The sequence below is a fragment of the Rhinolophus sinicus genome, linkage group LG16 (assembly GCF_036562045.2).
Source record: "Rhinolophus sinicus isolate RSC01 linkage group LG16, ASM3656204v1, whole genome shotgun sequence".
Lineage (NCBI taxonomy): Eukaryota > Metazoa > Chordata > Mammalia > Chiroptera > Rhinolophidae > Rhinolophus > Rhinolophus sinicus.
In genome coordinates this window covers 2,870,485-2,974,107 of record NC_133765.1, presented here as the reverse complement: position 1 = coordinate 2,974,107, position 103,623 = coordinate 2,870,485, and the positions used below count along the sequence as shown (strand labels likewise).

The 103,623-nt window shown below is 40.1% G+C and overlaps 2 protein-coding genes and 1 pseudogene across 5 annotated transcripts; 2 read left to right on the top strand and 1 right to left on the bottom strand.

Annotated features, from left to right (window-relative positions):
• The first annotated feature begins 1,574 nt into the window (after positions 1–1,574).
• On the top strand, positions 1,575–8,279 carry BSX (brain specific homeobox). Its single transcript, XM_019718582.2, has 3 exons — positions 1,575–2,006; positions 4,099–4,295; positions 5,337–8,279. The coding sequence occupies exons 1-3, from the start codon at positions 1,745–1,747 to the stop codon at positions 5,574–5,576; spliced, it is 699 nt and encodes a 232-aa protein (XP_019574141.2). The 5' UTR covers positions 1,575–1,744; the 3' UTR covers positions 5,577–8,279.
• Positions 8,280–20,245: 11,966 nt separating this feature from the next.
• JHY (junctional cadherin complex regulator) lies at positions 20,246–101,694 on the bottom strand. 4 transcript variants are annotated; one of them, XM_019718588.2, is made up of 11 exons: positions 101,585–101,694; positions 100,988–101,412; positions 98,091–98,506; positions 83,953–84,469; positions 59,138–59,251; positions 36,567–37,222; positions 31,066–31,360; positions 23,476–23,556; positions 22,556–22,681; positions 20,958–20,979; positions 20,510–20,707 (listed from the first exon to the last, which is right to left on the bottom strand). In XM_019718588.2, exons 3-11 carry the CDS (start codon positions 98,414–98,416, stop codon positions 20,655–20,657), a joined length of 2,190 nt encoding a protein of 729 aa, XP_019574147.2. In that variant the 5' UTR covers positions 98,417–98,506; positions 100,988–101,412; positions 101,585–101,694; the 3' UTR covers positions 20,510–20,654. The 4 variants fall into 4 exon arrangements, with proteins under 4 accessions (XP_019574144.2, XP_074177398.1, XP_019574146.2 ...); XM_019718585.2 differs by lacking the exon at positions 20,958–20,979 and having other exon boundaries at positions 20,246–20,707; XM_074321297.1 differs by lacking the exon at positions 20,958–20,979 and having other exon boundaries at positions 20,246–20,707; positions 98,091–98,344.
• Positions 74,825–75,428, top strand: LOC109438609 (transcription factor BTF3; annotated as a pseudogene).
• Positions 101,695–103,623: the final 1,929 nt, after the last annotated feature.

Here is a 103,623-nt window from a genome sequence, read left to right as displayed (position 1 = left end):
TCAGGGCCGGGGCAAATAGCCTTAGATTTGGGGAAGACCAGAGAGCTTAGTCTTTGAAATGGGGGGGAGAGGTAAGGACCCAGCAGGCGGTCTATCCCTTCCCCTTTCTTCCCTTTTCTCCTGGGATCCCACGAACAATGAGATGTGCAAGGCTAAATTCTGAGAAAAGGTTTGCAATGCATTAGCCAAAGGTAACTGTCACCCAAAGACAGGTTTTACTGCTCCTGCTCCCCAAAAGATTCAATAATCTTTTCATTGTTGTTTCTGAGGCGGAAATTAGTTCCCTCCCGAGTGGAGCTGAAATCCCATTATCAAGGCTGAGTGCAAATCTGTGCTCTCGGTCTAGGTAGGGATGGAGAACAGGGCGCGCTCGGGCACAGGAAGGCTCTTTACCAAGGCCAATGTCTGGCTGTACACCCGCCACGCCCTCGATTGCCACTCAGTCTTTAGGATCTCAGGAGAAAGAATGGCTTGGTTTTCACTCGTCGGATACCGTACATTCTCACTGGGAGGACCGTGGATGTCGGCGGTGTGGACTGCCGCCCCAAGGCCTCTTCAGGAGTCTCATCCGTCTCCCTCTAGCCCTGCGGGAGATGACTGAACCAGACCAGGGCTAAGGTCTTAAGGACCGACTCCTGGAAGTCTACTGGTTTCCTTCTCCGTGGCCGTCTGCTCTCGGGCCTTCAGTTCTTACTGTTATAAACTTAAAACAAAAATCACATTTCAGACTCCAGAACATCGCGTTCTGACTTGGATTAGATGCCTACCTGCCAAGATCTTATTTTTAAAGTTATTTCCCTCCTTCTTCTTTCTCTCACCTACCTCATTTGCTTACCATTTTTACAAGGTCATCCGTATGGAATACAACCCTCCCTCTTCCTGCAGCACTGTAGTTTGGGGCCTAATTGATTCTGGTAATTAATTTGTTCTACCTGCTAGATCAGATGAAAATTCTACCCCTGCGCTCAAGGATTAGCACTTGGCTTTCTAACACCTCCTCTAATTATCTAATAGCATGGGTTGTGAGGACTCAGTCTCTATTAAAACACTTTTACTGTTAGCAGTAGTGATTGGAATTGTGATGACGACTAGATTTCAACAAATTAGAGCTTAAAAATGGGGAGATGGCAGAGAAGTGGCTTCTTTCTCCTCATTTGTTCCTTTCCCCTTTTGTTATCATTTCTTTAAAGTTTTAAAACCCAAAAAGTTTTAATGCCAAAATAAGTGCCTCATCTTTATTGCTCTGGAGCCCTTTAAATGTCTTTTGCTCTCTAACAGGAAATTTGTCGGAGCACAGAGATTTTCTTTATAGCTTTCTTTAAAAACAGCGGAGAGCAAAGCAGTTCCTGCAGTGGCGGGGCAGAAATTAAGGTCGGGAAACCTGGTAGGAGCAAGAACCCGGTCCACTTACCTCTCCCCGGTTTGGCCAGTCGTAGTCAGCACCGCGGACAGCTCCCCGCCCCGCCCCGAGCCCACCTCACCCTCCCCTCCGCCGCTGGCAGCCTTGCCATTGGCTCTTTTGGCTCCCTCTCCAAGCTGCCAATTCTCCTGCACTTAGACCCAACCTACGCAGGAGCTTGTTTTCTCGCCTCTTCAGCTCCGGGGTAGCCCTGGCCGAGGAAAGAGCCGCGGGAACCCAAGCCTCGCAGGGTGGTTGTCGACTCTCGACCAGGCTTGTTGAGACGCTGCCTGCTTCCTACACTCCGTCCCCTGCCCTCGCCCTGTGGCAGGCGCTGGGCTCAAGATGAATCTCAACTTCACCTCCCCTCTACACCCGGTGTCTTCTCAGAGGCCCACGTCCTTCTTCATCGAGGACATCCTGCTGCACAAGCCCAAGCCGTTACGTGAGGTGGCCCCCGACCATTTCACCAGCTCTCTGGCCTCCCGAGTGCCTCTGCTGGACTATGGCTACCCTCTCATGCCCACACCCACCCTCCTGGCTCCTCACCCCCATCACCCTCTGCACAAGGGAGACCACCACCACCCTTATTTCCTCACCACCTCGGGTAAGTGACAGGGGCTTCAGGGTATGGGGAGCGAGAGAACAGGTCTTCCAGTGGAGACCTTAAGCCTGTGATTGAGCCTCCGACAGACCAAAGCTGGCTGAGCCTGGCTTGGCGGCCTCCTTCCCTAAGTAACAGTGTAAGGTTGGGGATATGACTGAAAACACTGCGGAGTTTTTTTGAGGCATGTCAACCCTTGGGGATAACTCGTGCTCACTCCGCACTCTTTACAATGGAGGAAACGCACTTAGCCTAGAGGTGGCTGGAGGTTTTGACGGTATTCTTGGTGGGCAGTGCTCAGCCTCCTTCCTCATGGTCTTCCAGGCCACTTTGGTCCAGCTCTCAGCCCCAATTCTCTGCCTCTCCCGGCTCTGAAGGAGATTCCTAACCACTACCCCCCACCCCATCCATAGGACAGAACTCAACTTTGCAGCTCAGAAGCTCAAAAGGCTCCAACCGAGCCAGCTTTCTCCTCCCAGGTGCTGAGCATTGGCCAACCATACTGTGGGGGTGTAGAAATAAAGGAGGGTTTGGGATATTCTGAAGACTGAAGGTTTGGTCTGGCCCCAATAAGGGAGAAAGTATAAGAAAAAATAAAAAGGGGGTGGGAGGGATGCGGCTCCTGTTTAACCCTCTTCATTCCCAACCTCTAGCATGTAACTCACAATCGTGGACTCAGCTGCCCTCTCTGCCCCAGTTGCTGGAGTCGGTGGAAACTGGCACCGAAGTATTTTGATTTGCCAGGCATGGCAAGGAGCCAGGACCAGCAAATTCTGGTTGGGACTGGGAGATGTGGGGAAAGACACAGATTTTTTTCTGCCTCTCTCTGAAAGGCCACATTCACACTTTCTTCTCAGGCATTTCATTCCAGTTAGAAGAGAATAATTCGTTGAGTCCAGGTGCAGAGCAAAGTCGGAAAAACAACTCTGGTTCCCACAGGGCCTGTGGAATGACATGAGACAGTTTAAGAAACGTGGGCACTGGAATCCACAACAAAAGCTGAAAGTGTTTTGGAAGCGGGAAAACCCAGATGCTGGAGCACTGGGGTGGAAGGGCAATTATAAAGCCGACGTTGAAGTCCGAATCTCGGCCTTGGTTTCAGCACCCAACCAGCAACAGTCTCTTCGGGGTTGTATTCATGTTTCCCCCAAATAGCAGTGGCCAAAGCCCCGCGATGCTGAGACTGATTGCTTTTTGTTGTTTTTTTTGTTTGTTTGTTTTTTCCTGTGATTGGCTGATATTGATATCTGTGGCGGTTTGCCTGCTTGATGCCTCTCCGACACAGTAAAACCTTCCAGGGTCGGGAAAGACACACACACACACACAAAAAAAAAAAAAAGAAAGAAAGAAAGAAAAAAAAAAAGTCTCCTCCTCTTACCGCGGAAAAGCGCTTCAATCCTTCTGCTCGGGGTCGCAGGGAAAGAATGAGAAGAGTGACGAGCAGATTAGAGAGCTGGGTGCCCAGCACGCCCGGGAATCTGATAAAGAAACGTGCGAGGCGGGCATTGCCCTTCGGTTCTCGCCCTGGAGCCCCTCTGGGTCAGCGTGTTGACGTGTTCCGTTAGGCTGCAGCCGGTAACATGGGGGCGGCTCCGGAGCGAGAAAGGTATTTTTCAGTGAGGTTGGGAGGCAAGATGACCTCCTCACTTGTGCTAGCCCTAGAACCACACTGAGTGTCATCAGGGGTGTGGAAGGACGCGGGTGGGGTGGGGCAGTGGGAGAGGACTCGGACCGGACGACGTCTGCGAGGAAACTTCGGGAGGAGCAGCAGGGCGCCAGCAGACGCGACGGACGCGTCTCTAGGAAGACGTCTTTTAAGGCTCCCGGATCTCTTTTACAAAACGTTTTCCCGTTTTCCCTACTGCTTATTGCTTGTATTTCTAGATGGCCTTCCTGAGAAAGATCTCCAAATGCTATTCTTGTGATCTTCTTTTCCCTCCCCTGCCCTGCGATTCCTGGGAGAAGAGCTTTGGGGCGAGGAGGGGACTGTGGCAGCAAGAGGAGGAAGGGCGGCGCGAGGGCCAGTGGCAGGGACTGGAGCCGGGCTGCTCCAGCGTGACGCGGCTCTGCCCACGGGCTGCTCTTCCTTCCGCAGGGATGCCGGTCCCGGCGCTGTTCCCGCACCCGCCGCACGCGGAGCTGCCGGGGAAGCACTGCCGCCGCCGCAAAGCTCGCACCGTGTTCTCCGACTCGCAGCTGTCTGGCCTGGAGAAGAGATTCGAGATCCAGCGCTACCTGTCCACGCCGGAGCGGGTGGAGCTAGCCACGGCCCTCAGCCTGTCCGAGACGCAGGTGGGCCTGACCGGAGGGAGGGCCTGATCGCTGCTGGGAGCTCCTCTCCCCTCCACTCCTGACCCCTTCTGGACCCGCAGTGGAGTTCTTGAGTGGGAATGACCCGCACCCCTGCATCTAGGCGTCTCCAAAGATCCTTAGCTAAAGTACCTACACTTCCAACCTCATGTCAGACTTACTGAAGGAGAATCTTCCCAGCGGGCTCTGGAGGTGCAGGAAAAACTCCTCTGTGATTCTGACGATCGTTCCCTGTTTGAGAACTGTCATTTCCGTGCCTTTCCCACTCCTCCTGGATCAAGACAAGAACCCGTGTCAGACATAGAATAAGAGACCAGACGGGTTCTTGTCCTGTGAAAAGCCCACACGAGGAGATTGTTTCCTTCTGACTTTAGTCCCTCACAGGTGCGAGCCTTCATGGCCATGCCCCCGGCACTATAATTTAAGTTTCTCCCTATTGCCCTGTCCTGAACGGAAGACCCGTTTCTCTGCCTCCAGAAGCTGTTCTCCTGCAACCTCCAAACTCCTCCCTCCGCTCCCGCTCTCGTCTCCTATGCGCGTGGAGACCCACCTTCTGGGAAACCATTAGCCCTGGGGCCCCAAGGGTTTCCTGACTCTGAGGAGAACCAGCAGGTTTGGTTCTCGTCGTGCTGTCCAGGAGTCTCGCTGGACCAGGTATTTAGATGTCATAATCATAGAATGTGGGTTGAACGCAAAGGAGACATCCACGCATCACTTGCTATTAGTAATTCTAATTAAAAACAAGATTGGTATTTACTAACCACACCATTTTTATTCTCATCGTTATTTCCAGACAATTACTCCTGGGATCCTTGGGATGTTTGAGTCTCATTCAACCTAAAATATAACCTGTGAGCAGTCAGGTGTGACTTAACCCAATCGTGAGACTATCACAACTCTTGAATAAATAATTCGTCAATGGATTGCTGTCCATTTTCCTAAGCCACAGCAATCGCTCAGATCTTAGCTCGGTAACTATGGGTCTGAAGGAATGACGTGGGTTTTTTTTCTCCCCGAAATCAGGTGAAAACGTGGTTCCAGAACCGGCGGATGAAGCATAAAAAGCAGCTGAGGAAAAGTCAAGACGAGTCCAAAGCACCGGATGGGCCCGAGAGCCCTGAGGGCAGCCCCCGCGGCTCAGAAACCGCAACCATCGAGGCTCGGCTGGGTCTGCCCGCCGGCCCCTTCGTGCTGACCGAGCCGGAGGACGAGGTGGACATTGGGGACGAGGGAGAGCTCGGCTCAGGGCCGCAAGTGCTCTGAGCACCCAGGCTGGAGGAGGCAAGGAAGTGACCGTGGGGCGGGCGCTGTGCCCTGCCGGACCTGAAGACTCGGGCGAGTCTCAGAGATCCGCTCCTGGAAGACAAACAAAGCACACCTGTCTGCCCTCCAACTCGTGCTGAAACCGCGGGGTCGCGACTCGACTTGCGGTCCTCCTCTTCCTCGAGTCCACGAGTCCCCACCTGGGGAGCGTGAGCGCTGAGGCAGCTCTTCCCGGTGCCATCAGCGGCGCAAACTGGACCTTGGGTTCTCGGCTCTCTTAATTCGGTGGGGGGCCGTTTTCTCCTCCGGGATCGCAGAACCCTTGGGCCCTCACCTCTCAGCCACCTGTCCCCAGCTCTGTTGTCCAGATTACGCATCGTCTCCACCCGGACCCTTTGTCCTTCTTTGGGCAGACCGATTGGCTGCATGTAAGGGGCCGGGTGTCTGGGCCTTCTGCTCTGCGGGGACCCAGGCAGAGCCACGACCTGTTCCTTAATACGTCCCTGCCGGGAGAGACGCGCGCTGCTGCTCTCTAACCTCTCGCTCGGTCCCCCTACCCCCCATCTCTAACTCGAATACTAAAGCGACTCCCTTCTTCTCAGAGTGGCTCTTCCGTCCTCTCCCGTCACTATTCAAGAGATAGCGGTTCTGCTTTCTGGCACCCTTCCTGAGCTTGTGGTCCCCGGCACCAGAGCCCTTTACGCTCCGCCTCACCCTGGGCCCCACACTGAGCCGCGCCTGAGCGCCGCGAGGAACTTGGGCGGAAAACATCCACCGAGCAATTTCTGCTTCCCCACCTTGTTGCTCACCTATCCCGCAGCTCTTCCAAGTCCCACGGCCTATTTTAAAAGTGAGTGTTCCTGGGTTGTGTGTGGAAATGCTCATTCTTATTGCATTTTAAAGGAAGGTGGAGTTTTTAGCAAGACTAAAGCTAAAGGGGAAGCCGTGTCCCCTTTCGGGTGAGCACCTGTTTAGGGGCTACTGAGGCTGGGCAGGGATCTGATGGGCTCTGTGCGTGGCCTCTCTTCCTTTCCCCTGAGAGGGCTTCTATTCTCCTCCCGGGTTTGCAGTCTCTTTAGATAATGAAGGGCTCGCAGATAAAACTGGAAACGAACACGAGTTTCTGGGAACCTTTTGTAACCGCGGCCCCTTGCGCAGGCCCTTCCGCCCCGGGCAGTTTCCTGTTTTCAGTGAGGGTGAATGAGGCTAACTCTTGACCTTTCGTTAACAGATCCCGTCGACCCCACCCAGATTTTTCAGTTTTTAATCGTTTAGTAGTCTTCAGTTTCACCTATACGGAAAAGGTCCCCGCAAATACTTTTGACTACGAAATGCTGAAGAAGCAGAGCTCTCTTGATACGTTTGAAATTACACTAACGAATTACGTGATGTCACTACATAACCAGTACACTTAAAAATATAGTAGCGGGGCCAGAAGCGACCTCAGCTTCGGATCTGCCCTTCACTCTGCTCGTGTGTCTAGGTTAGTGAGCCCAGAAAGGCTGGCAAAGAGTGAGAGTGGCTAGGTGGAGTCCCGATCCGTGGGCTCTAATGATGAGTGATAATTACAGGCACACCTGGGAGACTTTGCGGTTAGGTTCCTGACCGCTGTAATCAAGCGAGCATCGCAATAAAGCCAGTGGTAATCTTTTTGCTGGTGGAGGGTCTTGTCTTTTGTTGTAGAAAACGCAACACCAGTTAAGAGCAATAAAATGAGGTTTGACTGTATATAGACAACGGAGGTGTGAGCTTTGGTTGCAATTAATCTTTTTTTTGGTTCCTCATTTCTCTAATAAGAGGATGAATCCTAAAGATCCTTCTAGATCTAAATTCTATGATTCCACGAATGTAGGAATGGGATTTTTTTTTTTTTTTTTACAGTGGCTTGTTTAGGGGAACATTAACTTAAGCAAAGATAAGTGTCAGAGTGAGACCTTTATCCAACCTACATCATTTAGGAGGTAAAGCTATTGCTTTAAAAACATAAGCGTTGTATAGCTGTTTGGATTTTCCAAAGTGCTCTTTATCAATCAACAATCTTGTGACTCACCGACAAGAATTATCTTTCCCTTTCATAATTAAGGAAATTGAGGCTTGGCAAGATTGTAGGATTTACCCATGAAATCTGGGCGACCGAAGAGCCAAAGCAAGACAAAAAATATCTATTCTGACTCCTTGTTCATTTCTCTGCTCAGTACACTTCTTTTCCCCCTAGTAACAACGCACTGATTGGCATTTTGCCTCTATCAGTTTATAAGAACACCTCTCTCATTTATTTAGATTGTACAGATGTGTTAGTAAAAGCAAATTTAAGCTCAGATTTCTCCTTTCTCTTCTTGTTCAGATAATGACAGTACCGTTTTAAGGCAGGAGACGTCGACAGATAAGGAGTTTTTGACAATAAAACAAAAGACTTTGTTATGGGGGAAAATTATTTGTGAATAAGAATGTTCTTGGTAACCTGGAACGGAAAGTAGATATTATTACACAAGGGGAAAAACAGTCTCAAATTCTTCTAATCCCTGGAAGAACAGCTACTAAAGGGACTTGGGGGGAAATTTTAAAGTGACTAGAAATACTATACTTTGGGGGAAATTAAAAAAACAACAACCCACTAAATAAATGGTTAACAAAACCCCCAAAACACCAGGCTATTTATTTCTTCTTCTATCTTCACAAGACGATGCCAGGACTTATTTTGGGTTTAAGAGGAGCAGATTAAGTACATTTCATGACCGTTTGCAAAGGCTGGTAGATAGGAAGCTTTGCTAGTTTAGTACAGGCACAGTTCTGTCTGATTGGAGGAAGAACGCATCCTGGAGCCCAGGAAATGGCTGTCTGTGTCTTTGATGCGTGAGTATTAACCGTGGGAAGATGTTCATTCTGCCTCACCCTGGTCTTCCCTTTGTGGCTGTTCCTGGTGAGATTAGGTGGGAAAGAATGAGCTCTGACCTACAGCATGGTTTTCTCATCACACAGTATCCTGTGAATGTGGTGGCAAACAATTCAATAGGAAAGTTCTTCTCATTTACATTTTCTTTCCTCTCTCTCTCTCTCTCTCTCTCTCTCTCTCTCTCTCCACCCCCCCCTTCTCTCTCACTTTACACAATGGGTTAGTGATGATAGTAGAGGATAGAAACAATTTAGTTTCAATTTAATGTAATATAATAACACTTTTTGGTTTTGGCCTTCAATACTGATCAAAGCTTCCATTGGCTGAAAAGGTATTTTGTCTGAATTACCCAGCCTTTTGCCTCAACTCAGTTTCACTTAGTGAAGATCTGACAAAACCACGTTCATTAGGATCTATTAAGGAAAGACATACATAGGTCCGATTCTGAAGGGTCAAAAACACCTTAAAATAACCAAGGTGGGAAAGTCATCCTACATGTAATCTCAAATGTGGTGAATAATTTGTTTCATATTTGTTCTTAATGTTGTTTCTGATGGATTTCATTTCATAGATTCTCAGAGAAGGACTCATATGACATAAGAATATAAGGAACAACACACCATTCAGTCCAGTATTAAGCTGATAGTGGCACTAAGAAACTATTTATTGGAATCCATGACACCAATTCAAAAGATAGAGGCCTGGCTCATGTCGATGTATTTGATAACTAGAGATAAAGAGATGTGCAGGCACAGAGCAAACAGGATGCTTGCTGGTGCTAATAAACATTTAGTTGAAGCAACGACTCCCTGGTCTTCTTGAATTGAGCTCAATATATGTGCAAAAATAATGAGTTAACTAAAATATTTTATATTTATGGTATATTCTTGGAATCACATTTTAAAGATGCTGTTGACATGGTAAAATTCATCCAAGTAGGAGGGAATCTGGATAGTAAAATTGTGGGAAGAAACAACTAAAGGAGTGTGAGCTTTTTAACTTGGAGAAGCAAAGCTTTGGAGAGGGGTGGGAGAAGAGATCAGCTATGGTAGGTTGTATTTGAATGGTTGCATAGCTAGTAAGTATCAAGGGTACATCTACTTTGCCATGCTAAAGAGGGCAAAACCAGAACCAAGGAGTGGTTCCAGGGAAGCAGATTTTGGAACAACATTTGAATACCTTCTCTAGGTAAGTCACTGTGTTGCTGATCAATAGAACAGGATAAGTCCACAGAACACTAAGCTCCTTTCACTAGGAAAGTTTGAGCAGAAGCTGGAAGGGAAAACATTAGGGATGCTCTACTATGGATTTCTCCCTTAGTGGGAGATTGAGCTGCATGTCCTGTGCGGTCCCTTCTAACCTTTTAGATCCTAGTACTCTATCTTCTTTTTATTGGAAAGGAACTATTAGTTAAAACTTTTTAAATTACTTGTCATCTCACTTAGAATAAGATTTTCAGATTATCCATAACAATTAGAATTAAGAAAAACAAGAAAAAGAAGAAAACCATATTCCTTTATTCATTAAAGAAGTCTCAGAAACCTCATTTTAGAAAGCAAGTAAAAACAAAGGGCTATCCCACTGAGTTAAGGACAAAGCTATAGTCAGGAAAGATTTGAAACTGTTAGAGGAGACATTTGACAAAATGTAAGTCTTTCGTTTTAGAAATGAAAAATTAAGATCCAGATATAATGACTGTCTTGCCAATGTCAAATAAACAGCGGCAGAATTAAGACTAAAAGCCGGTTTTAATTACCATACCTTACAACTAATTTGCATTTTGATAAAACTGACCATGGGGCTTTTGTCATTGTATTATGTGGAGGAGAGGATTTTGCATAGCAATTTTGGATGTAAAATTAAAACAAAAAATTAGCTGGAAATTATCTAGTAAAATCTTAAATCAATCTATGGAAAAACTTCTTATTAAGAACATTCTGTAACTTAAATTGGCTTTCCTAGGAGGTAATGAGTCTCTTAACTCTGTTTTCATTCAAGCCAAGATTGAATAACCACCTGCTGGGATGTTTTAGAAGAGGTTCACATATTCAATAGAATGAGCTAGATGATCTCTAAGCTAAGTCAAATCTCTACATTTCCTATTCTAAAAATGTTGGCCTAATCTCCTTTAATTACAGATGAAGCAACTGAGTCAGAGAGATTGACTTGCCCAATGTCATATAGCCTATTAATTGGGAGAGTTACAGAATTAATACAGAGGGTGACAAAAAAAATGTATACACATTTTAAGAAAGGGAAAAAACTACTAAAATTGTAATTATATATATTGATAACAAAAGATGAATACAAATCACATTTGACTTCTGCAATTGCAAGAGGTGCTCAAAGTGGTTACCATCAGCGTCCAGACACTTTTGATTACGGCAAACCACTGCTTGAACAACGTTGACCAAAGTTTCCACTAGTATACATTTTTTTGGCATCCCCCGGTATATGTAGGGGTCAGATGAGTGACCTCCAATAAATATTTAGGAGTGAGATGAAAATCTGAAATGATTCTCATGTTTTCTCTCTAGTCAGATTTTCTTCATTATGTTTTTTGGTTTTAATCACCGCCCCCAAAGACAGATTTCTTTTTGATTTTATTTATTTCTTCTCTCTTAGAATTCCCGGTGTACACACCAAATAACTTCTCCTCCATGATTTCATTTATAATAATTCTGTGAGCCTTCTTTATTACTCTCTTTTTAATATTGTGTAGCCACAATTGAATTTGGCATCATAGCCACTGGCTAGATGGCTTGGCTTAGAGACTTAAATTTTCATTTTTGCTAATGATTATATTACTTCTCTTACTTGGCATCTGAAAAATGAGGAGACTGCCTTATAAATCAATAGAGATTGGAGAGGGGGTGTGAATAAGAGATATGAAAGTACCTGCTGTGAGATCTTGGATGAAAAGTGCTAGAGGAAGATAAGGAATTGCAGTATAGATCTGAACGTGTCAATTTGTCCTTGACACCGTATTTCACAAGACTATTGTGACAACATGGTTAACTAAATGGTATTAGTCATGTGCTCCATCACCATCACAGGGTTATTATGGCTCTTTCCGAGGATTTTTTTTTTATAACTTCGTCTTATTTTCTCTTTGTCATTGCTCTACTGTGTGGACTAAGAGAGGACACGTGAGCCCTGGATGAAATAAGAGTCAGAAAGTTTCACTGAGGATGCGTCATTCAGAATGCTTCTTTTCTCCCTTTACCTGTCCCACCCCATCCTGCTGCAGGGTTTCTGTTATCCCTGACAGACATAGTACTGTGTAGGGAGGGAAGTTAGAATTCAAATCCATGAGGACGTTCTCAAGAGGTAAAGGATTGCCTGTGTTTCCAGTACAGAATCTATGAGGGAAATCAAGGATTTAAGCTTCCTTCTGAAGCTTTTAAGAATTTTTCTTTTAGTTTAAAAAGGCACACCTTATGAATATATCTCTGCAACAAAAATAAGCAAAAGAGTTGTTTAAACATATTGACTAATGTAATCATTGGGGATTATCTGAACATTTCTATCATCCATTCTCTCCCTAGTCTCCATGGCTACACATAATGCAATAATTAAGTGTACTTGCCAATATTCTAGCTAGAAGTTAAAGAACAGCCTAACAGTCTTTATTCTTCCTCAGTGCTTGACTTGGGATGGGAAATAAACCATGGTAAGCAATGGGAATAAGGGATAGAAGGGTGGCTCCCTATCCTGAGTTTCAAATGGGGATAATTTATAAGCTAAAAGCAAAAAACTAATATTTTATGCTTGCTCTGCTGTTCTTCCATCTAGTTTTTCTCTTTCAATCCTTAAGTACTCTAATTTTAATTTAAATATTTTGAGTTTTATTATTTACCCATGCACATTATTTAGAATCACATGACTTTACAGAGATTATTTTAAAAGGGAGCAATTCCCTGCCCCCTTCCCTATTCTCTTTACTACAGAGACAACTAGTTTCAAGTAGTGGCTGATTATTTTGGTACTATTTTGGTATCTACCTTATGTTTTCAAATTATTTCACTGACTTTTGATATTTCTATTTTAAGAATTATCTAGTACTTATGTTGTAAAAGCTAAAGATTTAATTCTCTTTCTCCCCTGCTCCTGCCACATATATGCACCTCTCCGTCTCTCCTCTCAATATTGTAATTTTGGTTGGGTCATTCTTATGTATGTGTCATTCTCAGGTAAACCAGGTAATCAGCTATGATTAGTTTTCTTTTTCTGCAAGACTTTTTATTTTCCTTGGAATTAATATTTGTCTTATTTTATTCTTGATTTTTAATGTACTTGTGACCGATTTAACTCTAAACTCTTCACCATTTGTCTGTATCCTCCTCCCAAGGTATTTGCATGTTCTTAACGTTTAATTTTCCAGAGTAAATCTCTCCCAGAGCCTCTGGTCTGCTCCGCTCCTGATGCTCTGCAGATGCATCTCCCTCCCTCTTCCTCCTGGGGATTCCTGTCATTTTACTCTTGCTTCCCATAGCATCCTCTTTCTTGGATTATTCTCTCATTTTGGGGGAGCACAGTCTCTTGAAGCTCCTGATTGGTGTGTGAAAGGCAAACGTTCTGAGATCATCCTTGTCTAAAACGTATCTTTATTCTAATCTCATGCTTTATTAGTATTTGGCTAAGTAGAGAATTCTAAGTTGGAAATCATTTTTGAATACTTTGGAATAAATTTGAAGGCATCATTCAATTGATTTTTAACTTCCAGTTGTTGATTCTTGATTCTTTGTGTATCCTGTTTTATTTAGTCATGTTTTTGGAGGTTTGTGGGATACTCTATTTGTAGCTAGGGTACTGAAATTTTACAATTCTGTGCCTTGCTTGGAGGTCTATTTTCACCCACAGTTTTAGGTACTCAATAGGCCCTTTCAATTTGAGAACTCATTTCTTTCAGTTATGGGAAGATTTCTTGAATTAGTTATTTGATGATTTATATTTCTCTTTTTCTTTGTCCTTTATGAAATTCCTATTTGGATTTTTCACCTCCTGGATTTATCTTTTAAACTTACTATTTTTTTTGCCTTTTTGCTCTGCTTTCTGGAAATTTCCTCGATGGTATCTTCTAATCTTTGGGTTTTTAAAATTTCTGCTAATATGTTTCTAATTCCCAAGATATCTTTTAATTTTTTTATCCTCCTTCTTCTTTTTAATGATATCTTGTCTAGTATCTTCAGATGTTTGGGAATCCATGGTTACTTGCTTCTATTTCAGTATGAAAAACAAAAAAACGAATAGGAAGTTATGAACACACCATGGGACTTGGTGATTATAGGATGACATGATTGAGTTCTTTAGTTGGAGAACCTCTGAAGTCAGAAGTTTTAGGTCTTTTCTTTTAGGCTGGTCAGATCCCCCAGAGAAAAATATTTCCAAATTCCTGTTTGTAGGATGAAGGCTAAACATTTTGGGAGCCAAGTGGCAGAAGAGGACAAGAGGTCTCTGTATTTCGAATATACATGTTCACTATAGACCCTGTTTTTAGGACTGTGCCTGCTACCCAAGCCACGTATCCCTTCCTCCAGACACAGTCTGCTGCCCCTGCAGAGGATACAGCAGTCTTTTACTGGGGTGGTGGAGGGACAATCGTCATTCATTTAGCCCCCCTCACCTGCTTTTACCTCTACTTCAAGAGGTAATTGACACCATCAATTCCAGAGCATTTAGGGTATTTTATAGTGCAAATCAAATTGATTCTTGGATGTCCCCTTTGCTAGGTTAGACTTTAGTATTTTTGGAGTCTGCTTATCTTTTCTTTTACAACTCATTCATCTGCTTTCCAGTTTTCAAAATTGTGTTACTGTTGTCCTTTCTGTTCTCCCTGTTTTTATATGTTTATGCCTCAAAAAAAGAAAAACAAAACAAAACCCTTTTCTGTGATTTCAGCAGGAGACTGCCAAGAGAGTGAAATATGTGTGTGTGTGTCTGTGTGTGTGTGTTTAGTCTACCATATTTATCCAGAAACCTCATGATTTGAATTTAATGTTATTTTGTTCTGACTTTTACAGTGAGTGAGGGAGATGTTGATCTTTTACTTTGACGTTTCTTTATGTAACTGAATTTGTTGAGGTTCAGGAGAATTGTGTCATCATTAGAACAGATTAAAAGGCTGACTTCATTGCCAAAACAAGGAACAACCTTCCTACCTCACAGTCAGTGATGCAGCTCCAGTGGTTTGGGATCTATCAGTTTGAGAGTGTTGGAAGTTGGAGTTAGTCCTTAAGAATCTTCGCCTGTGGAAGGTCCTGAATAATTTTACAGAATATTCTTAGACATTTCAAGGTGAGGGAATTTGTTATTTCATTTTCCATGGTTTCAGATTAACTTAAAATCTACCATGTTTCCCCAAAAATAAGACCTAGCTGGACAATCAGCTCTAATGCATCTTTTGGAGCAAAAATTGATATAAAACACAGTATTCTATTATTCTATTCTATTCTATTCTATTCTATTCTATTCTATTCTATTCTATTCTATTCTATATTATATCAACTCATATTATATAAGACCAGGTCTTATAGTAAAATAAGAAAGGGTCTTACATTAATGTTTGCTCCAAAATACGCATTAGAGCTGATTATCTGGCTAGGTCTTATTTTCGGGGAAACATGGTAGGTCCCTAATTCTCTGAGGAGAGAAAACAGAAAGGATAAACAGAGAGCAAGACAGAACTACAGACACACAAATACACAAACACACACATGCACACACTCACGCATGCTCCTAAAAAGAATGATGCAAACAGGACACGGAGAATTGGAAAGTGATCAATTAAGACATTAAGTGTTTTGAGGCACATGGACGCATCTGCATTTTGCCCTGATAACAAGGCCATCAGCTCATTTTCAGAGGGCTGCTATCTTCTTCAGCTCAATCCTCAGATCAAAGCAATACTGTCTGCTTGCATTTTCCAATCAGAATGGGGATGCTAATTTATACTCCTTAATGTGTGATGGTAAGAGACTCCTTCAATTAACTGAATTCTATAGCCAGCAAAATAAAAGGTATACAAAGAGGCGCAGGCTGAAAGAGCCGAAATTCTCATTAAATCAAAAGGTCCAGTATTCATTACCTTGTGCATCTGAGGCTAAACACTAAATATGGGGATCATCAAAGGAGGTTTAATGGGTTAAATTGAGAATATAATCTAATTAAAATATTAGCCATGGCTAAATAGTTCTTTGATATTCATCTAAAGGTTTCATTAAAAATAGGTGCTTGAGGTTTGTGTCATAGGAGATTATCGATTTTAAGTAGAGACAACAAATTTAGGGGCCTCATCAGCACTGCTTCAAAATGTCACCATTGTATGGAAGCAGAGGAAATGGGAAGAGACATGTCTGCCAGGTGGTGTGTTGGCGATATGGCAAGGCCAACCAGGTTTCATGATAGTGACTTTGATGGCTGTCTGGATAGCAGAAAAGAACGTGGAAGGATAAACTTGGGAGACAAATTTGGGAAAGAGTACATTGGGGTCCCAATTTATTTAGTGTAGAGATCTATGGTGGTTTTATACACTGGATATTTGTTCTGTGCTCTACTTCCTTCTTCTGTGTAGACAGCTTCCCAAAGGATAACTGATTATATTTTTGGATTTTAAATTTCTGGAGGTTATTTCCCCCACTGTCAAATTTGCCACCCTGAAGATATCTATTTAAATATCTCTTGCAAAAGCTTGGAACCCTAGTGACAGAGGGTATCCTGAGAGGCCAGTCCAGCAGCTCCCGTATCTGGCTGATCTCTATGTGCTGTCAGCTCAGTAAAGGATATTTATGAAATCTTATCAGCTATTTCCAAGGCTTCACTAAATATATTTGCCTGAAATGCTCACATCATTGTAATCCTCTCAACCTGTTAGACGATATAATAGCAGAAGACCATTTATTCAGCTTATTGAAAATTAATTACTTGCATTGCTCGGGTTTGCAAGGGGAAAATGAAAGGGCAATGGAGAGGCAGCGAGGGAGATCAACCTTGCCCACCAAATTCCTTCTCCTGCCTTCATAACACCCGAAGAGCCCCTTTACTGAGAGAGCTGAAAAATCTGTGCACTTTGCATCTTAAAAGGTGATGTTTTCATAACATTTTGGGAAAGCCCCAATTTTCCAGTTATTTCACTGAGCCAAAATTAAATAACCAAACATGAAGAATAGGAATCTTTAGGGGAGTAAAATAAATAAATGAAAAATCTGCCATCCAAAACCCTTTGCTTTCTGTTGACCAAATGTTTGCTGAGGAAAGTGAGATGTTTTGTTTTCTCAGCACCACTGTGAGAAAGCTGTGTGGTTTTGCTTAATGAAGCTGTCGGGGAAGTAGAAACAAATACTGTACTTAGTCTGGAGCAGTGGGGTGAGGGGACAATTCTGAATATCAGATTTTTAGCTATTCTGAAACTCTACTTCAGCATATTTTAAAAAGTGGAGCAAATATCTAAATAAATTTATTATTAGAATACACATTTCTCCTTTAATTTTCTTTTATAGTATAAAAGTTTTGCCTGACAATATAGACAATTCCTTATAATCAGGGGTTGGGGGAGGAGTGAAACTGGATAAACAAAATTCCCATTATTTAAAAAATTTGTGCTACTTTCTAAAATCTTTTCCTCACTGGGAAAACAACTAAAGAGGCAAATGGAATATTTGTGTATCTTCTTGTTTCTGTTTTTACCCATTAGGAATAGAAGTCATGAAAACACACTTAGCATTAGGGACAAGTCATCCTATGAATACTTGAGAGTTGGATGAAATACGTATCATTCAAGGTTCTTACTTTAATAGGAAAGGGGAATCTTTTAAAAAGGTGTATTTAAGAGAGCAACTTTGATTTTTCCTTAAAAACTTTATATTTTCAAATGCTACTTCTAATATAATGGTAATATATGTTTTAAAGCACAGCTAGGAGAGAATTAGCTAAACTTTCCCTGATATCTGCAGACTATCATCCAAATTTAATTCATTTTTCTGCTATTTTTCAATAAGTAATTAAAAAGAATCCCCCCTGAGTTTATCTAGTCTGCTATTGTAGATCACTTGCTATCAACTCAAAGTTCTCAATTAGCTCCAGTGTTGTTATAATTACTGGATGTGTTTGCAAACAACTCCCAGCTAATAACTGTTGGGATGAAGAGTCATTTTCTCAGTATAGACTAGACTGTGCATGCTCATGCTTGCTGTGATGTTTTGACAATGATTCATTAACCAATAATAAGGCCCCAGTTTGAGCCATTAGACATTGGTGCTTTTGCTAGGCTTACCTTTTATTTTGTTCCTCAATATTGTCTTTTCTTGAGTTGGTTTCTAGATAACTCCCAAGAAACTCCTTACTATACAAAACAATATCATGAAGACAGCTGTCATTAAATTCAGCTCCTTGTAAAAAAGCTCTCTTTAAGAGGACGCTCTTGTTGGAAACTCAAGATGAAAAAGCACCATAAAAAGAAGGTTATATAAGAGACAAAATGTGGTTTAAAGTCCTTTATTTACTCCAGTTCATAGCGATTAGGCAGATTAGGCACTATATTTTTCAGTGGCTTATGTAACATGTGGTCAAATACTGGCCCTCCAGCACTATATCACTCAAGTTTAAAATCCCTTGCTTTCTAATAGGTAGATTGTTTTTACTTAAATATCTGAAACAGAAATACTACAAAAATTGATCACTGATCCACTTGGGTCTATAAAAGATCAATACTATTGTTACTCATACAATTTAAAGGAGGAGCAAAAAAGTGTTTGTCATTCATTGTTTCGGCAGAATCTCTACCCTGTCTTAGTATCATGGTAGCTTAGTGACATTCTGCTGGATCTTACCATTGTTATTTGACTGGGAGCTAGATGAAGGCTTAGTTTGATCCATTTTTTAATTTCAATCCAAAACTTTATGTTTTTTAGCCAAAGTCAATTTAGATGCCACTTGTCACTCTCAGTGTTTGTGTACAAAGAATTTTGATGTTCTATAGTTTTATAGGCTGGGTGGTAAAGACTTGTGTTGGGAGTGAGATCCTGTGAAATGTTATTTGACATCAACTGAATTCTGTAACCTGTTTCAACTAAGTGTGGGTTCTTGATAGTATGTGTGGAAGCGACTGAAGGGGTTAGCAATGCTTAGGCTAACACAGAAATAGTTATGGGAAAGTTTTAAAATGTGCTGAAAAAAAAAAAGAAAAAGTGTCTCTTTTATTGGTCACCATCTAAGTTGCTATATATATCGCTTATAACTTTATGTAGTAATGAAGTATTGAAGTGCAGTAATGAAGTTGCCAGATTGTACATATTAAAAATATGACAAGGTACATAGTAACGCATATTTGTGAATATGGAACTTAATTATGGAAGTTCAGGTCCAAAACTGCAATTCATAACAACTACATGCTCCTTGCCCACACAATAAAACAAAAACTACTTCTTCCCACAAACAAATAATCAAACAGTGCTGTCCTTGGTGTTGACATATCGGAGTTTAGACCTGGCTACTCTCCTATTACTGTCAGTAGGACTGACAGACTTCAGAGTCACTTATCCTTTTTTGATCTCCATTTTCTCTTCTGAAAAATTGTCAGGTGAACAAGATAACCCCATGCCAGGTTCTAAATTCCTTTAAGATACTCTAATAAAAGTAGAATATTTAAAAATTCACCTTGTCTCTAAATGCATTGTTTTATCTTCCAGAGCAACTTTACATTTAAGATACTTAAAAACATCATGCCACACATTTCTTTTACAAGTCTTCACCATGTACTCTGAAAGTTCTTCTTCTTTTACGAATGTATTTTAGGAGCAGCTTGAGCTGTGATTTTCCTGAGCTACTTCCTCACGTACGATATGATTTTCCAAATATCACTGAAGCATGATTCATCAGTTTACTATTTTCTTCAGATACTTGTCATCTTTCCAGACTTGCAATTCTAATTGCTTCCAGTTTTAAGAGAAAGTCATGTACAGGCAGCTTTTATACCACGTTAAGGCATATGTAAAATGTATAAAACACAAGAGTAAATCTCCAAAGCTAGTCCTTATGACACCTGTGTAGATAAATAGATATGCCCTAAATTATTTGTAAAATTGTCCATTTCTGGATATGGCCACCTAAGGATACAATGCTCATCTATTACTGGCAAGTAAGGAAAAAAAAATCATCCAGTATTATTTAAAGACCTGAGAATTTTATAATGTTCATTCAATTTCAAAAGATTTAAAAAATTTTTAAAAATATTAATGTTGACATTCTGTGGTAAATTATGGAATGCTTTTGTCTTACCTAAAATTATTTTGTGTGTGACAGCATACATTCAATAATATTTTAAGATATTTGTGATGGCAAGATGCCCAGCAAATTTATATCCTTAGAATAAGTAGCTTTGAGAAAGTGTGGCTCTCAGAGCTGCTTGAGTTGGGTGTTTCTGGACTTAAAGGATTTCTAATTAATGTCTTGATGATCTGTTAGAACAGTACTGGGATTTGTTCTGCTTGAGTAAGCACATCTAAATGTACCTTCATTTCTTTCAGTTTTACATATAAACGCTTTGGCTAAATTTTTAAATTTTATAAATATTTTGGAATTGGTATCTCTAAATGATTAGTGAATAGTCCAATTTGAGTTAATTTTAGTAGAACCTGAAGTGTTTATACTTTTTTTTTCTTAATTAAAAGGTGAGGTAGAAAAACACAAGTTGATAAACTTATTTCTGGGTAACTTCAAGGTTTTCATTATGTAAGTTAAAAAAGGGCAGAGATCGTTTAAGAAATCAAAAGATGCAATATAAAACCAAAATACTTTATTCCGTAGTTCTTATTTAGCCCAAATTCTAACTGATTTTAAAATAAATAACCCAAAAGAATTCTTCCTAGAAAGTACAATATGACACCATAATGTAATAGAGCCCCATGTCTTAAATCCTGTAGAAAGCGCAGATGGACTCCAGTTCAACGATGACATTAGTTCATCACCCTCAATGCAGAGAGGTTGCTTGAAGTTTCTTTTCTCCATGTACACTCCCCGGGTGTTACCAGTCTCCTACATGTGTCTATACAATGTGAAGGACTCTGAAAGCAGCCACAGCTTGTTTTTCCCTTTCGTGTCTGCTCTGCAATATTTCCAGCAGTGAGATTTCAGGTAAAGTGGCTTCTTTTCCAGCATCGGTTGAATTTTTCTTTTCCTTTGACACCTGATCAGTTAAACTTGAAGGTTTGGGTTTTGGGATGGTCTTTGCATATTCCAAAGCCTGAAAGCATAAGGATAAAATCTTATTTGTAATAGGAAGTGAGCCCTGCGTTCCTTAATTCAATCTAGTTTTAGGAAATGTTTATTGTTAATATAAGTGAAGAATATTGCTACAATAATGTATTAAGACATGGATGGAAATAGAGATCAAATGGAAAAGGCAAATAATGTAGCATAGCACACAGTTTAAACAAAATAAATTAGCCACATAAGAATTAGCTGTGAAAAAAGAGTTGAAAAATGATACATACAGTTTTGCCTTGGATGTTTTCTCTGTAAAACAAAGTTTTATTAAAGTGTTTGACAATAGATTTCCCATGTGGTTGATCTATTTAGCTTCTGGCTTATAAGTTTAGCTTCTAAACTTATAATAAGGAGATATTAACAGATCTTTCTATCCAAAGGGGACTTGTTACATAACTTGAGACCAAAGTTATCACTGTAGTTGGTATAAAATTGAGCCTCCATTATTACAGCAACTATTCTTTTTTTTAAACTTTTTTTATTAGTTTCAGGTGCACAAAACAATGTAATAGTTAGACATTTATCATTTATATCCCTCACACAGTGATAATCCCCCACCCCCCATCCACTACCCCTCTGACATCGCATGCAGCCATTACATTTCCACTGTCTCTATACAGCAACTATTCTTGTTCCTAAGCTCTTGGAACTCTAGCAAGTATTTATTAGAGGTTAAAAGTTTGTTTGTTTTTTCTTTTCCTTAGTATACCTATATAAACGCGGATACTGAAAAAAGTCAGTCTATTTTTTTCTGAGTGATGTCAGTTCTGAAAGCCATTACAATAAAAATGAGATCACTAAAATATGATTTCTAAATCTGCTTTTATATCAGTTTTATATTTTAATAAGAGTTTCTTGATGGCTAAAATGAAAACGCATGGTATATTTAGGTCCTAGATGGGGAAAATCCCTTCAAAACAGAAAAACTCCAGACTCTCAGTGTGTGTAGGTCACTTCTGTAGGAATTTCTAGTTACAGACTTGTTGCCTTGAATCTCTTCATGAAAAAAATAATAGACTGGAGAAAAAAAGAAAAAGTTGCACCATGGAAACTCAATCAAGTGAATTGAGGTCTTCAAGGTCTGAGGGAGAAAGGCAATAAATCAATGATATAATGGTCTGTGAAAGAGAACATGAAGTACAAATTCCTACAGGCACCAAAGGGTCACTTGTCCCTCGTGCCAAGAGACCCATGTCCTTACTGGGGCTGAGGCAGAGGCTTGCACTGCAGAGCTCTGTGTCTCCACAGAACATATTTCATTCACATCATGACTTACAGTTGGATGATTATGACTGAGAAGGAGAACATTTTTTATCTTACGAAATAATTTCTCTTGGATAGAGGAAGCTATATGTTATAACCCCTTAGGAAAAATGTAGGGGAATGAACTTGAGAGAAACAATGAGGACTTTTCTTTGACATAGGCACCCACAAACAGCAAGAAAACACTAATTGCCTTTAAACTTATTTCATGGTAGAGAACGAAATTGAATGGAGAAATTATCAATCCTGATTAACTAAGAAATAGCGTTATTATTCAATTTTTATGTGTAATGAACTTCGAATACTATACTTGGAAGAAAACATGGAGAGGACTAAAGACAATAACAAAGTTCAGAAAAAGGAAAAAGCTAACCTTGTAACATCATATGTGTCTATGTCATTTTTACATCCAAATCTGTGAATGATGGGTAGCTGCAGGAATGGCAGTAGCTAAAACATCCCATGTGTTCAAGAAATGCGGGGGAATTCATTTTTATGAGGTAACAATAGTTTCCTTTTAATTCTAATGGAAAAGATAACTACCTTTGTCAGAATTTCTTACCTTCTGTCGAGGGATGGCAGATTTATTCTCAGTTTTTGCTTGTGGTTTTGACAGAATGGATAGTGCCTTCATGTTGTACTCCTTAACTTGTTTTGCATATTCTTTTTGTTGCATTAATTTCTGCATCTGTTCAGAGAAACAAAGTTACAGTGACTTGCAGGGCCTGCTAGATCGCTCTTTTCTCTATTTAAAGTGACACTTATGTTAGTGAGCTAGGCATGATCTATCAGCAGCACAGGGGGAAATGGGGTTCTTACCCGCAAGGCGACAGCAGTGAAATGGTTAACTTGGTAGTTCTCCTAGAAATAGCCTGTCTCTGAGGGGGAACAGCACTGCAATAACACACCCAGTGTTCCCTTAACAGTGGCTAAATCACATTCAGCCTCTTCTTTGTTGCATTTACCCAATTTATTTTCATTTTTGCTTCCAACTTTGAACTATACTCTTTTTTATGCCTTGAGTGCAACTGCAGTTAAAACACATTAAATGAAGATCTCCTTTCACTAGAGGAAAGAGAATAAAGTGGATGCACTTTTCATGGGTTGGGAAACTCTTACCCTAAGTGTCTTCTCTGTAGTCACTCTTCAAAATTATCAAGATAAGTCTATTGGGAAAGACCTACAACCACATCAATACACATCTCTTTTTCATGTGCATGTGTCCCACTTTTCTGCTCGGGCCTTCAAAACTAACGAAAAGGCACATACGTAAAACAACATTGGCTAAGTAATTTTATTTTACAGTAAAAGAAATGTCTGGATCTCTATTACCAGTGCTATTTCAGAAGTGTCTCTATTCAGAGTGAGCCATTTGAATTAGGACTTGGTTCTGGGGGGGGGGGGGGGGCATCTTCTACAGTTTTGCTAAAAGACAGATGGGCAAATCCAAGCCTGAAAACACTACATTCACATCACACTCACTTTGTCTCTGATGGACTCAAGGTCAGGTCCAAGGCCTCCAAGCTTCACGTCTGTTTTCTGATAACCTTTCAGCTTGGAACTCTAAAAATACAATTGTAGGGACAGTTTCTTTTAAGGACTTGTATGTTCTCCAAAGTTGTCACAGCCACCACATAAGAAAGGGAAAAAGGAAAATGGAAGCCTGTGTGGGCTGCTGGAGGGTGGGTGCATTTCCTGACAACTCTTCAATTTTAATGGTAGCTATTGATAATAGTTTCTTTGGTAATTTGCAGCTGGTTAGCTAACATATTTTGACTTTTCCATTTCTGTAATTAAAAAATTTAAAATTCTGAACATTATAAATAAAAAATTTCAAGTGAGTAAAGTACTGTTTTGTTAACATTTTTAATATTTACACTACCATTTTGCTCCTGCTGCTATCATGTCCAGGCTTGTACAGTTCAAAGAACCAAATGATTTCCCTGAAAGAGACAATCTAAATGAATCAGGTAAGCACATTACTTCAACAAGAGACTACCTTGCCTAATGATGTCACAGTATTCAAAGGAAAGTAAACATCTAAGGGTTAAAAGTCTAGGCAAAATCTGCTGAGAAACTCATTTTATTCAATGTGATTTGGATATTTTGACAGGTACAAATAATTTTATATAACTCTTACTAGTATTTCATCTTTAAAGGGACAGAGTAACATAATAAGGCAATGAGGCCATTTGATTAATAGATTATGACACTTGAACATAGTGCTCTCTCTGATTTTAGGATAGATTAAGATATTCTTCAAACTGCTGCTTTTGACATCAAAACTGACATCCTACTTGGAGCAGATGCCCTTGTGGGGAAACCACAACCTTTTTTCTTTGAGTGTGTGAGTTCATTTAGTTTCCTTCTTTGAGAAGGGTAGGAAGGACAATGCTAAAGGTTTGGATGACACTAAGTAGCTCAGGGCACATCTAGGTTGGTGCTTAGAATGGTAGAATAGGGAAAGAATAGCCATACTGAAGAGGAGGCAGTGCTGTACTAACTGTGTGTGATACCACCCGTCTATATGCTAATGGCAAGGCACAATATTTTTCTAAATTTTGAAAGCTTCTGCCAATTATTAAGTCCCAATATATACAATATATCTAAAGTGCCCTTTTCTAAGATAGAATTTGGCAGAGATAGTCCAAAAACTTAAAAAAAAAAAACACACCAAACCATTTCATCGTATTAGTTACTGCGTATAACTCCCAAACTTTAACAGTGAACTTATGTCAACATATTGTACCAGCCATTAAAAGACTGTGTTCTGCTCACAGTGGGCTATTGACTGACTACCCAGAGGTCATAGTGATTAGGTTCTCCATTGCCATTTCCCACCGTAGCGGCTCGGAGCCAGGTAGTCTTTTCCCCAGACTCATCCCCAGCACTGAGCTCTGCCCCATGAGGTATAAGTGAAAGTTTGCTGGGTTAGAGAGAGGATGCAGCTTACAAAGCTTTTATTCGGACTGATGCAGCCCTTCCCCCTGTCCCTTCATCTTGTCTAGTACGTGGATGCGATGCCCTAAGTTAGAGGTGCAGGGGCAATCTTGTAGCCGGGAAAGAGAAAAAGAACAAGAGAATCAAACAAATACTGGTTCTGATGTTTTGAGATACAAAACCACCACGCTAGCAACTACTTACTTACAGATTAATTGTAAGAAAAATGAACCCCTATTTTTGAAGTTGCTGTAAATAGTAATTCTGTGACTTATAGCTGAAGGCAATGTTTCTATGGCACCACAAAATTTCTATTGTACATCTCAGTGCTTCAAAAGCCAAAATCTTGTGTCATATAGGCAATACTTCCACGCTGCAAGGATTAAAAGTTCTGTAAATAGAATTTGCCCAACTAGAATGTTAAACATTTATAGTCAAAACTCTTTCAGTGAATCTAATTCTAAGAGGTGAAAGAAGATCCTTTCCTAAAGAAGCCTTTGAACTAATATCATTAAAAATTAATAACATTAAAGTATATAGAAAAACTATTGCTCATTAAAGGCACTTGAAAACCATAAATCTCCTTTAAGAAAACAGTCATCACCCAGCAAAACTGCTACCAGCTGTTTCTGCCCTTTAGATCTATTTGTTCATACTTTTATAAAATTGTCCCTATGCTACAATTTACTTTATGTTATTTTTTTCACTAAGCCATTAGTATTACACTGTATTTCCCATCACTAAATTGTTTCCAAAATGTGATTTTTATGCATAACATTCTATTGTCTAGTTATAGTTGGATTATTTAGCTATTTTTTAAAATGTTGCACATTTAAGATGTCCTAGGCATGAGCATTGTTTGTGGGCCACTCTGATGATTTCTTTGAGAAAAATTAAGAGAAGTGAGATATGGAGAGAAAATCATGAACATATTTAAGGTTATTAATAAGTAATTACAATAACAATGTATAGGAATGCTCTTTTTGTCCAAACCTGGATTACACTGGGTATTATCACATTGTAAAACCTTTGCTAATTTTTAGGTGAATGAGCTCAGATATCTTATATTTTGCAATTGCAAATTTGTTCTTTATCTGAAATATGCCATCTGTACCATTGTTTTGTAATCACTAAGTTACTATCTATTTGCCAAACAAAACTAATAACAAAAAAGGAGAGAAGCCCACTCATATCCAAGTCATAAATCCAATTTGTCCAAAACTGATGAGAAAGAAATGATCAGTGCCCAGAAATCACATCCTTAGTATGAAGCAGCTTAACTTTAATCATTGCACTGACTAACAAAAGATACATTGTGGAGCATGAATAATTGCTCAGGGCTCCCCAGTTGCAGTTCTAACTATCACCTTGAATAAAAATCTTGGCTGTCATAGAAAAACAGAGCCAGGGTCTAGCATTACATACTGACATGAAGGAAACCGTGTGGCCCAAAGGGACTATCTCCAAATGACATTGACCTCTTTACAGGATAAGCTGCTTCTAGCAAAGAGATGTTTCTCAAGGGAGAGCGATGGCTCCTACCACTTTATTCTGGATGACTGGTAATGGAAAATCCTGGATTTACTTAATTTTGGCTCAAGTAATCTTGACTGGTTCACAGCACTACAAGTTTGTTTGATCTCTTTCCATCAAAAATCTTTTTAACAGCTTTACTGAGATATTTCACATACCACAAAATTCACCCATTTGAAGTTGTACAATTCAATGGTTATTTGGTATATTCATTCAGTTGTGCAAACATCACCACAATCCAATTTTAGAGCATTTTCATCACCCTAAAAAGAAGCCCCATCCCATACCCATTAGCAGTCACTCCTCTTTCCCCTTCCACTTCCAGCCCTAGGCAACCACTAATCTACTTTCTGTCTCTTCAAAAGGCTTTTAAAGTAAATTAATCTCTAGAATTTACTTTGATTTACCTCTCCTTGGCTGTTACAAGACTAAAAGGTCACAATAATACAATGTCAAAAAAAAAATCAACAATGATAGTCCTGTTAGGTCTCCAAACATAGTAGGAAAATATAAGCATGTTCTCAACAAATCCCTGATGATTTGCAGCTAGTCTTTGTATAAGATGCATACAAATTGACATCAGTCAACCTTGCATCTAGCTGATGATTGCTGAGACCTGACCTGCTCCTCTGAACTGGCATTTGCCATTGATCTCTTTAGCAAAGGATGGCATAGGACTTTCCTGATGCAAGGCTTCTGCCAGTAATTAATAATGCCAGAAGAGTGATTTTTATTGTGAACTTGGGGTAACATATGTCCAAACTGAAAATGACATTGACTGTCCAAGAGGATGTGTTTCAACTCTGAAATGTACCCTGCTGTAGGGGACACTGCAGGGCTTTTCTCTGAAACATTCCTCTGTGTGTAAATGTGAGAAAATTACTGAAAAACAGTACAAACAAGCAAACAAACAAAAAAAACCAATGTCTCAAATACTGGGGAATATCAAGTGAAGGAAATTGGCTAAACTTAATCCAAATAAACCTCTTCTTAGAAGCAGTCAAGCATCAATACCCAGATTGTCTGTGACAACAAACACGTGAGTTAATCACTGCAGCTCAGCTCAACAGAGTCAGCTGTCAGAGAATGCCTTAAGCAGTATTTTGTGGTAGGTTGCGATAGATATTTTTACACTGTTTGTCATCCTTTGCACTGTGTTAATCTCTTATTGCCTGACGTCTGGATTTAATGGCATGGACAATGCTTCGTATTCATAAATCAGTCACAATAGAACTGCAAGGAGAAGAGATATGGTGCCTGGGCCTATTATCTTAACAAATCCTCAAATTTTTAATGTGATTCAAATTGATTCTCTTGGAAATCACAAGATTTGCTGGCTAGTAAATGGGCATGACCTGGATAATGATTCCTTCTATCTGGTGCCCCGGCTACCTGCTGTCCTATACAAACAGCTTAGTTCTACATAATTTTAGCTTCTGGAATAGCTTAAAGGAAAAACAGGACTTCTGTGTATTTGTCAGATGTAGGCGAAAGATGTTGGATGAAGCAAATGGATGTGCATGGGTTGTAACATTCCTGAAAGAAGGCAGGAAGGGCAGGATTTTCCAAGTTGAAAAGAAAGTTTGGGAAGCAGTAACTGGAAGTTCTCTTTCTTCCTCTTGCCTACCCTTCCATGCTGTTAGATTTCTGGTGATACAAACTGTCACCAGGGTACTTTACCTTTTCTCAGTAAAACATGAACTCAAATTACTAAGAGAAGGAGTCAGGGAAAGGAAACGAGTATTTACTTGATGTCTGTACTTTGCCAGGGACTAAGCTAAGGTTTTAATATATTATTTCAATTCATTATCATACCAAATCTACAAAAAGAACAATTCTGATTATGCATATGAGGAAATAGGGGCTCAGGTGAATTAATGACTTGCCCAAATCATGGAGATATTAGGTGATAGAGTGGAGATGAGAATTTAGGAATGACTGAGTCCATGACTTCCACTAAACCCTGCTCACTAAGTATTGAATTGAAAAGCTTACAGTTTCGACAATAATCCATGGTTGGCAAGAACCCTAACTCAGAAGGTTTCTCCTGAGCTAGTGTGTTTGAGCTATATTTTAGGCCCTGGCGACATGTAAGCTCTGGAGTGAGCAGGTCATTCTCATCTTGAGAATTTGTTGGTACCAAAGCTCTGGACACATTTCACCATAGAAATAATAATATGCATTGTGTCTGCCTTCTTAGTCTAGTCTACAAAACCTGTATTATTTATGAAGTATTTGAAAACTAATGGTATCTCAGAACTTACCACGTAATGATGTTTTTGTGGGAAGAGAAGTTACTTGTGATCCCAGGAACACATTTCTTATTTACAATGAAACTGGAGATTATCCCAGGTCCACCCACTAAGAGTGGTTTCCACAGCCTGGGCCTGGATTAGGGACCCCAGCAGAATGGAGGATATGAGGGAGTGAAATCAGAATGAGGAGTGAAGAAGCCCTTAGGTGCGGTGTGTGAAGGAGCTGAGGTAAGGACTCCAGGGTTGTGAGTGAGCCAAAGCCCCGACTGCACGTCCTCCACAGTGGGAGCCACAGGAGCAGGCTGGCTGTTTCACGCCCATCAGCCTCCGAGGTCATATCTCAGCCCAAGCCAGTCCTCCTTGACTCCCTTTAATAGTCCAGCTTCCCCTTCTTCTCTTCAAGACCATCCTTTTCTTTTTCTCTGAGGGTCCCGTGTGAGCATCTGGTGATTTCATAATCTCCTAACTTTCCGGAATGCTTTGCATCTGCCCTGCATGCAAATCTAATTTTGGTTAACATTCTTTAGTTGTGTGTCCACCCCTCCCCACAGAATAAAGCCCTCCTTCTTCAAATGATGAACGAAATCTAAGCCCCTATCTACTTCTCCACATCCCTCAACACTCTGTGCCTCCGAGTTTCAGTGAAGGCAACACTGAAATGCTGTCAGTGTCCAGCATGCATCACGTGTCTCAAGCTTCCTCATGCTGGTCTCTCTGCTTGAAATGCTCTTTCAGTCTTTTTCCTTTTGTTACTTTTCACTCATCCTCTAAGACTCAGCCACAATTGTCTCCCGAAGCTCTGCTTGACCCCCAGGTTGGGATGTGTCCTCCTTTGTGTTCCCCAGGCATCTCTCTCCCTATTAAAAATTGTTCAAAAACAATATTATACTGAAGCCATTTATATGTGTTGTCTTCCCCAGTTTCATGTAACTGTAAACTTCTGCTGGGGCAGGTCATGGCTCATTCTCTTTACATCCTAGCACCTACCACAATTCCTAACTGGAATTCAACAAATATATGTTAAATTGAAGTGAGGATGATTCCTTAAATCTGCCTTATAGTGGATGCCTCTCTGGACCAAGGCCCTCATTCCCCCAGTTGCTGGAGTATTGTCTGTTATGGCTCACAGCTGAGTCCCTCCCTAAGAACTGCCGTTAGTCAAATGGAGCTGCTATGCCCAAAGTTACAACCGTTCCCCAGGGGCAGCCAATAGCCAGTGCCTGGTCCATGTGGGGCAGAGAAGCCTGGATCCCTTGCCTTTGAGGGCCAACCCAACTTCAGAACACTCATGGGTTTGGCTGAGGTACCTGTTTTTCTTGCATCACAGTGCATCTTCTCCCTTGGCCTAGCCCTGCCCTGCTCACTGTTCAGTAACAGGAAGCACTCCTCAATAACCCTCATGCATGCAAAGCTTCATTTTAGTGTCTGTTTCCAGGGCACCCAACTCAAAACAGGCCTATTGTTTCCAACCAGGTCTTTCCCTTTTGCCCTGTAAAACAGAATGCATTTTATAGCTATTTCCTTACCATGTGACACTGGAAGCAAGTGATCTTTCCTGAGGGGATTTTATTGCCTTTAACAGTGGAGAAATAAACACAAAGGGCATAAAAAAGCTCCTTCAATGTCCCTTCATTTCTTCCTGGAAACATCTACTTTGCTACTCCCACCCCCCAATTTCCCTTATTTAACAATATAGGCCCAGTTGGAAAGGTTTTAGTGCACGAAGGTGCTGGTAATGGTGAATCTTTCTGCTAAAGAACTCAGCAAAGATTAGCAAATATTTCAGAAAAAAAGTGCAGTCATTGGCCATCCTAAGTATTTTACTGCAGGAGCTGAGGTGATATTAGGGCCAAGAAGAGCTCTCATGGGGTAGGGGGTGGGGGACAGCGGTGAAAGGGTGGGGAAATGCAGTGGCAACAGTGGCTTTCACTCACTCAATCCTATTTTCTCTTCTTCTCGGATATGAGAATGTACCTGGAGACTCAGCCTAGACTAGGGGGTAAGGTAGGTGTGGGGAGCTTTTCTTAGGGTGTGATAGCTAAGCTAGTGCCAAAGGAGGATGATTATCTCTCTGCAAATGTAGACCCTCCCCTGAGATGAGGCAAACAGGAGGTGTAAATGGACATCCCTGACAGCAACAACTTCCAGGAAGAAGAGGAGGAAAATTTCAGGAAGTAGCACGGGCTTGGTTCTTTACCAAGTTCCTCTGAACTTGGGCCACCTGGTTGTAGCAGCAGCTGAGTAGTGACCATCGCTACTTCAGGGCTATAACACTGGGAAAGAAAATCAAGGTCCATCCGTATTATCAAAATTAAAAGGTTACTTGGTAAAAGGCTTTTATTACCTTCATGCTGCTTCTTTTCCTATGCTTTTTTCCTTTTTCCAGTTGAAGCAGATAGCCTTCAGAATTGTTACGACTAATTTTCATTTGGTTTCTTTCACTTCTCTCTGAACTGAGTTGGGATTCACTTTTTACCCTTGACAATATGGGTGGAAATGTGACACTGGATAAGGCCCCTTCATTGGGCTGCATCTCAGTCAGTTGCATTAAAGCTTGCTGATGCTGCTCGATGATCTGAGCAAGCCGTGAAGCTGGAGATGCTCTAGCAGGTTCCGCGTCGGAGGAAGAATGGAATTTCCTGAATGGAACAGAAAGCACAAATCTGTTAAAACAAACAAACAAACAAACAAACAAACACCCCCCCAAACCTGTGTACATAAGACTTCTAGAACAAAACTCTTTCTGAACATGTATATGATGTACATATATTTACTACTCCCTAAATCAAATCAATGACCATTACCTTTATCTTTTCATATATTAATTTTCTCATCTTAAAATGCTCCTATTTTATGGTGAAAAACTGAAGCCCTTTGCTCTACGTTCAGGAACATGACAGAGCTGTCCCCTATCACCTCTGCTTTTCAACATAGCGTTGGAAGTCCTCACCAGAGCAATCAGGCAAGAGAAAGAAATAAAAGGCATCCAAATTGGGAATGAAGAATTTAAATTGTCACTCTTTGCAGATGACATGATGCTGTATATAGAAAACCCTAAAGACTCCATCAAAAAGCTATTAGAAACAATCAACGAATACAGTAAAGTTGCTGGCTACAAAATCAACATACAAAAGTCCATTGCATTCCTATATACTAACAATGAAATCTCAGAAAAAGAAATCCAAAAAACAATTCCTTTTGCAATTGCAGCAAAAAGAATAAAATATCTAGGAATAAACTTAACCAATGATGTGAAAGACCTATATGCTGAAAACTGTAAGACATTTTTGAAAGAAATTGAAGAAGACACAAAGAAATGGAAAGACATTCTGTGCTCATGGATTGGAAGAATCAACATAGTTACAATGACCATATTACCCAAAGCAATATACAGATTTAATGCAATCCCCATCAAAATCCCAATGGCATTTTCCAAAGAAATAGAGCAAAAAACCATCAGATTTGTTTGGAACCACAAAAGACCCCGAATAGCCAAAGCAATCTTAAGAAAAAAGAACAATACTGGAGGTATCACACTCCCTGACTTTAGCTTGTACTACAGGGCTACAATAATCAAAACAGCATGGTATTGGCAGAAAAACAGACACATAGACCAATGGAATAGAATTGAGAACCCAGAAATAAAACCGTATAAATATGGACAGATAATTTTTGACAAAGAAGCTAAAAACATACAATGGAGGAAAGACAGCCTCTTCAATAAATGGTGCTGGCAGAATTGGATAGCCATGTGCAAAAGAATGAAACTGGACTGCTATCTGTCACCATGTACCAAAATTAATTCAAAATGGATCAAAGACTTAAGCATAAGACCTGACACAATAAACTGCATAGAAGAAAACATAGGTATTAAACTTATGGACCTTGGTTCAAAGAGCATTTTATGAATTTGACTCCAAAGGCAATGGAAGTAAAAGCTAAAATAAACGAATGGGACTATATGAAACTTGAAAGCTTCTGCACAGCAAAAGAAACCATCGACAAAATAAAGAGGCAACCAACTGAATGGGAGAAGATTTTTGCAAACAGTGCCTCCGATAAGGGGCTAGTATCCAGAACATACAAGGAACTCATGCAACTCACCAACAAAAAAACAAACAACCCAGTTGTAAAATGGGCAGAGGACCTGCAGAGACATTTCTCCAAAGAGGACATACAAATGGCAAATAGACATATGAAAAAATGCTCAACATCACTAATCATCAGAGAAATGCAAATCAAAACCACAATGAGTTATCACCTCACCCCAGTCAGAATGGCTATCATCAACAAGACACATAGAAACAAGCGTTGGAGAGGCTGTGGAGAAAAAGGAACCCTCATACACTGTTGGTGGGAATGCAGACTGGTGCAGCCGTTATGGAAGGCAGTGTGGAGGTTCCTCAAAAAATTACGAATAGAATTACCATATGACCCAGCAATCCCTCTCCTGGGTATCTATCCAAAAAATCTGAAAACATTTATCCATAAAGACACGTGTGCTCCAATGTTCATTGCAGCTTTGTTTACAGTGGCCAAGACATGGAAACAACCAAAATGTCCTTTGATAGATGAATGGATACAGAAGTTGTGGTATATATACACAATGGAATACTATTTGGCGGTAAGAAAAGATGATATAGGAACATTTGTGACAACATGGATGAATCTTGAGAGTATGATGCTAAGCAAAATAAGTCAGACAGAAAAAGCAGAGAACCGTATGATTTCACTGATATGTGGTAAATAAACCAAAAACAACAAAAGGACAAGACAAACAAATGAGAAACAGAAACTCATAGACACAGACAATAGTTTAGTGGTTACCACAGGGTAAGGGGGTGGGGGTGGGAGATGAAGGTAAGAGGGATCAAATATATGGTGATGGAAGGAGAACTGACTCTGGGTGGTGAACACACAATGGGATTTATAGATGATGTAATACAGAATTGTACACCTGAAATCTATGTAATTTCACTAACAATTGTCTCCCCAATAAATTAACAACAACAAAAAAGAATATTCTATCAGTACAGCAGAAGATATAAAAAGAAGACACACAGAAGAAAAGGTAGATTAGAAATGACAAATTAAGATGGTAGAAATAAATCCAGATATATGAATATCACTATAAATGTAAGTAGCTTAAAGTTGAAAACCTGCCCATAAATGACAACAAAATAAAGCCAAACAAAAAATACACATGACCTAAATAGTTTTACCAGAAAATTCTATAAAACCTTCAGGTAACAGATAATTCCAATTGTAGATTAAGTATCCCAGAGGATGTAAAATGGGGGAATATTCCCCAACTCATTTTATAAGGCTGATATAATATTTTTTATTAAATTTATTTGGATGACACTGGTTAGTAAATTATACAGGTTTCAAGTGAAAACTGGTATAATATTGATAACACATCCAGACAGGGTCAGTGGCAGATAGGAAAATTTTAAGCCAATCTCACTTCTTGCATGTGAATCTTACATCCTAAAGAGAGTGTTAACAAACCAAATCAAGCAACTTGCTGAAAATACAATATGACAAGTTGGGTTAATTCTAGGAATGAAAGGATAGTGTAACATTAGAAAATGTTAATATATTTAACCACATTAAAGGATTAAAGGAGAACATTTTTCAATTGATGCAGAAAAAATATTTGATAAAATTAAATACTCATTTATGATGAAAGTTTTTTGCAAAAGGAACAGCAACAGGAGAAATTTCCTATCTCCCCTCCCTATCTACCAAAAGTTAAATATTACTATTATTATTAAGTTTATTGGGGTGACAATTGTTAGTAAAATTACATAGATTTCAGGTGTACAATTCTGTATTACATCATCTATAAATCCCATTGTGTGTTCACCACCCAGAGTCAGTTCTCCTTCCATCACCATATATTTGATCCCCCTTACCTTCATCTCCCACCCCCCACCCCCCACCCCCCTTACCCTCTGGTAACCACTAAACTATTGTCTGTGTCTATGAGTTTCTGTTTCTCATTTGTTTGTCTTGTTCTTTGTTGTTTTGGTTTATATACCACATATCAGTGAAATCACATGGTTCTCTGCTTTTTCTGTCTGACTTATTTTGCTCAGCATTACACTCTCAAGATCCATCCATGTTGTCACAAATGTTCCTATATCATCTTTTCTTACCGCCGAATAGTATTCCATTGTGTATATATCCCACAACTTCTTTATCCATTCATCTATCGAAGGACATTTTGGTTGTTTCCATGTCTTGGTCACCATAAATCCCAATGGCATATTTTAAAGAAATAGAACAAAAAATCATCAGATTTGTTTGGAACCACAAAAGACCCCGAATAGCCAAAGCAATCTTAAGAAAAAAGAACAATAATGGAGGTATCACACTTCCTGACTTTGGCTTGTACTACAGGGCTACAATAATCAAAACAGCATGGTATTGACAGAAAAACAGACACATAGACCAATGGAATAGAATTGAGAACCCAGAAATAAAGCCACATAAATATGGACAGATAATTTTTGACAAAGAAGCTAAAAACATACAATGGAGCAAAGACAGCCTCTTCAATAAATGGTGCTGGGAGAATTGGATAGCCACATGCAAAAGAATGAAACTGGACTGCTATTTGTCACCATGTACCAAAGTTAATTCAAAATGGATCAAAGACTTAAGCATAAGACCTGACACAATAAACTGCATAGAAGAAACATAGGTACTAAACTTATGGACCTTGGGTTCAAAGAGCATTTTATGAATTTGACTCCAAAGGCAATGGAAGTAAAAGCTAAAATAAATGAATGGGTCTAAATATTATTTTTAATGGTAAAAATGTTAGCAGCACTAAAGTGAGGGGAAAAATACAAGGATGTCTGCTATCTGTTACTATCTCTTCTAAGAAGCTAACTCTGAATCTTACTGTAAGTTTCATACCTCCACGAGTAGCACTTAAATGTCTTCTGATCAATTCATATGTGTAGAATTGTCTCCCTACTTTGAAGTAAGTTCCGTGAAGGTAACCATGCATCATAACATTTTTGTGTTTTCTATAGCATTTTAGCACAATATTCAGCACATACCAGGTGTGTAATAAACACATTTGATTGAATGGCATCAAGAAATGTCCCCTGAAGTGATTTAAAAATAACTTTCCTTTTCTTCTGATTATAGAAATAATACTTCTACATTGTAAGGAATTGAACAATTCAGAAAGTATAAAGAAGAAATTGAAAATAACCCCAATCTCTCTTGCCAGAGATAGCCTCTATTGACATTTTGGTGCATTTTTCTTCCATGCGCATTTTAATATAGCAGAGCTTATACTCTGTAGATGTAATTTTGTACCTTACTACTTTCTTTTTATAGAAGCATCTCCTTATAGCCATAATTTTAAATGGTTACATGATAGTAAATATCACAACTTACTTAGACATTTCCTTATTGTTAGATTATTGTTGTCATTTCTGTAAATGATATTTCTGTGCATACGTATTTTTCTGTATTTTAGATTATTTTCTCAGGCTAGGACATAATTTGTTTCCTGCAAACATTATTGTAACCCTCAAAACATAATGATCTTTTTTGACTGGGTCTTTCTGTCCTTCTCCCCTCCCTCCAACTTCTGGTTTAACTACAGAAGAAAAAGTAGAGGAGACAAGGAAGAAGAAAATAAATATGTAAAAAGTGTGCTGTTTTAGGTGGCAATCAGAACCAAGGATGTTGTCAGGTGAAGTTTTCCTCTCACCTGACCATCCCCACGACCCCTCGCCCACTTCCCATTCTCTCTCCTGTCTTTCTCCAGCAGTCTGTCACTTTTCCTCCAGTAACCATTTGAGAAAAAGAAATGCTTACCATAATATTTCCAAGTTCTTATATTTTGTCTCTGTATAAGTTTGTCTGGGTTTCTTCTTATTTTCAGTTGCTCCATTAACATTTATGTTAGAAACAAACTGAAAGCCTTTCTGGCTCAGGGGCACTTGTCTCTCAGTAAGTTCATTAAGGTAGTTCAAGTCCATATGGGATAGAGTGTTGATATGCGGCTGCTGGTATGAAAATCTTCTCTCTTCTTGGTCTTGGCATCCTCTTTCTCTATTAAAATTCATCTCTGTGTGATATCCAATAGAGTTTTTATATAATACCTTGTCAAAAGGCCGCCGTGGTGGAGCAAATTTATTGGAGGTTACTTTGGGATCCTGGCTCCTAAGTGCACTTGCGTGTTGTAAATCATTGTTAGGGGCATTCATAATTACAATTGTTTCATGCTTTATTGAAGTATCAATAGGCTTATTTTGGTTTTGTTGCTGTCTGGGAGTGTTATTCTGGTTTCCTTGACTGACAACTATCTCCTCAGTTACCAGAGACTTCAGGCCATGACTGTGCTTCTGCTGTTTTTGAATCTTGTGCTTGGCTACGCTTCTGGAAGATTGCTGCTGGCCATTAGTGGTTTCAGAAGATTGATCTCTTGGTACATTATTTGATTTTGCACTTTCATATTGAGACCAGTGTTCCTGGTAATTCCAAAAAGATATTTTTGGTTAGTATGAAATTAAAAGATTGGCACTCTTCAGAAATTTTGAATTAGTGTTTTTTAAACTGGGATTTGGGATGTCTAGGTATTTGACCACGGAATTGAAACGATATAAAGAAAAGGGTCAGATGGTACTTTCCTAATTTCAGGCAATGAGAGAGTGATTAACTATGTGATTCCTCCTGGCAATTTCAGGTTATGAATTTTCTAAAAAGAAATAGAAAGTTCAGAATTGGCTTTATATTAAGGACAAGTCTTTGACTTAAATGTTGTAAAATGAGGTGTTACCAAGTGGTGGTGGAAGAAGCTTTACCTCTAAAGAGCTGTGTACAAAGAAAGTGCAAATGTACATCAAAATGTACGTGCAAATTTATTTTAATTAAGATGACTATTTTTAAAAATCTTAACCAGAGAACATCAATGGTTTGCTTTACCAACGAAGTACATGTTTAATGTGAAATGCAATTCAGATTATCAGATCTTCTCACTCATATAGCTCAGAAGCTAGAAATGACCTCTTCACCAGATGAAACAAATTAGATTTTATCAGGGGATTATAAGAGTCTGTACTGTGATAACACATCTGTGAAACCATGAGAGTTGTTTTGCTTCTGTTCTTTAATATAGGCTGTACTGAGGCAATCAAACATCTGGGGGAAATATTTCAATTTCACAACAGTCTTTATGCTTTTCAAAGTCAGTCATGTAACAACAAAATATACTCCTGATATAATAGATACACTATGTAACTATATTGTGCTAAGCCATTTAGAAATACTTTCCAAGGAATAAAGCACCCATTCCTTTGTGAAAAACTAGAGAAATTAAGAGGCCTTTGGAAAGAATGATTACATCCTTGCTGAAAACAGTAAGAGGCCTGTATGCATCAGTGTGTTATACAACTGCAACATGTTTCTTCCTTCCTGAACACACGTATAACATACCTCTATGGCCTATATCTACGCAATGTTAATTGAAAAACACAAGTTACCCAGATCATTTGAGAAAAAAACCTTCAAGTGAATAAATCATGCTTTTGCTTAAACTTTGTTTGTTTTAGCTTGCTATGAAGAATGACCAACGTATTACAATGAATTAAACTTTCATTGCACTTTTCTGATACAATGGTTAAGACTCATCCTTTTCCTGTGTAATATTAAATGGTATTCTATTTTGAATGAAATCTCATTATAATGATAAGGTTGAGATGATTTAAAACAGTAATGTACAATATTACTTCTTATTTCAGATTTTAAAGGAAGAATGGCTTATAATTTGACATTTAGAGTATGTTCTACTTAGAATTTGAGTTTTCTGGAGGATTGGCGAGATCCTGATTAGCTCCTCTAAACGTTAAATTTTACCTGTGATGCCCTAGAAAACTTCATTTTCTGTATTTCAATTAAGAAAGGTTCTTCCTTCTATGTAGTATATTGAGCTTCATGGGAAATGTGGGCAAGATGGTTCTGTAATTAGATACCCAAGAGCATCCTTCCATGTAGTGGACCAGAAGAAAACTGTGGTTTTATAAGACCGCGTTTCCCCGAAAATAAGACCTAGCTGGACAATCAGCTCTAATGCGTCTTTTGGAGCAAAAATTAATATAAGACCCGGTCTTATTTTACTATAATATAACACCGGCTCTATATAATATAATATAATATAATATAATATAATATAATATAATATAATATAATATAATATAATATAATATAATATAATATAATATAATATAATATAATATATATAATAAATATAGTATAATACCTGGTCTTATATCTCATATTAATTTTTGCTCCAAAAGACACATTAGAGCTGATTGTCTGGCTAGGTCTTATTTTTGGGGAAACACGGTCTTACCGGTGTGTTCATGAAATAGCGGCTTTTTTCATGGCGGATATCACTGCTCATGAAGGGCAAAGAAGACTCCATTAGCTATTAATGATGATAATGTCATTCTTTCCAATATTTCTGCAGCTTTTTAATTGCTAGAAAAATAAGTGACCAGAAACTTTTTCTGCTGCCATCCAACTGTATTTGTCCCAGGTCTCTCCCCTCACTGCAACCAAGAAAGAAAAAAAACCTATCAGCAATTTTTTTTCCTAGGGTACCAGACTCGAAATCTGGGATTATCAGTTGGTTTTAATCATGTTATACCTTTGCTGCTGACAATTCAGATTATAATACTCTTCAGTCGGTGCTTTGGCAACAAGGCCAAGGACTCATTATTTTACGAAACTTCAATTGTCTCAAGTGTTAAATCCACTGTTCACGTAAATGTAAGTGCCAGAGATGGCATTTCAGTCCCCAGAAAGAAAGACATTTATGGGCTTGATGTGATTTCTCTCACTTTCCCAGCAGCTGACTTGAGATCTGCAGTTTACTGAAGATTTATTACCCTACAATTGACGCATCAGGTGTCACTCTTTAGGTGGCAAGACCTGAGTTCCCTGAAGTTAATATATAAAGCTATTCTCAGGCGATTTAATCTCCATCAGCAGTGAAATCCTCTACCTCATCCTGTTCACATTGGGGTTCTTTTGTTTCCAACACGCACAATCAGCCATACTACATGCACTCAGAGTAACTGCTTAATGGCGGTAGGCTTTGCTGGCACACACAGAGCAGGGTCCTTTGGCCGGAGTGTTAGCATTGGAGAATCCTGATGCCTAATGCTGGGAGGATAATTTCTTAGTAAGACTCATACTTAGTTATTAATGTTTGTTCCTACTGTGCCATCCGAGGGAGGTTCGCCCTCAACCCTGTGATTGGCAGCACCCAGCGATTTCACTTTCATGTTTTCCTTTTTACCTGGCATAAGCAGAGCAGAGAATGTATGCTCTGATCTCAACCAAGAAGTTCATCTGCTTTAAAACAAAAGCCATTCTTGCTCTTAAGGCGAGCACACACAGCTTTCTATTTCTCTGGCAGTTACCCCGATCAACCCTGCAGCCCTGGGGTTGTGTCTGACCTCCAAGATGGGCTCTGACATAGAGAAGTTTCTGTTGTGTTTATTAACAATAAAACATGAGTACTTTGACCTTGGGTTATGAATTTCATCTGATAATAGTAAGAAAATTTAGAGCACACTGTCGTGTGGGGCAGCCTGCGGGGTCTCAGCTCCCGCTCCCCACATAAGAACGCAGGATATGGTGAGGCCAAAAAGGAACACCCACGGAGCCATAGATAGGGGAGTCATACCACTATAGTCTCCCTGGCAGCTGGGTTGGAGATACAGGAAGCAAGAGCCACATGATCTGCAACCTGCAGTCCACTTTCTGCCAACCAACCAACCCCCACTTGCTAACTGCAATCCGCGCTTGCTAGCTCAGCCACCATCTTCTTGCTAGCCCCCATTTTTCTGCTAGCGTAGCCACGGCAGTTATATTAGTGGCCAATGGCTCACTGGTCACAGCTGACGGCCAACTAGCCACAGCTGATGGTCATCCAATCACAGTTGATGGCCATTTACTACCTGAGCCAGCACCTTTCCATGTGAGGCCGAGAGCCTGGAAACTGCACTCCTGGCTCTGGCCCCCCGCACACATATCAACTAACTAATTTTTAGCAGCAGTGAGGAAGGACTCTATGTTCAGTTGAAAAGAGAAGCATGGCTTTTGATAGTGTTGGAGGCAAACTTTGGAAAGGTGGGAAGATTACTTAGGATGCAATTACAAGGACTTTGAGATTAGTCAAAGACCATACACACCGTTCACATTATCCTTCCTTTTCCTTGCCTAGAAAGTCAAGAGTAATTTAAAAGTGGCAAGAAAGAAAACATCCTACTTCATCCTTTTGGAAGTTTACTGAATTGGGGAACTTTCTGTTTTATCGACCACATACTCCTTGCCTTGGAAGGATCTTCTGCTAGTGAGAGTGTGCTCCCTCGCACTGGCCAGCGAGGGTCAGGCCCTTAGCTAAGTAGTGTGTCCAGTTCCGGTACACAACGAAAGTGGGGTTTGGAAAACCTGTGAAGATTCACAGGGGAGCACAAAATGATTCAGGACAATAGGATCTGGAGAAGTAATGTGAAGAGGGATTACTTGGCTTGAAGTAAAGTTCTTAAGCATGTGTAGGATGCTTACATAGAAAATGGTGATGATACCCAGCCATTCTCAGTATTTTGAAGATGACAATACATAGGATTAAATTGTCTCAGGGACCTTGCTTCTGGCATACCTTCTTTCTTTCCTAGCACTACCTCTAGTTTCTCATTCTTTCCAGCTGGTAAATGTGCTTAAGTCTCTTCTACTACGAAAATGAGAGATTTTCCTCACTTGATCTCATTCTCTGGTTAAACCTCCTCCTCTCTTAACCCACAGCCAAGCGTCTTGAAAGTGTAGGCGGTACTGACCTTCATTTCCCCATCTCTCCTTCAGACCTCTACACCCTGCAACAGAGCATTTATTCTAACCACCCTACTGAAACAGCTCTGCTCAGGCCACCCGCAACCTCTTACTTGCTAAATCCTATGGGCACCTTCACCTTTTTCATTAACTTTTTCTTTTTCAAACTTACAAAATCATTTAAACTCACACAAAAATTTACAAGGATAGCACAGAGAGCTCCCAAATATTCTCACTGAGATGCATCAGTTTTGATCATTTTGCACATTTCATCATTCCCTCTCTGTCTCTCCATATGTAGACAGACACAAATTTACATATGTATCATTTATATTATTATTGTTTGTTATTATTAGTTTTTTCTGAATAATTTGAAATTTGCGTATATGAGTTGCATATATCATTCACTTTTCATGGCACCTTTTTACTTGTCTTCTCTGCAGAGTTTGACCTTGTTCACCTGACTTTTCTCTTTTGAAATCTTCACGTCTCCAGCTACTTGACACTATTTTATCCTGGTCAGCTTTCTAAATCTCTGGCAATCCCTTTGTAGTCTCTTACCTTCTGCTCTCTACCTCTGTCTCTACTCACACTTAAAATTCTGCCATTTTCTATAGGGCCCTGTTCTTGACCTTTCTCTCTTCTCCCACTACCTACAATTGCTGGGGCATCTCAGCAATTCCAACAGCTTCAATCCACCAGTGAATTATGATGATGCAAATGTATGTTGCTAACTCAGATATCTCTCCTGATTCCAGATCAGATGTCCTACTCCCTACTGGCAACTCCAAACTCAACATCAGGCCCATCCCTGTCCTCATGCCTTCCTCACTTTCAGCCCAGCACCAAAGCCCTCCTTTTCTTCCTGAGGGGCTATTGGTACCACTAATCAGACACTTAGAAACTTAGATTTTGCTTTCACGTCTGGCCCTCAGCCTAGACTCAAGTAAACTCGAAACCCTTTTTTAGGTTTGGAATTTCTTTTGTCAACATCTACTTGGTGCTGTGAGCAGGATTCCAAAGAAAACCACCCAGGACCCAGACCCCATGCTAGGTGCCAGGTACCAGGGGGGCCGTTATGTCCCACTGGTTTCCCACTTCGCATTGGGTGAACTTGAGTGAGTTCACTTTTGGAATCCTGGACCTTCCTGCGTTTGGTTTCAGGTCCTGACTTTGAGTTGTTCTTGGAAAATCCTCAAGGTGGCACTAAAAGATAATGGTTGTTTGAGTTGAAATTAACCCAGGGAAAGAAGGAAGGGGTGTCTGTTTTTGTGTTTCAGTCTTTCAATTGGGATTACTCTCTGAGAGTCTGAACAAAATATCTTAGTTAAATGAGAGACTGAACTTGTTCAGCTTCAAAGAAAAGGGATACCTACTCCTGCCAGCCCAAATTTTGGGTATTCTTAGGTGACTAAGAATTATTGTCACCTATAATGTGACAATAATTATGTCTGGGAAATCTCAAGGCATGAAGTGTTACCACAGGGAATTCCAATACGTTATAATTAAATAATTGACTTGTCTGGGGATACGCACATAAGGACCAGTCATCCAGTGCTCCGAGTCCTCATGGATGTATTAGACAGCCACAGAGAGAAACTGAGGCATGTAAGAGGGTTCGAGCTACTTAGGAGGTAAAGGACCTGCAGAAGTCAACCTAAAAGAAAGACACTGCAACCCACAATATAATATCTCTAGAAGCTTATTCAGACTCTATAGATTTCAAAACGAAACTAAGTTCAAAATGGGAAATTGTGCTTCTAAGGCCAACCAGACCTAAGACGCACAGACACCTATTAGTACTCCTGGAGGATTCATATACATTTCACACAGAACTTTCCCTTGTAAGTATTTACAGAAATGGGAAGATTTAACTAAAAATGACCTTAGCTTAAGATGGCCAAAATGGGGAACTTTTGATACATCCAAATGATCTTTCTGCACGCACAGTTGGAAAAAGCCAGTTATAAATTACACTAAATAAATGGGAAGCTTACTTTGATTGGAAATCAGAAGCCTCAAGGGGAGGCACAGATAACCTCTCTTCCTTCTAGGAAGTTAACCAGAAAATGTTAGTCTGTCTCTGAATTAAAAAGGGCTCCCCAACTACTCACTGCCAATGACCCACTCCTCCCCCTTCTCCAACTGCTCTAGACCCTTTATTCTCTGAGCTCCCCCATGTGGACTTCCTTTCCCTTCCCCCTCCCATCCTGTTTCCACTCTTCTTTTCTGCTGCCTTCACCTCCACTCACTGAAAAAGAAACTAAAAGTAGCTGAACACTAGAAAGACCAGAAATTCTGTTGGCTCCCTTTAGGGAAAGGCCAATCTCAGGAAGGGGAGAACCAGCAATAATTTATATTCCTTCGTTTAGAAGATAATTAAGGTATCTAACTAAAGATTTTCCTGATCCCCTTCAAAACTCCATCAGATTTGCTAAGGAATTTGAGTTAACTATTAGAACACATGATCCTGGTTTTTTAGACCTGTTCCGACTGATACACCTATTGGTTTCTGAGAGTAAGGCAACAGAATAATTAAATAAGGCTTTTAGGAAAATCATATAGAAGCTTTTTAAGACAAAGAGAAACAGATTGGGATGAGTGCAGGGAATTAGCCCATCAGTTTTATCAAGCCATTTGTGAGATTTCCCCCCCACAAAATAGACTGGGCTAAAATTCATCAATGTAAATGAAGACCTGATGAAACCATACTTGATTTCTCTGAAAGCTTTAAGAAAACTTCCAAACAACATTTGGGATGGACTCCAGACAATTTTAATTGTCACTGAAATTATCTATTGCTCAAATTGCCATTTTTGGAGGGATTAGATGAAGAGCTTGTAATTCTGATTAAACAGCATAAATTAAACTGTCCTACTGTGCATACTAATAAGCTAGCAATTCTTGCTAATCAATTACCTAAAACTATCCAAACGAAAGAAAAGGATAAAGCTACTAAAATCATGAATTTACAGCTCCAACAATTGAGCAATCAAGTCAGACCTCCCCGGAGGCCTTTTCAACAAGGGGAAAGGTGAATCTGTTTTTACTGTAACAAGCCATCTTAAGAAAGATTGCAGAAAACTGAAATGGCATTTAGAAAAAGAAAAGAAACAGAAGCAAGCATGAGGCCACTCTAAGGATTATGTGAGGGTATTTCCCCTTCTCCTCATCAATACTTTAGGAGAAACTGAAATTATAAGAAAGGGGAAAACTACCAAGGCCCTTATAGACATCAGGACTACTTTATCTGTTCTCAACCATACCCAATTAAATTGCCCTCTCCCCCAGAGTAAAACTTCTATACAAATGGAAGGGATATCTAACCAATCAATGTCTGTTTTTCATTCAGAACCTGTTCTCTTCTAGCTAGAGAATGTTACTGGGCAACATATTTTTACTAGTCAAATCTGCCCCAATTTACCTGATAGGACAAGGCATTCTTGAAACTCATCACATCCATATATCCTTTTCTCAAAAGGGCAAAAAGTATTTAGAAGTAAATGAATCAGGCATTGAATTAATTGAGAAAATAATGATTTTAAAGGAATCTCAACAAGAGAAAATTAATTTTGTTTCATTTCTGATTTTGTTTATTAGTGTTTTCTCTCTTTTTATCTCAGTGAGCCTAGCCACGCATTTGTCAATTTTGTTAATCTTTTCAAAGAACCAGCTCTTTCTCACATTAATTTTTCTATTGTCTTTTTGTTCTCTATTTCATTTAGTTCTGCTCTGATTTTTATTATTTCGTTTCTTCTGCTGAACTTGGGTTTTACTTGTTCTTCTTTTTCTAGTTCTTTAAGGTGTAACATGAAGTTATTTATTTGGGATTTTTCTTGTTTCTTGAGATAGGCCTGTAATGATATAAATTTCCGTCTTAAAACTGCTTTCGCTGCATCCCAAAAATTTTGGTAGGATGTAGTTTCATTGTTATTTGTTTCTATGTATCTTTTCATCTCTCCTCTAATTTCTTCTTTGACCCGGTCGTTCTTTAAAAGTATGTTGTTTAATCTCCATGTATTTGTGGTTTTTCCTGCTTTCTTTTTGCAGTTGATATCCAATTTCAAAGCCTTGTGATCAGAGAATATGCTTGGTATGATTTCAATCTTCTTAAATTTGCTGAGGTTAGTTTTATGTCCCAATATATGGTCTATCCTTGAGAATGTTCCATGTACACTAGAAAAAATGTATAGTCTGATGTTTTAGGATGAAGTGCTCTATAAATGTCAATTATGTCCATTTCATCTAATGTGTCATTTAGGGCTGCTATTTCATTATTTATTTTCTGTTTGGATGATCTATCCATAGCTGTCAATGATGTATTTAAGTCCCCTAGTAGAATTGTGTTTTGGTCAATTTCTCCCTTTAGTTCTGTTAGTAGTTGCTTGGTGTACTTCGGTGCTCCCTGATTGGGGGCATAAATATTGATGACTGTTATGTCTTCTTGTTGTATAGTCCCCTTTACCATTATGAAATGTCCATCTTTGTCTCTTGTTATCTTTTTCACCCTGAAGTCTGTTTCATCTGATATCAGTATGGCTACACCTGATTTTCTCTGGATACCATTTGCTTGGAGTGTCAATTTCCACCCTTTCACTTTGAGTCTATGCTTGTCCTTGTAGCTGAGATGTGTCTCTTGGAGACAGCATATGGTTGGGTTTAGTTTTTTGATCCAATCTGCTACTCTGTGCCTTTTTATTGGTGAGTTCAGTCCATTTACATTTAGGGTGATTATTGATATGTGAGGATTTCCTGTCATTCTATCTTTAGTTTTCTGGTAAGGCTGTGTCTCCATTGTTTCTTTGCCTTTTTGTTGTTGTCTATTATTTCTGTGTGGTGGTATTCTATGATGTTTCCCTCTGTTTCTTCTTTTATTACAGTATATATTTCAGTTCTGGATTTTTTTGAGTGGTTACCCTTAAGTTTATCTAAAAGAAAGTTTCATATTTATAATATTCCATTTTCTTCAGCATGCCTACTTTCTCCATTCCCATATTCCGGTTCAGACCTTTACTCTCCCCCTTTTTGAGTTTTGGTTGCAACAAATTGTCCCTGTTGATGGTGGTCGAATAGCCTCCTTTAGTATTTCTTGTAGTGCAGGTCGTGTATTAGAAAATTTCCTCAGCTTCTGTATGTCTGGAAAGGTCTTTATTCCTCCTTCATATCTAAAGGATATCTTTGCTGTGTATATTATTCTTGGCTCATAATTTCTCTCTATCAATAGTTTGAATATTTGGTTCTATTCCTTGCTGGCTTGTAGAGTTTCTGCTGAGAAATCTGCTGATAATCTAATGGGCTTTCTTTTGTAGGTTACCGTCTTCTTTTCCCTGACTGCCTTGAGGATTCTTTCTTTGTCATTGATTTTTGACAGCTTCAATACAATGTGCCTTGGAGAAGGCCTGTTGGGTTGAGGTAATTAGAAGTTCTATTTGCTTCTTGGATTCGAGGATCCAGTTCCTTCCACAATTTTGGGAAGTTCTCATTGACTATTTGTTTGAATATACTCTGTGTTCCCTTCTCTCTTTCTTCTCCTTCTGGTACGCCCATTATTCTTATATTGCTCTTTCTGATGGAGTCAGAAAGTTCTTGTAGAGTTCTTTCATTTCTTTTAAGTCTCAAGTCTCTTTCTTATTCCATCTGTGTAATTTCCAGGTTTCTGTCTTTGATGTCACTGATTCTTTCCTCCATCTGGTCAACTCTACTACCTAAGCTGGCTATTTTTCCGGAAGTGCTATTTCATTCTTAATTTCTTCTATTGAGTTCCTAATCTCCAGAAATTCTATTTGGTTCTTTTTTAAAATTTCAATCTCTTTGGTAAAATGCTCATGTTGTTCTTTGTGTTTCTGAGTTGATTAAACTGCCTTTCTGTGTTTTCTTGCATCTCGTTGAGTTTTTTCAGAACTGCAATCTTGAATTCTCTGTCATTTAAGTCACATATTTCCATATCTTTAAGTTCATTTTCTGGAGACTTTTCACTTTCTTTCTGAGCTGTCTTGTTGCCTTGGTTATTCATGGCAATTAATGAATTATTATTTCTCTTCCTAGACATCTATAGGAGTGGGTTCTGCAACAGGTTGATAGGAAGAGGTCTTTCTTTTGTTTTTCAGTACGTGTTGGTAGAATGTTTTATTTTCTCTCTGACTGCAGCCTTTTTTTCTCTCTCACACTGTAGAGTTATGTTTTCTCTGCACTATTCCAGCTTCTCACACAATGGGGAGAATCCCCCACACAATGGGCTTCTCCTCTCTTAACAGTTCGCCTGGGTCATAGGGCATCGCATCCTTGCAGGGATGCTAAGAGCTTTTGAAGTTCCAAAGCTCTTCCTGCACCAGATTCAGAGACTGTGTGTTTCAGCGGTTCTGTTTACTCCTGCATAGATCTGCCCAGATAGGTAGGGACAGGGGCAGGGTGAATTGTGAGAGGTGGCCCCAAGCAATGGTGGTGACCACCACCACAGCGGGTCCTGCTTCCAAAGCTCCCTCCCCTTTGCCAAAACTAATTGGGCTGTGAATCTGTGTCTGCGGACCACAGTTCTCAGAACTGCAAATATTCTGTTCTTTTGGTCTGACACTGCTACTGTTCCGCTTCTAGCACTGGGCAGGTGGGGCCGGGGCGAGCTCTGGGAGGGTAGGGATTGGCCGCCTAGTCTCAGTGCCTTAGGCTTCCATTCTCTGCTCGGCAGTGAGGGCTGCAACCGCTGTTTTCAGCCTTCTTCCCTCAATCTTTGCTCCGAGGTCTCTGCTGTGAGTGTTGGGTTCAGCTGTGTTATATGCTGTCCCCTCAGCCATTTGGGCCATAAACAGAGCCCTAGCAGTCCGAGTTCTTCCCTTTCCCACAGCTGCGGTAGTTCCAGGATGCAGCGAGCTTGGAGCACTGAGTTAGGTCTGCGTCCTGAGCCCGTGCGGCTCCGTCTCTACACTTCTCCCTTCCCTCCTCCCTGTTCGCGCAATTTGCCCACCTTTAGGAGAATTCAGTAGAGAGACTCTTCATCTTGCCTGATTGCTGTGCAGGGAGTCCTTTGTGGAGTTATAGTTTTTCAATTTGTTGTAAATTCCAGTGGAGATTTACAGAGGCTCACCTCATGCCGCCATTTTGATCTAATCCTCCTGAGAAAATTAATTTTGAGACTGAACATTTCTATGGCGCTCTGGGCTCTTTCCAGTGTAGATATTTGCAAGATTAAGTTAGGTACTCCTATTAAAATAACTATTGACAATAGTTTGCCTCTACCTAATATTCATCAGTATGCTTTGACTCAATACACTGTCTGGAATTAAGTCCATTTTACAAGATTAGTTAAATAGAGAGCTTATAATTCCATGCACATATCCCGGTAATACTCCTTCCAGTAAATAAACCCTATAATGGGGAAGAATGGAGATTTGTACAAGATCTCAGTGCCACAACAAAATTGTTATTCCTAGACATCCCGTGGTCCCAAATCCACATGTATGCCATTGCTGTGGATTGCCAATATTTTTTAGTAATACATTTATGTAGTGCCTTTTTCAGCATTCCTATAGGAGAGGACAGTCAATATCTTTTTGCCTTCACCTGGGGAAGTTGCCAATTCACTTGGACTGTAATGCCCCAGAGATGTACAGAGTCCCACCTATTTCTTTCAAATATGAAAGGCTGATTTAAATGTTAAATTTCACAGAGATTCCACTCTGATCCAATATGTGGATGATTTACTTTTATGCTCCAGGACATTATTAGACTTCCAAAAGGACACAATTTATCTATACCAAAGCTAGCCATAAAGGTACATAACGTCTCAAAAGACAAGCTTCAATTCTGTTTACCCTAAGTAAAATATCTGGGCTATCTTATATCTAAAGATGGACTACGAATTCCTGAAAGACTCAGAGGAATTCTAGCCTTTCCTATTCCAAAAACTAAGAAAAACTAACAGCTTAAGGGATTTCTAAAGCTGACTGGATACTGTTGTAACTGGGTCCCAAATTTTTCATTAATAATTCAACCTCTATATGTATTATTAAAAGCAGATCAGCCTGATCCAATCCAATGGGTCCCCCCACCCCCACCCCCTACCACCATCCCTTAAGGGAAACAAGCTATGAGAGCTCTAAAGAGAGAATTATCTAAAGGTCCCACTTTGGGACACTCTAATTATAAACTTCCTTTCTTCCTTTATATACATGCAAATAAAGGAAATGATTTAGGAGTTTTAACTCATAAACATGGAGATAATCATACACTTATAGTGTATGATAGCCAGCAATCAGACTCAGTAGCAAAAGGGCTCCCTTCTTGATAAGGGCCATCTCTGCTATAGCCATGTTACACAAACAAATGTAGGACATAATTATAGACTCTCCTTTAGCCATTTATGTTCTTCGTTCTGTTGAATCTTTGCTAAACTCTCATCATACTTAGTACTTCTCTGTCAGATGACTGGTTTCTTATTGACCATTTTCTGATCTTATATAACTTTAGCTCAGAGTAACAGTCTTAACCCAACAACTTTAATACCTTCTTTATAGAAGGAAGAGACCCATAATTGCAGCTTATTTGCTGACCACCTTCTTGCTCTTAAATGATTTACAAGGAACTCCTATTGATAATGCTGACTTAATTTGATTTATAGTTGGATCTTATCTAAAAGATGAACAGGGACACCACCAAGCTGGATATGCAATAACTTCCCTGATGGACATAATTGAAAGTTCTTATTTACCTGAAATAAGATCTGCCTCAGAAAGCTGAATTAATTGCTCTAGCTCAGGCTTGTCAATTGGCCAAAGATCAAATTGCCAATATATATATATATTTTCTGCCTGGCCTTTTGAAAAAATTAAATTTATTGGGGTGACATTGGTTAATAACATTATGTAAGTTTCAACTGTACAATTCTATAATACATCATTTGTATACTGTATTGTGTGCTCACTACCATAAGCCTAGTCTCCCTCTGTCACCATATATTTGACCCCCTTTACCCTTTTCATCCTCCCCCCACTCCCTTTCCTCTCTGGTAACCTTCATACTGTTGTCTGTGTATACGAGTTTGTTTGTTGGTTGCTTTCTGTTTTATATTTCACATATGAGTGAAATCATATGATTCTTATCCTTCTACATCTGACTTATTTCTCTTAAAATAGCCAATTTTTATACTGATAGTCACTACGCCTTTTGTGTAGCTCATGACTTTGGAATGTTATGGAAACAACAAGGCTTCTTAACTTCCTCAGGGCAGCCTATAAAGAATGGAAAACAGGTTGTAGAATTCTTAGACGCTATACAGCAACCAAGACAATTGGCAATTACAAAAATTCCAGGATATTCTAAACCTGCCACCATGAAAGCAAAAGGGAATCACTTAATTGATGCTGCAGCTAAACAGACAGCACTAAACAATCAAACTGTCCAGACTTGGGAATGTTCCCTGCTCCCTAGTAAATCAATGAAAGACTCTCTTTGCTGTTCCAAAGGACAGCTGCAGAAGAAGCAAAGAAGGCATGGCACCAACAAGGGGGAACCTTCAACCCTGATAAACAAATACGGTTTGGATCCAATAAAAAGCCAATCTTATCTATAGGGGTTCAACTGCTTATGCTCTAACACGCACATGAACTAACACATTGGGGTCCTGAGAAAATTATTTCATGGAGTAAACAAAATTGCTGGAAACCTTCTCCCACTGTAGCTTACAGAGATATAACAAATGTTCTATTTGTCCAAAATATAACCCTGGAAAACCACTCCATGTGTCCCGGAGTCATTTCCCACTCCCTTTAGGCCCATTTGAGGTATAGCAATTGGATTTTATCTAAATGCCACCATTTCAAGGACACGAATATGTATTAGTTATGATTTGTATGTTTTCTCACTGGGTTCAGGCATTCCGTTGCAGGAAAGCAACAGCCTTAATGGTAAGCAAGTGATTCTTGGAAAAAGAAAATTTCCAGTGGGGAAATTCTCATTGAATTACATCATGACCGAGGGACTCATTTCACTGGGCAGATAATGCAATCCGTTGATAACATTTGGCCTATTCTGCAGCATTTTCATTGTGCTTATCACCCCCAAGCCTCCGAATTTGTGAAACATACCAAAAGTACAATCAAAACTCAACTAGCTAAACTCTCAGAAGCCTTTAGTCTCCCTTAGCCAAAACCTGTCCCTATCATGCTCTTCAATCTAAGATTTACCCCTTTTTAGTAAATGTAGCCTTTCTCCTTATGAAATAGTTACTGGACACCCTATGCATTTGGATGAAGGGGGATATGAACCAGCCTTACTAAAAGGAGACACTCATACATTATTGTCAAGGTCTCATTAACTAACTTAAAGAAAATGATAAATTAATAATTGTTTCTTTTCACAGTGTGCTCTCAGGAGCTGAAGACTTCAAAGACCATGATTTATAATGAGATTTTGTCGATGGGAACAAATATAAAATAAAATATTTCCTCCAATCTCACGGGAAGGGAACCTGTCAGGTATTACTAACTAATCAATGTGCAGCTAAACTGAAAGGAGTTAATTCATAGATTCACATTTCTCATTTTAAAAAGGCACCTGACAAAAAACGACAACAAAAAAAAGGCACCTGACCCTGAATGGACATCTACATACCCCTGTCTCTGACACTCACCTATGCCTGTATCAGATATCAAAACTCCTCAAAGATGAGAAGCCACTGACAACTGAAGTAAAGAACTGTTCCCAAGAAACTGGACCAGGCCTGTATCACACCAGCCTTTACAAAGACTCTCTACTTAAATTTCTTGCCTTTATCCCTTGCTGATCTTTGATTATAAGACTAGGCTATATTACAGGGAAGACTGTCAACATGATAACAAACCCAATTGTTCCCCTTTCCCTTGCTCTGCCATTACTCCTTCTAATGCCTGGAAAGATTATATTTAGTAAAACTCTCCCAAAGTGCTGCTAAAGGAGGAAATCTAACTAATTGTTGGGTATGTCATCAAATTCCTAAATCAATAAGAGACCAATACCACTCATTGCTCCTGTTACCAACTTTGATACCATTCCCAATATCACTGTCTTCTCAGATCAGCTCACATCAACTTCACCTTTAGGTAGATGTTATTCAGGAACCAGGGACATCTATGCCCTGCTTGTCCCTATCCTCTGTCATCTCCACCAAATTTGAATTTAACCTTGCCCCCTCCTCGATCTCTTCCTTACTTGATCTCTAAATGTCTACATGACAAAATTGGAAACAAAAATGTAACCAAATTGTGTAAATGTGTTCCTTCCATTGAGTACCACCCTGATGAATTCTGGAAAACATGTAAACAGTTTCACCCTTGATTGAAAGGTATTCTCTCAGTCATACTTATGAATGAATCCATAAATAAAGCTACTCTTGGGGGGAGGGAGGGTGGTTTGTGCCCCACCAAAATTCATTTTTATTTGTGGCATAAGAGAAGATCCCCCAACTAAAAGATGGGTACATCGATGTTTAGACCGTTGGGAAATGGAAGGACTTTGTTTATTGGGGGCAATTCATCATTCCTTTATCTATTAATAAGAATTCCCCCACCCTCTTTGCATAGGACAAATTACTTTAACAAAGAGCTATTTCAACAGAACCAAGAACAGATCAAAGGCTGGCTGGTTAGGATGACAGTGTTGGATAAATTATACTCAGCATACTAATCCTGAGAGCAAGAATATATAGCAATAGGGATATGATTAGAAATTTATCTGCCACCATTGGACTAACAGCTGAAGAGATGGCTAAGACTATGGCTGCCACATGTAAAGTCTCAATTCTCTTGCTTGGGTGGTCCTTGACAATCGCATAGCCCTTGACTATTTGCTGGCCAAAAAAGGTGGAGTTTGTGTCATCACTTATAGTACCTATTCTACATACATAAACACCTCAGGATAAGTAGAGACTTGATTAGAAAAGGTTACATAACAAGCTAACTGGCTACAAGGAATAATAAAAGATGATCCACTACATGATTTGTGTAGCTGGCTACCTGAAGGGGTAGGAACGTTGATTGGATTTCTGCTACAGATTGCTATCATGATATTGGTAGGTTTGTTCATCCTTTTTGTAGTATTCAAACTTACAGTCTATTATCTTTCTCACTGATTGAAATCAGCTGCTCATACTAAAATTATGGTGGCACAAAGAATAGAAATGATCCATTGAACACTACATCCATTTAATTCAGAATAATTTGAACTCTTTTTCTGCTATATATAAGTTGCTTGCATATCCATTTGGATCAAGAAGATATAGACTAACTAAGCTTATAAGTCTGGTTGCTTTTTGCCAATTACACTTGATTTACTAATGTCTGTACCTTAACTCAACAAGGTTGAGTCTGTTATCCATGGTAATATAAATGGAATCTGAAATGGCTATAAAACAACGGCCAACTATAATGGGTGCAGAAGCCAAGGCCAAACACCTTTGGGACTCTTGTGGTCTGCCTGAGCTTTGGAAATTTTTAGCTGCAAAATGCAACTTACAACACTGTATTTTAACAGTTCAGTTACCCTGGCTAAATCCTAAACTAAATTTTTCAATAATTCAGTTGGTTGGTATAGAAACTATTCATAACACTCTAGTACTTCCAGTGGAAAATAGATGGGCCATATTTTTAAAAAATGACAGTACATGGGAACCCATCTCATTGTCAGATTATGAAAATCAAAGAGGTAAATGGTTATGCCCTCAAACGATATGAAATTTTGAATCCACCCAAACCTGGCCTATTGTAACTACTCCAACAAACATAGGAAAGGGACATTATTGTTGGAAAAAATTAGAGAATTCCTTTGTTACTCTAAGTATAATAACTTCTATTATAATAACTCTAAATTTATATTAAATGCTACAGGAATACGGTACAATACTGAGGTTATTGGTAAAGTGATTTTACCTGAGGCTAATAAAACTTAAAACAATATTAGTGCTGAAAATCAAATGTACTGGGAGATTGTACTTAGTCCTCCCCATGAAGTTCTTCCTATGGAAACTGATTGGCCGGAAGAAAAATTAGATATATTAGATCATAAAACAGCTAAAAGTCTTTGTTCATTGGGCCAACCTATCATAAGGTACAGATGGCAGTAGACGAAGGAGGAAAACACATTATTAGTAGAGTGAAATATCTGATGACACATGTAAAGTGTTCTTTGACTCGCTAGGATATTTACTCCCCTCAACTTTATCCTTACCTAATAGCAATCGTATTATTGGACCACTGTTATTATTCCTCTTCTTGTGATGTAAATGTTATATTAGATGCAGAAGGATAAAGATTAAGGTAAACAATAAAACTCAGATTGTGATAGCTCACAGGTTAGAAATGATCCAGAATGTTCTTCATAATGAAGGCCTATTTACCTGCATTTTCTCCTTTGGGGAAAATTAGGCCTTAATTAACATGCCATGGTTACTGTCTTGCCCCATCCCCAATGGTCCATCATTTCAATAAGACAAAGCTGACACTGAGATTTCCTAGGAATGAGCCTTCCTAGCACCAGGCGAGCATATTATCGAACCAAATGGTTGGTCATCAGTGCCATCCTTTGGATTGATTTATGACTGAAAGGGGGATTGTAAATGAAAAGGGGGCTACCTGGCAGGCCTGACAAGCACAACAATTGAAGGGAACCACATAGGATGTTCTGATCATAAAAATTCCAAACTGAGCTGGTTATAAGGGGAAGTCACATCCTAGGCCTATATGATAGATTAATCTTTACATTGAGCAAGCCCTGTCCATTGTTTATGCGCATCTAGGATAACATGCTTAAAATGCCAGAATAATCTCTTCCCCAGACCTCCAGAGATAAACACCCCAGTACCAGGGAGAGACAAACCCAATATTCCTCATTGTTATCTTTTACCCGCATACCTCTGTAAACTATGTATGTAATTATCCTGTACCCAGCAATGTAAAAAAAAATATGTACCTCTCCATTTTGTTTTTTATACAATCCTAGAAATTTTACCACTTTTCTTTCTTCTGCCTCCTTAATCAGCCAATGGATTTCATGTCACCTTCCTTATGTCTTCTCCTCTGATTCTAATGTATAAAATGAATTGCAAAACTACTATTCCTTGGAGCATTTTCCCAGTTCTCTGTGATTTTGCTTTCAGATCTGGCCCTCAGCTAAGGCTCAAATAAACTCTTTAAACCTTTCTTTATGGTTGGAATTTCTTTCATAGACAAAACCATTCTCTTTCTCTCTCTTCCATTTTATCTTGTATTTAAGCAACTGTTAAATTTGTTAATTTCCCTTCCTGACCATCTCTAGGCAGGGGTTGAGTGGGATCAGGTACTGTCCTGAACTGCAACAAGTTTAGTCCAGCCAATGGAATGAGATATAGCCACCCTACTGAAAAGTGAACAATGACAAACACTGAGCAAGTGCTGCACTTTTCCAGTTCTCCCATCACCTCTTGCAGAAACCACAGCAAAAGTCACCTTCCTGGTTCTGCTGTCTCTTCAGTCTTCTTCCCTTCCAATCTATTCTTCAGACAATGGCCAGAATGCATTTCCTAACATGCAAACCTGATTGTGTCATTAACCTGCTTAAAATTTTCAATAGCTTCATGTTATCCACAGCATAAATTCTAAAATCTTTTGATTGACATAAAAAAAAGTCTTCCTAGGCCCTAGCTAACCAGCCCAGCCCCATTTCACACCACTCCCCTGCCTCATATTTTCTTCTTTAGTTGCTGAACTATGTGTAATCCACAGGACATATTACGCTCTCTTGCACTTTCATATCGTTGCCATCTTTTGTCTCTTGGCAAATTTTGATTCATCCTTCTAGGGTCAACTATTTTACGGAGGCTTTTCCTGTCCTTTTAGGGCAGAATTAGGTCCTCTTTTAGTTACACTGCATTTTGCACTTACTTTTATATTATTGTATTATAATGATTTTATAACTGTCTTCCAACTAAAGTTTTGAGCTCCTTCAGGGTAGGGACCATTTTTTAAAACAATAAATTTTATTGGGGGACAGTGTGTTTCTCAGGGCTCATCAACTCCAAGTCATTGTCCTTCAATTTAGTTGTGGAGGGTGCAGCTCAGCTCCAAGTCCGGTTGCCGTTTTCAATCTTTAGTTGCAGGGGGCGCAGCCCACCATCCCATGCGGGAATTGAACTGGCAACCTTGTTGAGAGCTTGTGCTCTAACCAACTGAGCCATGCGGCCGCCCCCCTGGCAGCTCAGTGGCAGCTCATTGTCTTCAATCTAGTTGTGGAGGGCGCAGCTCACTGGCCTGTGTGGGAATCGAACTGGCAAACCTGTTGTTCAGAGCTCACGCTCTAACCAACTGAGCCATCCAACCGCCTCATAGGGACCATTTTTTTAAAAAAGAGCTTTCGTCAAGTTTTATTTATTTTTTTGAAGATTATTTTTTACCATGTCTTTTGGGCTAGACACCTAAAACCCAGTGCCTAAATATATAAGTACTCCATAAATATTTATTCTGTGAATTATTTTGATTTCATGCAAGAATATTTCTCAGTGAGAACTATTCATTGTTAGATTAGGTTTAATGAGGAATATGCAGAGTCTTTTAAAGTCATCTTTCAAAAAAAATTGTCTAAGGAGGCCCATTTTCACTTGGAGCTTCACTAAATGACATTTAAATGTTTCTTTAAACAACCAGTAAATATTTATTGAGCCTTAGCTTTGTGCAAAGGATTGTGCTAGGAGATGTAGAGAAAAATACAATACTAATGTTCAAGGAGCTTATAGTTTGGTTGATACAAAAGAAACACAGGCAGCAGCAGCTAATGGGACCAAATATGAGAAGCTCTGAGGGTGTGGTCCAGACCACCGGCACAATAAGAGCTGAGAGAGGTGGCAGAGTACAAGGGTAGGAGTGTCTGGGAAATCTTCATGTGGTGGGGGGGACAGAAAGGAGCCATCAGATTTGGGTAGTTAAAGAGGAGAAAGAAAGAAAGGCAACCTGGAGTGTTTGCACACCGAGGGCCTAGGTAGGAGGCAGCAGGCAGTTACAAATCTTTTCTAAATAAAGGAAAACATCCCTTGGGCCACTCTGTGTTGCTGTCAGTTTAGGTTTAGCAATGTTTACATGTTTGGCTCCTCAGTGCTTTCATTCAGGAGTGGGTTATATACAAATGAGTCCTAATACACACAGAATAAACAGTGTTCTTTTGGCTTTATTCTGATTTTCTTCAACGAAGTTTTTACTGCCTCAATCTAGGACCACGCTGTGAATCAAGCACTGGATTATTTTATCATTAATTGAGAAGCTTACAATTTTCCTTAGTGATACTTATGAAAGCTATAGGCTGCAAGAATCTTGCATGCTTCACATGTGTTTTCTATGATAATTTAAGCAAGGTCATAGAATCACAGCATTTTGCAACTGGGATGGACCTTGTAGTTGATTTTGGCCAAAACTTCATTCAATAAAGAAGAAATTTAAGGCTTGGAGGAAGTAGAGATTTGTCCGAGTGAATGGCAGGTGAAGGCTCATGTCTTCTGAGCCAGTCTATCTCCCATAATGCATGGCAAGCCTTAAGGTGTTTCCTTTGTCCTCCCCATGCCACTGACCAAGCTCCCTAGGCGCTCTACCAAGTTTGGGAGTAGATCCTGTCCTTTATATCCCACTGCCATGAGACACTTCTGAGCCCATCCTCTCAACTTCCGGGTGGGTCCTCCCTGGCATCAGCTTTCAGGCAGCTCTGGGTGAACAACTGTCTTTGCTTCTTTTCATGCAACTCGAAGAGTGACCTGGAGGCCACTGGGGAGGAAAGGTGATTTGGGTAGTCCCTCTTTTCTAAATTCTCTGAAACTGGAATGAACTTTATTATTTTCATTATTACTTTTATCATTGCACATAGTTTTAACTGATGATGTCAACAGGCTCTATAGGCTGCGTGATTTCAAAGGGCCCATTCCTTCTTAAGCAGGGATAAACCCCATCCACGAGTGACTGCTCCACATAACTCCATACACTGGTTCAAGGAGAAATCAGCTGCCAGTGCTTTTCCTGATTCTTAAAGAAAAACAGTCAGTGAGGACAGTTTCACACAAATCTTCCATGAAATCATATGTGATTTCAAAGCAGTAAACCCATGGCCTAAAACACATGTCAGCATGTCAGGTTACTGGTTAGTAGTGAGGCTCAGGAATCACATTTAAGGGGTCATGTTCCCCTTCACCTTCGGACTCTATATAACTGTCAATTCCAAAAGGAAACAGGCTTGAGAGCAGCACAGAATAGGGCAATATTTTAGAACTGTTACTTTCTTCCCCTGCATTTCCCCCATGCCTTTCTTCTCTAAAGGGCTATAACTCTGAATGTTTAGAAAGTGATGTGATGATTTTCCTCTAGGAAATAGAACCTTTGGAAAAATGAGTAGGGTTGGTTGGCTGAGCAAGCAATGGCCCATCTGAGCAGAAGCCAGTCTCACACATAGGAGAGTGCGTTAAGTATTCTCACGGACAAGAATAACACCTTAAATGATAAGAAGTCAGTCACGAACATTACTTATATTCAGCAGCAACACTACAAACACATTTAAAATTCAATCCAGCAGGTAACCTTTAGCTGTTGGGCTCTTTGGTGCCATTTGTCTTCAGGATCGATAGCAGCATTTTCAGTCTCTTTGGCATTCTCCGTAGACGTCTTGTCAGTTACTCTGACTGAGTAGAAGATCTAAAAGGGTAAAACATATATAGCATGTTAACTGGATTCAGTTTAGTCTTAGAGCCATGGGGCTCAAATCTGCATACTCTAGAAAGAGGTCTTGTAGGGTGGGGTTTTATTTTCAGTTCGTTTCAAGGATTCATCTTAGTACTCAGGGACCTGCATTGTTCCCAAGAAAAATGGGAATACACAATGTTTTCTTTTGCAGGCATGATTTGAGAACTGGTGCTTTGAGGTCAAACTACTCATAACTTTAAATGCTTGATACATACTCAGGGTACCTGATTTTACCCCAGTTATCTGAACCAGATGCTGCAACAAATGTTTGAGTATGCCAAATGAAACAATACTACACTCCAAGATGATGACAACAACAATAGAAATAACAATAGTATTTAATATACGCTGAATGCTCATAGTATGCTATTAGCTGTCCTAAGCACTTAGCATATGATATATCAGTTACTCCTCATAATAACCTTATGTACTATTATTACCCACTTTTGGAAATGAGAAAACTGAGGGACAGAGAGTGTGGGGACAGAGCCAGGAGTGCAGTTTCCAGGCTCTCAGCCTCACATAGAAAGGTGCTGGCTCAGGTAGTAAATGGCCATCAACTGTGATTGGATGGCCATCAGCTGTGGCTAGTTGGCTGTCAGCTGTAACCAGTGAGCCATTGGCCACTAACATAACTGCCGTGGCTACACTAGCAGAAAAATGGGGGCTAGCAAGAAGATGGTGGCTGAGCTAGCAAGCGCAGATTGCAGCTAGCAAGTGGGGTTGGTTGGTTGGCAGAAAAGAGGATGGCAGGTTGCAGATCGTGTGGCTCCTCCTTCCGGTGTCTTCAATCCAGCCACCAGCGAGACTATAGTGGTATAACTCCCCTATCTATGGCTCCGTGGGTGTTCCTTTTTGACCTCACCATGTCCTGCATTCTTATGTGGGGAGCGGGAGCTGAGACCCTGCGGGACACATTGCGCAGCGAGCAGGATACGGTGCTGGCCAAAGCTCTCCAAAAGGCGGTGGAGCAGTTTGAATACTCAGTCTCAGGAAGACCAGGAGGAGCAGCTGCTGGACAGCTGGACCCCCGTAGAGGGGTGGGAAGACATGGACGGTTCCCCAACCAGCGTAGGGCAGAAAAAGTGAAGGTCGTTGCGGCCCTGTGGGCTGAGAAGTGCTTGCTGAGGCCCTCACCCCTGGGTTGGGGAAGACTTGGAGCCCTCGCCCTGCAGAGAGGGCACATATTGTGAGGCTAACGCACATCCCTGGAGAATGACTGTGGACTATGGGGAATTGCTTTCAATCCCTAATTTAATGGACCGCTTGACTGTTTGCTTGGGAACATACCACCAAGCAGTGGAACTGATGGATGTCTGCTTTTGTGTCTCGACCGGCCGCCATCGAGAATATGTGAGAACCCTGGCTGAGGCCAGAGAGAGTGGCAGTGCCCTGAGAGGCTCTTGCTATGTCCAGGGTGTCTGGCTGTGCCCAGACAGGGTGGCAGTGCTCTGAGAACCCTGGCTGAGCCCAGGAAGTCTGGCTGTGCCCAGAGAGAGTGGCAGTGCCCTGAGAGGCCCTGGCTGTGCCCGGGGAGACTGGTGGTACCCTAAGAAGCCCAGGAAGTCTGGTTGTACCCAGAAGGACTGGTGGTGCCCAGAGAAACTCTGGCTGTGCCCAGAGAGCCTGGCTGTATCCAGGATATTGCATTCACCTCCAGGCTCCTCGCACAGGGCCCCTTGTAGAAGGCGTTTGTTGTGTAGATAGTGAGGCGAGACCCTGTAGGGGTGGAGTGTGGGGACAGAGCCAGGAATGCAGTTTCCAGGCTCTCGGTCTCATGTGGAAAGGTGTTGGCTCAGGTAGTAAATGGCTGTCAACTGTGATTGGATGGCCATCAGCTGTAACCAGTGAGCCATTGGCCACTAATATAACTGCCGTGGCTACGCTAGCAAGAAGATGGTGACTGAGCTAGCAAGCACAGATTGCAGCTGGCAAGTGAGGTTGGTTGGCAGAGACAAGTGGATGGCGGGTTGTGGATCATGTGGCTCCTGCGTCCTGTGTCTCCAACCCAGCCGCCAGAGAGACTATAGTGGTGTGACTCCCCTATCTATGGCTCTGTGGATGTTCCATTTCGTCCTCTCCATGTCCTGCATTCTTATGTGGGGAACAGGAGCTGAGACCTTGCATGACACCCTGCATGACAGAAAGGTTAAGCAACTTGCCCAGAATCAACAGCTAGTAAGAAGAGGAGCCAGGCAGTCTAACTCCAGAGCCTACACATTTAATAGTTTTGCTAAACTAACTCATTAGAAATATCATCTTTGACTTACAGAATTTGTAGTTTGGCCCTCAGTTAATTTAAATAATGTAGGTCCATGGTTTTTAATTTTAGGAAGATGTTACAATAACCTAGGAAGCTTTTAAAAAATCAATGCCATAGTCTCATCCAAGACTAATTAAATCAGAAACTCTGGGGATGGCCCCAAATATCAATATACTTTAACCACCCACCCAAGGTGGGTCTATTCTGCAGCCAGGTTTGGGAACCACTGATAAGGGCAGCTACATAAGATTTAGATCCCCAAATTTTTCGTGGGATTTAGGTTCCTAAATTATGAAGGCCCTTCATTGCCTCCATTAGCTACCTATTTTAAATAAAGAAATTAGATTGTCTGTGCTATGTGGAATTCAAGTCACCAGGCAGCATTTCAGAAAGCAAAATTAAAGTTATACAATCTTAATATTAGAAAAGATTCTGGAGGAAATCCAGTACAACCTCTGGTGCTTCTGTACCATCTCTGGTAAAATGTTCATCCACTTGATGTCTAAATACCTGCCACCTGGCGGGAGTTACATGCTTGTCAGTATTAGTATAGTTTTAAAGATCTTCTATGAATTGAGGGGGAGAAAAGAATAGAGGGCTTGCAAATAATTCCTTTCTGTAGGAGACATGGTCCCATGGAGTGAAATGTTAGACTTCTTAATGTTTCATGGATGATGAATGTGGGGACAGAGTCCCAAACAGCAATTTCCAGGCTCTCAGCCTCACGTGAAAAGGTGCTGGCTCAGGTAGTAAATGACCATTGACTGTGACTGGCTGGTCGTTGGCTATGACTGGTTGGTCGTTGGCTGTAGCCAGTTGGCCAACTGACTGCTGATGTAACTGCCGTGACTGCGTTGGTTGGTTGGTTGGTTGGCAGGCAGAAAAGTGACTGGCAGACTGCAGATCATGTGGATCCTACTTCATGTGTCTCACCCAGCTGCCCGCGAGAATATAGTGGTCTGACTCCTCTATCTATGGCTCCATGGGTGTTCCTTTGTGGCCTCACCATATCCTGCGTTCTTATGTGGGGAGCGGGACAAGAGACCCTGCATGACACCCTGCATGACAATGAACATATAATTCCATTACTGAGCAACCTAAATGCTATAAAGCTCTTCCTTATAAGAGCAGAAATATGTCTTCCTGTAATTTCTATCCCTCTTCCCTCTAAAATAACATAGAATAAGTCGATTTCTCTTTCAGAAAACAGCCTGAAATGGTGAGAAGCTGATTATAATGTCTTTTCTAAGCCTTCTCTTCTTTGGAGGACCTATTTCTTTGCCTTTCCTCCTGGGACTGGTTATTCAGGTTGGGCTCCTTTGGTCACTCTGCTTTGTCACCTGTAAATACTAGTCTCCCTCTTTCGAAACTGATGTGATTAATTTTTAAATTTAGATTCAGAATTTTATACTTGTTTTATTACATCTTCCCTGATGGGCTATACAGTGTGAGAAGCAGGAAGGTGTAACACTGGAAGGGACATGCCATGTTTGTGTTCAAACTCTCCCTCTGCTGCTTCTATAGACTTTATACTTATGCAGACTAGTATTCAATATGGAAAGAGGCAAAAATATTTATTAAATACTAAGTAATAAATAAGCATTTGACAATAAAGACAACCTCATTCCTTACCACTCAGTGTGGCTTCTCTGGCAAAAGACATTTTGTTTCCTTTATTTTGGGTGTAAACTTATCTCTACCTGAATGCCTATTTATCACAAATACTGTATAGGCAGATAGATAGATAGTTAGGTAGATAAGGCAAATAGATGGTGTAGAAATTTAGATACTTAAAGGTTGATCTGAAAATGGGAAAAAAATGAAAATAAAAGCTTTCCATGCTTGAATTTTCACTGAATATAAGGAGCAAAATGCACTATTTGATGATGGAAGTTTTCTAATTACAAATGGAAGTAGTCAACATGTTTTGAATGATTACTTACTCTGCAAATGGAAAACTTTACAACACCAAGAAACAGCTGAACTTGTGCTGAAATGGAAAGTTTAAAACTATAAATGCTGCTGCGTAAGGTCAGGAAATATTTCTAATGTTTCCATCTCTTGGTCCCTTGCACAGTACTGGTTTAAGAAACATTAGATGACTGTAAAAAGCATTAGGCTTTACAACTTTTGTCATCGTTATTACAAAGATTTCAATCTCGTATTTGCCATGATGTTAAGAAGAAACACAGTTCACTTTAAAGAAAAGTCAACTCTGTCCTGGGGGAGAAATGAGGGCTAAGAGAGTAAAAAAATCTAAATAGGCTGCCTAAGCAGGCAAGGAAATAATCATTTTTCAAACCTCAAACAGGTGATGTTTTGGATGAACTGTTATCTGGAGGCTGGGAGAAAGAGAAGTTGGGCTTATTCCTAGACCTGCTACTGGGTGGTTTTATTCCCTGGCTGTTGTAAAGGGGACTGGGTTTAGTTAATTCAGTTTTTCACTGGTGATATTGTTTGATTGGCAATGATGGGATCTCTTATATAGCTTTGGTAAAAAGTTTACAAATTAAAAACATATTGTCTTATGCTTCCTTCCCCAGAGAATGTAGAATGTACAATATTTCCATGCACAGGCTGTTTCGGTGGAACTCAGTGTCTGAATCACCCCAGCGAGAGTCTCTGGGCTAGTAAAGCATACTTCTACATTATCTCTTTGAAAGTGGAATGGGACACAACCTCTGCCAGTTATTTATTTATTTATTTTTTTGTGAACCATTCTATTAATACCAATCAAATCGAGAAAATGATCAAATGAAATTGCATTTTGAGCATCATAAGCTGTGTAATGTCTATTCTGTTAAATTGGGGCCTATAATTGCTTCTCTACAGAAAAGATACAACAAAGACAGCAATCATGGCATGTCATTATCCCAGACTAGAAAACCGGCCTTTGCTGGGAGGACATCAAAGGCTTGTGGTTCTCGAATTGCATTTGGCTGCTATTGTTGAAGCACAGGCAATCTTGATTAGGTGTTTACACTGAAGTAAGGCGCAGAGCAGAGAGCCTGAGTGCCTGGGTCTAGAGCCATTAAAAAATTGTACATTATGTTCCTTGCTTTGAAGTGAGGGTTTTGTAGGTAGGAAAGCAACTCAGATTGAATACAGCTGAGTTATACTGGCCTGCGACTGCTCTCTCACAGAAACTCACCAGGTTCTTAGAGAATCAGCACCACAAAGATAGTTGATGCCTTACCAAGAACTGCATATGAATTAGTTTTATCTGCATAGACACACATTGAAATGTGTTTAAGTAGCATATGGCTATTAAGGTCTGACATCACTGGAGGTTTTAGTCCTTTTTCCTTTATATTGTTTTTTATTACTTATGTTTAGATGTTGTGAGAAGCCTCACATTAATTTATTAGGTTCCTATTTATTCTCATTCCTTGAGGGTGCTAACAACTGGCACGTATCCAAATTAAAATAGGCCAAAGAGTCTGATTTTTTAAAAAGGTAGTATTTGCTTACCATTATTCCAACAGATCTTTTTTTTTTAATAATAGTTTTTTGTTTTTGTTTTCATAAATTTATTCTTTTTTAAAATTTTTTATTGGGGAATATTGGGGATCAGTGTGTTTCTCCAGGGTCCATCAGCTCCATGTTGTTGTCCTTCAATCTAGTTGTGGAGGGTGCAGCTCAGCTCCAATCCAGTTGCCGTTTTCAATCTTTAGTTGCAGAGGGTGCAGCCCACCATCCTATGTGGGAATTGAACTGGCAACCTTGTTATTGAGAGCTCACTCTCTAACCAACTGAGCCATCCAGCCGCCCCCCAACAGATCTGTTATTTAAGCCCTCTTTGGGGGCATAATCATTGCATTCAGTGTGCATTTTTTTGTTAAGTTGGCTAATGAGGGATCTGCAGTATTCATTTTCTGTCCTATTTCTAACACATTTTGCTCTGTGTCAGCTTATGCCCTGTAACATCTGCACTGCTGCTGCCTGTGTTTGTATGTAGTATTTGAATTAGCTGGGGATTTGTATTAATTATTCTGTTATTTAGAGACAAAACACCTGCAATATTTTGGCTTTGATGCTGGCCACTGTCGTGCGGGAGACCTTGCTCACTGCGCCATTTGTCATGCGAGGCATCAGGCAGGGTCTCTGGTCCCGCTCCCCATATAAGAACGCAGGACATGGTGAGGCCAAAAAGGAACACCCACGGAGTCATAGGTAGGGGAGTCATACCACTATAGTCTCACTGGAGGCTGGATCCACATGACCTACAACCCGTTGTCCGCTTCTCTGCCTGCCACCTAACCGACTTGACTGACCAACCAGCGCAGCCGCGGCAGTTATATCAGTGGCTAATTGGCTAACTGGTTACAGCTGACGGCCATCTACTACTCGAGACAGCATCTTTCCATGTGAGGCCGAGAGCCTGGGAACTGCTCTCTGGGACTCTGTCCCCACAGCCACTTTCTCCATTCCTATAGAACATTTCGTGATGTGCTCAATAAGCATTAGAAGACACTAAAACCTGTGGATATATTATTTTTTACATTCATCTTCCATATAAGGTACTCAAGCCTTTACAACCCCAAAACTAGTTACGTCAGTCACCTACTTAAAGACACTTCACTGCTTTTCCATTGCCCCTGATCTTTAAAGACTTATAAGGCACTGCATCCTCTGCTCTTCAGCCCTCCTCTCTTCCTCTTGTACTTTTCCCTTTCTGCTGGTGGACCACATGCACCATTATCTCTGCGTCGGTGCATAGACCATTCTTTGCCTGGAAACTCCTTTCACCTAACTTATTCTGACCAATCCCATTCACTGTTCCAGGCTTGGCTGAAATATAACTTCCTCCATGAAGCATTCCCTGATACCCTAGAGGTTAAAATAGATGCACCTGAGTACGTTGCCTCCATACTCTGTACTTTCCCTTTTGTAACAAGTATCACCTGGTAATTATGTTTGTTTCCCTTCCAGACTGTAAGTCCCATGAAGACAGGAAAAGGAGGGACTCTGTGCAGGGCTGCCGTGCTGTACAGCTCCAGGCATGCTGCTCACACAAGCTATGTGGTAGCTGTCAGTATACCTGGCACATACGTGTTCAATAAATATTATTGAGTGAAAAGATCAATGTGCATTGCTCACTGAACCCTCTACTTACATTAGAATACATAAGTGGTCTGACAAGTTGGCGAATTTGTTGCAATAATGTTGCTAACCTTTTTTGATATCAGAGGGATTATTCATTATGAGTTTGTACCAACTGGACAAACAGTTAACCAAGTTTACTATTTGGAAGTGCTGAAAAGCCTGCGTGATATAGTTAGATGACCTGAACTTTTCGCCAACAATTCATGGCTCTTGCGTCATGACAATGCACCAGCTCACAGGGCACTGTCTGTGAGGGAGTTTTTAGCCAGTAAACAAATAACTGTATTGGAACACCTTCCCTACTCACCTGATCTGACCCCCAATGACTTCTTTCTTTACCCAAAGATAAAGGAAATATTGAAAGAAAGACATCTTGATGAAATTCAGGACGCCAAGGGTAATATGACGACAGCTCTGATGTCCATTCCAGAAAAAGAGTTCCAAAATTGCTTTGAATGATGGACTAGGCGCTGGCATCGTACATAGCTTCCCAAGGGGAGTACTTCAAAGGTGACCATAGTGATATTCAGCAATGAGGTATGTAGCACTTTTTCTAGGATGAGTTCGTGCATGTAACTGTCTGACCTCATATAATCCACTTATTTATCTGGATGTATTTGTGATTTATATTAAAGCGAGGTAGCCAACTGTGAACAAAATAAGGTGGAAACTAGGACCTCAACTTCTATTCCCTTCCCTTGTTAATGTGGCCCCAGGCCCACCGGCCCATCAGCCCTTCACATTCACCATTCCCTTTTCCAGGAATACCCTTTCCTAAAATATTTGCATGGTGAGCATTCTCAGGTCCTTTGTGACCTACTTAAAATTGTAATTTTCCCCCAACCAGGCACTCTTAACCCTTTGCTCTGCTTCATTTCTCTCCTTAGCACTTATGTCACATACTAATACACTGATTTCTCTGTTTTGTCAATTGTCCATCTCGTAATAGAAGGTTAGCGCCACAAGGGCTGGGATTTTTGTCTATTTTGTTCAATGATATATTCCAATGATATAGCCAGGACAATGCCTGACACATAATAAACTCTTAATAACTATATACAAATAAATGAAGCATTAACCATTTTCAAAAAAGTGAGATTTTTAGGAATGTCTTCCGTAACCTATATGAAGGTTGACTAGCCAGCAAGCTGCATTCTCCATAACACAATTAAGACTAAGTATGACCTCTGAATGGTCACAGTATTCAAAGTGCTCCATTACTAAAATCTGGCAATGATTCCATATCATGTAGAGGAAAGACCCACCTTGTAATGCAAGGACTCAGCTCCCGCTCCCCACACCAGAACGCAGGATATGGTGAGGCCAAAAAGGAACACCAACAGAGCATGGATGGGGGGTTCATACCACTACAGTCTCGCTGGCGGCTGGGTTGGAGACACAGGAAGCAGGAGCCACATGATGCACAATCCACTGTCCGCTTCTCTGCCAACCAACAACCCCCTAGCATAGCCATGGAAGTTATATTAGTGGCTAATGGCTAACTAGTAACAGCTGATGGCCACCCAGCCACAGTGGATGGCCATCTGATTACAGCTGATGGCCATCTAATAACTGAGCCAGCGCCTTTCCATGTGAGGCCGACAGCCTGGAAACTGCTCCCCTGGCTCTGTCCCCACATTCCACCCCTCCAGGGTCTCGCCTCACAATCTACGCAACAAGCGTCTTCCACGAGGGGCCCTCTGTCAGGAATCCAGCTCACGAGAAAAAGTTTCAGTCCAGTCCAAGTAATGTCCCAGGGGGTGTCCCTTGATATCCACCTACTTCCTGGGCACAGCCAGGGTTTCTTAGGGCACTGCCAGTCTTTCTGGGCATAGCCAGACTTCCTGGTCACAGCCAGGGTTTCTCAGGATACCATGCTGGAAAAATAGTGGCTCACAGCCAAGGTGCCCACATATTCTCGATGGCGGATGGTCGAGACACAGGAAGTAAACATCCACCTGTACCCAAACAAGGGGTCTTCATGCACCACAGTCTGGCTGGCGACCCGGCGAGACACAGGAAGTAAACATCTGCCAGTTCCACTACATGGTGGTACGTTCTCAAGCAAACAGTCAAGCAGTCCATCAAATAAGGGATGGAAGGCACTTCCCCATAGTCCACAGTCATTCACCAGGGCTGTGCGTTGGCCTCACAATATGTGACCTGGCGGAGAGGGCTCCAAGTCCTCCCCAACTCGGGGGTGAGGGACCACTTTGACCTCATGCACATCCTCCACCAAGGACTCAGCAAGTGTTTCCTCTTGGGACTACAAGTCCAGCATCTGGGCCACCTCAGCAAGCACTTCCCAGCCCACATAGCCACAACAACGTTTGCTTTCTCGACCTTTGTTTTCTCTGGCTTATGCTGGTTGGAGAACCACCCATGTCTTCCCACCCCTCCATGGGCCTCCAGCTCTCCAGCAGCTGAATGGCTTTTCCTATGCTGGTCAGAGAACTGTCCACATCCTCTCCTGCTCCCGGCACCGCTCCTCCTGGTCTTCCTGAGACTCAGTGTTCATACGCACAAGCTGCTCCACTGCCTTTCGGAGAGTTTTGGCCGGCACTATATCCTGCTCGCAGCACCATGTGTCATGCAGGGTCTCTGGTCCTGCTCCCCGCACAAGAACACAGGATATGGTGAGGCCAAAAAGGAACACCAATGGAGCCATAGATAGGGGGTTTATACCATTATATTCTCGCTGGCAGCTGGGCTGGAGACACAGGGAAGCAGGAGCCACATGATGTGCCCTCCTCAAGTGTTGCCATAGCCATGGCGCATGGTTACAGTGCGACAGTACCGCCTGCCAGGAGAGCAGGAGGAGACAGGTAGTACAATATTGGAATTGGAGAAGGCACATATTGTGAGGCCAATGCACAGTCCATTTAACTCCCCAGTATGGCCTGTCAAGAAGCCAGATGGGACCTGGCGAATGACTGTGGACTATAGGGAGTTAAATAAGGTGACGCCACCCTTGCACGCGGCAGTACCTTCAATACACGATTTGATGGATCGTCTGACTGTCTGCCTGGGAACAGATCACTATGTAGGGACTTGGCCAATGCTTTTTTCTCCATTGACATTGCACCCGTGTCAAGAGCAGTTTGCTTTTACTTGGGATGGAAGGCAGTGGACTTTTCAAGTCCTTCCGCAAGGATACTTGCACAGCCCCACTATCTGCCACGGGCTCGTAGCCCAGGATTTGGCACAGTGGGATCGCCCATCCTCTGTGGCCTTGTTTTATTATGTTGATGATATCTTGCTAACATCTGATTCTCTTTCAGATTTAGAGCAAACAGCTCCCTCTCTTCTCCACCACTTGAAGTCACGTGGGTGGGCGGTGAATGAGGAAAAGGTCCAAGGCCCTGGCTTATCCGTCAAGTTTTTGGGTGTTGTGTGGTCGGTAAGACAAAGGTCATACCTGAGGCGATTACTGAAAAATACAAGCCTTTCCCAGGCCGACCAAGGTCTCCCAACTGCAGACGTATTTGGGTCTGCTAGGATATTGGCAGGCGCTTGTACCCCATTTAGCACACATGGCGAGGCCCTTGTATAACATGATAAAAAAGGGGGCCTCATGGGATTGGATAGAGGCTATAGAGCAAGACTTCAATGCCACAAAACGGGCAGTGCAGCAGGCACAGGCTCTGCAAGAAGTAGACCCTGGCCACCCATTTGAATTTGATGTTCACGTAACCCAAGAGGGGTACGGTTGGGGCCTCTGGCAACGCAGGAGCATCTCCGGTTGCCAGTGGGATTTTGGTCCCAATTATGGAAAGGAGCAGAGGTCTACTACTCTCTAATAGAGAAACAGCTGGCTGCTGTGTACGCAGCCCTAGTGGCCACAGAAGCCATCACAGGAACGACACAGGTGTTGGTTCGAACAACATATCCTGTCCAGGTGTGGGTCCATACATGGACCCAGGGACCCAAAACGGAGGTGGCACAGACCACCACCCTCGCCAAGTGGGGTGCCTACTTGGAGCAACATAGCACCCTTAGTTCAAGCCCTTTGAGCACAGAGCTACAACAGGTCCTGGGGCCTGTGGAGCTTGTAGCCCAGGCTGAGCCAAGAGCTCTGCCTAGAGGGGAGGACTTGGAGCCCTCGCCCTACAAAGAAGGACAGTCCCCAGTACCTGAGGATGCCTGGTTTACCGATGGTTCTAGCCGAGGGGCTGCAGTTGTTTGGACGGCTATTGGTGTGCAGCCCAAAACAGACACCATTTGGTTTGATAGTGGGACGGGCCAGAGTAGCCAGTGGGCTGAGCTACGGGCTGTGTGGATGATAATCAGCCATGAGCCCGGGCCCCTAGTTATTTGCACTGACAGCTGGGCGGTGTTCCGGGGCCTAACATTGTGGCTCCCTATGTGGAAACACCAAAACTGGTTGGTAGGATACCGTCCACTGTGGGGTCAAGCCATGTGGCAGGACCTCTGGGACCTAGAGCAGAGAAAGGTGGTGACCCTAATGCATGTCACAGGTCACTCCTCCTTAGTGTCCCCAGGTAATGATGAAGCAGATGCCCTAGCGTGGGTCCGATGGTTAGAATGGGCTCCTGCCACTGATGTGGCCCATTGGCTGCATAGGAAATTGCAGCACGCTGGAAACCGAATCATATGGCAGCTGGCATGATTAAACGCTACAACAGCCTTTTGAAACAAGGTCTCCTGGTGTTAAAACACCCTCCTACAATGCGTGACTGGGCCTCGCGTCTATGGGACATCCTGAGAGTCCTGAATGAGAGACCACGGAAGGGAGGGCCTGCACCAGTAGAAGCTCTGCTACATCGAACGGCCGCTCCCATTCAATTACAAGTTACCACCAGTGAAACTCTGTTAAAGCCAGGCTACGGCAGAAATGGGAACATTTTGCTGCCAGCACCCACATGCTTGAAAGCAGGGGAACAGCAGCAATGGACTTGGCCCTGGCAGGTCAAAAGCCCCCACTGTCGGTGGTTGGGTCTGATAGCCCCATGGGGGGCCGGTTTGACTCATGATTTGCAAGTGACGCCAGGGGTGGTGGCTGAGTGGCCACCGCAAGTGACTGTAATGTACAGAGGTCCCGATACCAGGATGATTTTGCGAGAAAACTATGTGCTCTCATATGGCCTATTATGGGGTCCCCTGTTCTGTTACATGTTGAAACTATGCAAGGGACCCCAAGCACTGCCATAAAGGTGCCAGTGGTAGCGACCCTCCTTTCCCAGGACAAAAAGCTAGCATGTATCCTCCCAGATGGAAGGAATTTGCCATTGTTGGTTCCCAAGACTAATGTTTCTTTCCGTCCGTAGGTGCCTGTAGGCTAATATGACACAGGGGACCTTCGCGGAAGATGCTTGTCACGTAAATTGTGAGGCGAGACCCTGTAGGGGTGGAGTGTGGGGACAGAGCCCCAGAGAGCAGTTTCCAGACTCTCGGCCTCACATGGAAAGGTGCTGGCTTGGGTAGTAGACGGCCGTCAGCTGTGGCTAATTGGCCGTCAGCTGTAACCAGTTAGCCAATTAGCCACTGATATAACTGCCACGGCTGCGCTGGTTGGGGAGTCGAAAGTCGAGTCGAGTTAGCAGGCAGAGAAGCAGACAGCAGGTTCAGGTCATGTGACTCCAGCCTCCAGTGAGACTATAGTGGTATGACTCCCCTATCTATGGCTGCATGGGTGTTCCTTTTTGGCCTAACCATATGTGGGGACAGAGCCCCAGAAAGTAGTTTACAGGCTCTCGGCCTCACGTGGAAAGGTGCTGGCTCGGGTGGTGAATGGCCGTCAGCTGTGGCTGATTGGCTGTCGGCTGTGGCCGGTTAGCCGATTGGCCGCCGGTATAACTGCTGCGGCTATGGAGGAGAGCCGAGGACTGCCGAGGAACCCAGCAGAGCCGAGGAGAGCGGAAGAGAGGAGAGGAACAGAGTTGAGGAGAGTGGAGGAGAGTCATCGGTCGGTCGGTTGGCGGAAAGGCGGACGGCAGGTCACGCGTCCAGTGGGCCCAGACTCCAGTGAGACCATAGTGGTATGACGCCCCTACCTATGGCTCCGTGGGTGTTCCTTTTCGGCCTCACCATATCCTGCGTTCTTGTGTGGGGAGCAGGAGCAGAGACCCCGCAGGCCGCCCCGCCTGAAAGATGGCGCGGCGAGAAGGCCTCCGCGCACGACAAATGGCGCAGCGAGCAGGGTCTCCCGCACGACAAATGGCGCAGCGAGCAAGGTCTCCCGCACAACAACTTCTTAAAACACAGATTTAAAGGCCTCACTCCACAATTTCTGATTCACAAGGTCTGGGATAGAGCCCAAGAATTTGCATTTTTAACGAGTTTCCAGGTGATGCTGCTGCTGCTGGTTCAGGGACCATATTCTGAGAGTCCCTGCTTTAAAATGACATACAAGGACCTATATGAAAGGAACCTGCCAGTTTTTCTAGCCTAAATGCCCTCACTCCCATCCTCACAATCTAGTCATATACCGCACAACATTATTCATCTTCTTAAATAATTTACTGGATTAAGCAACACTTTCTAGCCCTCCTTTAAGATGCCCTAACTAAATGCCCACAGCTGAATGCTCATGGCTGCTTGGCTGCTCACAGTATACTTCTGTTTCCACTAGTTGAGTTGTATGTTTACCAAGAGTCTTTTACATTTGTTCCCAAACCTGTTTATTCCTATTAAATGTACAGTAGTACCTCAGTTTTCGAACATCTCCATTGACGAACCATTTTGGTTCACGAGCACCGTAAACCCAGAAATAAGGGCTTTGGTTTTTGAACACACCTTGGAAGTCAAACATGTCAAGTGGCTTCCGCTGAGTGCAAGACCCTGAGGCCTCGCTGTTGGCTGTTTTCGAATGTTTCAGATATCGAACGGTCTTCCGGGACGGATTACGTTTGAAAACCGAGGTACCACTATTGTTAAAATTATGAAATTTATTTAAAGATTAGATCATTTGGAGAAATCTCAGTGTATAGAGTTGTTATTTTCATGAAAACTAAGTTAAATAATTTAGAATGACCCAATAAAAAAAGCAAATGGCAAAATAACACGTGTGTGTGTGGCGGGGAGGGGAAACTGTAAAAGTTTAGTGGAAACATTCGTAAAAATCTGTAAAAATTGTGTTCTTAGATTGCTTCTAAAGGCTTTTTAAGTTTTCACTTTCCTTTCAAGAAATCAGTACAAATCATAGATGCACTCGAACTGCAAAAAAAAAACACACACAAAAAAAATGCAAAACAATGCAACACACCAGTCAATAGAATATGCACTAACGGAAAAGGCCTTGGCTCCTCAGTAAAAGATTGGTGAATTCATATATATATGTATATCACATATTGTAAGCAAAAATTAAATATTTAATGTATATAGTTATCATTTTTCATATCTGCTTTAAACACTTTATTTGACTAATGCCATAGAGGTTCTTACTGAGCAGGCTCTACATAGACAGTGTGCTTTCATGTCTATACCACTGCTTATGCTCCCTTTTCCTGCAATACCTTTGCTGCCCACCTCCACCTTTCACCTTCCACTTCTTTTTAAAGGATCAGTTCAATGATCGCCTCTTCTGTGAAGCCCTCTCTGACTTCCCCCGACAGACTTAGGCACTTTTTCTTCTGGGTTCCTTAGGGATCTTACATGTCCAGTTATCACTTTGTACTGACTGTTTACACATCTGCTTCCCACTTATCAGAAGCTCCTGAAGAGCAGATGCACTGACGGCTACAAAAATGACTCCAGACTCATAGTAGTCTGGGGCATTTAATACAGAGGCAAAGATTCATTCCCATCACCATGGTTCCTGATTTTATTAGAACAGTGCAATACAGCCTGGGTACAATAGTGCAGAATTATCGGGTATGCTAGGCACATTTTTGAAAGCTATCCTTATAAATGATTAACTATGTTGGAGTTCTAGTTTTGGAAAGGCATGCTTTAGTTACGTGGAAAGTATTCTTTTCATAGATCCCTTATCAGTAATCGAATTAATGAAGTATCACTCTGTAGATCATGCAAATTGGTAGTTAATCAACTAAGTGCTGAATAGTGCATAAAAGAAAATGCCTTAAGAAATGTATTGAAGAGCTGCCATCTTGCGTCCCTGCATGTGTACATTTATTCTCAGCTGGTCTGCCCAAGACCCCCTGAGCGCCAGCCCTAGTCTCCCGCATGGCCCTGTTTCCTCTCCCACAAGATGAAAAGAAACTAGCATGAACCAGGAGAAACTCACCAAACTGCAGACACAAATGTGCATTTGTGGGAAAGGAACTGCTCGCAGAAAGAAGAAGGTGGTTCACAGAATAGTTACAACAGATGATAAAAAAAATTTCAGTTCTCCTTTAAAAAGTTAAGGGTAAACAATATCTCTGGTATCGAAGAGATGAATATGCTCACAAACCAAGGAAAGCGATCCACTTTAACAACCCTGAAGTTCAAGCCTCTCTGGCAGCAAACACTTTCACCATCACAGGCCACACTGAGACCAAGCAGCTGACAGACATGCTACCAGGCATCTTAAACCAGCTCGGTGCAGACAGTCTGACTAGTTTAAGGAGACTGGCTGAAGCTCTGCCCAAACCATCTGTGGATGGAAAAGCACCGCTTGCTACCGAAGAGGAGGAGGATTATGTTCCAGATCTTGTGGAGAATTTTGATGAGGCCTCCAAGAATGAAGCAAACTGAATTGAGTCAACTTCTGAAGAAGATAAAACTTGAAGAAGTTACTGGGAGCTGCTATTTTATATTATAACTACTTTTTAAAATTTTGTTTATGGATCTGATAAAATCTCGATCTTTAATATTTCTAAGCCTTAGGCCCTTGGACACTGCAGCTCTTCTCAGTTTTTACTTATATACAAATCATTCTTTGCAGCTAATTAAGGTGAAGAAGCTTGGGGAAAAAGTTAGAAATAAAGTTCTTTGCCTAGTAAAAAAAAAAGAAAGAAAAGAAATGTATTGAAAATTCCATAAAGTTCAATTTGAATTATGCTGTCGTAAGTAAGTGCTCTTCTTGTGGTTGCAAAAGGGCCAAGAAAAAAAAAAAAGAAAAAGAAAAAGAAAGAAAAATCTAAAAATCAATAAACATATACAGATTACTCACTTTGTAGAATAATTTTTACAAGTATAATAGGAAAGGTGGGAGTCAAAAACACTGGCAAACTAGAATTCTATTAAAAAATTTCTGTTTCTAACCAAATATAATTAGAAAAAGATTATCATCATTAAAAAAGGTAAAGATTAATTTTATAGACAAAAGTTTCACTAAATTCAAAACTACAGAAAAGGAGAGCAATATATCACTTAGATATTAATCTAATGCAGTAGGAGATTAAATTCAAATCGAATGTTCAATAATAAATGACATTTATACAGGACTATATGCTTACACAAAACTTTCACATACACTACCTTGTTTGGTCATCCCCATAATCTGGGATCTGTGGTAGAAGGCAAACATTTGTAACCTCACTCTAATGGAGAAAAATAAGCCTAGCAAGATTTTGTGATTTACTAACAATAATAAAAGGCTCCAATAATAGGACTCAAATCAGATCTTTTGATGACAAATTCCAATATTTAAGTCAACAGCGCAAGCTCCAGTTAGTCTTTCTTATTTTTTTCATTGTGAAAATAATAAAATTCTGGACCAAAGAAAAAGTATTTAACAATCACATCCCTTCATCAAAAATTTACATAGGGTTTATTATATGCCAGCCTCTGGGAATTCAGAGATGAGTCAGCCCATGCCCTTATGAGCTCAGAGTCATGTAAATACATACAGATACATTAACAAAATAGTGCAATGGGGTGTAGTGGGTTCCATGGTGGATGTTGCAGGTATGAGGAAGGTAGTGGGAGGGAGGATATTTGGAGTCTTCATAAAGGCAGAGGCCTTTGAGCTGAACTTCCAAAGGAAGGTAAGGTTGTCTGAAGCAAACAAGACTGAAAGAGTGGCCCATTAGTATGAAGAGACCCAGGCAAAACACTGGGGTCTAGGAGTTGTGAGTTCCCAGACTATGTCTAGCGCAGAGTATGCAAGGGGAAAGCCACAAAGGATGAGGCAAAATCAGCAGGAAGGGACCAGGTCATGAAGGGCGTTGTGTACCACTCTGAGAATTTGAGTCTGAGAGACAGCATGGAAAGTATGAGGTACGCCTAGGTATACCCCTTTGTAGACAGTCTTTTGGGAATCACACCGTAGAGTGGGCTAGTAGGGTGTATAGGTGCTATATTTTGGCTACACTTTGTTCTTACTCTACCTGAAATCATATCCCTTTCATTTTGAGACACTGTAGCCTGGAAAAAAAAAATCTGTTTAGAAAGGTCTATTCCCAGAGTGGATTCCTTTCCTTTCCTATGGCTAAAAGAATGCCCACTGGCAACAATAGCTCCCCTTTACTGAGTGTGTGCCATGTGTCAGGAGCTTTGTATAAATTCTTCCAAGCTTTGTATAAATTCTTCCAATAGCTCTCCAAGGCAGAAACTGACCCTATATAAAAGATGAAACAGATAAGGTTTAGAGAGTCACCTGTTCAAATGTCTCGTAAGTGCTACCTCCTAGTACGTTAAAGGGCCAGGATTTAATCCATAATTGTCTTACTACCAAACCAGTGTTTTGTGTTGGCTTTATTTTTTCTCCTATAACATTATGTTGCCTCCTGTGAGAAAACGCTGCTATCAAACCTAGGGCAAACCAATTGTCTTCCCCCAGAGCCAGCGTGCATAATTTTCTCTTTCTCATCCATTCACGTCTCAACTTGAATAATATCTCCTCAGAGAGCCCTTCCAAAAGCACTAAGCATCCCAGTTACACCCACCTCAGTACTTTATTAAGTAAATTTTATTTAGTCTCCTTTGACGTGTTTATCAGTACCTGAAATTATTTTGTTACATGTTTCTTGCCTGTATCATATGACTGAAATGTAAGCTTCTTCAAGACAGGGTCTCTGCACATGTTGTTTTCTGTTACATCCCTAGCACTGGAGAGAATACCTAGCATACAGCTGGTACTCAATAAATGTTTGTTGGCTGACTGACCTGATGTCTCAGCAACAACCACAAAGGGGTGCTAATCCTCAGAATGGGGACTATATTGTCTTGAAGACTATAGGGTGATTGAATAACCTTTCTATATACATATCTGCAAAGTATCTGTGATTTCTTTCCAAGAAATTACAACGAAAGAAAAGAGTAACATGTATAAAGTACTTACTACTCTTTTCTGAGCCCATATTAAATTTCACCATCATCAGCCTTCAAAGTCACATTGGAATCAAGATAGAAATACAGATCATTTTTCAAGATACAATTTCCTTTAATGGTAGATCATAAATGGATTCAAATTCTAATGAGTTTCAGACAAAACTTCTGGCTACTGAAGAAATCATAATAAAAGTAAGCACTGAATATTCACCAGCAAAGGTATTGGCCAACTGTGATACTTAGGTGCCCTCTAGTGTGTGTTGGTTTTTACATGAGTTCCTTGCTTCACACATCATGTGACTAAGATCTTATAATATAGTCAAAGGTGATTTTTCCTGTGCATTTTAATGTACTACTAACAGATTTATGAAAAATAGTCAAAGGACTGTGGAGCAATTGAATTTAAAAATCAATGGTTCTACTCTGAGCCATTATTTACAAGGAAAAAATGCCATTTAGGTGGCCCCGAGCAATCGAGGCATGAAGTTCCTACAAAATGTTGTATACTGTAAATACACAGGCATAGTTCAAAAGTAAGAGCTATGAAACGGTATAAAGTGAACAGTTGTGCTCCCACCGGTTTCCTCTCCACCCTCTACAATTAGCCATCCATATGTACCCGTTCACAGTGCTTTATGCATACCAAGCAAATGTGATATATATTTTTATTCTTCCCCACCTTTTTATATTGTACACAGTATTCTACACCTTCAATTTCTCTTAACAATAAATTCTGATAAGTTGTCCATAACAGTTGATGGAGAACATCCTCAATTTTTTAACAGCTAGAATTGTACACTATTGTATAATTTATTGTATAATATTGCATACTATAATTTATTTAAGTACTCCACAAATAATAGACATTTGGGTGTTTTCTAATCTTTTGTTATAGAATAATCTTTTACAGGAATTATTGCAAAACTGCACATGTAACTAGGATAAATTCCTAGGGGTGGAATGTGTTGGGTCAAACAAAAATAATAATTGCTAACACTTATATAGTGCTTACTATAAGCTAGGCTTTGATCTAAACATTCTACATACGAGTATATATTAACCCATTTATTTAATCTTCTTAATAATCCTATGAGGAAATAACTATTATTATCTCCATTTTAGAGATGAAGAAACTGCAGCACAAAGGGGTAAAACAACCTTCCCAAGGTCAGACAGCTAGCAGGTGTTAGTGCCAACCAACCTGGCTCCAAAGCCTATACTCTTACCAATTACACTTTATTTTCTTAGAGTGTATGTATTTCTATTTTAAATAGATGTTAACAAATTTTCCCCCATACTGGTTATACTAATTTATTCTATGGATTTATCAAACTTTGGGAATTTTGTTGGTTTAATTATAGGTGAAAAATGGAATCCCAATGTAGTATTAATTTGCATTTCTCTTATAATAACTGAAATTAAATATCTTTTCATACATTTAACAGCCATAATTATTAACTTTTTTGTGAATTATCTATTCTTATCTTTTGTGTATTTATATATTGGAATATTGCTCTTTTTTTCTTTTTGATTTCTAGGAGCTCTTTATATATTAGAGATATTAGTGTATTGTTTACGATATGAATTAGAAATATTTTTCCCAGTTCTTTATAGTTTGACTTTCTTGTGCTTTTTTCCTGCAGCAGTTTTTAATATTTATGTAGTCAAATTCATCAATCTTTTATAGAGTCTAGATTTTAAATAATTTCAAGATTATAGGAGAATTTTCCTGTTTTATCCTTTTTTTTTTTTTTAAGATTTTTTGGGGAAGGGGAACAGGACTTTATTGGGGAACAGTGTGTACTTCCAGGACTTTTTTCCAAGTCAAGTTGTCCTTTCAATCTTAGTTGTGGAGGGTGCTGTTCAGCTTCAAGTTGTCCTTTCAGTCTTAGTTGTGGAGGGTGTAGCTCAGCTCCAGGTCCAGTTGCCATTGCTGGTTGCAGAGGGCGCAGCCCACCATCACTTGCAGGAGTCTAACCGGCAACCTTGTGGTTGAGAGGACACGCTCCAACCAACTGAGACTTCTAGGAGCTCAGCAGCAGCTCAGCTCAAGGTGCCGTGTTCAATCTTAGTTGCAGGGGGCGCTGCCCACTATCCCTTGCAGGACTCGAGGAATCAAACTGGCAACCTTGTGGTTGAGAGCCCACTGGCCCATGTGAAATCGAACCGGTAGCCTTCGGAGTTAGGAACACGGAGCTCCAACCGCCTGAGCCACCGGGCCGGCCCTGTTTTATCCATTTTTATGGTTTAATTTTTAAAAATTAGATATTTGATCCATTTAGAATTTCTCTTGTATGATATGAGGTATGGGCCCAACTTTATTTTTCTCCAGGTGGCTTATCCAGTTGTTTAGTTGAATGACCCTTAATTTCCTCACTGGTTTGAGATACTGCCTTTATCAAATTATAGTTTCAGATTATGTATTCTCATATGAAATTTAGTTCTATTTCCAGACTTTCTGTTCTGATCTTCCATTTTTCTGTCTGCATATGCATTAAATATTACCATACTATAGTTATTATTATGGCATTGTAATATGATATACTATATAATAGGGCTATATTTTCTCATGACTATTAATTTCCAGAACTTTCTTTATTATTCATGCCTATTATTCATATGAACTTAACAATCAGCTTTTAAGTTTTATTTTTTTAAAAAAACCTGTTGACATTTTTATTGGGATATCATAAATTTCTTAGACTTTCAAATCTTCCTAAATACAATATACTACTTAAGATCCTTAAATTAATTCAACTGGGCATGGGTGCTTGCAACAAAACATTATGTTAAAAAGCTGGGTTTTCTTGGCTGTGTGTAATGGTAACTAACATTTATGCATTCATTTAACAATAGATGTCATTTATCTTTTCCACGTTTCTAGTTATAAGACATTTGTCATCTCTTTCAAAGAAATTAGAAAGGGAAAAGAGATTTTCAAATATGAAAAACTTCCAAAAGGATGCTGCTTACTCTAAAACCTGCCACCTCTAATATTATACCTCTTACTCCCCCATCAAAGGAATACTCTTAACAGCCATTGAAACCATCACAGCTCTGTAGGTACTCACCCAACTTTCGCTTTAGGTTTCTGAGAAATGCTTTCTTTATGTTCTTTATCCTCTGGCACCTTGCTACTCAAAGTGTGGTCTGTGTACCAGCAGCCTTGGCATCACCTTGGAGCTTGTTAGAAACGCACTCTCTTAAATCTCACCCCAGACCTACTGGATCAAAGTCTGTATTTTAAGATCCTGAGGTGGTCCAGGATCTTACCATAAGCACTTTAAAGTTTGAGAAGCAAATGATCAGTGATTCTCAAAGTGTGGGCCTGATAGGAGAAGTGGCATCTTCTGGAACCATGCAGAAAACTCAAATTCTTGGGCTGCACCCTACACCTGCTAAATCAGAAATCCTTGGGTTAGGTCCAGCAATCTGTTTTAACAAGCCCTCCAAATGGTTCTGATATATGTGTACATGCTAATGACGGAGAACCGCTGTTTTACATCAGTGATTCTCGATCCTGGACAAACATTAGAATTACCTGGGGAGCTTTTACAATTCCTCTTATTTAGAGGGCACCCCAAATGTATTAAACCTGAATTTCAAAGCTTCAGGCCAAGGAAATAGCATTGTTTAAAATTTTGTAGGTGATTCCAGTGTGAAGTCAAGGGTGAGAACTTCTGCTCTGTCTGGAACAATGCTTCTCAAACCTGGCTTCACTCAGAATCAACTGAGGGTCTTTTAAAAATATTACTGATGCTCAAAAAAAAAAAAAAAAATTACTGATGCTCAAGATTTCACCTAGAGATGTAAATTGGTCTGGATGGAGCTGAGAATCACTTTTTAAAAAATTTAGTTTCTCAGGTGATTCTAACATTCAGCCAGGATTTCAAACTACTGCTCTGGAAATACTATTTTCCCCACATAAACTTCAAGTAATACTAAAGAGAATAAAGTTTGGAGGTAATGGAAGATATACATTTCTCGTTTCCCATATATTTACTGAGGTGTGTTAGTTTAGTTATGAAGACTAAAAATAAGTCCAACGCTTATTTCCTGCCCATAAGAGTATATATAATCTGTATTGCCAGAAAAGACTTGCACACCTGTCATATATAACTAATGATTTGAAGGAACATATCATTCTAGGTTACTGACTATAATTCAATGAAACAAGTTACACACATCATCATATCACTGTTAGGCCAAACTAATTTCTATCCCTTTAAAAAGACTAGGAGTAAAGATGAAGGAAATATATGTTGGAAATGGTTAAGAAACAATTTTGAATACAGTTAGCAATCAGCCCTTAGACATCTGAACGTGGAGAAAGAAATGGATGAGGTCAGTGGCCAAAGAATAATTCATGAGCTTAAAGACTGAGCAAGCCTAAAATGCTTTAAAGTCTCCTCCTTGGCATAATGAAAATTATGCTATGGAATCACTGACAATCAACTCCCCCCAATATTGTTTAGTAAATTAAGTTATAACTACTAAAAAAAATTAGCAATTAAGATATCAGTAATTAAAGAGCTTATAATAAATCTTTTCCCTTTTATTATTAAAAATATAACTATTTATTCTGGCCTATTTGCCTCTCCTTCAATATCAGCTTCTTTTGAGAACACATTTTAAAATAATGAAAGGTATCCTAGTCTGAGAGAAATAACTAGCTATAACATTTTTCACATATTTATATTTTTAAGTGAGCAATCAAAATTCAAAATTTCACGTTTTATGAAACAAAAATGTACATTAAACATCTAAAATTGGGTCAAACTCTTGAAAATTCTGCTTGAATTCAGCTCAGAATTTGTTTTGACAATTCAGCCAAATATACTACATCCATTTCTTTGTTTTCTTAAGTTACAAAGTCAAAGATGTGACATAATCCTTTACAACTATAGAAGGAGTTTCTTTTGTTTTTCCTTTTTTAAATTTGAAGATCTAATTGGCTTTATTAAGCGATTCATTAGGCAGCACCCTGTCTAGCAACTAGAAGGGGGCTCCCTATAAAAGGAGTTTCTGAATCAAAAAAAATAATCACAAATATTCATCCCACCTCGCTTGTTCCATCAGAAATTGCAGATTAGAACAAGTTAGAACACTTTAAATAATACCAATTTAGATTTGGAATAGCTTTAAGGGCATCTCCATTTAATGTAATAACCTTTCATTCATATTTGAAAATGACCACACATTAGTAGATAATGAATTTTAAGCTGTTTCCCCAATAAGCGTGTTGGATGCACTGATCCAGCCACATTCTTTTCTTGTGTCTATGGACATATTTAATAGGAGGTAGGCTGGTAGGATCTTTATGTGTGTCCATGAAGTAGAACTAAGTTTACTCGTTCCAATAGGTTTTGAATCCATTGGATGAGAAAGAGAGGACATTTATTATTATTCCAATTTTATAGATGGAGAGACAGGTTTAATCATATTACCTCATTTGCATACGGTATTAAAGGATGGTGTAGTTATTATTAATGGGGGTTGGAAAGGCAAGATAATCACTTGGATATTTTTTTAAATACCCCATATTGTAACTTTACTAACCATTGTCACCCCAATAAATTTTAATTAAAAAGTAAAAATTAAAAATAAATAAAAATACCCCATGTTGTATCCTGATCCTGTCCCACTAACACCCAAAAAGCATACAGAATCTGATTGAGAATCACTTGTGTATGTGAGTTGCCATTATTGAGTGTGTCATGTCATATCCAATGTGTTGAGGGCATTTAATGGGGATGAAAACCAGTGCTGTAGTGGAACCAAAGGCAACCGACACAGGTAATCAAACCTTCAGTCCTATATTTTATCTGTTGTAGTATGTGGTTTTAAAAAAAATTCTGTGGTTCTTTGAATGGAAACATTTTGGAGACAATAATTTAATTACAGCAATAAATTATTGATGACTTATTTTGCTCTTGAGAATTTGTGGACTAATTCCCCTCATTCTTCAAAGAGGGGCATCTGATTTACTCAGCCAGGTTGTTATAATGACATCACTATCCCAAAGGAAGTGCTATTCAGCGATTTCAAACAAAGGCAAATTCCAGTTTAGTGCTTCAGAAGAGATTTTTAAGTAGCTGTTACGTACCTGTTCTGAGTGAGTTTCCCCCCTTTTTTTATTGTGAAGTTGAAGATAAGAGTCCATTTTAGGAGTGGGCAATCCCAAAGTCAGCTTGTTTTTTTCCACAAAATATTGTTTGGACTTCCTTCGCCGAGGGCCACGTGAGCCTGGCAAGAAAACCTCATTATGTGAACTTGAACTCTTCAAGTACTGAAAGAGATTGCTCGACTTCTCCATATCACTGTCCCTCAGGTCTGAAGACTGCTCGCTGTGATGGGCACCATGCTCAGAGTTTGGGCTTAAGAATTCACTACCAAGTAAGGAGGCTTCGCTCTGTGGGCTCTTTTTCTGTTCGCCTTTCCCCCCTGAGAGTTCCATTGAAGTCTCCTTGGAAGGGTAGAGAGGATCTACAGTCAGATTTTCTATAGATCCGTCTGCAGACTCTGGCAATGCTTCCACAGTCAACAACAGCCCTTTCTCTTTCTTATTCTTCCAGTTTGGGTCATATCGGAGACTTGAATACTTGTCTTCTTTTGGGTTTTGGCTGCCCAAAGCAGAAAGGAAATGTTAAGTACTTAATCAAGATAAATTCATTATATTTAGTTGATCATTTTATTCTAAATCAATCTCAATCTTTCCCTTATAATTTTATTTTTATTATTGATATGTTAAAGACATATCCCAGGCTCAAATTAGGCCTGCATACTACACACAAGAATAAAAAAGTTATTAATTATTTAAGTTTACTGAAATATGGAATAAAAACAGGGATAAATAATTTCAAAATGCCAGAAAACAACTGAAAAATAATGTCTATAATGTTAAACCAGTGAATGACTGTGGTTCAAGGAATGCTATTACTTATGCATACCCTAAGTATTTCAGCTGGAGAAGATAAAATTGATTTCACACTTTAGTTGGTCATATATATATTTGGCTATTTATCTAGGAAGGTAAATGTGATCGTCACCTGGATATTTGCCTCAATCTGCTCCATTTGGAGTGTGGGTAAAGCAAGATTTATCCTGACTGAATACCTACATAGGTTCATCCTCCTTTTCAATGATTTTACTTTTCAGTTAATTTTGTGTTTGTAGATTTCATCAAATGTACTATGGAAAGATCCCCAAGGTTTAGAATCAAAAGGAGGCTCACTGAAAAGCTCTTAGTTCGTACTCTCTTGGTTGTCAGGTCTATGCACAGAAAACTCAGTAGACAGGTCAGCATGCACTTTAAGCTGTAGGACAGTCCTATTTGAATAAAAGGTTAAGTATATGGTCCTGACTGAGGGAAGTGAAGTCATCCATAACCAATGCATATGACCCCAAAGAAAGTCTTCCCTTTTCCCCATGGCAATCTCAATTTGTAAAGCGCTTCCTAGTCTTAACCAAAAAAGAAAAAAAAAATGCTGGTAATATGGCATATTTAATGGCCCTTTTGATCTTCAAAAGCTAAATGGGAGAGATTTTCCTTCCTTGAGTTCAGTAGATGCAATCCTGTAATCAAAAAGGAAATGTAAATCACCTAGGCTTTTTATGCTATTTGATATTCCCGTTTACAGAGGACATAATTTTGTGCTGGGTAAACAAACTAATGGTGCCCTTAATGCTAATTTACTCTTCTTAATGTGGACCTAGATTTCTTTGATTTGATGTAAAGCAAAACCTAGAGCAAAAAGCCAAAACTCCTATGTCTTGATAAATTGTCATTTTGAATTTTTTTAGTTCACATATTAAAATGGAAAACTTTTTGGAATAGGCTGCTCTTTCTTTTCCACCAAGGGAAGAGAAATGATAATTTCCTCTAGCAAAATGCCTAACTGGAAAGGGTTCACATCTATCAGGAAACTGGACATCAAACCATGTGACTCACCACTCCCTACACACCATGGTGTCACCTGCCTCTGGAGCTTTGTTGAGGCTTCTTCTGTGTGATGTCCCATCCCGTGAACTCACAGTATTTTTTGGTCCTGCTTTTCACCTGGTTCTAAGGGTCACTGGGTATGTCTTAGGAGCACTGAGTGATCCATCAGGGTATATCTGGACTTGGGACTAAACAGATCTGGGTTCAAGTTCTGGGTCTGTCACTACCTATTTGTGCATCAGCTGGCTGATCATGTCATCTCTGAGCTAGTTTCTCATGTGTAAGTAGGGATAAATTATATTTATTCTGTTTATTTCTCAGGATTGTATCTTATTCCTCTGTCCTCTGTTTCCTGCAAATTGGCAGCTAGATCCAGGGGCTTGATCATAACTGTGTTTCATCTCTTTGGCAAGTCTGTAGGTAGTGTTCTATTCTTCCATAAGGATTAAAATGGGACATTACATATGAATTAATGCTCTGTATTTGTGCTTATTTCACTTTCACTGTGGGGATCTTGTCTCTTCACCTATTAAGGTTTTGGGCACCTCAGGGACTGAGGGTTACCTTTTCTTCCCTCACCTCTGTCCTAGAACTCTGCTCTCTGCGGTGGACAGAAAAGTCAGTAAGTGTTTCTTAAATAAATGACTCTAAAAATACTCTAGTTAACACAAATACAGCATTAGATATTACTAGTAAATAGTAGTAGTAAATTAGAATCTAAATATGCAGAAAAGCTTCTTACATTAGATCAAATTAGTGAATGATTTTAGGGTTTATCTTATACTGAGTTAAACATAAGATTCAACTGTGGTTGTTTAGGTAGGGAATAAAAGATTAAGGAGTGCCTTAATTATATCTTTGAATAAACCAAAATATAAAACATGTTTTAATGAAGGTGCTGCTTTATTGTATCCATGATACATTGGAAGGAAAAAGTGAATTTAACTCTACTCATTCATTCATTTGCTGGACTCAACAGAACTTCGCTTTCCTCATCTATTTGCTCACTCATTGATTCTACAGACATTTACTGAGCACTTAATAAGTTAGAGGGATATGGTGGCGAACTCACAGCCTAGTGAGTGATATGGAAAAGGAAACAAGCAACGTATCATTGGAGTGGTCAGGGCGCTGATGAGGGGCCATCAGGAAGTAGGAGGGACATCCAATACCATCTTGAAAAGTCAGGGAAAACTTTCTGAAGTAAATGATGGCATATATGAGGCCTAAGACTAAGAAGGGCATGAACTGTATGCTAGGCTGAGGGAACAACATATAAAAAGGAATGGAGGGGAGAGAGAACATGGTGCTTTCCAAGAAGAAATTCTGTACTGATAAAATGTTGGGTGGGAGGAGGGAAGGTTGAGGAGTAGAGCTCAGAGTTAAGCAGAGGTGAGATAAGGGCTTTGTAAACTCTGTGAAGAAGTTTGACTTAACTAAGTTAACTTTAGACTCTGAATTTAATTTAGCAAAAATAATTAGGGAGCAAAGACGTTAGTAAGACAAATACTTTGGGATAGCCAAAGTGATGTGTTTTTGGAAGGAATTATCTACAGAGGTTATAAAGTCTTTTTCAGAAAGTTTTAGAATAGGTAGTCCTTTGCACTTTTTAAAGCAGGGCTTGGCAACCTTTCAAAGTGACATGTCCTATGGGGATCACTGTTCTGCTAGTTAGTCATGGAGTAGGATGTGGAGTGCTGACTTTGGGAAGATTGCACATATTATTGCGTGCTGATCCAGGCAATGCTTATAGTGAATCTCCAGTGTTTTCCCTTAGAATAACCATATGAGGGAGGTACTATTATGACCCCCATTTAATAGATGAAGAAACTGAGGCTTAGAGAGCTTACATAACTTTTACAAGGTCACAGAGCTCACAAATAGTCGGCCCAGGATAGTCTGTACCAGGTGGGGCCCTGGTAGTCTGCCCCAGGACCTGGCTCTTGTCCATTAAGCTGCCCTGTATCCTGCAGCTGTTCCCATAGGTGGTAGTGAAGCATGCACTGTCGTAGGGCCTGCCTTATGTAAGTTAGCGAATCGATCAGTCAGTCAGCTGGCCAGTCAACGAATGTGTAGTGAGGAGCTCCCCAGGTACTAGGCACTGAAGATAGAATGGTGAGCAGAACAGAAGCAGGCTGATCGATCTTACCTGCTAGTGAGGAAGACAAGCTTTTCGTACCAACTGTAATAATCAAGTAATAAATTAGATACATAAAGGAATACATAATATTATGGGTATTTAAAATAGGAGAACATAACCTTGTTTATCACTGAAAGTATGTTAACATCTTATTTCCAGATTCAGTTGCTAAATGATGTCTCAAAGTCGATTCCAAATCTGTTGTTCTATGATCCTATGATAAATTCACAAAAGAATCAATAACCGAGGAATGTCCACTATTTAAAAAAATAGGTAGTCTTCAATGATCAAAGGAAATGAATTCCTGACTTCCATCTCTGCAGTAATACTAAAAAAAGAACTGGCACTCAGACTGGTCATCATATTTAATCAGTACCAGCAGATAATGGCATAACGTCTACAGTCATAGTTATAGACCTTCCTCACTCATATGAAATCTCCATGGTGCTTTGCTTCTCTGAAAAATAATATGGAGGATTTTGGCTCTGAGAAATGGTGTAGTAGCATGTCTAAGGATAAGTAAGGCTCCTGGAATCAGAATGCCTGCACTCAATTCCTGGTGCTACCAGTTACTGTGTTAAGCAGGGGCAAGTTATTTAACTTTTCTGTGCCTCAGCTTCCTCATCAATAAAATGGGGATAACAATAGTATTTACCTTATAGTGTGTATACATATACACACACCAATGCTTGGAACTGTGTCCTTGACACAGAATAAGGATCAAATAAGGGCAAACTATGGAAGCATTGGTCAGTGAGCTGTCACTGGTCTCGGCTTGCTGTATGTCACCTTTAGTTGCCATGACATAACATTGTGTATTGTGCTTCCTGCTGATGGATCTCAAAGGCTTCTTCTCTCCCCAGGGATTAAATTATTTCTAGGGCACAAAGTTTTCTTGTGATGCACTAAGTGGCAACTTAGTGGCCTGAAAAAATTAACACTCATCTTTAAAAATCCAATTTTTCACCATGACTTAGGCATCATGGAGAATCTGTTTGAACTGTGATTTAGGAAATGGGATTAAGAAATGTCAGCGTTTCCACATGGTGAAATATTTTAAGAATTGCTGAAAGATGATGTGAAAGATAAAACTGGGAGAATTAAATTACTTTAGACCTCCAGAAAGAGCTGTAATTGTTAGCCTCAACAAATTTCCATTCTTAAATGCCCATATGTAGAAGCAATTGCACACTACAGGAAAGAATGATGTTTTAAGTGGAACCTAGAAAGTACAGAGGGTTTTGAAACAAATCAGACAAAATGAATTGCTTTGGCTGAGAAAAATGTTTTCGAACCAATTGTTTAAAGAGAAACTTTAATAATGTATATATACAAGATAAAATTGGAAAACATGTCTCTTAAAAGAGCACTAATTACAGTGCACCATTTATACCTGCAATGACTATCTTAAAATATCCCCTCTCTTCCCTTTCTAAATGGAAATCATATGTTGAAACAAATAGGAGGGTACGTTTTGCAAAATCATGAGCATGGAAAGATGTAATACTTCACAGAAATGAATCTAATGGCTGAAATAGAACATAATACTAAAGAACCTCATTGTACTAAGCTTGTATGCTAAGAAACTCAATTGTGTGTTGTGGTCCAGGTCAACACACTGGAACAAAATGAGTGTGAAGTGCTCCTTCATCAGTAATCATCCGCACACAAAACATGCACCTCTTTTCCTCCCCGTTTGATAGAAAGGTTATGAGACAATGAGTACGCAACTCTTTTGTTACTGTTCAGACAACAGATGTCAGGTTGCCTCTTCAGATGCCTGGGTTAGAAATGGATGCAGAAAGAAAGAGGAGGGTGGTCTCAGATGCATATGCCATGATATTTGCTGGCTTTAATGGACTATATTTGAGTACTGACTGTGACAACTTCAAACAAAATAAAAATCTCCATTTAATGAAGAGCCTCATATTCAGTATAATATTCAATCAAAATATTACTAAAATTAGAGCATGTTTCTAGTACAATTAACATCCTTTGCACTCATAATAAAATATTCAATAACTGGCCAGTTTGCCTGTTGAGGAGGTGAATAAAAGCATTGCCATTAATCATTTAGCAGTTATTTACTTGCCACTTTATTTTAAGTAGCCGGTTAAATTGAAAATGCACATGTTATTATTGATTTAGGTTTGATTTAATCCTTTTAAACAGAATAATTATTGCCAATTTATATGCCATTAAATCTTTTATGCATATGAACAGCAAATTCAGTTTCTGTTTAAGTGTAAAGTTTTTAATGCTTCTTTAGAACTATAAAACTGACAATTGTTTCCAAGGATTTCTGAATTCTATGCTCATATTAATCTTTATATCAACGGCTTTTAAGTAAATAAAATGAAATAAACCCAAAGGATTAAAAATCACTTTTGCAAGTATGAAATAAAATGGTTCCACAAATATACTGGAATGGTTTAGGGTGGTTATTTACAACCCAGAAAATTTCATTTAATGCAGGCATTTATTCTGCAAACAAAATTAAACATTTTAATAGAAAACAGGTGGTTTAATGAACTGAACGCTAAAGACTATCCACAGACACACACTAAAGTGAAAAGGCTAGATTGTTATCTAGCGAATTCTATTTATAGTGATTATATAATTTGGATAATTCCAATTAAAGTCCCTTCTTTTCTTTAACAACAGATTTATGGCTGTGAAATAACCAGATATTTGCCCCAATTTATTAGACTCGTTAGTACCAGTCTTGATTCAAGGACAATCTGTGAGTTAAATGAAAATGTCTAAAGAGGGTAGTGACTGCAATGTAAGATTCTAGTGCCTCACTTCTTTTAAGATAATCTTATGTGAAACAAAGGCTGCATCTTCACAAGGGAAATGCTGTATGACACAGTATTTAGAAATATAATTCCTCTTATTCAGTGAGAGTTTACAATGCTTATGCCAGACTAAAGAGGCTTGGTTGTTCTTTTCATTTTCCAGAAACAAGGGCTAAGAGTCAGGGACCCAGATTTATAAAATTTTCAGGTGTTTACACTTTCTTACATAGAATTTCTTATATTTTATTTTATTTTTTATTTTTTAAAAGGTATTTCATCGGGGCCGGCCCGGTGGCTCAGGCAGTTAGAGCTCCATGCTCCTAACTCTGAAGGCTGCCGGTTCGATTCCCACATGAGCCAGTGGGCTCTCAACCACAAGGTTGCCGGTTCAACTCCTCAAGTCCTACAAGGGATGGTGGGCAGCGCCCCCTGCAACTAAAATTGAACACAGCACCTTGAGCTGAGCTGTTGCTGAGCTCACGGATGGCTCAGTTGGTTGGAGCATGTCCTCTCAACCACAAGGTTGCCTGTTGGACTCCTGCAAGGGATGGTGGGCTGTGCCCCCTGCAACTGGACCTGGAGCTGAGTTGCGCCCTCCACAACTAAGACTGAAAGGACAACAACTTGAAGCTGAACAGCACCCTCCACAACTAAGATTGAAAGGGCAACAACTTGACTTGGAAAAAAGGCCTGGAAGTATACACTGTTCTCCAATAAAGTCCTGTTCCCCTTCCCCAATAAAATCTTTACAAAAAAAAAGGTATTTCATTACCTTTATTACATGAAAAACACTATGTAATTTTACTAACAATTGTCACCCCAATAAATTTAATAAAATAAAATTAAAAAAAAAACCAAAAAAAACAAAACAAAACAAAAAAAAACAGACAGCTTTTCCTGTATAGTACAAAAGAGGCTTTTGCTTCTAGCCTTTGACTTTTGTTATAATATTTGAATGGTTTTAATGTTTGTACTTATTCTGTTTACATGTTGATATTTAATCTTTTTTTCCTTTCTGAATTTCTCATATTTTAAATGCCAGATAATAATAGCATTGGAATTACAAGGTAGCTGTGATGTCATGGGAAAAGCAATGGACAGGTCTTGACATCTGGGTCCTAGTCCAGATTTTGCCACTGACCAAGCTACATGAACTTGAGTGAGTCTCTTAACTCCTCTAGGCTTCAGGTTCCTCTTCTGTATAATAAGGGGAATGGGCTGAACTCAAAGAGCCCTAACAGCTCTAAGAATCCACTATTTTATTAACTGAATTGGGCCTATCGTGTGAAACTTGGCAAGGTATATTAAACGTTGGCAAAAGCATTTAGTTTAAATTCAATACATTAAAAATTTATGGTAATCAAAGCTTCCTATATTTTCAAACTTGTTGCAGAGTGGAAAACAGTAAAGGGTATGAATTAAACTATCCCTTGGTTACAATCTTCTTAATCCTCTTAATGAACTCACAGGATTGCAGGTGATATAAATTTGAATTACACTTTGAGGCTTCGAACTCACTACTTATTTACTTATTGTACCATAATAATGCATCGCCGTTTTGAAATAAGCTAGAGAGGAACTGCTGCTGGTGGTTCTCTGAGGGCAGTAAACCCCAGGCGTCACTGTGGCTTTAGCATTTCTGGCGGGGACTCTGTCTGTAATAGACACAATTCATGCCCTTGCACACTCTAGTCTTCCTTCTCTGACTGCTCATCTGTTTGATGGCACCATGCCTGCTCTGAGAAGCTAGGGTTTCACTACAGCGGAATTTGTGAGCAAATGAATGAACATAAAACAGAAATGACAAATAACTACGGCAAAAAGTCATTTCCCTAACATAACTATTCCCATGTGACCAGAAATAAATAACTGAAATGCCAGTAGATATCCCCAACATACTGTGTGAAACCCCTAGAACAAGGTACTATGTAGTGTAATGTATTTGAAGAGATTGGCCAACCAATCTATCTAATAAAGACAATAGGAAGCAACATGGATGAATGTTGACTGCTAGAAACTCTCAGAATGTTTTTAATAATACGAGAATATTAGACCTAGCCTCAAGTGTTGTCTTTATGCTCCCAACCAGTGGTGGGGGGGGGGGAGAGAAACTCCACACCTATGAGAGAAAGTAGTCTATTCTCAGCTTAAATATTTCCAATGACTTCTACAAAACAGTCTGAGAATTTGAGGAATAATGAAAATGCTGAGTTTTGGTTCTTACCCTCTATTGATTTTGGTTATCCAGTACTGCTATTTATGTCCTAGAAATCATCATTCAATACTTCACCTGATTCTTGTATTATTAATCTGAAACAATGTATATGAAAGCATTTAAGAGGAAAAATTATATACCACCCAAAACAATAAAAATGCAGATTATTACTACTGAGTCCCTTCCTTACTTTCAGACAATTTTAAATATTGAATTTAACTAATAATTCCTCATCATGCCTTTCTCCCACCCAGTAATTTCTGGCACAAGGTGGTTTATTACACAGAATATGGGATCTTCTGTAAAGGCTCTGGTTGCCAGGTGATGAGAGGAAGACATCTGCAGACCTCAACGAACGAAAACATTTCTGTTTCCCAGGAGAAGTGTGAGGAATATAGACTATGACCCTGCTGTCCGAAGTAAAATATAATTAATGTTTATTTCTTCTTAGGGCAGAGTAGCCTTTAAATATTTGTATTATTTTAATAAAATTTATAATTTTACATGCATCTGTACCCAGGCCTCAGTTTAGTCCATATTAAAATGATTATATCTTTAATATTTGTTAGATAGTAAAATTGAATCTTTTATCAATCAGCCTTGATCACCTATCTAGCAGCTTATAATTACAGGCTCAGGCTCTGCCGCTTAGTAACTACTTATGCCTACACGACTCTCAGAGCCTTGGTTCCTTATCTGCAAAATGGGGATAATAATACCCATCTAAAAGGCTCTTGTAACGTAAATGAGATAGTATGTATAAAGCAAATAATTCTACAAATGGTAGCTAATTATATTTGAGTACACATATTCTTATAAACAAGATCTTATTAAACACATTTACTAAGTACTGTACTTCTGCTCTCTGCTTTTTTTTTTTTTTTTTTTTTAACATATAAGGTTTCAGAAGGCCCCAGGACTGAAGAGGTTATTTCTAATGCTCTAGGAATTACATTGATCTCTTTCTTCGTGAGCGCCAAGGGTCATAAGGCTAGTTCTGGAGTGGGGTTTAAGGATTATCATGTGAAGATCCTCTCTCCACTCTTGATTTATTCACTACAGTCAATGCTGCTGCAATTTCCATTAAGTAAAAGGTTTTTTTAATCCATATGCATTGAACTATGGCTTGACTTTGGTGAAATACAAGGAGTAATTGCTTTGAGGAGGTTCTAGTAACATCAAAACATTAAGAATGGGGCTCAAGTGATTTATCAGGAGGCTTTTAAAATTGTTTAGAAAAGCAAGAAGAAAGAGATTTTCTTTGGTTTTAAGGTAAGACTGACTAATTTTTTGAACTACAATTCCCAGAATGCAATATACCTTGCAGAAATGAAAGACTACTTTAATTTTATATTGAGAGTCTGAGATCAATTTGTTTACTTACGGCTTATAAATTCAGATCCAAGAAACAATACATCTAGACAAGCTTTCCATACTAATGTGAGGCAGAGAAACAGACCAATAACTAAACACTCACCTGAATAATATTTTTGGGGCTGTATTTGGCTGAATGCTTCAGTTCTGTTTTCATTTGTAGTGGAGAACTGGTCCTCCTAATGTTCAATGTATGAAGCACTATACAGCCAAACAGTTACTAGGGGTATAACCCATTCTAACCCTGGAGATTATCGTCTACCATTAAACATTTCCAAGGCAAATCAACCTAAGGAAAATAGCATTCTTTAAGGAACTCTGAATCAGAAGACTAAGCCCTAACCATAATTTTGATTTCGTAAGTATTATTCTCTTTTAAAAATATATTTTTTATACAATCTCAACAAGGATTCACTGTGTAGAAACCATGTCCAAGTCCCAGCAGACAGCTGCTCTGATGACCTTATTTCTAAAAAATTCATTACAGGCTATAGAATTAAAGTAGTCTCATGAATGATTTTATATAGAGAAGGAGCAAGATCTTAACAGTAGAAACCTCAGATTTGAGATTTAGCTCTGCCACTTAGTACCTGTGTAATTTAGTGCCACTTTTAAACCTCTCCAAGCCAGTTTCCTTAGCTATGGAACAGGGATACTAATCATGCGTGTTTTTCCAAAATTCATCATGTTGCTGTGAGGTAAAAAATACATACATATATGCATATATATATGAAAATAATTTATAAAATAAAAGCACTTTATGAAACCTCTTTCAAAATATATATATATATATATTTTTTTTTTTCAATTTGTAAGTATTAGTCTTTATTTTGAAATATATTGAGTGGTATTTACATTGTCTTGAGTAAACAGCAAGGTTAAAATCAGGTCCCTGAGCATCAACTCAAAAAGGAAAAACTCAACACTGGGGAAATGAGGTCACTTAATGAATCCTTGCCTTGGTTTCTTCATCTTAAGAGTACAGACAAGAATACCTACCCATCACAAAAGACCTTTCCTTTCTGATGCCCCCATTTCTGTAAATAAAACTGCTACTGCTTATTACCCAGGAGACTGTGACTCTCTTAGATTAGAACTACAATAAAAAATATGGTTTAAAGCAGAGTCAGACTGCCTGAGTTTTCTGCTTACTAGATACAATAAATGGGTATAATATAACCTTTTTTAAACCTCATCTGCAACCTTTAAAATGGGATCATTATAGTGTCCACCTACCAGGGCTGTCATAAGGATTAAATAATACATGTAAAGTGTTTAGCACAGTGATGTGTTCATGATAAGCACTCTATTTTAAATGCTAGCTATTGTTATTAGAACTTTAAAATAATCTTTAGCTTCTCTTGTTTCTTCAGTCATCATAGCTAATGTCACCAAGCCCTGTCAATTCTTTCATTATTGATATAAATTACCTATGATGCAAATGAATAAAAGACTGCTAAAAAGGATATACACCGACATAAGAATATATATTGGTTCTGAGGAGGAAGACAGGGGAATGGATTTGAGATGGGGAACAAGTAAACTTTATCTGTAATATCGTATGTCTTTTAAAAAATATATCTGAAACAAATATGGCAGTAAGGGTTATAAGCATTTTTCTCTGTACTGTTCTGAAGGTTAGAATTTTGTCAAAATTAAAAAAACCAATATCAATAGCAAAATAACAAACATCCTGCCAGAGGGTAAGGGGGGTGGGGGGGGGAGGTGAGGGTAAGGGGGATAGAATATATGGTGATGGAAGAACTGACTCTGGGTGATGAACACACAATGGGATTTATAGATGATGTAATACAGAATTGTACACCTGAAATCTATGTAATTTTACTAACAATTGTCACCCCAATAAATTTAATTAAAAAAAAAAAAAAAAAACATCCCCTCACAGTACTATGACGTTAGACAAGTTACTTCATCTCTGTTAGCCTCATTTTCCTTATCTGTAAAATGGGAATATGTAACTGCATCTTCTTGCAAGGTTACAATGAAGAATGAAGTGAAATTATAGACAGGCCTTTAAAAGGAGATGTTCTTGTTTAGTTGTTGTTATTGGAATTTTACTACCTGGTAGTCCCTTTGTCCCTGTGTGTTTATCTTCTAATTCAAAATGTACCAGCTTGCAGAATAAAGTTCCTTAAACACTGATTCATTTTACTGCCCTCCCCATGAACCTGCATTCTCTCTTCCTTGGCGCACCCAACCCAGCCTTGTCAGTGTGTCTGGCTGACCGAAGTCTTCCTGAGCCCCTCCTTTGCCCCCACCACTATGTCTGCACCTTGGTGACAACACTTATCACTTGACAGTACTTCGAGATCCTCTACAAAGCATACAAGCTTGATTCAACTCGATATTCCCAATGAAAGAAAGAAAGATGGAAAGAAGAAATGAGGGAAAAGATTCAGGACTGGGCTCAAATTCTGGCTTCCACACAAGCCCATGCTATGACTGTATTACTGGGACGAGTCATTTGAGTTCTATCCTCAATGTTCTGTGTGTGGTGTGGGCTGGTTGCACTCCACGACAGCGCCTATTCAGCCCACTTTCCCTATACTCAGAACAGACCGTCTGCTATTAAGCAGGGATCTTTAATATGACACACACGTTACTCTAATTCTGTTCTTTTTTCCAAATCTTACCTTGTCTCCAAAACCCTGCCTGTCCAAGTTCTAGGCCTTCCAATAAACTTTCATCAATATATTTCACTCCTAATTAAAAAAAAAGAAATATATATATATATATATATATATATATATATATATATATATATATATATATATATATATAATGCATATATAACTTGTAAAGAACCAGTCACTGTTCTTAGTACTTTACGTATTTTATATACATATATTAATCTATTTTAGCATCACAAAAACTCTATAAGGTGATCATTATTATCATCCTATTGTTACTGATGAGGAACCTGAAGCACAGATTAAGCAGATCTGGCCAAGGTCATACATCTACTAAGTGGCAGCAATTGAACCCGATGGTGTTTCAGACTCCATGCACTTCACCACCACACTAAAACTCTTTTCTAATCAATAGCTTTTAACTTCTATACTCTAACATATCATTTATATTTTCAGTAAAACTGAGTAATATTTCACTAATTTATTTTCTCTTACAGTTTTTGGTGGCTCATAGCATAAAGTTAATACCACATCAATACTAATTATTAGAAATTGACTCTTTATATGATTCTATAAGTCCTGGGAAGTAGACCTCTGCTAGCTCAGGTAGGATTGTACCCCCAGAATGTATTTTATTGACATTCATAGCAATGCTGGGAGATAGGCAGGCTGGTTCATTCGACAGGTGAGAAAAAGTGATATGCAAAACAGTTAAGTGACTTACTGCAAATTATATACTAAACAGCAGCACCTGGACAGAATCAAGACTACCTGACTCCCAGTCATGGCACTCTTCTATACCAGCCTTTCTGAGATTTCTCCAAGGTGAGGTCATAGCAGTGGAGACATTTGAATTATGGACAGGAAATAAGGAGCATAAGAAAAGCAAATGCCTTTATTAATACTTCTCTTTGTCTTTCGCATATTTTTTTAAATACTGTAAAAAAGAATGTGGCAAAAAACCTATCTCCAAAGTGTCCCTAGCTGCGTGGAGACCTGTCTCACACACATTACAAGGTGCTCATTTTGGGGGCCTGTCTTTGCTCTCACTTGGAATAGTATCAGTGATTATTTAGCAACACATTTCAGACACCACTGTTATCTTAGGCAAGCCAGTTCCTTACCTGTTATTTGCGCCATTGTCCTGGGTATGGAGGTTGTCCTTGCTGTCCATCTCAGCTGCATTTCTGCTTGCTTCCTCTTCTGTCTCACTCAAGCTATCCTCCTCCAAGCTGTCAGGCTCCATATTGTTGTCCTGGGTTAGGTCTCCAAGCTCAGATAGGGCCTTAATCTCTTGAGTGAGGCTTTCTGAATCAGATTCCAAGGAGTCTTTTGAAATAAGATATAAGTCTTCTTTCTTAAAAGGTGGTTCTGTGGACTGAAACTTTAAGTTGATATGATGGACAGGAGATTGAATAGAGAGCTTCGGAATTAATTTACTATGACTCATCTTGAAAAAAATACAAAATTTAACAGGGATACTCTTGTTGATAGGAGTAGTTGGCTGAATATTTAAAGTTGTGGTTCACAAAAGCATTACCTAAAAAAATTATATTTATGTTACTCTGTGACTACTGAACTCTTTCTAATTGCAATGTTAAAAATTTAAATGAGTACAAGAACCTTGTTAAATTATCTGCAGGCTTTTGTGTATATCTTTTGTGTGCGTGAGGATGGTCTATTGGAAAAACTATTGTTGTTTTTCTCTCTACAGGAATACATCTGACGTAGAACTCCTAACGAGCCTGAGTAATTGGGGGCAGCTTCACTGAGGAAATCAAATGGCTGTACAGAAGCACGTTCCTTTTCCAGCTTCCAAGGGCCTGTGATACATAGTCCTGGAAGCCAAGTGGTAATTATGGACAGGACTTCAATGGCCTTATTTCAAATACCCAGGGCATTGATACAAATACATCATTGTTAGGTAGTATTCATGGATAGAGAAAAACAAGTTAATGGTCTACCTTGTGGGAAACAAAGGAGGGAGGGAGGGGAAGAGTGTGGTTTCCATAATCAGAACTGTAAAGAGAGAAGCTGTTTTGTTCCTAGACCTACATTTGGCTTCGTCATTTGGAAGACTTTTTAATACTCAGGTTGCTACTAGATAGCAATGCGTAGTTTAGGGGGCCATTACGTGGAGATGAACCTCAGAGCAGTATGAAAAAAACAATGATGAAAACTATTCCACCAAAGATTTGGTGGCCTTGTGAATTCCGCCACTGAGCAATTCATAGCAGAGGCTAGATGTTCACCTACCTGAAAGGGCCTCTGTCCTGGGGAGCGTAGGGTGGATGGGAGAGTGGCCTGAGTGACAGCTGGGTCTCTTCTAACTCGCTTAAGCGTGTCATTCCAAGTGACTCCTCCCTTTCTCAAAGGACGGTTATAAAGACCAATAAGATGGTTTACGGAAAGGATGCATTGAGTTCGTATCAGATTGAAAGGAGATGATGTTTTTGGATTATGCTTCCTTTCATCTCCACCTAGCATTTCTCTTTCCGCTGTCTTCTACCTCACTGCCTTTATGGCTTTTTTTCCCCAGATAACAGAAACCTTCACCACCAGAGATTACCGTAAAATTTGTTTAAAGGGCTTGCTCTTGTTCTTTTGGCAGATCCTAACTTCAGTAAAATAATATGGTCTTATTCCTAGCATTGCTTATAATGTTGATCTTGTTGCTAAGGTTCCCAAGGAACAGCATCAACTCCTTGGAGGAAAGCACTTTAACAAACAAAGTAGACAAAAGGTAACATTCATATTTAAATACATATGAACTGGTTTTCTTCTTAATTCAAAGTTGTCTCAGTTGGTGGACTAACATTATTGTCTAACTGTACAGACTGGTTTGCTATATTAAGTCTCTTATCTTAAAAATACATCTATTTCATTCTACTGTATTATTTTAATATTGACAAGCTGATTAATTGTTGCTTTTTAGGATATCTTTAGAAAGCAGCAAATCCATCAAGTACTAGCCCATTGTAACTGAAGGTTTTTAAACACCAGTTTTACTCTAAGAGTTCAAGTCATTGTACTGGGGAACTGAAAGAAAAGGCTTAAAATAATCATATTTCAATGAGGAATTGCTCCTTCATGCAATTATTCAGTCTCTTCAATTTATCTTCTTTTCTTAAATGAGGTAGACTAGCGCCCCTTGGAGTTAACTTAAATTTTAAAAGTTCATAGAAGAAGATAATATTTCTGTTGTTAACATATTAATGGAGTTTGGGAGAGTATAAAGAAAGAAAGCCACAAAAGCCGGGTCTTCCGTGGAGGTCCGGTCTTATAAAAGCATGGGATCAAAGAAGGAAAAGCTGGTAGCTTAACTAAATGAAAAAGTGGGCATTTCAAATGTAATGAAAGTGGCTCCCTAGTGGCACAACAGTTTTCCACTGAAATTTCTGACCAAGAGAGGCAAACAAATCTCATAAGTAAACAAGACCCACACGGATACCTAGGCACTAAGAAATGGCCAGTTCCCTAAAGAACTAACCCTGGGTCTAGTCCACTAGCACTGGGAGAATCGAATTTCCTTTGGGGGGTGAAAAGGAATCCTGCTTGTGCTCACCAAGATGAATGGTATTGAAAGCTTGGCCCTGTTTTGGAACAGGCCAGAAGCTGCCCTTATGGGTGTTCAGTTTGTTTCCTCCCTTTGCCTTTTCTCTGGGGGACGAGACTGGGCAGCAAGGGGCGTTTTAAGGCCCAGGAAGTGACGGGGCCCGACGGTCTGGTGCCCTGGGCTGTCTTAACCTAGGACAGGGCTGCTCTGGGAGTCTGGGCGCCAAAGCTTTTCCAGCGCCTGACCTCCCGACCCAGGCCCCTGGGCCCAGTCCCTGCCTGGGCCACAGTCCACCCTTCCGGCCCTGGTCTCAAATGCTGTCAGGGGCGGGCTGCTTTGAGTCCTCCCTGATTCGGATCCGGTTCCCTCGGGAGGTGTCCTGCTACCCCCAGCCCCAGTCCCAGCCCTTCTCGTCTCCCTCCCCGGCGTGCCGCCCACCCTGTTCCGGGGGCAACTGCCAGTCACCTGCCCGTCGCTCCTCCGCTGCCGCGACCCCGGCGGCCCCGCATCCACCTGCGCCGCCGCCGCCGCCGGGCCCTGCCCGTCACCTCCCCCGGCCCCCGGCTGCCGGCGTCGCCCAGAGCTACCCCGGAGACCGCGGCCCCGCGCGACTCGGGCCTGGCATCGCCGCGGGCGGGGTCACACCGGGGGGGCGGGGCCGGTGCGGTCGCCACTACCACGTCCGGTGACACCTCCAGCTCGGGCGGAGAGGCGGGTGGGACCGGTTGCGATGATGGCCTCAGGGCCAGACCCTGGCGACGGCTGGAGCTCCGGGTGAGGCTGCTGCCGGGCAACTCGGACTTTCCAAAGTTGGAAAAGCAAGGAAAGGCAGTCCACCGGGTGAGAGAGGGTATTTGCAACAAATGCCGCTAAGAATACTTGAAGGACTCCTGCAAATCAAGGAAAAGAATCCAGTTAGAGTGGGCACATGACTTGAACAGCGATTTTACAAAAGAATTCCAAACAGCCAATAAATATTTGTTGTTGATTTTAAAGCTACTTAATTCATAATAATCAGAAGAGGGCAAATTAAAGCCGTAGTGGGTATGACTCCATACTCACCAGATGAGCATAAGAAGTATTGGAGGGTGCCTGGGCTTGGGAAGGATGCAGGGCAAAGAACCCTCATCCTGCAGATGGGAGTGTGAAGTGGTGCAACCGCTTTGCAAAATGGTATGACATTAGCTAGACGTGTGTACCCTATGACTCAGCAATTATACTTTTACGTATTTACTCTAAAAACATTTGTGCTTGTGTGAACCCAAACTGGAAAAAACAATAGAATGGTTCATTAAATTGTGGTATTCCATACAGGCATACTATACAATAATGAAAATGAATGAAATACAGCTACATGAAATGATACAGAGGCATTTAAAAAATATAATATTGAGTAAAAAAAAAAGCAAAACAAACACCCAAAAATACATATTGTATGATTTTGTATATAAAAATTTAAACAGGCAAAATTAAATTATATTATGTTTATGGATGCATTCTTAGTGGAGGAAACCACGAAAAAAAGCAAATTAATGATTCTCATAAAGTGAGGATCATTGTTAGCTCTGGCAGGCAGGGTCAGGGTTTTGGGGAAGAGTGCTTTTGAGATTCTATTTCCTGATTTTTTTTTTAACTTTTGTTTATTTTAAGTGTGTTTTTCCAGGACCCATCAGTTCCAAGTCAAGTAGTTGTTTCAATTTAGCTGTGGAGGGCGCAGCTCACAGTGGCCCATGTGGGGATCCAACCAGCAACCTTGTTGTTAAGAGCACCACGGTCTAACCCACTGAGCTAACTGGCCATCCCCTACTTCCTGACTTTTAATGCTGTTTATTTTATAACAATTAATTAAGCTATACATTTATGTATGTGTAAAGCAGTTTGCTATAAAAAAAAAGGCCTCAAAGAAAAGTAAAGAAAGGAAGTGTTGGGGATTATACTCACATTAAAATAGCATTAAAACCTCTAGTAGATTTGAATAACTGCCTTCAACAATACAGTTCTGTCCACAAATTTGGGAAGTTCTCATCAACAATTTGTTTGAATATATTCTCTGTTCCCTTCTCTCTTTCTTCTCCTTCTGGTATGCCCATTATTCTTATATTGCTCTTTCTGATGGAGTCAGAAAGTTCTTGTAGAGTTCTTTCATTTCTTTTAAGTCTCAAGTCTCTTTCTTCTTCTGTTTGTGTCATTTCCAGGTTTCTATCTTCGATGTCACTGATTCTTTCCTCCATCTGGTCAACTCTACTACCTAAGCTGGTTATTTCATTCTTAATTTCTTCTATTGAGTTCTTAATCTCCAGAAATTCTATTTGGTTCTTTTTTAGAATTTCAATCTCTTTCATAAAGTGCTCGTTTTTCTTTGATTGTGTTTCTGAGTTCATTAAACTGCCTTTCTGTGTTTTCTTGAATCTCGTTGAGTTTTTTCAGAACTGCAATCTTGAATTCTCTGTCATTTAAGTCACATATTTCCATATCTTTACGTTCCTTTTCTGGAGACTTGTCACTTTCTTTCTGAGCTGTCTTGTTGCCTGGGTTATTCATGGCAATTACTGATTTATTATTTCTCTTCCTAGACATCTACAGGAATGGCTTCTGCAACAGGTTGATAGGAAGAGGTCTTTCTTTTGTTTTCCAGTACTTGTTGGTAGAATGTTTTATTTTTATCTCCAACTGCAGCCTTTTTTTTTCTCTCACACGGTAGTGGTATGTTTTCTCTGCACTATTCCAGCTTCTCACAAAATTGGGTGATTCCCTGGGAGATGGGCTTCTCCTCTGTAAATAGTTCTCCTGGGTCACAGGGCACAGTGTCTGTGTGGGTATGTGGAGAGCTTTTGAAGCTCCAAAGCTCTTCCTGAACCAGATTCAGAGCCCGTGTGTTTCAGCAATTCTGTTTACTCCTGCAGTGATCCGCCCAGATAGGTGGGGCCATTGGCAGGGTGAGTTGTGAGAGGTGGCCCCGAGCAATGGTGGTGACCACCACCACAGCCGGTCCTGCTTCCACAGCTCCCTCCCCTTTGCCGGAACCAGTTGGGCTGCGAATCTGTGTCTGCGGTCCACAGTTCTCAGAACAGCAAATATTCTGTTCTTTTGATCTGACACTG

Coding starts and splice junctions, on each gene's coding strand:
- JHY (XM_019718585.2), bottom strand. CDS start 98,416: ATGAGTCATAGTAAATTAATTCCGAAGCTCTCTATTCAATCTCCTGTC. Junction 23,557..31,065: donor GGAAAAGAAGCAGCATGAAG/GTAATAAAAGCC, acceptor TTGTATTTTTAG/AGTTCCAAGCTGAAAGGTTA. Junction 20,708..22,555: donor CTGCCATCCCTCGACAGAAG/GTAAGAAATTCT, acceptor TTATGCTTTCAG/GCTTTGGAATATGCAAAGAC.
- BSX (XM_019718582.2), top strand. CDS start 1,745: ATGAATCTCAACTTCACCTCCCCTCTACACCCGGTGTCTTCTCAGAGG. Junction 2,007..4,098: donor TTATTTCCTCACCACCTCGG/GTAAGTGACAGG, acceptor TTCCTTCCGCAG/GGATGCCGGTCCCGGCGCTG. Junction 4,296..5,336: donor TCAGCCTGTCCGAGACGCAG/GTGGGCCTGACC, acceptor CCCCGAAATCAG/GTGAAAACGTGGTTCCAGAA.